The 144,179-nt window shown below is 43.3% G+C and overlaps 1 protein-coding gene across 1 annotated transcript; it reads left to right on the top strand.

Moving 5' to 3' along the window:
• Positions 1 to 35,505: 35,505 nt before the first annotated feature.
• LOC309334461 (heparan sulfate glucosamine 3-O-sulfotransferase 3A1-like) lies at positions 35,506 to 113,818 on the top strand. The gene is made up of 2 exons (XM_081848762.1): positions 35,506 to 37,202; positions 109,436 to 113,818. Exons 1-2 carry the CDS (start codon positions 36,805 to 36,807, stop codon positions 110,052 to 110,054), a joined length of 1,017 nt encoding a protein of 338 aa, XP_081704888.1. The 5' UTR covers positions 35,506 to 36,804; the 3' UTR covers positions 110,055 to 113,818.
• The last annotated feature ends 30,361 nt before the right edge of the window (positions 113,819 to 144,179 follow it).

Genomic DNA, 144,179 nt, shown 5'->3' with positions numbered 1-144,179 from the left:
GGCTTTTACCATGCATTTAAAGCACTATGATACCTCTTTAAACAGCCATGGCTTCCCCAAAAGAATTCTGGGAGCTGTAGGTTGTTAAGAGATCCCTATTCCCCTCCTGGTGGGACGCGGGTGGCACTGTGGTTTACCACAGAGCCTAGGGCTTGCCAATCAGAAGGTTGGCGGTTCAAATCCCCACAACGGGGTGAGCTCCCATTGTTTGGTCCCAGCTCCTGCCAACCTAGCAGTTTGAAAGCACGTCAAAGTGCAAGCAGATAAATAGGTACCACTCCAGCGGGAAGATAAATGGCGTTTCCGTGCGCTGCTCTGGTTCACCACTCATGCTTTCCACATGTCTCGGAAGCTCTCTGCAGACAAACGCCGGCTCCCTCGGCCTATAGAGCAAGATGAGCGCCGCAACCCCAGAGTCGTCCGCGACTGGTCCTAACAGTCATGGGTACCTTTACTTTTTTATTCCCCTCCCAGAGCTACAATTCCAAGAGTGGTTTAAAAATAAATTCCTCTTGCCAGAGAACTCTGGGAGTTGTTGCTCTGTGAAGGAAACAGGACTCTCCTAACAACTCTCTGCACCCTTAACAAACTATAGCTCCCATAATTATTTGGGTGGGGAGCCATGACTGTTTAAAGCAGTATCACAGTGCTTTAAATGTATGATGTGGATATCACCTTGATTATAGTCCCACAGTTTATGGGCCTGGGCAGATCTCTTTCTTTTTTCCATTCCTCATGGAAACATCTCTTCATACTGTCTAGTCCATCATGAAAACCTAGCCATGTTCTGATCCTGCACAGGTAGAGCTAAAATAGCAGGAAGGATTTGCCCAACGACAGCAAGCAAGTCTATGACTATGCTGAGACTTGAACCCGCAACATTTAAAAATATCGATGTCGCAGGTGTGCTGCATTTGCATAGGGCAAGCCTTGCTTCAAGCTCCATTTCAGCCGCACGTCTGCCTTAATGCCAACCACCTTAATTGTTTGACTGCTAGAGTTTCAGCCTTTCTGCTCTAGTGCTAGACCTAAGAATCTGACTAGTTTATAATGGCTTTTAAAATACAGGAGGCTATAGTATTCACATCAGTTCATTTGTGCCTTCCCTCTCTAAAATTAATGATGCACATAGCACCACAAGTTGACAAAACAACTACAAGCAGGGGTGGAATTTTCCTGAAAGCTCAATGCTGTTGTTGTTGTTTTAATTCCCATCTCACTCCTTGGTTTTGATGATCCTCTGCAAGTGATTTCCCTGCAGGGAAGGTGGTTGTGAAGGAAAAGCACGAGGCAGGATGGGATTCTCTGCTTGCTAGCTGGTAAGTGGGGGATTCCACCTTGCATGTTGCCGATCCTTCACAAGCACCTTCCCTGAAGCAAAAAAACTCTTCTGGAGCAGCACCCTGCCCTCCCCCAGGATCAAATTTTCCACTTACCAGCTGTCGTGTGGAGGATTGCATCCTGTGGGGTGCTGTTTGAGGGGGTGGGACAGAAGCAGAGGCCCTGTTGAGAGGAGAGTTGAACAGGAAAGCCTGCATTCCACATCCAAGGGCATCCATCCCCCACAGACCTACCTTCTCCTGGGAAGACACAGGTAGGTCAAGTCAGGTAGGTCCCCTTTTTCATTTCACGGTTTTTCCTTCTTCCTTTCTGATGCCCCAGCCCCTGACAGCCCAAGATAGCTCTGAGCTATCCAACCCATCCAACCCAGGGATTTCTCAACCAGATCCCACTGAATCAACCCAATTTGGTATAGGTCTTGTCCGAATCCAGTGCACAGCCCTGTTATATGCATACACACTCCAGACTTCCTAAAGTAACCAGCACCCAAACCAATATATACAACCATCTATATAACTGTATGGGACATGGGTGGCACTATGGTGTAAACCACAGAGCCTAGGGCTTGCCGATCAGAAGGTCGGCAGTTCGAATCCCCATGATGGGGTGAGCTCCCGTTGCTCAGTCCCAGCTCCTGCCTACCTAGCATTTCGGAAGTGCATGTAGATAAATAGGTACCACTCCGGCGGAAAGGTAAATGGTGTTTCCATGTGGTTCGCCAGAAGTGGCTTAGTCATGCTGGCCACATGACCTGGAAGCTGTCTGCGGACAAACACCAGCTCCCTCAGCCTATAGAGCGAGATGAGCGCGCAACCCCAGAGTCGTCCGTGACAGGACCTAATGGTCAAGGGTACCTTTACCTTTATATAACTGTATAAAAAATATACGTTAATATATTTAATTAATAAATTAAAACTATGCTGCATAAAGATAGTATCGCATGATGCGTGACACAGGTATAATTACATATTTTTGTATATAGTTTATTCATATAGTGTGGCTTAGATGCAAGCGGCAGTGACTTCAAGAGGCAGTCCGGATGTGGGCAATGGGCAGTCCGATTGGAAGTGCCAAATTCAATGTAATTGGATTCTTCCTCCATTCCTAACTCCGAACCCCCATTTACTGGTATGGCTGGACAATGAAGGATCTGGCTACTTCATGAATGCATCATGGTTCTTGCTCTGCCTGGGGAACAATCAGCTGGCCTGGCTGGCCTAAACAGTCCAAGGCCTCACAGGGACCAGAGGGGGAACCTCTCCCTTCTGTTTCCCCACCTGTTCGGACCCCAGCCAGGGCTTTCTTCAGGCAAGCTGGGTAATTGGTTTGATAGCAGTCAAGCAGTTAGAAAGCTGGATTCTTGCCCCATGTAATAATTTAACAGAATTATATACTGCTTAATCATTAAAAAAAAAATCTAAGAGGTGCACATAAAACACTCATAAAAGCAACATAAATTTAATAGAATAATTTGAAATGGTTCATAATATACACATCATGCATGGGTGAAACATGTCAGGAAAAACCCAAGTGAATCAAAAAAATTCTCACTCCCATGCCAAACTCTGTGTGACTTGCAGACCATAAAGTTGGGGCCAAATTTAATCTACCTGCTGTCATGCTGCTCTGCTCTAGACTGTGGGTACAAATAAGCAATCTTCGTGTGACTTTTCATATGATTGTGCCCGTATTCCTTTTGTGTGGAAACGTAATGCTGCGCATGTGGAGCTGTGCATTTTCATAAAACACTGCCAAAAAACAAGGACGATCTTGTCTGGTTGTGCCATTGGTTGCATGATTCTTTATATATGGTTTACCACTGTGCATGTGTACCCCAGTGAAGCACCCCACAATAAGAACTTCTATGCAGTCATAGTAAAATCACATCCAGATTGCTTATTTTATTTTATTTTATTTTATTTTATTTTATTTATTTTATTTTTTATTTTTTTAATTTAATTTAATTTAATTTATTTTAATTTATTTTAATTTTATTATTTTATTTTATTTTATTTTATTATTTTGATGCTGTGTTTTTTATGAATGAGGGTGTGCAGATCAGTAACACAAACTGGAGGACAAGAATACATGAACTGAAGGAATAGGGAGAGTCTGTAAACTCGGAATTTATTTCAGGATTACTCTTAGAAATTTTAATTAAGTCAGAACACAGGAGGAGCAGAACCCAGAGCGGAGCAAACGATAGAATGGAAAGACAAAGAAATGGAACAGGGAAACCCAAGTTCAACTCTCCCACTGGAACCATTTTTTTCTAAGAAAATATCAAAATCTTTTCTTTACCTCATGCCACTCCCACTCCAATGCGCTGGAGTGATACTATTTCCAGGGTACTGTGGAGGGTGCAAAATGGTGGCCATGCTGCCAACACAGTTGCTGCTGCTGTAAACTATTGGAGAATTTATATACTCTCTGGAGAAATGTGTTCAACTGGTCCCCGCACCCCACCTAAATAGCTTAGAGAATTTTGAGGGACCATTTGCACCCAGCTCTAATTTTGAGGAACTAGGTTACAGTGGTAGGGCATCTCCTACCCTCCCACTGTTGCCAAAACCTCCCCTGTACATTTTCTGCCTGCAATTTACAACAATAGATTTACTGGTTACACAAGGCCAGGAACTCCACTGCACATTCTGGAGCACCATCTACTGGTGTGTGGGTTTACTTGCTTCTCATAGGTTGGGCTAGAGAGCATCCCTGTGACAGGTGGTGATGCATAAACCACATGTTTATTATCTCTCCGGGGATGTATTCCAGCCAGATGTGTCTAGTGAGGTCTGCCCAATATTGGACTTCTGTGTCCCTGAAGAACATGATAGTCTGAAGGCAGGTCAAGGAAGCCAGATGCTCATCCATGGCAGAAGGTTTTGGGCTCTTCAGAGTGGTGTTATGATAATGGTTTTTATTTATTTTTAAAATACTTTAACACTCAAGCATGGTTGCAGAGTAAACCCATGCTTCTTTACTAAGAAGTAAGTCTCATTGTACTGGTATTCAGTGGAACTTACTTCCAAATAAGTACGCATAGCATCACACAGGCTAACTAATCATAATGGCTAAATAACCCAAAGAACTCTATAAACAGATGCAAACGAGAATGATGATCAACAGATGCAAGCACAGCCGTGCCAAATGTTCATTAATATCAAATTTGGGGAAGTCAAACTAGTGATTTTACTGGGTAGACTACCCCCCCCCCATGAGAAGCAGCTTCTGTATGTGAATATTCACCTTCTCGAAACCATCACTCCGGACCTGGTGCTATTGTTCCCCATCTAGATGATAGTTCCTTCTCCTTCTCAAGTTAGGCACATGGGTGATTCCATTATCAAGGATTATGGAGTGAATCAAGTTGCAGCATGATGGTGCTACTGTACATATATGTCAGGGATAACAAAACCATCAGATGTGGTGACATGTTGATATCATTTAGGGTAAATGAGGACAACTGAGAGTGTGGGCAATTTGAGCCAGCAGAAAATGGGAAGCAGTTTTGAAACCATTGAGGGCAAATAAGGGCAATTGGTAGCAAGACAATTTAAAGGAACAGAATGGGAACACACACACACACACACACACACACACACACGGGGCAATTGACAGTGAGGATAGTTTACACAAGGGGAAAGAGGGAAGCATTTTTTTTGGTTCTGTGGAAAGCCTTTGCAAAAATGGTGCATAGTTCCTTTCAAGGCATCGCGAAACCACTGACATGAAAATGGGCTCTTGGGGGGAGAGGGATTTATTCCTGATTGGTAAAAGGTGTTTTTTCTGTTTATAACCATATTGTTTACTTCAATCAGCCATGCTAGTCCCACTATTCTGCTGCTGAGCTATTCAAGCTCATTTCTGCTTGGGACTATGTGGGAGGGGGAGGCTGCCTTTATCCCTGCTTAGTGCTTAGTTCAATGAAGCATGGAGCTAGCTTTTTCATGCTGCCTCCTGCTTTCTAATTTTTTGAGGCTTGATTATGAACCGCAGTTGAAAAGGGGTGATGGCAAAGACAAGGGATCAACTCTGCTGAAGCAGGCATCCATTGCATCTGCAGTAGCTTCACTTTGGAACAACTTCCAGTCTCTGCAGAACAGACTTAGGCTGCCTTTAGGCAGAGCAACCCCACCACCTTCAGAAAGCAGGGGAAATTGAAGATGTCTCTGGGTCTTCAACACCTCTCATAGGATTCCCATGGACTGGTGGTCTGGAAGTTAGTTCTGCTATCACCTGAATATTTAAATCAGTTATTTATATATAAAAATTTGGATGGCATGATACATCCTGCAGCCCCCACCCCACTTACATTTATCCCCATGCATGACCCAGATTCTCTTAATGGCAGCTGCACTCGCTTGTAATCCCCTTCCCTATACAACAGCTCTGCAGTGTAATCCCTTACAGCAATGCTTCCACCCAGATGCCCTGGCTTGTTATCCTTTTCTCTGCCCCAGGCTGCTCCCTTCTTCTTCAAGTTCCCCTTTTGCAAGCTGGAGGAAGCCAATTTTGGTACTTCCCATTGCAGACATGTGCAAAATCTTCAGTGAATATTCAACACCTTTGAGCTATCCTTTTTTAAAAAAAAGAAGTCATCTAATAAATCTAACATGTACAGTGGTACCTCGGGTTAAGAACTTAATTCATTCTGGAGGTCTGTTCTTAACCTGAAACTGTTCTTAATCTGAAGCACCACTTTAGCTATTGGGGCCTCCCACCAGTGGCGTAGCGTGGGTTGTCAGCACCCGGGGCAAGGCAAGTAATTTGCGCCCCCTAACCCGTGGATTTGCGCCCCCTAACCCGTGGATTTGCCCTAACCCCAGATGTTGCGCCCGGTGCGGCCGGCCCCCCCTGCACCCCCCACGCTACGCCACTGCCTCCCACTGCTGCCGCCGCACGATTTCTGTTCTCATCCTGAAGCAAAGTTCTTAACCGGAGGTACTATTTCTGGGTTAGCGGAGTCTGTAACCTGAAGCATCTGTAACCCGGTACCACTGTCATGCAATCCTAGAGGTGGGGTGGAGGAGCTCAGTCTGGTCTAGTTACATTTCCAAAAACAATATGCAAGGCAAAGCACAATAATCCTTTGAAATTTGCACTTTCGTGAATTTTGCAGTGCAGTTCTCCAACTGGAAAGTGATAGGAAAACATGTGTACTGGGGAAAGAAAGGCAAAAACCACATACATAAGGCACAATAACATACAAAATGGATTATATTAGGAGAAATCACAAAAAGGAGTGAATTAGGAGGAACGTACACTACTAAAGCTGCTGAATGTTTGTGAGAACTTTTTTTTAAGATTTAAAATTCTGCAAACTTCTGCACCAGTGTGGCAAATTGAAATTAAATCAGAAAAATGAGAAGCCAAGAGCAACCAATATTGGCACATTCATCCATCTCAATGCAATTTTAAACAAGTTTACTCAGAAGTAAACCTCCCTCAATTCAATAGGATTTACTGTTTGGTAAGCATGTATTGGAATGCAGCTATGCAGTGCAAGCTTATGCATTTGGATTGGCAAATCATCACACTGTGTTCCATGAGGCTTTCTCCTTAGTAATGGTGTATATGCCTTACAGCACAATCCTATACACATCTACTCAGAAGTAAATCCCAGGTAAGCAGGTATAGATAGGATTGTCATCTTAGCTGGCTTCATTGTGATGCAGCAATTGTTTTTGCCTGCCTCCCTTTGATGCAAAACAGCTTGCAACGTTCCTATTCATATGTTGTAGTGATTGGCAGGAAGAAGTGCAACTTGCTTGCGCTTCCTGCAGCCTGCTGTGCGGTAACATGCAAAGCCTACAGAATAAGGCCCTTAACTCTATGCTCCTCAGGGGACTTATATATGCATTCCATTCTATAAGTGGAAAACAACATAAATCCCAAACCGAATATACTGCCTAGACAAGAAGTAAGGTGGATTGTAAAGATTTATGCTTTATTGCACAGATGTTGAGAGTGAGACACTAAATGGATGGGCAAAATGGAGCTGCTTTGCTGTATACATGTGTGAAAGCACACCCTTTCAGGAAAAGTGAGAGGGGGTGTTCTGAGAGGTTCCCACAGAATGTGGAAGAAGAGAGGGGGGCTGTATAACGTTTCCGCATGTTTTACATGGATATAGGATCTGACATATTAAAATGAAATGTTAATAAATTCTGAAAGGAAGAGTATAAAAATATGTCTTGTGATGTGTGATGGGACCTGACAACTTGAAAGCTGATTCCATGCTTCTATTCTTGAAGTAGAAAGAGCATAAGAGAAAAACCACAGAGTCTGTCCTAGGAAGAGACAAAAGAGATGGGGAATGCATTCTCGGCTAATCATATCTTATTTATCAATAGAAAACATATTCAGCATTTATTTCTGTTTCACTTTATAAAGTAATGTTCGTTCTGTGATGCTGGCAACTATTGGAAGTGCTGTAGCAGGGATCATTCAGTTTCTAATTTAAGGGTTAATAATGTTAGCAGCAAGTCACCTAACCAAGGGTGGGTGATGGAGGTGTTGCTTTGCAACCAGGCAAAGTGACATGATCTTTGCTGAGGTAGCATGTGCCCTGATTGGCTGTGTAATTCTGAGGGAGTTATTTCCTATGAGTGTTAGACTGAATGTCTCCTTGCTACATACAAAATCTAGACTAAGAAAAACAAAACTCTCTGTTCCTTTCTCCTCAAAGTAGACACTGTTTTTATTCCATTTTGGTCAGTAAATTGTTATCAGGATTCATTTTCTCTCTGAACTCCATCTGTGTTATTTGCTAACAGCCTCATCCAGATGAAACATTTACTGACCAATCATCCCAATTTGTTTTGACAAAATTTGTGCAGGTATTTTATGGCATTGCTTATTATCCCGTACTTTCCACTGTTGTTTCCCATGAAAAAAATCCATTTTTTTCCCTTAGGGGCAGGGAGGAGATTTGTTGCACAGATGCTCTGTTATTGCACAAAGGACATCTACTGCCATTTACCTAAATGTGTAAAGAGATCCATGCAAAACTGAAGCATGCTGGAAACACCCCATGATGTTACTATTATAACAGTATTAATAACTATTGTTTGTCACAATAGACAAAACAGGCACAGGATTCAAAAAGCAAGCAAGTATGTACTCATAATACTATACCTAAAGAGAGAGAGAGAGAGAGAGAGAGAGAGAGAGAGAGACTAATAATAATCTACTGTTCTACTACACTTGTTTTCTAGGCACTGTATGGAGAATACAGTGCAATGTTACTATTGAGCAGAAAGCAGATATGCTAATACTGGGTGGTTTACTCCGAAAAAACTATGGTATATTATAAATGTTCATTAATTTCATTGGGTCAGTCCTGAGTAACATTTAGTTGACTACCACCCACTACTTTTACTACTACCGAGAGTAACAGCAACACTTAAAAATTATTCTAAGGAAAGAATATAATAGACAGATCTCTGCTGGAGTGGTATACAACCTTACAGGAGATGCAAAAAGAAAAGGGGATGGGAAAGGAAGAAGGAAAACAAGCAAATTCAAAATTCAAATACATTACATTCTGGTGGAAATTTCACTTGATATGCAAATGAGCAATGATGATGATGATGATAGTAATAATAATATTTTTTTATTTATATCCTGCCCTCCCTGGCCAAACCAGGCTCAGGGCGGATAACATCAAAGTATATAATACATTAAAACATAAAGTCCAGCAATCGACTGAAATACAGATTAAAATTAATTAAAATCAGAATAAATCAGATGGCAACCCACAGTTTACAACAACGATAACTATCGGGGTTATTATTTCAGGTCTAGATTTTCACTGGCCAAATCCGTGGCACTCCTCTGTTTTCACTCCATGTTTGCCCTGAGTTCAAATGTTGCCCTGATTTCGCAGAGTTCCCCAGGAGCGCCTCTTTTCCATTTCCCCTGCACGTAATTTCCAAGAGCCCTAAAGTGCAGGTGCTCCACAGCCTCCACCTCGTAACTCCCCTCCCCTCCCCTCCCCTCCCTCCCTTCCGCACACACACACACAACATACGCCCGGCAGCACAAGGAGTTATTCTCAATGATGTGGCTTTAATAGAGCCGAGGCTATAGGTGATGGAAACATGTAGGAAATGCTGTTGAGCTCAGGGACAGCTGGATAAACATGCAGTACTCTTGGGAAACAGGGTGGGTGGTAAGGGAAGAGGAGCCGAGAGGGGAAGAATTCCCTGGGGAACAAGGGGAGAGCTTTTTTTCCCCTGAATGATTCTTCAGCTTCCCCGACCCTCTTGGTGCTTTGTAGGCTTGTGAACACCGGGGCCTCCCAAAGCCCTGGGTGTTGGAGAAAAGCAGGATTTGCAAATCACTCTTAGAAAGGATGGAAAATATAAAGTGACTGTGTCCACCAGTCCTTGCTCATTAGAATAAAGGGACTCCTCAGCGGGTTGCTCTTTAATCTCATTTATCCTCATATTGTGAGCAAACCCGTCTGCTAATCCATCTGTCTGCCTCGCCATTTATCCCCATCGATGGCTGTCTCATGGAGGTATTTGTTAGGGGTGTGTACAGGCCCCAAGATTCAGCTTGTATCTGTATCTGTGCAATAAAAATGATCTGTGTTCTTTCCACTTCAACCAATGTTTCAGGTTCTGATGTGCTCTGTAGAAAATGAAGCTCTGTGTGCCCCATTCACTAGAATGGAGAATCTAAAAACTATTACTTTGCCCTTTTTGACCAAAGTGGATGAAATTTAGAGGCCCAGGAGCCCCTCCATAGGAGATTAAGCCTGCCAAATTGCCGGCAAAGAGGTCCAAAAGGGTTTTTTGTGTGTGTGTTGGGGGAAGCAAAAGGGATCCACTTTCCTCCACAATCATTTATTAGGAGAAAGGGGGGGATGTTGTTGTTAATCTGTACCTTAAAATAATTAAGAGGTGGATGAGTGGTGTGCATTCTTGCTTGTACATTAAAAAAAAAAGTCTGTTATGCGCCAGTCTTTCCTTTGGAGAATTCCAGCAAAAACAGTAAGAGGACAGAAATTGCTGATGTTCACTTATTTGTCTTACTTTTGAAACAGAAATCAACCCAGTGAATACAATTGGTAACTGCTGTTGTTGCTTTCAGTCTGCAAACAATATGTGATTGACTACACTCCCCGCACACACACACACACACACACACACTCTTTGCATTGCGTTTGCTTTGCACTGAAATGAATGGGGTGGAATAACATAATGACAATGAGTTGAATTCAACGCTGGGTTATTACAAATGTTCCATCTGTGCAAGCATTGCAGCTTGCCAGATTGAATGATCTCCTTCTCCTCCCCTTGCACACTGTTCTGGGGGTTCTCTTGATCCCTCTTGAGCCAATTTTGGAGAGACCACGGGAAGGGAAAAGAGGGCGGAAACCCTCCATTGTGCAAGAGGATGCCATTGAGCAGGGCTTACACTGATGGAGCTGATTAGGTGAATACTGCCCAAAGTAACTATGTAATTTACGTCCTTGATTATGTAAGTCACATACTTTCATCCCAGTGGACAGCAATATTACTGACATAGTTTTGAGTGGAAGGGAAACTGTAGTGGACCAGAAACACGGCTGCTCAGTTGGTTAGAGGGTGGTGCTGAGAATGCCAAGGTAGCAGGTTCGATACCCATATGGGACAGCTGCATATTCCTGCATTGCAAGGACTAGGTGATCCTCAGGGGCCCTTCCAACTCTACAATTCTATGAAATACAGGTCAGAATGGAAAATGATGTACAGTGGTACCTCTGGTTATGTACTTAATTCATTCTGGAGGTCCATTCTTAACCTGAAACTGTTCTTAACCTGAAGCACCACTTTAGCTAATGGGGCCTCCCACTGCTGCCACGCCATCGGAGCACGATTTCTGCTCTCATCCTGAAGCAAAGTTCTTAACCTGAGGTAATATTTCTGGTCAGCGGAGTCTGTAACCTGAAACGTATGTAACCCAAGGTACCACTGTATTCTTCCATGCCTAGTCAGAAGCCACACCTCTAAGCCAGGTGAGACAGTACCATGTCAGCTCACGTCCGAATGGACACTACTGCAATTCCAGTAAAGACTGCAGAGATTGCTGCAAAACTCAGCATATAAAACCACCAGGATGCTGTCTGGGATAAAACGGGAATGGAACTACTCTGATGAATTATTACCTAGATTCTCAAGAATGAATAACAACACAGTCCTATGCATTTAGGGGGTAAATCTCACTGTGTGAAAAAAGGGGCTTACTCCCAGGTAAGTGTGCAGAGTTTTCTGGCCTGAATGGCATCACAATACAGGAGAAAATGTCACCTTTAAACATGATGTGGCAGTTGTCATGTGTGCGAGAGAGATTATTGGTACTTTCCCTTAGGCTCAAGCTCCACTGAAAGCACTGCTAGTTCTTACCTCTCTTTCCTCCCCTCAGAACTAACTTTGCCCTCACAAATACCATAAGAAAATATTTTTATGTGCAAACAGCATCTCTCTTTCTCTCTCACACACACACCATTCAAGCCAGCTGCTGTCAGTGGCAACAGGACGTGAATAACATCAATTCTATTGACATTGCCCAGTTGAAACTCTGCATCCCAAGGGATGCCCAGTTTAACCGAGTGTGGTTATTAATATTGTATCATCAGCATCCAGATGGGAGAGAGAGAGAGAGAGAGAGAGAGAGAGAGAGAGAGAGAGAGAGGCAGTTTTCCTGTACTTCATTGAAGTCCTTCAGAGGTAAATTGTTTGAATTTTGTTCCTTTTGTTTCCTGTGAGGGAAGCAATGCATTAACTACAGTATGTTCTTCGGCTGGACAAATAAGTGTTTGTCCTTTGTGGGAGAATTTGGGGGAGTTAGGGTGACGAGCGCATCTGTACCAGCTCAGAACACGCAAAAGAAGGGCCTGCCCTCAAAAGGGCACAATCCACTCTCTTGCAATAATGTACACAACTTTCCTAACATCACATTGATGTTCTGTCCATGACAGACGATGCACAATGCAAGAATTTGCTTTTGATTCTTGCAAATGTTTACCAGGCGTTGCATATAGCCCCAAGGCAATTAATTCTTAAGAATATAAGAACAGCCGTGCTGGAGCAGCGAACGACTAATTTAGAAAAGCAGCCATCCTTAACTTCATGCCCTCCAAATGTTTTGGATTGCAACTCCCATTAGTCCCAGTCAGAAAGTCCTATGACCTAGGATGATGGAGGCTGCAGTGGGGCTTGTAAAAACCAATGATTTGTCAGACATTTATATTTTCCTGCAAAACTTCCCCCTACCCACCCACATAGGCAAAAGTATTTTATTGCCCCATTTACAGTGGTGTTTAGCCATGCTGGCATCTCATCAGACTTGTAATAACATTTCTCATCCATAGTATGCATTTTATTGGAGCTCCTGGTTATAGATGATGTGCTGTTCCTCCCTTTTTAAGCTCCCAGAGTGCAAGCCACAGGTTCTCTGTGGAAAGTATAGGTCAAGGGGTCCACTACTGCATACAACTTTCTTGCTCCTTCTACTGCTACGGGATAGCTGTGTTTACCAGGAAAAGGCTACTGGATTTCTGGCTCAACATTGAGTTTACCTGATCTAGGCAAACAAGTCTTGTCCTGACTCTGTTTCAGCTTGTTGTCTCTGCTCCGCTATCATCTGTGGTTTAAAAAATGGCTTTGGGAATGTGGGAATGTTGGGCAGCTAGCCACCAGCGCTATTTTTCTAGAAAAAAGAGGTGCCACAACTCACCACAAACACCTCCCTTGTTCTCCTAGAATAGCACCCACCTGAGAGTTGCTAGAACTGAGTTCTGGTGAGTTCTGGCTGGAAAAAACCCTGCCAGCCACCACTATCCTAAACCACATCAGGTATACCTGGTCAGGCTGGGCGAGACATGGAGAGGATTCATCTAACTCCCTGCAGAAGATAACAGTAGCAGCTTTTTCTTTATGCACTTTCCTATTCAGTATACGTAGTCTAACCCTCCGCATTCTTCATCAGTAAATCCCACTGAGTTCAGTGATGCTTAGTTGAAGGTAACATACATGTGATTGCAGCCTAAGGCTCACAGAGGACTTGTGCCAATCCAGGGGGGATTAACCCCATGTTAAATCACAAACTGCTGCAGCTCATTTGGGCTCACAAACCACTTTCCATAAACATCTTCATCGTCTTTGTTTAAGGGCCTTCAGCCAGCCCAGAACTGCCTCCAGACATTGGTCCAGCACCTGCAGAACTTTGTCTGATTCTGCATCAGCCTTGTCCCTACGTGCTGTTTCAGCAAATCCATGGACCAGGCACTGGTGATCTTGCCACATCCAGTGCACACTTGCCTTGGTAGAAGTCTCAATGAGCACAGTGGGGCACTGCGTCCAAATAAAAAGGCATAGGATTTGCTTTCTGATTTGGTTTTGCTACAAGAGGACAAGAAGGACAGTGCTCTCAGCTAAGTGCCCAGATCTCAGTGGGGCACTGCGAAGCAGGTCTTTAAGTCATGTAAACAGCATTGCACAACAAGCATCTGCAATAAAAGATGCCAATGCTGCAAGTGATTACAAAGAGAGAACCTCCCCTCCCAATTACAAATTGCGAATGGTAAACTAAGTGAATTAATCAGAGGGTTTGTACACACATTATGGTAAGAAATACAACACCCTACGGTAAGAAAATCATTGTACTGCACCCTGCGGTATCAATAAATGTGCCAAGAGTGTGTGATTAGCTTTCCCACATTCTTTATCCGCAGTGTGGTGTGTGTGTGCGTGTGTTCCCTTGGAGAGATCAGTTAGTGAAGAGTAATGGATCCGTGAGTGGTTGCTGCTTCCACCTGGGAGCCTTCAATTACATTGCAGACTCCAAAGAGAGCATCAGTGCAGCTGTGAGAACACTTTGCAGATGGGCAAGCTGAGGCCAAGTGAATGTCTGGATCATGAGATGAGCCAGTCAAAGACCTGGGCAGAAGGATGAAGATGAAATGGGGAAACGCTTGTCTAAAATAGAAATTAAATTAAATTGGTGGCTATGTTTTTAAACATTTCAGCTCTTTTGCAAGATATTCAGATGTTCCATATTGCACGCCAATTATTAAATATCGTGGAACAGGATATTTTGGTTTGTTTTTACAAACTGTCTCCCAAGAAACCCTGGTTTCTTTGCAAGCTCCCTTACTCACTCCATCCAGGAGCCTTCAGGTTTGGGGATGGTAGAGAGCCAAGACCTGCTTTTCTTTGCCAGTGCAAAATTAGGAGCCCATTTTAAGGTTCCTAATCATGCATTAGCAGCTGTGTCCCACATCTGTGGACATGGTTTGGGGAAACCTGCCCCACATCTCTGGACATGGTTTGGGGAAACCAGCCTTACAGGCCAAATTTAAACCTCTGGCAGGCAAATTTGACCTGCAGGTCAGAGATTCCTACCTGCAGTAGGAATATAGCCTATATAGTCCACTATCTGTTCCTACACAGACAAAGCATATACCTACAGGAAGTCCACAAGCAGTATGCAGCAGGAATAACCCTCCCTCATTTCGGCCCCCAGCTGATATTCTGAATGATCTCACCTCAATGACTCACTGGATATATATATGGAGGGAGCACATAATATCTCAGGCCACCTTGACTAGATAAGCCATAGGTTTAGTGAGGATTCCAGCACTCCAGGGTATCTCCCCTACCCCAGTGCTTTGTGCTGGTGGGCTGCGAGAAGTAGGTAAGATATCTAGGTAGAGCATCACTATAACCATGCCTTAGGGTTAACTCCATCTGCTTTGCTCATTCCCTACCCACACTGAACCTTCTTGTATCAGTTCCGTCAATAATTAGCAGCTGTCAGACATTGGAATCCGGTCAAGGCAACCTTACCTTCTATCAAGGTAACCTGATGGTAAAGGTGGGAGGCCTTTTCAAACCCAGGGGCCAGATTCCCTTCTGGGCAACCTTTCGAGCCACTCAGAGTGGCTGGGGCAACCCTGCCAGATGGGTGGGGTAGTATTAGCATTAGTATTAGTATTTTAGTATTAGGGATGTGGGTGGCGCTGTGGGTTAAACCACAGAGCCTAGGACTTGCCGATCAGAAGGTCGGCGGTTTGAATCCCCGTGACAGGGTGAGCTCCCGTCGCTCGGTCCCTGCTCCTGCCAACCTAGCAGTTCGAAAACATGAAGTGCAAGTAGATAAATAGGTACCGCTCCAGCGGGAAGGTAAACAGCGTTTCCGTGCGCTGCTCTGGTTCACCATAAGCGGCTTAGTCATGCTGGCCACATGACCCAGAAGCTGTATGCTGGCTCCCTCAGCCAATAAAGCGAGATGAGCGCGCAACCCCAGAGTCGGCCACGACTGGACCTAATGGTCAGGGGTCCCTTTACCTATTTTAGTATTACATGCTAATGGTGGGCAGAGTCCTAGGCAAAAGCGGGTGGGGTAGCAGATGTCAAGATTACCTCTGTACATGCACAATTTGCTAGCACCCCCCCCTCTGTCCTCCATCCCTGCAAGCCAGATGCATGCTGGGAACTCAAGGACATGTTTCAGCCTGCAGAAACCCTCACAGAAGGTGCAAAGCAGGGCAAGGGAGGGGTGTGGCCAGTGGAGAGTTTCAGGGCCAGACAGAGGGGCCAGGACAGCCATATTCAGCCTGAGGTGCCCCACCCCGTGCTACTGAGGTCTCAGTCACAGGCTTCGCTCCCTCTTCTCCAGAGAAATGGCTGAGCGGCGCCTTCCTCTCTCACTTGCCCGAAACCTGCTTATGCTTTGAAGGGTGCCAGGAACACTGCGCAGCAGCCCAAATGTGTCGCAGCGGCAGCTGCTTCCACCAGGTATCCTTCGGCTGCGGGGCGTTTGTTTGCTTTCTTTCGTCACCCTGAGAGCCGTGCGGCCTGAGCTGATGATAGCATTGAAAAGGACAGTGTGTGCTCCACAGAGCATGTCGCTATTGCAAATACCACAAGCAAAACAGCAAACAGATGTCGTCCAAGAGAGTTCATAAATTTTTGATGGTGAGCCGTGAGCCATGCAGGGAAAGGAAGGGCCCCGCCATTGCCCACCAGAGATGCGCGCACTGGAGCTAATTGACTTGCTAGAAAATGTAACAGCATTACCGACAGTGGGAGCAAGCAGAGTTCATAACGCTGCAGTTAGTGAGTTCTAATCTGGGGTTTAAACAACATTAAGATGGGCAGAGGAAACGGAAGGGTAATTGCCCTGCCTTCCCTTATTTGTGGAAAGCATTTGTCTTGAAATGTTGACGCTCAGCCTTTTCACATAGGTGTAGGTGGTGGGTGTTGCACATTGGCAAGATGCAATTGCCCCATGTATTAAAATATATTTAAAAAATAAGACAGGATCTGTGATGGGGTAAGATAGTGCCTTAAGTTGCTGTAATGCAATGGTGCTATACACCTCCCTCACAGTAGCATCTCACCTCATAGCAGAACGTCCTGTGATATAGCACATACACACAAGAAGGAATCAATCCATTCATATGTGTGATTCTTCCTGTAAGAACTTCTGCGTGCTATCTCTGTCTCATATGTTAGGGAGATACTTTGAGTCAGTCACTCCAGTCTCATCATAGCGGAACAAGGGTGGGCATGCTTTAGGGAGATACTTAGACTACAAGCAAATTCTTTTTCTCAAAGAATGCTGGGCACTGACATTTGTTAGGGGTTGCTGAGAATTGTAACTCTGTGAGGGGTAAACTCCAGGAAAAGAGCGCGATTCGAATGTGCTTGCAGGTGTGGTGTGTACACAGCCTTAGAATCAGCCATAGCTCCAGAGAATAATACCTTGCCGCAGGAAGCAATGTAGGTTGACAGAAGCACCTCGGAACGTGGATGCAGTTTACTGTGATTTCCCAAAGAACTAGCTAAGGCTTTGCCACTAAATTCTCTTTCCAGTTTGCCCTAGATGTTCTGCAGTGTGAACATGCCAATCTTGCCAAAAGCCGCAGCTCCCTTCGATAGAATTATAGAGTGAAGTGGATGTGAGGTTTAATTCATCTGTGTTTGCTCACCGCTTGGCTTAAAGGAGCTTTTGTACATTAGCATATATACCCTCTAAGAATGGTGCAACTAATAATCCTGCCCTATTAGCACTGGATCATGTAGTGTAATACGGGCTGTTTGCAGAGATCCCAAGAGGCACTTGTTCCGCTTAAGGAGGAGGGAGCTCCACTCTCCCATCCATTAAGTGATTGGGCATTGCTGTATTTAAATGATTTTCTTTGGGGGCGGGGTTAAACTATTCTTAAATTCCAATTTAATAAGCTACATTTCTACCCTCAACCCCCATCTCTTTCTGTAGCTTGATTTTTCTTTTTCCTTTTTTTGGTGACAGACATCATTATCCTTCTGGTGGAGCCGATTAGCGGATTGTTATTGGGCTGCAATTTGAGTGTAATTAATTCTGCTTTGGGTCCCAGTTCAATAGCATGAAACAGCTCTCAGGTCCCTCTTTCAGGATTCCACAGAGCCTGTTGGCAGCGCAGCCTATAGCAAAATGCTGCAGGCAGCAGATGCCCTAACAACAGGCCTTGCTCCTATCCTTCCCCAGCCCCTTTGTTCAGGGCCACATTCTTTGCAGAAGGAAGGGCTCCAGTTTGCGAGGGATGCTGTCATGTATTTCTGCCTTCTTTTGTCGGAGATGTGCCTCACTGAATTTTGTGAGGTTTTATATCTCTTGCAAAAATCCATTTGTTTCATCACCATTCTCTCTAATAGAAAACTCAGGCGCTGAGTGTTGATGATTATGTAGCCAAAATAAGAGAGATATGCAGAGAAATAACAGGGAGGTGTCAGGATGCTCTGGAGAAACACCAAAGCCCATAGATCTACAAAACAACTGAAGTGGCACCCTTCCCCCTCAGAAAGCTGCCTGATGAGGACTGAGTATACCCAGGGCACATGCAATGCTGAGTGTCTATTCCAGGGGGTGGGAAAACAGGGTAGGGAGAATTGAATGGAACAGTGAGGGAGAAGGCATGGCAGATTGGCTAGAACAGGAGCACTTCACACTGCAAATTTTCTTATGGCTCCCACTTGTTTCATTTCTGTACAGTGGTACCTCGGCTTACATATGCTTCAGGTTACATACGCTTCAGGTTACAGACTCCCCTAACCCAGAAATAGTGCTTCAGGTTAAGAACTTTGCTTCAGGATAAGAACAGAAATCGTGCTCCGGTGGCGCGGCAGCAGCAGGAGGCCCCATTAGCTAAAGTGGTGCTTCAGGTTAAGAACAGTTTCAGGTTAAGAATGGACCTCCGGAATGAATTAAGTACTTAACTCGAGGTACCACTGTATTGACTTACTTTCATAGAATCCTAGGTAGCATACTTAGTTCACACATAGCCACTGGCGGAGGAAGAGGAGTGGGGGGGGGAGCGCACCGCCCCTGGCAGCGCGATCCTGGTGGGGTGGCATCATGGCTGTCCCCCTGGCCATGCTGGGCGCCATGCCCCCACAGGCGGTACGCCACACCCCCAGGACACGCGTCATGCCCCTGCGGGTGGCACGCCTCACCCCCAGGACGCGCACCAGTCGTGCCCCTGCCTGCTCTCTGCCCCCCCCCCCCCGGTGCTGGAGCATGAAGCTCCACCACTGCACACAGCCTTCCACTGACGAGACCTACTGCTGACATCATCTTGTGTGATTTGGATCATGCATCTGATTGGGTGCATCCTAGCAAAACTAATATAGTATAGAGGGGTGGTATCTGTACTAAGATGCACATTCAAAGGCAGGTATCATGCGTTTGTACTGTGCTTCTTTCAGTTGAATGGAAATCCAGATGTATATCTCAATGCACATCCTGCCCCAATTAGTCACCTTTCTAGAACTGTATGCAGCAGTCCGCCATCCCATTCTCCAAGGCTAGCAGTCTAGGTCAGTAGAACCAGATTCCCTACTTTCTTACTGGCTTTCCCAACCTGGTCCCTACCAAATGTGGTTGTTGGACTCCAACTCCCTTCAGCCCCCTTGGGCAATAGTCAGGGATGAAGGGAGTTGTAATCCAATAACATCTGGAGGGCACCAGGAAGTGAGAGGGAGGCTGGTTTAGGTTTACAGGCCCCTATGCAATCACCGCAGGCTACTCAAGGCTTTTCATCTAACTTGTTCGGTCTCACAACTCTTAAGTAGCACAGCATAAAACAGTTCTTGCACTGAAGCCACTTTAAATTGCATCCCATGATGGCTTTCTTTTTCTCCATGAAGTAGCTCCTCATACTGGAGTGGTTCGGAATACTTGGAAGAAAATGCAGGATTTTGAGATCACAAACGGGCAATCCTACGCACATCTGAATTGCATCGGTTAGAAGATTCCAGAATTCCAACAATTAAGTAAAGCTCTGACATGATAGGGAGTGAAACACAGATGCAAACAGCAGATCAGAGCCGCAAATTAATGTCTGCGTCATCCAGCCAAAAGACTGAAAGGGAGTTTACCAGCTCTTGCCAATACTAACCCTTTGATCAGCTACTGTGCCAGTCAAATAACACTCATAAAGACCAGACATTGTGGGGGGAGATGGGAGTAGGAGACGAAGAAGAAGAGAGCAAAACATCTTGTGGGGAGTGGGAATCCACAAGAAACCCTTCTTGTGGTAACTTTGAATTCTTAAAACATGCTGGATCAATGGGAATAGGGTTGGGGGGGTTGGTTTTTTAGTTTTTTTAAAAAAGAATGCTCCATTAAATGTGCCTACACAAGTAGAAAAAGCTTCATGGGTGAGGGAAGGGGCAGAGCCAGTGCATTAATTCCCACCCTCCCCCATTATATAGGGCCGCTATACGTCCAGATTTTCCTGGATATTACCGGGATTTCAAAGGTGGAATTGACGTCTGGGGGGATTTCCGAAAGTTGACGCTTTGTCTTGTACCTTAGGCAAGTTAATCAGAGAAAAAAGCTCAACAATTTCGATGGTTTCCTAGAGAAAGTTCAACAACTTTTGGGGTGTCCTGGTTTATACTTTTTGAAATATGGCAACCGTACATTATATGAGGGACCAGAATGCCCAAATAGGGCTTTACTTTGGAGTAAATGTGTTCCGAACTGGGCTGCTGCATCTTTGACTAGATGGTCTCCATCAACTGCTTTTCCTTCTAATGCTTCATCAGAAAGCATCAGTCTTAATCAGTCACAGGCAGCTGGACTCCCTGGCATTGTAATTCCTCCACACCACTGTAGTGTATGTGCAGCTTTGCATTGTGGGGAACTTTTAAATGGAGGTATCAGGTACTCTAGCTGCAGGGATCCTGTGCTGACAGCACTGGCAAGAGAAGAGAAGAGAAGAGAAGAGAAGAGAAGAGAAGAGAAGAGAAGAGAAGAGAAGAGAAGAGAAGAGAAGAGAAGTAGGCGCAGGAATCTAGACCGCAGCTCATGTCAGTGGCAGTGGGCCCTGCTTAGGCTCCTGCCATTTGCCCAAGGATGCCAAGTGATGGTACTGAACATGTAGAAACTCCCATGGTTTGATTCTGTGAGCTGACTTGGGCATGATGCTTTTTCTCTGCCTCTCTTCTACCATCTGGGGATGATAACACTGACCAAAGGATTGCAACAAACAAAAGTATGTAGTGTGTTCTGAGCACTCTCTGAAGTGCTCTATAAATGCTGACTGTTATTCTTTTATCATTCTTTCCTTATTGAAATCAGATATGTTTTGGTTAGCAAGAGCTTCTAGAAGTTCACATCAGTCTTACAAGCACCCTTTGCACTCTAATGCCATTCATTGAATCTATGCTATCATGGTTACTTGTTTGTTATTTCATTTTTAAAGAACTCCTCTTTCTGTCAATGCAGTCCCAAATTCACCAGCGCTATGCTCTCAACTCAAAGGCTATTGAAATGACCTCTGGTGATTCATTAGACAGGAGCTGCCCTGAATGTGCCATTGGATTGAATCCTAAAAGCAAGAAAGCTTGGATGCCACTATTAAAGGAAAGGCTTGACCTGGAAATTAGTGGGCAGTTCCAAGGACATACCCAGCACCTTAACAAACAAACAAAAGCTGCCTCTGATTACACAAAAAGAAAGTGATTGCTTCAAGTTTGGGCATCAGTTTGTGTGCGCCTGTGTGTTTTACAAGTGGCACATCTGGCAAAGGATGAGAGGTCTCCCTGAACTGGCTTGGAACCCCAATTCTCAACCAGTGAGCTGTGGCTCATTGAAACACTGGCCATTGATTCTCATGCAAATGGAGGGACGAAGTGAGCAGATGTGAAACATTTGGTTCTGTTCTTGTTGGCTTGTAAAGAAATAATGCAATTGGGTGGGGGGAGGAAGGTGGTGTGCACAAGGGGAGGGGTTTATGGGGGGAGTATTGGAGAGTTCTAACAATGGCTTTCTCCCTTGGTGGCCCTCAACAATGAAGTCTATGTCAGCCTATGCCAAATTCTTAACACTAAGCAAGCAGGACCGGTAGCTGTAAGATCTAGGTACAGCACACGCACAAATATTATAAATACAGGGAAGTGTGGGAGCCGTGTCATGTCCAGAGGGGAATCATCAATCATTCCCTTCCTGTCCCGAGTTTATAAAGCAATTCCTAGCAGCACTTAAATGGTTTACTCAAGCAGCAGAGAAAAAGCTTACAACATGCTTCAAGTATGTTGCCTTTGCTATGGTGGAGATGTTGTAATTCTCATCTAAAGATTACAACACACACACACACACACACACACACACACACACACACAGCCTTTGCTCAAAAGAAGCACTGATGGTTCATGCACAAATTAAAATTATGCTTTACCCTGGTGGTCCTGTTCCAAAACCTTTGTTTCTATCTGTTAGCCCCATCTAGGGCAAAAGGGGCTAGAGGGGATCTGCCAGAGTCGGGCAGGAAATTTGTGGGATGGGATGGGGTAGACGACACAATTGCAGCTCTTCATTCCTAGCATAATATGTGGTGAAAGATGATGGAGACCTGGGAGCCAAATTAATCTACTGAACGTATGAATGCATAATGTATGCATTATGTAACAAAATGGCAACAATAAGCTCCATAAAATTAATGCTGTTTCCATAATGTGTGCTAAAGACCTTTAAGCACAACTCCAAATGTTTATTATGAAACTTTACATTCTAGATTCCCTTCAGAATCTTCAGTTAGCTGTAGCTTCTTCATCTTGCAATACAGATCCAAGTCAACCATCGTGCATCCCAAAGAAGTGAATGACCTGTCGGAGTGGATTTTCATAAATGGTAAACTGCCACACTTTTTCTTCAGTGGGTAGCACAGATTGAGTGTGAACACAGATCAAAAAGCACTGAAACAAAGTTCTGAGCATAGAGGAACCCTTTGCCAAATTGGCCAGTTCTTTCCTTTCCCTACATAAAAGCCAAGAATCAAAAATGATAGAGCACTTCTTTTCTCTTTTGGCATAGCATCCCCAAATTTGATAAACAGCATCATCTCCAGTTAGAAAAAAAGAAAAGAAAAGAAGGATGCCGGCTTGGATCCAGACTTGCAGAGATCTAATCATGAGATCTCTAGATTCAAGCCGTTATGTACCAGGGCTTGGAAAGGTATTGTGGGTGAGGAACCTGTGGCCCTCCAGATGTTGTGTTGGACTCCAGCTCCAGTCAGCCCCAGCCAGTGTGGCCAATAGCCAGGAATTTGTAATTTGTAATGGGAGTTGTAATCCAACAATATTTGGAGGATATTAAAGAGCCCTTTTGGCCCCTTGGTATACACCAGAGTTTAGGACAATGAAACAAGCTGGCATGCAAGAGGAGGAAAACCCCAGATGAATGCAATTTAATACTGGTGACTGCTCACTACTAAGCAGTGGCAGCGAAGGCAGAAAAAAAGCATACTTTACTGCCCCCATTGCCTCCTCACTGTGCCACCCTCCAGAGCTTTTCTGAGTAGTATGGATCCTTTTATGGGCTGGTCCAATGGAGGTGGTAAAACTGATGTGGAAATGTAAGTTATGAGCTTCTTAATCTGAGATGGTAGGCTATGAGAATAAGTGTTTAGGAAGGAGAAAAAAACACATGTGACTTCAGAAGGGAAGATGGAAAAGCAAAGCAAATCTTGCGAAACAAAGGATTGGGAACAGCTGGGAAAATCATTTGCCACCCAGCCATTCAGATAAGTGCTTGCCCATGCATAGAGGCACATTATGATTATTGTGATTTTATTTCGTGAAGCATTAAAGGCCAGATTTTCAAAACATTCCTGTGTGCAATTGCCTGCACAAACCGACCAATTGAACACAAAGTCATGGATGCTGCATATGCAAATCAGGCATGAAACTGCATCAATATTTTGTTGCCCTAAACTGTTGAACCACTGGCCCTAGGCATTTCTCCAGCCCCTACATGTGGCTAGGGTTGTTTTCATTTTCACTTTAAAATGTGTCAGTTTTCTGTGTTTGCAACAACAGAGAAAACTCATTGCACTGGGGCATGGGGGGGGGGGAGATTTGTAGATTTACAGAGAAATATCATAGACACTCCTTTTGCGCTACTGATTTGGTACTGCATGTGACTTCTGCCTTCTGTCAGCAGAAAAAAATAGAGACTGGACCTCAGATGGCCACCACTGTTTTGAAAGATATAGAGCAGGTTAGAAAACAACAATAAAATATATCGGCAGCAGAAAAAAATAAGAAATCCTCCCTACTGATTTTCTTGCTGAACTTACTTCAGCTTTGAGCAGAATGTATGAACACCCTTGTAAATAAGACCACAAAAGTTACTAGCCTGCAAAAATGTTTACCAGTCTGTAGGAGATTGACAAAGGGATGGAGCTTTCTACCCCCCCTGCCAGCCTACTGCATTTCTATGCTGCTATGCTGGGTGCCAATGAGGGATGGTCACACTGTCTCTTCCCCACCAGCCTGCACATTCACTTTCATGGAATTCCATCCACTCAGCTGCACGCAGTTGCTACCAGACTAATGATTAAAATACAATACTTACCTAGCTCCACATAGAGGCTCTTGCCTGCCACTGACTGACTGAAAATAAAAGTAGCCACAGGCATTAGCACGTAGGCTTCATTAGCCAGTGACATAGGAAGCTGACTTATACCAAGTCAGACCATTGATTCATCTCACTTAGTATTGTTTATACACTGGATTAGCAGCATCTCTCCAGGGTTCCAGACAGGAGGTTTGAATCTGAGACCTTCTGCACTGCAAGGCAAGCAAAAAGGCTGCTGATCAACCCAATACACATGAAATCAAGGTAGAATCATAGACAAAGAATTAGATAATCCATTCAGGGAATATTCATCCAGCTCTTACTGGCACAATAAGTGAAGATGACAAGGATTTGGACAATTTTTTGCTCAGAATCGTTAAGTACTAGGAGTACCTCTGCTTCTGTGCAGGAATCAGTTTAAGATGGGGGAAGCTGAAACACATGAAGTAGTTATAAAGATGGAATGGCCTCTCTGTGCATTTACAAAGTGCATTCCCTTCACTATTGAGTAACTATAGCTAGCTCCCTATCCCAACACACACTGCAGATATCTGGCCTTAGAGATGGCTTTTAGGCAGGTGTCTGTTCTGGGGGCCCTCTTTTTTTAAATTATTTAAAGTGTATTCATTTTTAAAGGAATAACAGGTTTGCTTCTGCCTGAAGAAGTGTGCCAGGTGTCAAAGTTTGAAGGCTCCATTTCAGATCAAGGAGCCAGTTTTGCTCAAATGGCACTATGTGTGCTTGTCATCCGTGCATGACAGATGCCCACTCACGGCATTTGTGGAGCACTTTTCTCACTGAATATTTGATGATGGTGGAAGATCTTTTGTCCCCCCTCAGTACTTTCCAAACACCCCTGGGGCCTGCTTAGGGTAACTTTCTGTCTCTGGCTCCTTAAGCGAAAGGTCATAGGACTGAGTAACACAATCTTAACTCCAAATGCTTAAAAACTGGAATCATGTTATAAAAGGAGCATGTAAGGCTCTTCCCAAGATGATTGCATCTTTGTGCAATTAGAGTGTGCACAGTTGTTGCCCATTTACTGAGTACAGTTAAAGCATCTTCCCTCAACATTGTGCCGTGGAAGAGGGAAGAAATTTGATTCTATTGACATTTAAATGAGAAATTGCCCAATTTGCATTTCTTAAATCAATACGTGAACCAAAACACAATTATTCATCAAAATCCTCACTTGTCTCAATTTTGGGATGCAGTTCTACAGCCAAATAATGTCTACAAAACTGTGTGTATTAGGGAAAGGTGTGCAGCATAGTGCAAATATAAAATGCCCAAATGCATTGTATTAGGGTCAAAACTGCATACAAAAATTTGTATATTAGGAGAAAAATGCACTAAAATGTTGCCAAATTTTCATGTGGATAACCTCAAACTGCTTGTATAGAATTATAATTTAAAACTTGCCACAACCTTTGCTTAGTAACCACTAGAATAGTAACCACTAGTAGCTAGTGAGGCTTTTCTGATGGATTGTGCTAGAAGGGTTTGAACCCACATGTCTGATACAAATGTACTAGGTCACTTTTTATTTCTTTCTCATGAGTGATACTCACATTCTTGGAATTGCAATGCCCTCATAATTATAATTAGGGCTGGGTGTTGTACTGACAGGCTGTTGGACTGGGAGAGATGCAACTTAGTATGTCAAGGTTTTCAAATGTGGTCTTTGGGTGACATTGGAAACATACAGGATATTGGTCTATAAATCTCCCTAGTTTATGTGTCAGAGGGAGTGATTTTCTTGCTGGGTGCATTAGTTTATTAGCCCCATAAATTCTTGGTGCTGACTCATTATGACAAATTGTGCGAGGAGATAGAAAAGTAATTGGCGAAAGTGTCCCAACAGAGGTGCTTAACGCTGGATGAAATCTGATCTAAACAAATGCCAAAGGGTGGCCCAATGAGCCAGAATTGTCTCAGGACACACCTTTAAAAAGGAGGGAGGGGTCATTTATACAAGAAGTCCAAGTGATACTCTTAAGATATTTCATGTGTAAAAGCAGCACACCATCAGGTAAACACACTAAGCTCTGTGTCCACATTGTCACCCTCCAAAATTGGAAAGAAACATCCGAAGTGGGGAGCTTCCTGTACTTGCAGAGATACCCTATGAGATTTAGAGCCCAGAGTCTAAGCCATCTGAGTAGCTTCCATGAAAACAGGAGGCTCCTACTTCAGACGTTTTCCTCCCAACTTATGAATAGGAATAGATGAATCTGTCAATTTCACTTTTTCTCATTGTCTTATTTTTCCCATCCTAAATTCAGTTGTTCAGATTTCCTGATCAGTCTGCATTTTTTTAAAGAGTCTTTCTGAAAGTTCCTCAGGATTTAATGGGCATTTCTCATATTTTTGCAAGAAATTTTCCTTACCATAGCACATTTGATGGAGAAATTTAATAGTAGTCCTATGCTGATCATTCCATGCTGATCTACCCCCTTCCCTTTGATGTACATCATCCCATGATGGAGAGCATGGCTTACTGATTGGCCGAAATCTTGAAAAGAGCGTTCTTGTTAGGGAATGAGGATATAAAACAATGGAGCAAGTTTTCTGCTACCCAGGAGCTGTCCTTGGTTCTGTAGAGTCTGCTTCTGCCCCTACCTCCTGGCTAAGCTTACCTTGGTAGCTGGCCTTTGCAGAACTCTCCACTCTATGGACTGTGCTTCTGGACTGCAATTGCCCTATGTGAGGCTCTACTGAATAATTATGTGGACACTCAAATGGGCTGCATTGAACACAGGGTTGTATTCAACAATAGTTTTACTCAGAATGGACCATCTGAAATTAATGGACAAAACTAATAGGCTCCATTAACTTCAGTGAGCCTTCTCTAAGTAGAACTTAGATCTAGACACATAAAAGAAACAACTCAGTTAAATGCATTGTAAACTCATACAGGGAAATCCTGTTGGCAAAAGACAGGACTCCACAGTGGTCACAGTGTTATAACGCATATAAAGCATTTTATCTTCACGAATGTAGCTAAATCCTTAGTTGGATGTAACTTGTAGTATTTCCAACAATGTTGAATGAATCATTAGGTCACTCCTACAAAGAATCCATGAGGCAATACCATTGGGAATTCCCAAAATGAACATAGAGTGATATTTTTGTTACTTTCAATCATTCTGACAATCCTTTGACCATATCTCTGTTTTCTTCCTTAGTAATGTATCATTCTTCACCAGGTCTATCCATCAGTGTCTAGCCTCAGATGAAGACCTTTTAAGTTGTATAGTCAAAACATTCCTCATCTGGCCATGAAGTTTTGGACTAAATAAGTTTTATTTAGGAATGTAATTTGTTTTTTTAAAAAAATCTTCATCAGTTATAGGCATATAACTCTGAGCGGAGTGTAATGTACAGTGAGGTACTGCCAGCCTTGCATTGGTGACACTGAAATAAAAATCTTCTAACAGGTGCCCTTGCATTTCTCTGGCAAACAATAACACTTTGCATCTGATAGCCTCCCTGGGAAGGGAGCAGGGCAGCGCATCCCAACTGGCTGGCTGGCACCAGTCAAAGAGCCATCTGGGAGGCAGCCAACACCTAACATGAATTAGTAAAAGATAGTAAGACAAGAAGACTGAATGGGAAGCAAAGTCTTTTGTGGATGGAGCTTTTCCTTCTTAGCAAACCTTTGCAGTACACATAAATTTTGTTCTGACATGATGAGCAGGAGTGATTGGCTTGGAACTGAGAAAAAGCAAGGGACGTGTGTTTTGATCCTAATGATTCCTTAATTTGTCAGATTCTGAGGAGTGAAAGGGAGCAGGGATATGTGGCCCACATTTTCATATTACAAGATAAACCACAAAGTACATTGTTCAAAAGGCTTGTCTCTTGAAGAGAAGAATGATCTGTGGTTTTTTTTTTACATACAACAGATAACATGAAGGCAGAGAGGGAGAGAAAGAGATGGGAAGTAGAGGAAGAATCAGTGCTTATAGAAGGGATAATAGAGGTGCAGTCCCCTGACCTTGGGTAGGGGGCCCCTTAGCTACCATTTTTTAAAGTCTTGAGGGAGGCCTGATTTGGCTAAATTGGGGGGCAAGAGGGGGAGCTAGTGGATTTTATTAAGCACCATGAAGGATAAACCTGGAGCAGAAGTGGAAAACCCTTTTAGCCCAGCAGACCAGATTTTTATCTTCTCTACCCATCAATCACCTGACACCTCAATGCCCTCAAGAGTCTTCAGAAGCCTCTTTCAAAATACTATTTTGCACAGCACTTTGAAAGGAGCTTCTGAGGACCTGACAACCAGCTGATCGCTGGTTTTCAGTAGCCCCTTTCAAAGTGCTATTTTGTGTAATACTTTGAAAGGGTCTTCTGAAGGTCTGTCTATCAGCTGGATTTTTTTTTTTATTTTTTTGTTAAAGCAAAACAATATAGGATTTTCTTTTTTTAAAAAAAAAACTTATAAGAAGCTTTAAAAAATCCTCTGCTGCTATGTTTTAACAAATAATCATAATAATATTCCAGGGCTCTACAGAATTGACATTGTGCTTAAAGTGAAGACCCTCAAATCATCCCAATTGCTAAGCATTTTTGTAAACAGCAGTGTCCCATTGTGTCAGTTGCTCCTGCCTAGTTTACAGAGTTGTTGTATAGTCTGCTTGGAGGAATTCATGGAGGATAAGTCTCTCAGTTGTGACATTGGGTATTAGGGACAATATGACTCTGAATCTTGGGAGTAGCAGCAGGGGAGGGTTAATGTCACACCCTGCTTGCAGGCTTCTCTTAGTTGTCTGGTTAGCCTTTGTGGAAAAGGATTTCGGACTGGATGCCAGGGGTAGGCAACCTAAGGCCCAGGGGTGGGATATGGCCCAATCGCCTTCTCAATCCGGCCCGCAGACGGTCCGGGAATCAGCATATTTTTACATGAGGAGAATGTGGCCTTTTATTTAAAATGCATGGTCTGAGGGATGGTGGACTGGCCCACGGCTGAAAAAGATTGCTAACACCTGGGATAGACTAAGGAGACAAAACCTCTGCTTACCTAGGATTTATAAGGCTGCATTTTAAAGTTTTAATATTGTATTTTAATCATGTTTTTTTAAGTTGTATTTCAATCAGTTAAGTTGTATTTCAATCAACTTGTTTTTATTATTGGTTGTTAGCCGCCCTGAGCCCGGTCTTGGCTGGGGAGGGCGAGGTATAAATAAAATTTATTATTATTAAGATTATTATAAACATCTCTGTGCAACTTTTTGTTACATCTGAATGACATCACCTGTGCTCAGAATAGTGTACATGCAACTTGGATGTATGCTTACTGTTGAATAAATGAATTGGAGTGGAACATATCCTGGGAAATGGGACCTCTCTTTTTTGCAAATTTGGACTAGGGTTTGGGGAAGAAACCACAAGAGGCTGAAGGAATCTCAAAAGAGGCAGAGTCAAGTAGTTGAATCCTGATTTACACAGCTTTCAGCTCCAGAGGCCTAAATTTCCTGTAGCTGCTTCAGCCAGATCACCCAGGATGACACGAGTTAGATACCATTTCAGCACAATTCCCAGCCGACCCAACAACATTTGTCCACACACAATGGAAAGACCCTCCTTCCCAGAAAGGAAAGAAAAATCCTTGAACTTTCTGGTTGATTTCAAGGAGAGAATGCCCAGGAGATTACCCGGTTCAATAATGGATTTGGCTAAAACAGGAGCCTCCATTGACTCCTTTCCTCTGGGCTCTCAGATACTCGCACTGCCCTGGCTCCTCCCCATTTGCTGCTATTGTTCCTATTCATTCTAAATGATGAAGGGGCTTTTGTTGCTCAAACCCATATGGGGTCAGATCGCCCCTTGCTTATCAATCTGCCTCTCTCTTCTCTCCATAACCTCAGCTTACCCCTCTCCCCAGATGCAAACAATGCCATGTTTTCTTCTGGTGCAGTTTTCAGAGGGGGAGTTGTTGCCTTTGGCTTTTGACCTTGTAATCAGTTGTAAGGATGTGTTAGCCTCCGTGCCCTCTCTCCCAAACTCCCCATTTAACCTCTAGACCTGTCTAAGTGATGGGAGACTCCGAAACGCAAAACCAAAGAGCCTTCCAGTTTCCACAGGAATGTGTATAAATGACCAGTCCATTTGCAATGTCTTTCATGGCTAAGGAAACAGCTCACTGGCTTAAATTGCATGGGAACACCCAGCCCAACCCCATGCAGATCATGGTAGAGAAATTAAGATTGTAATAATTTTTAAATGTGCAGCAGTACACAGCCCCAAACCAAATAATGATTCAGGATGCCTCAATTTTGTCTCATTTTATATCCCTGTTTTCATAAAGACAGGGGACTTGGCCTTTTCTAAATATCAGTGCCCATGTTAGGTGCCCACCACCAGTTTTTTTCCACTGGGGAAAAAACACATACAGTACTCACACTATAAATCATATTGTAGGCGTGCATTGTTCTACCTTGTTGATAGTGGATCAAACAGCCAGGGGTTCAAGAACAGGGCATGTGAATTCTGCATGGGGAAACCCCAAATTCTCAATGTACTCCCCATGCCCATTTGTTTATTAGAACACATGCTTCCAACCAAAGTATATGTGAGGCAATCAAATGGGGAGGGAGAGTATATAGTGTTTGGTGGGGTGAAGCTACCCAAATTTGTGTTTGAGTCTTGCCCTTATCGGCTGATCGAAGCTGCCTGAGATGGACAAAGTGGATAAAGTAGTAAATAAATAACTCCTTACAGGAGGGCATCACTCTAATGGGTTGTGGTAAGACCTCTACTTTTTTCTTTTAAAAAACAACAACCCCTCCATGAACCTTGCTGTTTTGGGTCATGCCCAGATAGGTCTCCAACATTTTATTTTTGAGCAAGGTGCTGGAGTTCCTGATAGCATCTTGACTGTCAATTTTGCCTGGATATTGCAAAGCATCCACAGCCATTTTGATTTGCAATGAGAATTTTTAAATGCTAAACTGGTGCTGAACAAACCCCTAGCTGATGATGATTATTTTTGATTATTTATACCCTGCCCAATTGGCTGGGTTTCCCCAGCCACTCTGTCGGCTCCCAACCGAACATTAAAAACACAATACAGCATTAAACATTAAAAACTTCCCTAAACAGTGCTGTCTTCAGATGTCTTTTAAAAGTAAGATAGTTGCTTATTGCCTTGACCTCTGCTGGGAGGGCATTCCACAGGGTGGGCGCCATTACCAGTAAGGCCCTCTGCCTGGTTCCCTGTAACTTGGCTTCTCGCAGTGAGGGAACCGCCAGAAGGCCCTCAGAGCTGGACCTCAGTGTCTGGGCTGAACGATGTGGGTGGAGTCACTCCTTCAGGTATACAGGACTGAGGTTCTTCTGCTCTATAGAACTGCTAGGGTAGGGATGAAATTCAGACTGGTTTGGATGGACTGCCATTCTCCTTGAAAACAGAGGCTCATAGTCCGGGGCTGCTTCTGGATCCAGCTTGGAAGCTGGAATCGATTTTAATGGCGCTTACACCCAAGAAAGGGCATTTGTGTTGCAGCCTCACTGCCTCATTAGTGTGGGTACAATTGTAGGTTTGTGCATGTTCAGGTCTCCCACTGAAATCAGCTGGTTCACAGCAGTAGAAAATATTTCATTACTGGATACATTTTTCTAAGCCGTTGAAGTTCAGCATCAGAGCTAAATTCAAACAGCAAATAAACACGAGGAGATCTGAGTCAAATGTTTCGTGAGTACCGTTTGTCTTCAATTCTTAAAATCTATGGAAGCCATTTCAAGTGAAAAGGACTTCCCTGCAGGCTATGAAATAATGATGCCCTTACTATCAGGCGTTTTCAGCTGAAATGCAAGGAAATTACTATATGTTATTCACTCCTCAAGCAGAACAGTTTAAGTGATGAGAGGAATATAAAAAGAACAATATATATATATATATTCCTAGTATAGCCACGGTGATCTGTGTGTGGAAATAGGTGCCCTCAGATGTATAATTCTGCCGGATCTACATCAATTTATGCAAAAAGTTGCTGGGGGACACATTAATAGGGGATCTCCACACTGATAAGCATTGAGCAACACTTGCAGAGGTTAGGAGGAAGGTGTGTGCCACACAGTGTGTTAGAATAGCCAAGGAACGTGGGTGTTGTGCTGGAACAAGTGATATCTATGAGTGAGTGCAGTATCACCTTGGGACTTTTATCACTATAAAGGTGACTTTTTGCACTCATTTTGCTTTTCACCTTGCATCTTTTCCAGTGTGGTTCCTGTGACTTTAACAGCTGTGCCAAGATGGAAAAGCTTTCTCATTTAACTTTCCTGTACCTGTTGCACAACAGTTTAAAGGCACAGGATTCCTGCCAGGAAGCAAGATCAGAGAATCCTAGATTGCGTTTCTCTGAATCTTCTTGGCCACCTGGTCTGGCTCCTTGCTTGATGCAGTAAATCCAGAGCTACAACAAAAAAGGGGAAAAGAGAGGACCCAAATAATTACCGCCCAGTCAGTCTGACATCAATACCAGGGAAGATTCTGGAGCAGATCATTAAGCAAACAGTCTGTGAGCACCTAGAAAGGAATGCTGTGATCACCAATAGTCAGCATGGATTTCTGAAAAATAAGTCATGTCAGACTAACCTGATCTCGTTTTTTGACAGAATTACAAGCCTGGTAGATGAAGGGATCACAGTGGATGTAGCCTACCTTGATTTCAGCAAGGCATTTGACAAGGTGCCCCATGATATTCTTGTAAAGAAGCTGGTAAAATGCGGTCTTGACTATGCTACCACTCAGTGGATTTGTAACTGGCTGACTGACCGAACCCAAAGGGTGCTCATCAATGGTTCCTCTTCATCCTGGAGAAGAGTGACTAGTGGGGTGCCACAGGGTTCTGTCTTGGGCCCGGTCTTATTCAACATCTTTATCAACGACTTGGATGATGGACTCAAAGGCATCCTGATCAAATTTGCAGATGACACCAAACTGCGAGGGGTGGCTAACACCCCAGAGGACAGGATCACACTTCAAAACGACCTTGACAGATTAGAGAACTGGGCCAAAACAAACAAGATGAATTTTAACAGGGAGAAATGTAAAGTATTGCACTTGGGCAAAAAAAATGAGAGGCACAAATACAAGATGGGTGACACCTGGCTTGAGAGCAGTACATGTGAAAAGGATCTAGGAGTCTTGGTTGACTACAAACTTGACATGAGCCAACAGTGTGACGCGGCAGCTAAAAAAGCCAATGCAATTCTGGGCTGCATCAATAGGAGTATAGCATCTAGATCAAGGGAAGTAATAGTGCCACTGTATTCTGCTCTGGTCAGACCTCACCTGGAGTACTGTGTCCAGTTCTGGGCACCACAGTTCAAGAAGGACACTGACAAACTGGAACGTGTCCAGAGGAGGGCAACCAAAATGGTCAAAGGCCTGGAAACGATGCCTTATGAGGAACGGCTAAGGGAGCTGGGCATGTTTAGTCTGGAGAAGAGGAGGTTAAGGGGTGATATGATAGCCATGTTCAAATATATAAAAGGATGTCACATAGAGGAGGGAGAAAGTTTGTTTTCTGCTGCTCCAGAGAAGCGGACACGGAGCAATGGATCCAAACTACAAGAAAGAAGATTCCACCTAAACATTAGGAGGAACTTCCTGACAGTAAGAGCTGTTCGACAGTGGAATTTGCTGCCAAGGAGTGTGGTGGAGTCTCCTTTGGAGGTCTTTAAGCAGAGGCTTGACAACCATATGTCAGGAGTGCTCTGATGGTGTTTCCTGCTTGGCAGGGGGTTGGACTCGATGGCCCTTGTGGTCTCTTCCAACTCTATGATTCTATGATTCTATGATTCTAATTCCCCAAAGATGGTGGTACAGCCTCTGTCTAGAGTTCTCCAAGATGGGAGATCTCATCACCTCCAAAGTAATTGATTCTATTTTCAAATGGCTCTTACCCTTAATGTGTTTTTCAGAACATTTCAATCAAAATCCACCCTCCTGTAGCTTCAGCTCATGAGACCTCGTCTTGCCTTCTGGACCATCAGAGAACAAGTGTTTGCTCTGTCCCTTCGTGAGAGCCCTTTGGGTATGTGAAATCTGCTGTCATGGGTGTCTCCTCTTCAGTCTTCTCCAGTTCTTTCAGCCTCTCTTAAGCCTCCCCCGCACCCACAACCTTGCTGCCTATCTTCTTTGCCCTCCTTTGCTCCTGTTCATGTGCTTCTATTACCTTTTGAAAGCGTGGCTTCCTAGTTGGGAGTTGGGACAAAGCAAACAATGGCTCTCAGTTAGTGGGTTACAGTCAGTTGTATAAAATTCTACAGCTCTGATTCACAGTTAGCTTCATAGTTACAGCACCCATGTAGAAAGCAGTTAGTCTGCTGTCAGATATTCATGGGACAATTTGTTCAGGAGCTCCTACTCACCCTTCTTCTTTCTTGCTAATTTTATTTCCCACCTACCCACTTAACTTGATGGTTATTGGAGAGAGCAGAAAAATCCCCTTTTCCAAACAACTGTTGATAGTAAAGAATCTCTCCCTGTCTTTGTATCTGGTTGCTGTAAAAAAGAAAAAAAGCTAGAATGTTAAAATGGTTAATGTTAAAATATTACAGCCCAATTCTCCAACACCATTTGCCTACACTTGGCCAGAGACTATTGGCAGTGTGACCAAGTGAGCACAGCACCCAGGCTGAGTCCTAGGTTTACATTTCTTGTTTTGCCATGCAATCACTGAATGATTCTACACAAAACACTTGCTGCAATAGGTTCAGTTTCCCCCATCTGTAAAACTGGGATAAACCTGCTATTTAGAGATGTTGCAAGGATGTGAGGGTGTATGGACTTGTTATACGTGTGGTCATAAAGTTTTACTCAGAGAGACTCACTTAAATTTGTCATGTTCATTAATTTCAGTGAGTTTTCTCTGAGCAAAGAGCACACATAGCCTTTACCTAAGTGTTATGTAGTTGCATCCCTGCATTACCACTTATTTCACAGCAGGACCAATAATGTCATCTCCTGATGGGCTATTTGCAAATCCTCTGCATGGCAAATAAGCTTTTCTCAGGGAGAAACTCGCCATCTAATCTAAGGCTACATTAGCACGCATGGCTAAGGCACTGACACTTTCTTTTTAAAATATTCCCAAATCCTTTTATTATGACCAACCAAAATGTTACAAAATAGGGGGTAAGCTTTTGAGTCCACCAGAGCTCTTCTGTAAAGCAGAAGAAGGGAAGGGAAGGCTTAGTACTGAAGTCAGAATATCTGCAGTGGTAAAAAAAAAATTGCCGTATAGTTTTGTGTGGTTTTGCGGATCTGTCATGAAAGGTGTCTGCACTTGAGAATTTACCATTGCACCACTGGATTTCATAAACCCAGAGAAATGGTTTCATAAACCCAGAAAAATGAGTGGAATTCACATCCGAGTAAATAGCATGAGCAGGATCAGGCTTCAGAAGTGCTTCTGAAGTTGGCAATAGTTATACATCTCCAGCTCTGAATTTCGAAGGTAGTGGTTGGAGAAGTACTGTATCTCCCAAAAGTAACTCCCTCCCTATCCCAAGTGACTGCGCGGGGTGTGTCCCAACTACTTCTTTCTCCGCCTCCACTCAGAGTCCTCTCTGAAAGGCATCTCCGCCCACTTTGCTTTTGCCAACGTTCCGTTGGCTCCTGGGCCCGTCGCTCAAGCTTCGGAGGTGCCTTTCGGAGAAGTTTTTGCTACAATCAAGAGCTCCACGTGTGGTAGCCGCTGGAGCAGCCGGAAAAAGGGAGCCCCGCAGGAAAGAAAGGTGACAGGCGATTGGGAGGATTTTCGCCTACCCGTCCGCGCGAGGTGGGCGCTGCTGCTGGACAGCTAAGGAGCGCGCAAAATCCGAGCGAGGAGCGGCGGAAAAGCAACACCGCGCGTGGCAGCATCTGCGACCCGAGGTGGCTTAGGAAGAGTTGCCGGCTCAGGACTCGTTTGTTTCTTCTTCTGCTGCGCACAAAGCTCCAGCAGACCGGGGTGGGACTGGTTTCTCTTCTTTCCTCCATCAGCAGCAACGATCACCCGGGATCTCAGCCTGGGCGGCCGACAGAAGCTGTGGCAGAGGAGAGCCCTCTCGGCGACAGATCCTCTCCTTGAAACCTTGAGCGCATCCTCCTCCAGCGGCTGCCTCCCGGATCTGGCCGCGCTTCCGATCTCCGCCTGGATGCGCCGCGCTCCCTCCGAGAGGCGCCTGGCAGTGTTTCCCCCGCGCTCCTTGGCTGCGCTTTGACCGGAGATGCGCCAAACTCGCCTCCCAGCTGGAGTTGACGCTACCCGCCCCTTTCTCAGCGGCTGGGCTGCTGCGAGACTCCCTCGAAGGCCTGGTTTAAGCCCAGGTGCCCAGACCCCAACCCCCGCCCGACTCCAACGCCTGGCCGCTGGGATGATGCGCCCGTGAAGCTCCGCGCACGGGGGAAAACCAGCTGCGCCTTCTGCCCTTGCTCCCTACCCCCTCCACCCAAACCCGTCAGCGGACCCCGATCCGAGCCGTCCATGATGGGGTTGCCCGCTCCCCGCCAGGCAGGGCTAAGGGGCTGAGAGTAGGGGGCGATGGCCCCGGCGCGGGGGGCCGCCTAGCATGGCCCGGGGAGGGGTGCCCCCCGCCTCAGCGCCCGGCCCAGAGCCCCTGCCCCGGCGCGCCCTGCGGAAGCTGCTGCTGGTCTTCGGCTCGCTCCTCATGTCTCTCTACGCCAGTTACTGCCTGGCCGGGGCTGCGCGCGTCCTCACCAGAGAGCCGGCCCCGATCCCGCTGGCGCCGGGCGACGAGGGCGCCGCCACGCCCCGCGATCCTTCGCTGCAGCCCCAGGCGGCGGGAGAAGGCACCAAGCGGCTGCCGCAGGCGGTGATCATCGGCGTGAAGAAGGGCGGCACGAGGGCGCTGCTTGAGTTCCTGCGGGTCCACCCGGACGTGAGGGCGGCGGGCGCCGAGCCGCACTTCTTCGATCGGAACTATGGCCGGGGGCTCGCCTGGTACAGGTATGGATGAGGATGCGCTGCTCTTGAACGTTGGCTTGGCTCAGGAGAGGGACTGGGCGCCCTTCTCCTCCCCTTCCTTAGTCTTGTGTGAATCCGGATTCAGTCCTGCCCAGACTGCTTGCTACTCTTGAGAAATATTGTGTGGGCAATTAAGGGGATATGAACTTAGGGTTCCTGTCACTCAGTGCCATGCATCCAACTGTGTGGAACAGAAAGCCATGCATACTTACCTTGGGAATTCCTAACCCCTATGAACACTGATACTTTCTCCTGCGTAAAAATGTATAGGTTTTGATTATTATTTGTGGCAATGCTGAGGGTCTTAAAACTATTATTTCTGCCTTGGAAGCACTGCTTTTTAATTTGAAGTGTATGGGACATGCTGTGGTTATTTAATGCTGAGGGAAATATCATTTGTACATGTTCAGAAACACTGATTGATTTGCATATTCCAGGACTGGCCAGGTCATAGAGGGCAGAATTACTTCTGGGTCTTTGAACAATGGCGAGAGTATTCCTAAACTTGGTTGGGTTCCTTTTAAGGAAATGTGTGTGATGCTATGCCCAGACCAGTCCTGAGCCCCCCCCCGCCCCCATCATGCTTTGCAAACTCTCCCTGAGACCTTGCTACTGTCCTAGGTCCATAAAATCTGCGGACAACCACAGAAATCTATTGGCCACAGAAATCTATTGGCCTTTGCCCTGAGATTCTCCCACCAAGATTAAAGCCTTGTGTTTAAAACCCACTTCAGAGCTCCAATATCTCCTTCACAAAAGGCAAACTTTGATGCCCAAATCTTCCTAAAGCCTCTCATTTTTTGTTTTTAAAAAAGTCAAAGGCCTTGACACAATCTTTTTGTAAACCACTTTGAGGTTTTATTACAATCAAGTGGTATATAAATCTTGTGGAATAAATAAAATAAATAAATCATTAACCAACCATGAGACCGTAACTCCTGTCCACAGCCTCCCTATTGACCTGTATTTATCTTCTCTGGTACCAAACCTATGAAGGTATCTCAGCCCTGCATCTTTAACTGTCTGACTTGAGTTGTTCTACCTCAACTGTCAAAGTTGCTTACAGCCCTGACTTTTTCACAAGGGTAACCACAGTGTTTTCACGACAAGGTATGGGTAAAGCAGCTTTCGCTAGTTGGCCTTTTGATTAATAATGTGTTTGCATGCTTAAAGCTTGGTCTCCAAGCCCTACACTTCATCTTCACACCTGTCCCACAAGCCCACCTTTAACCATCACTCTGAGCACAACCAATTGTACTCAGTATGGCGACTCCTTGTGTAAGACGCTTTGCATCAGCCAGCTTTGAACCTCAGAAGTCCCACAAATGGGCATCCCTAAGAGAGGAGCCCCACTCCCTATAACTCCATTTGCTCTTCCTACACGCAGCCCCATCTCCTTTTCATGTTATATTAGGAACCACTTCCTATCTTCACAACTTGATCTGCAGTGCATGTATCTGGAAGTGAAGCAAACTCTCTTGATTCCAATAAAGTTTTACCAAGTCAAGTGTGTTCAGAGTTTCAGCATTAAAAAGCTCAGAAGTCGTCTTCAGGACATTGCTGCAGCCAGCTCCAGTCAGTCCTTCCTGATACATATTGTGAATGCATCAAACTTTCTGTAAAGAAATCCTTAATTAATCGTCCTACATTCCATGAACCCACTTTCTTCCCCCTCTGAACAATCAACTCTATTTGTTATATCTGACCTTTCCAGCCTCAGCCTTGAAAGTGACCTCACTCTGTATCTGTCTTGGACCCCCCTTCACCCTTATCTACAGGGTCAAAGAGGAGGTGTGCAAACATGATTGGCAAAACTCAATTAATCAAGGGCTCGTTTGGGATTCGAGGGTGGGGTGAGGAGGTAGAAGAAAGGCAGCCCTTGGCAAAACTCTGATTTGCAGGAGTGATGCCATGAGTGCTTCAAGATTTGGAATGCACCACTTATAAAAAGTGGAGCAGACTATTTGGAACTGAATGTGTGTTTCAGCCAACAGAGGTCTTCAGGTTTGAATTTCTGATGTGACGATTGTAAAGCTTCCAATTTGCCACTTGTTCAAACAGTCTGAAAGGTGACGATTTCTGCTAAAGGACAGGCAGTTCCATCTCTAGTTCCTTCCTCAGGATTTCTTTTACTACTAGTTGTTAAATTAAAACAAACTGTAAGAATAACAGCCCATCTACTTCCATTAAAAGGGATGTGCATGTGCATTGCAAAACATGGGTAGGCTCTCATTTTTACAGACTTGTATCCAGCAAAATTAAAAAGAAAGAGGGGTGGGTTTTTTTAGAAGTTAAGAAATTAGTTGTGTGTGCTCACTGATTGTCTGTTTTAAAGCTCTTAACATTCTTGCCAGTGGATTGTGGGAAATTAGTGCAATTAACCACCTCTCTGTTCCTGTAAATACTTTTATTGTTTTATTTCTTCTGCCATTGACACATTTATGCAGTCATGAGGGATTTGTGCAACTGGAGCCTTTGATGGAGAATTTTTGATGCCATGCAAAAGGTCCTTCTAAGAACCGTAGGCCCAATCCAGAGGCAAAGTTAGGTGTGCTGGACACTACAGTCTTGTATGCATCTAGTCCAACCTGCTGCATTGCAGGAATCTCAACTAGATCATACATGACACTTGGTCATCCAACCTCTACTTGAAAACCCACAAGGAAGAAGAGTCCACCACCTCTTGTGAGTGTCTGTTCCACTGTTAACTGAGGTTTATTCCTTGGTAAGTGGGTGTTTTTGATATTAGAACTATATTCACCCTTTCCCAACTTTGGGAGGTGGGAGGTGGGTATGCCAGTTGTGTGAGGCCAAAAGTAGGTGTGGCTGTGGCACATTCTGGCATGCATAGACACACAGCCTGATCTGTGCAGATGAGCTGGGGGGTAATGTTCCCTTTCAGCTCCTCAAATGATTAAACTGATGGCCACAGAGGGGACAACTGGCATCCCCATCAGGGCTCCTGTACCGTGTCTCCTTTTTTTGTTTTTGCTGCTGCCAAAATCAGTGGGTTTAGGGGCCAAAAATAAAATTGATCGAAGGGCTGCATCGGACCAGGGCTTAGCCACCCCCAGGGTATAGGCTTGCATCCTCTCTCACTGAAACCAGCAAGGGTTAATACATTTTTGGTGTAGGAGAACAAAGGAAGCTGCCTATTCAAATGCTGAAGTTTTATTCCAAGTCAGATAATTGTTCTGTATAGCTCAGTGCTGTCTACACTGGCTGGCAGCGACTCTCCCAGGTATGAGGCAGGAGCTCTCCCCAGCTTTTCCTGGAGTTGGCAGGGCTTGCACCTGTAGAATTACATGTGTCACAGGCCACTATTGGGAAATGCTGTGACAGTGCTAGTGAGGAGCTACACTGTCTCCATCATTCTTGTGCCTTGTTGTGATCTGTAGAAAAAGTTGCTGAACTACAATACCCATAAACTGCGTCCTGCATGGCCAATGGCAAGGGATGATGGGAGCTGTAGTGCAGCAACACCTGGAGAACCACAGGATTCCTGCACCTGGTATACTAGACAGACTGCTGGACTTGTGCTGGAAAAGGGTACACTTCTTCCACACACACCTTTTTTTGAAGGGGAATGGTTGTGTGAATCAGGCATACGCAAGCAGATTGACAAACACTTTTTGTAAATGGCAGAAGGGACTTTACCCTTTCAGCTTTGGGGCCATGTGTGATTGTTTTGACCCCTTTCAGGGTGTGAGTAGAATTTCCTTTGTTTTCTTTCAGTGTCATCGTCATGTAGCCAAAACTGATTGTTTATGCATCATCATGGGCTCATCCACACAGGAGCTTGATGTGGGTTTGAAGCTACTTGCACGGTGATTTGGGGGGGGGGGGCGGGCAAGGGTTGCCACTATCCACAAAATATCCTGTGAAGCCCATACTTTCCCCCCAATTTATCCCCCATGGATAAATCTGATAAAACCTCCAGCATGAAATTGCTTGTTCCCTGATGTGCATTGTGAGGTCAAAATGTGGAAGGGCTCTTTTTTTACACGTGCAGATATCTCATTGGGTGTTGTTTCTGCCAGTTGCTGCTGAGGATGTGGTTGTGGTACACACACACACAGAGCTGTATTGTGTGAAATTGCTGTTGGGCAAAACAGCTGTATTAAAAATGAAACTGGCCCTCCAGGATATAAACAGGAGTTGGCAGGTACAGTAGGAAGGAAGGAAAGAAAAAGAAAACACTCGCTCTCCAAATCCCGCCACTCAAGAGCGCTCTCTTCCCCCCCACCAGCCCATCTTGTCTCAGCTATGTATGCCTGTGTGTGAAATGCATTTACATTTAATTGTTGACTGCCCAGAGATTATTAGTTATTGGGTAGTATAAAAGCACTGTCAATAAAGAAATGAATGAATGAATGCTACTAATCCATGCACTTGTGCTATTTTGCCTGATGGCTTGACCCTGCCAAGTAGCATACAGCAGGATTCACTGCCCCTCTCGCACCCCACACCCCCAAACTGACTACTTTGACAAATCAGCTACCTCCACTTGTGCCTCCTGATGGGCTTGTTTCATGAAACTTGAGTGGGTAGAGAGAAGGGAGATCACAGTTCTCTATCTCCACTTGCAGGATCCCATCCTGAAATAAGCTGAAGCCAGATCATAGTAGGGTTAGAGAAAGCATCCCTACTGGTGTAGTGGTTAAGAGCAGTGGACTCGTAATCTGGGGAACTGGGTTCGCTTCCCTGCTCCTCCACATGCAGCTGCTGGGTGACCTTGGGCTAGTCACACTTCTCTGAAGTCTCTCAGCCCCACTCACCTCAGACTGTGCTTGTTGTGGGGGAGGAAGGGAAATGAAATTGTTAGCCGCTTTGAGACTCCTTAGGGTAGTGATAAAGCGGGATATCAAATCCAAACTCTTCTTCTTCTTCAAACTCTTAATATCCCTAGCAACAAATAAAAACACATATGGAAAAGTCACAGCCTTTTATCCATTTTATTTCTAAACTGCTTTGCATGGCAACTGGAACAGGGGAGATCCTGAAAGAGAAAGACTTTTATTTGGGATTGCCAAACAATCACCTCACCAGGGCTCTGTGCCTTAGATGGACAGCTTGACAGGAACCGGAGTAGGAGAACGTGTGGTTCCAGCTACGTGCTGGGACCACCCTCACCTGTTGCTTGCCTATCTTGGGCCCTGTCTGGAACAAGCTAGGTCACCAGGATGCTATAATTGAGGAGAGAAAGGGGAGCCACAGAATATTTGCCAAGCGTTAGGCAGCAGCTGGAGCACATCCGAAGCCCCTGAACCCAGATGCACCAGCAGCTGTGCTTGTTAGGAGTGAGAGAGAAGAGGGAGTAGTGGCCACCTAAGTGCTCAGACAGTGCTCAGGTCTCAACCACTCCTCACCACCAATCATCATGGGGGTGGATTTCAGTGACTGAATTCTCAAAGTTTTGCATTGCTGTTCATTTGGGCTGTGATCTTCTAAGGTAGATGTGCTCATGACTGTTTGGACAGCAGTGGTGGCAGCTGGAGGGGAGTGCCTGGCCTTTGTCAACAGGGCACTTAACCTGAATGTATTCACCTATAGTAAAGTATGTGTGAGAGAGGTACGGGAGACAGTCGTGGCAAATCATACTTGGCCCCAATGCTTTCTCTTCCTTTGCTCACCTGCTCTGCCCTTGCACCCCCAATTTTTGGTGTGGAGTCTGGTGTTTGCAGTCTCCAGTTTGTGGCTGGAGTCCCAGGTTGAGGTGCATGTTAAGGTTCTTAGAAAGGAAATGCTAGCAGTGTGTTAAGTCCCCATGTGTCAGGCTGCTTGTGCAGGTCTCCCTTTTGTGGCAAGGTGCTCAGAACTACCCCTTGGGAAGTCTAGGTATGACACGAGGCCAGAGAAGTATCATCCCATGCATTTGCCTTATCCTCCTCTTAGGTTTATATACCAGTGGGTGGTGTGCTGTGATTGGGTGCTGAGTTGCACCATGCTGGTGTGGACTCAATGGAAGTCAATGGAAGGACAATTTCCTGCACTAGATTTGTGGTGACATTAAAAACTGTGCCACAGATGGAGGTCCAACTGTGGATTGTAGGAATGTAGGATAGAACACAAGTGTGCCCCTCCACTGCCCTGCCATGACTGTGCCCCATTTCAGTCTTTCCTTCAGCATACTTGATGTTCCACTTGTGTAGTGGGGCTCTCAGTCAGTGGATGTTTAGTGTATGATTGTGTCCTAAGTTTCTTCCATCCTGTACCTGAGGGCTGTGCAACACCTTGCAGGAATTTCTTCCGTTCAGACCTGACCCCCCACCCTCCACTCTGCTTCATTTCCTTAAATAAGCCACTTTCACAATGGTAGAATTTTGAGAAATCTAATAAACGTCGGTTACAGGAGGTGCCTGCAAAGACAGCTTTAATCAAATCCAATCAAATATTTTTTAATAGAATGCATTCATCATTCATTGGGAAAGGGGACAAAAAAAAGAGACCACAATGTGAAAATAAACATGAAAGCCAAAGGGCAATTGTCTTATTTGCAATTTGCATTGTTTAGATGGTTCTCCCACGTGCTCCTGTCATTTAAAGTTAATAAAGTTGTGTCCTCTGGCAAGTTAATATGAAAATAGCTTGTTGGCTCAGCAAGCAATTTGTCTTTGTTGCACGGCAGAAATGCTTTGTTTCCCGTCAAGTACGCAGGAGTGGAACAAAGGGCTTTAAGGCTGGGATTGGTGCACACTTAGCAATGAAACATCCTTCCAAATGATCATCAGTAGGCCTTCCCTGTAAAGTCTAGGATCGGGTAAGACTTCAGTCAAAGGCTCACTTGCTAGGGAAATGAATGCAATGGAACTTACTCTGAGTACACATACTAATGTACTCCTCGGATAACACCTATTCAGCTAAGTTTTATTCAGAGTACACCCACTGAAATGAATTAACATGACTAAGTTAGGTCCACTATGTCAGTGGGTCTACTCTGGGTAAAATTCTGTTTAATATCACCCCTTGTTCTGATCTGACCTCAACTCTAATTATTCCTGTGGTTGAAGCTGTTGCTTGGTTGGTTTGAAAGAGTAAGGATAAAGGGAGAAGCAGAACAAGTTATGTGCAGTGCCATCTGATGTATGTCTGCTCAATAATACATCCTACTGCATTCAGTAGGGCTCGGAGTAAGTCTTGAGCTACAGCCAGAATGTCTAAGTCAGCAATCCTGTAGACACCTACCTGGGAGTGTCTACAGCAGTGGTTCTCAAAGGGTGTGGTGCAACACAATGATGTGGCAACAGAGGATGGCAAGTGTAGTGGGAAGATTCAAGGACAATCAACATATTTTGGGAATGATTCATGTTCTTAGGTAGTTGCATTTCTGGGTGTCCCGTGATCATATTATAAAGTCGTTGTGTTTTGTGTTATAAATCAAGCACTGCTAGGAGTTGCTTCTTTTTTTTTTTAATAATAATTTTTATTGGGTTTTCACATTTTTTAGAGACAAACACACGTTACAAAACACAGACACAAAAGTTACAACAAAAACAAAACAAATATCATCACAACACCTTATTTTCTTAACCTTGTTCCCCGGACTCCCCCCCACCCCCTCTTCATACATCCCTATTCCCATAATTCGTTCAGCAAATTTTAGTTTCTTCTTCTTAACCTATAATTGATATTTTTAAATATATCTCTTCATAATTAGCTCGATTTCTCTTGTCCCCAGTTCTTATAAACATTTAAATTTTTCCCTAAGGTCGGCATAGATTCCCTTCCCTCGATTTCCCATTTTTAAATATAGACCCTATTCACCCAACCCAAAATTTATCATCGTTCTTACCCTTCTGTAACTAAATAGCAATAATAAAGATATTTCCCCCTCCCCCCTTCCCAGGTTCTGATCCCTTTTCAAATAAAAATCAACCATCATTTTCAGCCCGGATTCCTCACGTCGAGAGCCTTTAAGTCCCTTTCAGTTCCTCTCCGTCGATTCTGTTGGAAGTCTCTTATATCGGTCCTCGAATCTCGAAAGAATCCATTCTTCATCACTCCGGTTTTTCTTCCCTCATAGATGCTTGGTAGGAACTGCTGCCAAAGGTCAACCAGTCTTTCATAATCAAAAGGATAGCCCCAATCATATTTCTTATATCCTTCAAGTTCCTGTGTTGCAGATACTTCAGGGGCCCCCTCCTTCATCCTTAACATCTTTTGCAGTGTTGTAATCCAGATAATCCAATAGTCTTTTCCCTTGCGTTCCACCATTATGGACTTTTTGTTGGTATATTTCAATTGTTCTTTCTCCTCTCCTTGCTCTCTTTCCTCCAATTCTTGATGTATCTTTTCTGTTTCGGCTGCAGATTCCTTTCCTGTCAGTTCCTTCATGCTTTCAGCAGAGTTGCTTGTTCCTGAAGTCAAGGTCATTAATTGTTTGTTCATACTCAGACTCTGCTCTTGCAGTATTCCCACAAGATAAAACATCCTGTTTATCTCTGCCTGTAGTTTTCCATCTGCCGCCATTGTAGTAGCTTTGGAATCCCCCTAGAGGGATTCTGGTTACTTTGTAAACTTTTTCCAACAGTCCAAATCTTTTTTATTTCTTTCTATCGAGTCTCCAACCACTTTGTTACAATTTAACTTTTAGTTCAGAGAGATATCAGTTAACAAATTTTCAATCTGTCCATTTAACAGTTCTTTTGACAGCTTGTTTTTCTGCACCAGACTTAAACACGGGATTCTCCCTGGTCCCGGGGGGAGGGGGGGTTTCGCAAAAAAAAAGAAAAAAAAGAGGAAAAAAAAGGTTTTCTCCTCACTCTCCAGCACAACACTTCCTTTGTTAAATCGTGGAAGAAGTTTCTTTTATAATGTATAAGTGTATCTTTTCCGCCTTAGTTCTCTGAGCTTTGCTTTAAAATTGTCCGTAGTTAGGGGGGGTGCGGACTCCCTTTTAGCACACCCTCCGATCGTCTCCAATTCAAAGGAAAAATTTCTTAAAGCCAAATTCCATTTACTCACGGGTTAATTCTTTCAGTCCAAATTTCCAGGGAGAAAGTCAGCGCTCTCCGGTCGTGGCTCGCGGCTCCGCTCCACCGAGGTGTCGATCGACTCTCAGCGCCACACCGCCCTCCGTACCCTTTTTCGAGGGTCAGGGGGGGTGCTTAAGGCGCCCACCGAGTCTTCCCGTCCGCAGGCTTCAGCGCCTGCGGTTTCTAAGGGTCCCCGCGTCGCCGGCGCAGCAAGACCCGTCCTCGATGAAGCCGATTCCCTCCGCAGCTCGGAGGAAATCCGCCATTTCCAGATCGCGCTAACCCGGAAGTCTCAGGAGTTGCTTCTTATTGTTCTCCAGTGTATTTCCTATCAATAAAAAAAAAATGGTGTGGTCTGATCAAAGGTTTATTCTGAAGGTGTGGCCCAGAGAGAACCACTGGTCTGGTCTATAGGATTACAGGCTTAGACATTCTGGTTGTAGGTCAGGAATGGGAACCTAATTGACTTGAGCTACCAGCAGTCCTTACCATTGGTTGTGCTCGCTGGGATCTGGTGTCCAACAATTTCTGGAGGGCCACAGGTTCTTCATCCCTGTTGTAACTAAAGCATTGTTCTTGAAACAGGAGTCCCATATTTAGATGCCAATTTATGCCCCTTTAACCCCATGAATTCTGTGGTATACCGACCAGATGCATTTCCCCCCTGATAATAAAGACTTTCTATTCCTGAAACCCAAAGCTGTCTGAGGAATGGTATTTTCTTAACTGTGCAGTTATCCAATTTTGCGTGCCTTGAAAGAGAATCAGAAAGGAAACATTAAAACTTCTGAGGTTTTTCACATTTATTTTTAAGCACATTTTTCTTGACTTTGAAAATAAACACCTGACTTTGGGGACAGTGTGTGGTCACAAAGTCTGGCTGATACTCAAGGAAACTGTTTTATACTTAGTTGTGATCCTAAGGAGACTTGGACATAAATTCCAGTGCAATCAAGGAAATAGCTTTGGGAGGAAACTCTCTGCATATAGTTTCAGAAACTTTGTCTGAGTAAGGAATGTAGGATTGGATAAAGGAGCTGCCTCATCAGCAGTGAATTTAAGAGACCATGACTGGTTCAGTCACACTGGGTATGGAGTCTTGGAGGTGCCACAACTGTGATGTAGAATGGAAGATAAGAGGTGAGGGGGAGGGCACTGCAGAAATTTGAGACCCCAAGATCTGCCACTGGCCTCAAACATTGCAGTGCAATTAATTAATTTATTTTTAAAGTGGCCATAATAATTTTCACATAGGTACAATAGATCTTGGAGACACTTTGATTTCTGCATGGTTTTATTTAATCTATCCTATAATTCATCACCACAACCACCTTTCACCATACTGTGGTGATTGGAGTGGCTTCAGAAAACAATACACTGCAATTAAAAGCTAAACCAATCCATCAAATTGAAACTGTGGCCACAGAGCTATTTGACACTTTAACAGATCGCTGATCTGCACTGAGACAGCTTTTGAAAAGTTGTAGTCCAACTCAAGTACATGTGAGTCTGTCCTAAAGTGCCCTGATTTGCCTCATTACTCAAGGTACACAGAAAACAGAGGCACACTCATAGAGCTGGATTCAGCTAATGAGTCCTGATAGTAGAAGCCTGTGGAAGGTCTTCTGCTAGCACAGTGGGACTTTTCACTCGTGTGCGCCCCACATTGGCTTTGGAGTGGTCAGGGAACCCCAGAGCAGTACATGAGAGGAGAGATTGTTCCACCCAGCAAGCTGAAATGCAACAATCTCCTTAACACTACACTGAATTCCTCCCCATGCATTTATACATTAGGAACTAATGTCTTCAGGAATAAGATGTCAGAATGAGATCAGTAAAAGGATCCCATACTTGCCTTTGGGATTTAGGAAGTAAGAGGGGAGGCCCAACAGTTCATGGTGCCATTCTTTTTTGAATAACTTTTTTTGAAAAAAGCATTTACTGTTTTCCATCTCGCTTCTTAGAGTAATTTGAAAATAGTGTCAGATTCACCTTGCATGGAAATATATGGAGGATGAACTGTTGATGGGCAAGTTCAGTAAGTACTCAATATAGTTGGTGACTATTCTTATACGAAAAATTCAAAGCCAACAGAGCACTTGTTTGATTCTAGTTCATATTTTTATAGACCAAAGCAATTTGCAACCAATTTTCTCTAAAGTATATACATCAGGACTACTTGGGAGTAAGATTTGAGGATTGTTGTTACAGCATATATTCCATGTCTCCTACAAAGCTGAAGATAAACAGTGCAATCCTATGCATGTTTACTCAGGAGTAAGTTTCACTGTGTTCACGAGGCTTACTCTCTAGTATGAGTGTTTAGGATTGCAGGCTACCCAAAGCTTTTTTTGTGGAGGGAAGAGCATTTTCCTGATAAAACTTTTGGCCAGTATAGAAATCCCATCCCTAATTAAGCTCCAAGCCATTAAAACTAGCAAATACAACATACGGATGTTTATGTTAAAATATCCTAGTGGAACACGGTGTTTGGAACATGCAATTAGAAGAGCACAGTGGCTTTAACATCAGTCTCTCAAGTTGTTCTCTTGGGTTAGTTTCTATTTTTTACTTACATAAGAGGACAACAGTGACCTCTACAGTTGAAAATAAAACATTAATGGACCTACTAGAATGGAAATATTTAGTAACGAAGCATACATTTAAAAAACGATGCATAGAAACAGAGTTTCATGTTGCTTTTCTAATGAGAAATCAAAAGTTTAGTAATACTGTGGACAGAAGCTGAGTAGGTCAATCTGATTAAGCTCTTTTATTTCTTAAAAAACCCCAACAAGACAGTGATTTTGAAGACTGTAGGAAAGCAGTGTGTGCTCTTCTTGCTAATCCCCCTGTTAGCCAGTTAAATTCTTTCTGCTTGCTTATGGATCAGAATCGGAAATGAAACATGTCTGCAGTGCTGCATGTTGATTCAAGGGGAACAAAGTCTCTTCCCTGCTCCCACCCATACCTTCCCTTAAGAGCACATCTCTCCTATTGCAAAGGCAGATCACCCACTGCAGAGATCCTTATTTAAACACAATAGCGGGGCTTTAAATTTGAAAGCTGTGACATCTCAATGGATGGATCCATGTGGGCTGGATATTTCAGGGGAAGCTGAGTGCCTGCAGCAGCTTTCTCTCTGTTTCACGTCTGCAAGTTCCTAGGTTCACAAGGGAGAAATTGGGAAAGGAGTGAGTTGGGGGGGGGAGAGCCAGTCACAATGGCCTCATTGATTTAAAAAATTGAGGAATCGTTGAACAAGTCTATTGAGCAGGCAGAGTTCAATAGCAGGTGAAGCTTCCCCCGCCCACCCCCTTCCTTCAGTGTAATGTGACTTTATAAAGCCTGAGGGTGAAGGAAACCTTATGTAGATTGTGTTAAAAATGTAGGGGAGTAAGTTACAAAGGATGGGGTGGGGGTGGGGGGAGAAAAGAAATCATTACTAAGGACATTAGGGTGAAGGGTTGTTTTTGAGAGGTGCTATTTTTGCCTTCTGATCCTTTGTTTAGCCTGCCACAGATTCAGTTGCTCACTGGAATGCCATTATCCCGTCAGTCACTCCAAGATCGTCTATTTAGTATGTTTTAATCTTTGCCTGCCTTTGTAAAGCTGCCACTGGATTTGCGAGAGGAAAAGAATGCCACTATCTTAGGCAGCGTTCTGCAAGGAGATGAAAGATGATTCAGTATACTTTTCTTTCAAGGATCTCTGTGTGTATGTGTGGGGGGTTAAGTACTGGCACTCCTCGATGCTTCAGATCTGGGAAGTTCTGTGTCTTCTAATTAATACTGTTTCTTTGCTTACACAAATCTTCCCCCTCCCTCAAAAGGCAGCTACGAATGGTGGGAATCAAAGCAAAGGCCAAAGTTTGCACTTCCTTGAAAAGGGCTTGGAGAGAAGCCTGTTCCAGCAGCTGGAGGCAGCTGTGGAGCCCCTGCTTCCTGTACGGCTTCCCGTCCTCAGTGCCTCAAGCTCTGCCTCACATGAAAAAGTTGCGATGGAATCTGAGCCTTGGGGACTGAGCACTTGGCTGCTGTTGTGGCCTGTCTGTGCGTGAGATGGCTTAGCAAAATGCAGGGTCCACAGGGCCAGAATCGGGTGCATCACAGCTCTGAAAGAAGCCGTAGTGCTTGGCATGCCATCCATCATTTGGAGAAGGGTTGGGTTGATTAATATGTACTGTATGCAGGTTACATTTAAGGTGACAGTAAGCACATTTAAGCTTTGAAGGGATTTGTCTGTTACATCTCTGTACTCCCCCATCACACTCAGTCTTCTTGGTAGAAATCAGGAGCAGGAATTGGGCTTCTGTTCTTGATCTCCTGCTGCTCTTACCAAAGGTGGGGGGCTAATTTCCCAGTTGGAGGTGAAATTCAGCATTCAGAGAGCTGTAGAATCTTCCACTCAGGCCAAAATCTTAGAAACATAGGAAGCTGCCTGATACAAAGTTAGATTGTTGACCCATCTAGCTCAGTATTGTATATACTGACTGGTAGCAGTTCTCTAGGTTTTCCATCAGTAGTCTTTTCATCCATATCTTGAGATGCCAGTTATTGCACTTGGGACCTAGTACATGCAAAGCAGCTTCTCTACCATGACAAGAAGGAAGTAGCTAGAGAGAATGAATCGTGGTTTCACTTGTCTTAATACTAATGCACAGGGTATAGAAAACAAACAAGATGAAGTTGAGCATTTAATAAAGCATGGCAAATATGACCTAATAGGCATTACTGAAACCCTGGTGGGATGTGACTCATGACTGGAATGTAGAAATTGAGGGGTGTAAGCTATTCAAAAGGAATAGATCAAACAGGAAGGGACCACCAGCAGCATTATATGTAATAGAATGCCAAGAATGTAAGATCCAATAAATTACTCAATTGCCTTGCTGACAATTTCATTTCCTAGAAGGTGGTGTCTTCCAACTCTGCAGTTCTATGAAGAAAATAGGACTTACTGAGTACATGTATCTAGGAGTTCACTTTCAGATATTTTCTTCTCCCTGCTGGGAGGGGAGAAAAGAATGGGGAGCGATAAAGTTTCTTAGAAACATAGGAAGCTGTAATTCAGTACTCTCTGTGCCAGGGGTAGCCAATGTGGTACCTCTAGATGTTGTGGACTACCACTCCCACCATTCCTGACCATTGGTTACGTTGGTTGAGACTGATGGAGTAGTAAACCAAAATTTGGAAGCCTTCAAATGCGGCAGAAGATCTGCACCTCTCTGTTCTTCATTAAAATTGCTCTGTTAGGCTGCAATCCTAAACTCTCTCACCTGGGCATACTCAATGGGGTTCACTTCCAAATAGGCTTGTACTGATAGGTTTGCTTCATTAAGTCCAATGAATTTAATGGAACTTATCTCTGAGTAGACATGCCTAGGACTGCACTGTAAACTCAACTAACAAACATTTTTAATATTTGGACTCCTCCGGAATAGTGTCATGGATTCCACTATTTTATCATTTCCCCCCTTCTTCCAGGCTCCCCTTCTCATAAGCAGATGTGTCCTTTATGCAGATGTGTGTTTACACATATGCATCCCTGAACTGGTATCAGTAGACTTGGTTTTATGTGCCAGTTATCTCCTCGAAAGGGCATCATAGATTATTGTTTCAGGGTGTGTTTGTAAGATGTTATTCTTCAGACAGATGGCAATCCCTGTGCCTGTAGTCTGGCTTCAGGCACAGAATCCTATAAAAGCAGCTGTCGGCTCTGTAATGAGCTTTTGAACTCTGACCTGTCATTCGGAGGGTCGGGGTTTTCACAGGCTGGCTGTTGGGAAGGCAGTGTCTCTTGAATCACACTGTACCCTGTGTCTGAAGCCACAAGGTGATTACCAGGAAATAATTCCATGATGGCTGCCTCATACATCTTTAATTAGTTTATGGCAAGAAAGAAAGAGAGCCCCGGACCAGCTGACTGTGACGTCTGGGTGTGTGGGGTGTGTAAAGTGAAGAAGGTACAGGGAAATTGGTAGGGCATGCAAAACTTGTTGTGTTCAGTTGCTGGGTGTTTCTTCATCTTTGGGTTTCATGCGATGTGCTCATGCATATTAGACCTCTGGCAAGAATTCCTTTGCCTACACCTTCAAAATCTATCACTCAAACATACACCTTTTCCATTGTCCTCTGTGAGTTGGAGTGTGTGCAGGGCCTCTCAGAGGTTCAGAGATGTCTGGGCCACTTCCAGCTTTTGAGGCCGGTAGCCGTAATAAAAAACCAAAAAAATAAACCTGATGATTCATGCAAACAATAAGTGGTTTGTGTGTGTGTGTGTATATATATATATATATATATATATATATATATATAAAATTAATGTTTATGAACACTTATAAATCCCCAACACAACAAAATCTATGTTGGTTATCATAACAGTATGCCTTTTATCAATCACATCTCTTATTTGCTGGAATTTGCGGCTCTAAACTGAGAAAATTGTGTCTATATTTGGGGCTCTCTTTGAGCTTGAGGCCCAGGTTAGTTGGCTCTCCTGCCCCTCTCTCCCTGATCAGCCCTGAGGGTGTCTGGAGATGACTTCACACAAATACAAATGCATTAAAAATGAAGGCAAACCCACCATTCTCTTTTCATTCCCTAAGTTTGACTGCAAAGTTGTGTTTACAATGTGCCTGATTGTCCCATTGACTGTGGACACCACAACAATCCATATTCTGCTGTTTGTCTTTTTGTCAGGAAGAGCTTGTATGGGTTTTGGGACTTTGTCATCTTGCCATAGCCTCTTCCTACTCACTAAACCCTATTGCCCCATCTGCTCCTGACACCTCCTCCTCAGAGTCCTCACTCTGACCGCTCATCATCATCATCCCACCACCAGTCCCCTGACTCTGAGTCTTCTTCCCATGGGATTCCCTAGCTGGTGGCTCCTACCACTCTTCTATATCCAGCCAGTCCATGACTGCATCCGCGTGTGGTTTTTAATTTTTAAAAGGCCATTCAGCAGAATTGGAATGCAAGCAAAAGTTAACTTCTCTCTAAATACTCTCTCACTTCCATCCTTCTTATTATACATTGATGTCTTACAGTATAATCATAGTGGTAAACATGACACCTCAGAGTTCAATGGAACTTACTCCATAGTAAGTATGTATAAGGGTTGCAGTGTTAGTAATACACATGACTTAACCTTTCCTAGACAGTATCCAAACTTAGCCTAGAAAAACAGTGCAAAGAAAAAAAAATTCTGTTCACAGTGTGTTCAGGTGTAGTGAAAAGGAATCGATCCATTCCAGCCTGTGTTTTTCCTATGCTCTGTACTTGTATAAAATAGAAAAGTTATCTCAAACTTAATTTGAGATAAATCTAAGCACCACGGTGGAAAAAAGAACAATCTGGGATGCAAGTAAAGCGGTTATGAGAGGGTTTCTAATACAACAAAACACTGTAAAGAAAAGACTCTGGAATGAAAAGAAGCAGAAGATACTGGAGAGAATAAGTGAAGGAGAAAGAAAATTAAGATCTAGGCCCAAGTCTAAGGAAGTGCTGAGAGAAGTGAAATTTTTCCAAGCCCAATATATGAAACTGATAAATCAAGAAGTGGAGTGGAAAATTAAACAAATGAGACAAAGATCTTTCGAATCAGCTAACAAGTGTGGGAAACTGCTAGCATGGCAGTTGAAAAAAAGACAAAAACTAAATACAGTTACAAATCTAGAGATTGAAGGGAGAATGGTTCAGAAACCTGAAGAAATTAGAAAATGTTTCCAGAGATATTTCAAAGATCTTTATGCACAAGGGCCGCAGAAAGAATCCGAGATAGATCAATTTATTAAAACTAACGGATTACAAAAAATTTCCCAGGAAATGAGAACAACCCTGAATGTTAAAATTTCACAGCAGGAAATTGAGAGTGCCATACAGAACCTCCAACTAGGCAAATCTCCAGGCCCTGATGGACTTACCTCCAAATATTATAAGGTTTTGAAGGACTATTTGATTACAACCTTTGACGGAGGTATGCAACCAGATTATGGAGGGTAGGAAGGCACCAGAAACGTGGAAAGAAGCTTTCATCACATTGATTCCCAAAACAGAAACTGAAAAGACTCAACTTAAGAACTACCGTCCCATCTCACTCCTAAATGTGGATTACAAAATTTTTGCAGATATTTTGGCTAGTAGATTTAAAAAAGTATTGAATGAAGTGATTCATAAAGATCAAGCAGGCTTTCTCCCGGGTAGGCATTTGTTTGACAACACAAGAAACATTATTGATATTTTGGAACTTTTACAAACAAACATCAACACTAGAGCGGTGTTAATTTTTATTGACGCGGAGAAAGCCTTCGACAACATTTCTTGGATGTTCATGAAGAAAAACTTGGAAGGGATGGGAGTGGGACGGGGGTTTGAAAATGGTATAGAAGCAATATATTCAGAACAAAAAGCTAAATTGATAGTAAACAATGTGGTGACGGAGGAATTTAATATTGAAAAAGGGACACGACAGGGGTGCCCCCTATCCCCATTATTGTTTATATCGGTCCTGGAGGTGCTTTTGAACATGATTAGAAAGGACCGGTCAGTTTGGGGTATTGAGGTCGGAGTGAAACAATATAAATTGAAAGCATTTGCAGATGACTTGGTATTAACATTACAGGAGCCAGTCCCTAGCACAAAAAGAGTTTTAGATTTAATCTCTGATTATGGTCGGGTGGCGGGATTTAAGTTGAATAAGCAAAAAACTAAGGTTCTAGTAAAGAATTTAACATCTACAGAAGCAGATGAGTTTTTGAAAGAGACAGGATTAAATGTGGTTAAAAAGGTGAAATACCTAGGGGTGTATCTGACTTCTAAAAACTTGAATTTGTTTAAGGATAACTATGAGAAATGTTGGTCAGAAATTAAAAGGGATTTGGAAATTTGGACAAGACTAAAACTTTCCTTGTTAGGCCGAATAGCAGCTATAAAGATGAATGTTTTGCCGAAAATGTTATTCTTGTTTCAGACCCTGCAGATTGTGGACAAAGTGGAATGTTTTGGAAAGTGGCAGAAGGATATTTCTAAATTTGTTTGGCAGGGCAAAAAACCCCGAATTAAGTTTAAAATACTAACAAAAGAAAGGGGGGGATTTGCCCTGCCAGACTTGAGGTTATATTATGAATCTACAGCCTTCTGCTGGATGAAAGATTGGTTCTTGTTAGAGAACACCGATGTCCTAGATCTGGAAGGGTTTGATAACGCTTTTGGGTGGCATGCGTATTTGTGGTATGACAAGGTTAAAGTTCATAAAATGTTTAAAAACCATATTGTTAGAAGAGCAATCTTTATGGTCTGGACAAAATATAAAGACTTATTGGAGAGTAAAACACCAAGGTGGCTTTCACCGGCGGAGGCCAAGGCACGTAAGAGACTTAACATGGAGGCCTACTGGCCAAAATATTGGGAACTAATCGAAAAAGTTGGTGACAATTGGAAGCTGCAGAGTTTTGAAAGTGTAAAAAGCAAGGTGCGAGATTGGTTGCATTATGCCCAAATTCGGGAAATTTTTAAAACAGATAAAAAGGTTGGGTTCCAGGTGGAAAAATCGAAATTAGAGACAGAATTGTTAGAACCTAAAGACAAATTACTTTCAAGAATGTATAACTTGCTGCTTAAATGGAATACACAGGATGAGACAGTCAAATCCGCCATGATAAAGTGGGCACAGGATATTGGACATAACATTATGTTTGATGACTGGGAAAGGTTATGGACCACCGGAATGAAATTCACGGCATGTAGTGCCCTGAAAGAAAATATTATGAAAATGATATACCGGTGGTACATGACCCCAGTCAAGCTTGCTAAGATATACCACCTGTCTGATAACAAATGTTGGAAGTGTAAAGAGGCGGAAGGGACATTCTTTCACCTCTGGTGGACATGTCCGAAAGTGAAGGCCTTTTGGGAAATGATCTATAATGAGTTAAAAAAGGTATTTAGATATACCTTACCCAAGAAACCGGAGGCCTTCCTTCTGGGCATTGTAGACCAGAATGTGTTAAAGAAGGATAGAACTTTTTTTATGTATGCTACAACAGCAGCAAGAATTCTCATCGCAAAGTGTTGGAAGACACAAGATTTACCCACACTGGAGGAATGGCAGACGCAGTTGATGGACTATATGGAACTGGCTGAAATGACCGGCAGAATCCGAGACTTGGGAGAAGAAACAATGGAAGAGGACTGGAAAAAATTCAAGGACTATTTGCAAAAATATTACAAGTTGTATGAATGTTAAGAAAATGCACCTTTTAGGAAATATTAGCCCCAGCAATTGTAATTAGGTGAAATGAAAACTAAGGCACAAGAAGTTAGAGGTGGAATCAAGAAATTTTTTTATTGCATTATGTTTTAATCAAAATACATAAGATTACGGTTATAATAATTTCGACTTTGGTAACATGATGAATTGAAAGATACAATAAGTAATGAAATAAGATAATAAATAGCTGAAGATTTTGTATTATGAACATTGGGTTATAAATATATTGAAATGGGTAACATGACAAAATGAAAGATACAATAAGTGATGAAATAAGATAACAAAATGCTGAAGTTGGTATTATAAATAATGCAGATTCGGGAAGATGTGGGGAAGTCCAAAAGATTCTGTAAAAGAAATATGAAATTATGAAACTTTTGTACTTTATCTTTTTTCTTTTTCTTATTCTGTAAAACTAATAAAAATATTTAAAAAAAAAATAAAATAAAATAGAAAAGTTAAATCATTGGAATTTATGAGGTTCAACTTCTCTAATTTAATATGTCTATTGATTTCTCCCAACCTCTTTCTTGAATTATAGCCCATCCTTTCCCAAACGCTCAAGTGGGTAACAATGTTGGAATCATCAAACCTTCTAGAATAATCAAAACTATCCTTATCTTTCTTCCCACATCATAAAGTCCCCGTTCATATGGACACTTTAAAAATATTTCAAATATTTCAGTAAAAGTGGCATCATTCTCTGTGCATAAATGCACAATCCAAATGTTCCATAGATTCCGTTTTCTATTTCTCCCCTTTCTTCATCACCCTAAGCCGATGGAAAAAGCAGGTACTACTGTCAGTTTGTTCATTATTTATCACTTCAATTTACATCCCACCCATCATCATTTTCACCCTCTGGGCAGCAGAGGAAGTCTTCAGCTGCCCCTTCTGGCAATCAAGAATCTTTCATTTCCTCCAGCCCTTCTGAAGGTGAAGTTCCTGGGTTTGACCAAGCTAGATCTCTCTCTTGCCCCACTCCTACACGCTAATAAAATTCTTCCAAAGTTGTCTGCTTTTGAAGGCTGGGATAAAAGCTCATGGGATGAAAGTAGGATGAAGAATTTGAGTATTCTCAAGGGCTACCTCACCTTGGAGTAAGTTACTGCACTGCCTCCAGGCAGCAGATTCTAGAGAGTATATACTGTGTGTGCTATTTTATTGCCTCCAGCCTGCATCTCAGTGCTGACATGTTTGCTTTCAAAAATGAGCGGAGGAGTGTTGTTGTTTTGACTGATTTGCTTCAGGCCTGGAAATATGTAGGGCCAGGGCTGAGCCTTTCCCTTGGCATCTAATCTCACCACCAATCCTTTCGCCAGGCTATGTGCGCTTCAGGGCTCAAACTTCTCATCTCCAGTCTGCAAGCAAAAACCCACACAAACACCATTAAAACAACCCAACCCACTAGGTTAAGAAAAGATGGTAATTAACTGCAAAATTTCAAAGAGTGGACTATCATTTGCAGAAGTCTTCACACAGGCACCTGTATATTTAGGCATAACCTTACTTTATTATCTCTAAGGGATATGTGGGGCTTCTGCAATCAGTGTAGTTCTAAGCAAGTTCTCTTGCACTATTATTTTTTAGGGTAAACTGAGGGAGACTTGGGGTGATATGCTGCTAAGTTTTACTCAGAGCAGACCTGTTGAAATTAGTGGACCTAACTAAGTCATGTTCTTTAATTTCAAGGCATCTGAGTAAAACTTAGTTGAATACTCTCTCCCACCCAGCTGAGAATTGTGGGACATGCATAGAATTACCATTTTGACTGGAAACAAGGATAACAAATGATTATAGGAGTTTATACCTTCTATCCTGATACATGTGAATGTTATTTCCTTGTCAAGCAGACAGTGCTGCGGAGGAGGAGTCTGTCTGGGGAGTTTTTTGAAGTAACCTAGACAGAGAGAGATCCAAGTGAGAGGGCTCCTTTCTCAGCTCCTTGGCAAGAAGCTATGGGTGGGTAGCTGGAGACTTGGCAGAAAAGGCCTTGCTGGTGGAGGTCATGAAGAGGTCTTTGGCCTGTTTTCTTCAAGGAACATAAGCATTAATCCCAGTATCCTAGCTCAGGTAATATTACACTTTCTCCCGTGAAACTGACCCTGCAGTTTCCATTAGCATTCTCCACCTCCCGCCACTATACCTTTGCCTGCTGTTTAACATTGTTCTGTGCAAGGTGCGGAGGGGAGGGAGAGTTCTGGGATCTAGCCCAGGAGTGGTTGAATTTCAGTGCTGAACTTTTGCCTATAAGCAGCAAAGTTCTTGGAGAGGAAAAAAGGTATGCAAGGGAATCGGTGTGCATGGTGACTGCAATGTGATAGCTTTGAAACACTGGTGTGGCTCTCCTTCCTATCCTTCCTATCCTAGCCTTCCTATTATCACTACATAGTATCGAGCATGTTCAGATGAGCTACCACATGCTTCCAATGAATGTGTGAGGGGGTAGCCAGAATGTGCTCAATGTCCATACATTTGGTGTTGGTATGAGAGGGGTCCTATGCGCATGTGGATGGATGAGTATAGGACTTTTCAACAGAAGTAAGAAACCTGGCCAATCAGGGATCCCCCTCCCATGGAATAGACCTATGCAAGTAGACCCTCTTGTACAATGCCACCAAATGTATGGTTAGTGGGGATGTTGGCATCAAAGAGGTGTGGGTTATGGGCGTGATCTGCTCCCTCCATCAATGCACAACAACACTTGTTTGAACAGTCCTATAAACAAGCAGGATCCTTACCTAATGGTGTGTCTGTCATTGATCCAGGCTGCATTTGTGAAGGTAACTCTTCCGCCATGGGCTCCATCATGTAGCTCTGATCTGGAGAATATCTGGTGCTTTGCTCCTCTGTGGCTGAATTTAGGAGGTGTGATAGATTTCCACTTCTGTTGCTCTTCTGCAACAGATGTGTTGAATTAATGCCTTGGCTCATAATTGCTTGCATGAAGCACAAAGCTACATTTGCACAACATGCAAAGATGTCTTCATGTTTACCTATAGAATAGATGACTGGTTCTGGATCATTTATTTGTCACAATTATTTTTTTATCCTGCTCTTTAGCCAAAAAAGGCTCCCAGAGTGGGTTTATCAATTAACCAAAAAAGGGACAGCTTTTGTCCTCAGGCTTACAATCTGAAAAAAACACAGCACTAAAGGAGAATTGATTGGGAAGGAGAAGAAAATAAGCAGATTCAAGTACAAGTTAAAGTATTTTAATGGCCAGAAAAGAAAGAGCCAGAAACTGCTGATCTGTCAGCAACACGAATGGGATGGTTCCGCATCCCTTCTTTCCAGCAATCATGGTTGCTGCCAAGTGATGGTGGAAAGAGGAGTCTGACTTTTCAGCAGAGCTGATGGTAGACTAGAAGGTAGAATAGGTTTAGAAGGAGGAGTTGAGGTTAAAAGTTAAAGAAACACTTCTGTAAGGGGACATATGTACCTTCTTCAGGAGCCCTAACAGAAGGGGTGCTGCAGAGCTGAAGTTCAGAGCAGCCACAACCAGCAGTACTGCTGCCTGGGAAAACCATGAAGATTGCATTAGCACTGATACATATATCTAAAAGTCAAACTACATGTTCATCACAGAGTCTGCCAGTCTGGGGCCACCAATCTGTATCAGAATAATTGGGATGGGGTGTAAGAGGGGCTTTAATCAGTTGTCCCACTTTGGCTCCAGTCTGGATTGGGGTGGTGGTACTCTCTCTCTCTCTCTCTCTCTCTCTCTCTCTCTCTGTGTGTGTGTGTGTGTATGCCACCTTGAGCTCTTGGGAGAAAATGGTGGGATTGAAATGCAATAAATAAATCAAATAAATACATAAAGCCTTGCATCATGACAAGTATGACTTCTGAGGAATTTGGAAATATAGAGTGGAATTCTGTAAGGGTAGTTTTCTTCATAAGTGGGGGAAATCTTCTCTCTGCAGAGTTCACTAAAACCCAAGCTTTTTTTCTGAAAGAATTTAGGCTGGCTGACTTATGTTGTCTAAGACTTGGCAATAAAACCCACAACATAATGTACCCACCATGAGCCCAGAGAAGCTAAGGAAACAGGGGGTTCCCCTCCTCCTTCTGAGAGCATGTGTTGATCTTTGCTGCCGTTCCCCTTAACCAATACTGAACGCAGAAAGCTGAACCTTCAGCCACTTAGGTTGCAGGCATAATGACCTCCCCACAACACACACAAACACACACACACACACACACACACACACTTCATACAGTGGTACCTTTGGGAAAGGGGATGATGACTAAGCAATATGGGACCAGGAAGAACACCAGTGTGCCCCTTGACAACCTCCAATGACGTTCGTCACTAGATGCCTCCCTTGCTCTCCTGGGCACTTAAGTAACTGCCCATTATCCCCCTTTAATCCTTACAATAACAGAGTCAGGATGTCAAGGGGTCTCTCTTGCACAGGCCATTCAGAGGAGTGGGGGTTGGTGTGGGAAACAATATTGGACAGGAGTGTTTTGAAAGCCCTGAGAAAGTGAGAGGTACAAGCTGTGCTGGAGTGAGGAATTAGGCAAATTAAGAACACAACACGGCTGCAGATTAAAAGAATCACTATGGAGCTCTGCACATGCTGGATTAGATTTGGATGGTTACATGGGTTAAGGATTAGTTCCTTGGTTTGTGGTGCTAAAACGGCAGATACTCTGCTTCCCCTCTCTCATCCGCCCCCTGCAGATTAATAATCTTTTTACCTCTAGTATCTGCTTGTGAGATTTTTATTGTTGTGCTGAAAAGTCAGCAGTTGGAGTCATGCCAGAGGCCTGCCTAACACCAGTATCTCTGGACTCTTCTTTACTGCAAGGGAAATGGCTAGTGGAATAGAAATCCTCATCCATTTAGATTGAATTCAGATATGAAATTTCTTCAGTTTCACACTCCGAGGTTTGCTTTGTATAGCCAAATGCACGATGGTGGCAAATTCAGTTAATTCTCAAACTCAGCACTGGAAAGAGCCAAGAGATATCAGAGCCAAAATGGGGGGGGGGGATAGATGAAGCATTCTCCACTTAAATACTCTTGATGCAAATTAATTTCCTTTGTCCTGTGTGCTGTTTTGTGTGCTGTGGGCATCTGCAGTGCAATTAGCTCCACAGTTGAGTTGTGAGAGACCCTTCATGCCCCATTTCCCTTCCATTGCTTTTCAACTCCATCCTCAGAATAGGTAGAGGACAAGAATAAGCTGGCTCCATTTCTGGAGGCAAGATGCCTCTGAATATCAATGGCTGAGAATCACAAGTAGGGGAAGGATCTGGGGTCCTGCTTGGAGGCTTCCCATAAACATCTGGTTGGCCACTGTGAGGACAGGATGCTAAACCAGATAGATCTTTGGCCGGATCAAGCAGGTCTGTTCTTATGTACTTACGCTGGCACTGCAGTTCAATTTCATTTTTTAGCTTCAGCCTCTAATTCAATTTCAGCCCTGTCTGTTGCTTTAAATTGTGATTTTGAATACAGTGGTACCTCGGTTTACGAACTTAATCCATTCCGGAAGTCCGTTCTTAAACTGAGGTGCGCTTCCCCTAATGAGGCCTCCTACCACCGGTGCCCTTCCACCGTTCGGATTCCATTCTTAGACTGAGGTAAAGTTCGCAAACCAGGACACTACTTCTGGTTTTGCAGAGTTCATAAACCAAATCATTCAGAAACAGGACAGTTCTTAAACCGAGGTACCACTGTAGTTTGTTGTTAAGTCACTACCAAACCATTACTGGTATGTGGTGATGAATAAATCAAGGTGCATATAATAATCATAAATAAGGTAAAGGTAAAGGGACCCCTGACCATTAGGTCCTGTCGTGACCGACTCTGGGGCTGCGGCGCTCATCTTGCTTTATTGGCTGAGGGAGCTGGCGTACAGCTTCCGGGTCATGTGGCCAGCATGAATAAGCCGCTTCTGGCGAACCAGAGCAGCACACGGAAACGCCATTGACCTTCCCGCCGGAGCAGTACCTATTTATCTACTTGCACTTTGACGTGCTTTCGAACTGCTAGGTTGGCAGGAGCAGGGACCAAGCAACGGGAGCTCACCCCGTCACGGGGATTCGAACTGCCAACCTTCTGATCAGCCAGCCCTAGGCTCTGTGGTTTAGATCACAATGCCACCCGCATCCCATAATCATAAATAGCAAGATATTAATTACTTCAGTTACACCATAACGCAATGGTCCAGAAATCAGCTGCCATAGCAGGGCAAGAACTATTCCCAGCATGAGAGCATATGTTGTTTCCTTGTTCTGCGTCTCTTATGTCTGATCACATTGGTTGTTCATTTGGAACATGTGATTGAAATACAGTGGAATCTCACTGAGATTCTCCATAGCTCCAGTCATAGCTGTCAACTTACAGATTTGAAAATAAGGGACCAGCAGCCAAAATAAGGGACCTGCAGCCTCACCTGTTCCAGGCACCCCAGTCTTCCTGTCCTCCTTCAGTCTGGTCTAACTCATGCTGGTAGCTTCGAGAACACTGTCAAAACCAACTTTGTAACCAGAGGTTCAACTGAATAGAATCTGAATCACATGCACCACAAGGCCTATGCAGCCTCAACTTAAGATGGCTCCCCGGCCTGGCTTTGCACTGCAAAGTTTGCGGCAGCACGTGCAACAAAATGGCGTCCAGCATTCAAAACCCTCCTCAGCTTGAATTAACTAGCCACACACAAGGCATTCAAGCTCCACCCCCCAGTCATTCTTAGACTTCTTATTGAGTGAGCAACACAGCCAAGCAACACAGTTGGAACCTCCCTGGCCGGCAGCGAGGGAGGGAGAGGAGCTGCTTCCTTTGAAATTTAAGGGACATCATTTAAGGGACATTTAAGGGACATCCATCAATAAGGGACAGCAGCGGGACATGGCACTGGAATAAGGGACTCCCTTCAAATAAGGGACACTTGACAGCTATGGCTCCAGTAAGCAAAGGGAGCGGTGCAGTGCCAACATGGTGCCATTCAGTTTTTGTTTGTCTCTGGCTCCCATCAGTCCCAGCCAGCAAGGCCGGTGGATAGAAACAAGGGGAGTTGGAGTCCTCCAGCATTTGAACGGCACCATGTTGGCTATGCCTCCTGCAGCACAGAGTCAAGCTTCAGGGTTGCTCTCCAAAGCTGTGCAGGAGGATCTGAGCAATGCCTGAGACTAGCTTTGGCCAGGTCCGGCTATGCGATAATGCCAGCTTCCCGGCAGAGTCCTCAGAGCAATGTTTGAGAATACAGCTGTGTGTTTTTGAAATGGTTCCTCCGGTGGCTGGCTGCGAAAGGGATTCTAGGATGTCCTGATTTATAGAATGTGTATGCTGACGACTTGGCCTATTATCAGGAGCCCAAAAGCCTCATTTGGCTTCTGGGTCCTACCTTCCAGTTGGATTTTTATGGTTCCTAATGGGCTATGTACTGCACACACTTTTTTGTTTTTGTTTTTGCAAAGTTTTACCAATGCATTTATTTTCTCCCCCGCTCTCTCCATACCATACTAACAACCCAATATGAAGCCAAACAAGTCAGATAGGGATATGGAGGTTTGTGTTCAACATTCAGAGTATGTTAGTAGAACAGTCAAGCACCGGGGGGCCTGACAGGTCCGGGTGCCGAGGCAACCCCCGGTGTCACACATGCTCATGTATTCTGAGCAGAAAGAATAGCTGGAAAACTTCAGCAGCTGGCTGGGGAGCTTCTCAAGGGGCCAAAGCTGGGAAAACATCTCACACTCTGACCTAAATACATGGTGTAAGCGTTTAATTGAGTCTGATAGGCTTGAATGCCCCTAGTCAGACACAGCCTTGCCATTTGCCAGAGCGACTCTGAGCGAGTTTTGTTGAATGAACTGGATGGGCTCACTCATCCCTGAGCATGCACTCCGCACACACCCTCCTCCCACACCAAGTTAACATGCTGCTTGCGCTGTTAAAGGGCCCTGAACATTTTCATTTCAGGCTCACAGAGTGGCTTAAAAGGGCAGGCTTAACGGTTGCGCTGCAGGACCTGGGACAAAGCTGTGTGCGCGCACTATGTCCTTTGGTCGAGGTGATGCGCGCAGCTTCTCTTTTTCCATGTGCTTTCTGCAGTCATCCGTTTGTGGTGTCCTAATTGCAGATGATTAGGAGTCGTTTGGCAGGCTGACAATTGAACTTCCAGTTCCTTACTCTGATGTATGGATATTCCTGGTCTTGACTCACCCATCTGTGCAATGCTGACATTGAAGCTCCTTTAGTCCGAGACGGTTATGTATATTTAAACACATACACACACAGGTTGCTGCATCCAACTCAAGGAGAAATTGGGAAGTGGAAGTGTGACTAATTTTTTTTAAAAAAATCACCAGCTCTGGAATGTCTGTGTATGGCAGCAAGATCACTAGCAGATGGCTTCCTGCTGGTGTTGAAAGTGAAAGCTTTTTGGCCTAATTTTAACAGATTTAACCTGCCAACACTCTTGAAGCAGAGGAAAGACATCAGCTTTCCCATTTGCCCTCAAAGTTTTTCCACGAATACTCATTTTCTGATTATACACTGTGTTTTTGTTTCTTATATATCGTGGTACGTTTAATTTCTCTGATTTTGAATACAGGTGGGGAGAGGAGAAGGGTCATAGCCTTAGAAAAAGCTCTAGGTAGCCATGGCTACCATTATATCATGAAATGTAGTCTGTTTTTTTCTCTAATATTTTATGAGATGGCTTTCTTAGAATCTCTGTACTTCTAAAGAGCACAAGTTTTTAGTCCTCAGGGCTGCTTAGAATGCTTTGAAAATTTGTGGCCAGTCTCTTGCTAAAGACGTAAGAACCTGTAATGTAATTTGGAACAGGAATAATAATAATGATGATGATAATAGCAATAATAAACAAATATAAACAGTCTTTGAAATTCAAAAAACAAAACATTGTCTCATTATACAGGAAAAAGAAGCTCCTGGTAATTAAATTATGTCCTTGTTGTGAGCTATTTGCAAGAGAGACAACAGAAATTCTTGCTCTCTTGAGCCTGTCAGTTCTTTGTCCAGCTTCCCCACTTAGCTGTTTACTACCGCCCAATAAATATACCTAATATTGCCTCCTGTGATAAGAATACATTATGAGATGGGTGTAATTTTGTCATTTTCCCCATGCAGCCTAATTACTAGTAGAGCCGTGAAGTATTTTGCCAAGAACTGCAGGTGGGAGGGGGGTCTGCCACCACAGGACTCCCAGCAATAGATGTCAGCTGTGTACTGATGCCTTCTTTCCTTTGTCACTGGCTGGAGGAAGAAGCCCAAGGATATTCTAACAGGGAGACTAACCCAAATGCTCCTGGTGTTGGGAACAGGGTGTTCCTGAAGAGCCAGTGATGTGTGACTTGGCTGAGAGATATCACTAGGGGAACACTGGCCCTCCAGCCCCCCCCCCCACCATTGGGACTCTCCCTAAGTCACACCCCTCACCTGGAGTGCTTTTGCCTTATGTGTCTTTGTCCGGCCTCCTATGCAAAGCAAGGGTCACACACGTTGCTCCACTTGCTTTTGTGTCTGCCCCTGTCCACTTCTAGTAGGTGGCTCCCAGGGAATGTGATCCTCAGGGTGAAAAAGATTCCCCACTCCTGCGCTGGGCTATTCCTCCAAACTTCCTGCCTGTTGTCCCCTCAGCTCCAATAACTCTCTGACTCCCTGGACATGAGGTGTCCAACTTTATCAGCACCCAGGTCTGCACTCCAGGCAAAGGAGAGAAGAGAAGAGAAGAGAAGAGAAGAGAAGAGAAGAGAAGAGAAGAGAAGAGAAGAGAAGAGAAAGTTGTGGAGTGGAAGGCAGGGTTGAAGAGCAACAACAAAATAAGAGCCTAGGGCACTAAATGTCTCTCTCTGAGCTGCTGGTAATTATGCTTATGCTTAGCATCTCTCTGAACACATTTCCTGAACTTTCAGCTGGATCTGGCATCTATTCATTTCTCCACCACAATCATCATAAGAGCCAATTTCTAAGGGCTGTGGGGGCTTTGGCCCCCACAAAGTTGATGGGCATTCCCATTCAAATGGTGTGTGTGCACCACATCATATGTGGGGCAGGGCTTACCTGGGCCCCCACAATATTTTATCCAAGTTGGCACCCCTGGCAATATGGACTATCGATAAAATTCACATGGCGTAGTGATGAAGTGGATGAGCTTGTACACAATAGCATTCCCATGTGATGGCTGACTCACAGTCACAGCTCTGGTGTTCTTAACCCACTTTCAGCAGTGTTGAAATGCATGACTAGAGTTGCAAGAATGATTCAGTGGTTCTTTCATTTCAATTCAAGCTGTGTACCCATTGCATCAGTTTGGCTGTGCAAATTGGCCTCAACTGTTAGAATAGATCAGCCTTCCCCAGAGCTATATTTCTGGGGGGGGGGGAGGTGCCAGAACTCACCATGAACACCTCCCTTGCTCTCTTATAATGGCAATGGCGCCCACCTGAGTTCCGGTGAGTTCAGGCTAAAAAACAAAAAGCCCTGGTCTTCCCCACCAGGGTGCCCTTCTAATATTTTGAACTATAGTGGTACCTCAGGTTACAGATGCTTCAGGTTACAGACTCCGCTAACCCAGAAATACTACCTTGGGTTAAGAACTTTGCTTCAGGATGAGAACAGAAATTGTGTGGCGGCAGCGGGAGGCCCCATTAGCTAAAGTGGTACCTCAAATTGAAAACAGTTTCAGGTTAAGAACGGACCTCCAGAACGAATTAAGTTCTTAACCCGAGGTACCACTGTACTTGGGAAGAAGGGAGGAATAGAAATTTAAGGGGCAGATGAATAAAATAAATCAGCCCCCAACCAGCACAACTCTAAAGTTTGCTGATAATCTATCTTCCTCTTAATTGTAATAACAATTTAAAAATGTTTCTTTAAAAATGAAGAAGCTAAATTAACTATGAACCTAAGGCGAATTCGTAGAAGCTGTGAGCTAAGCGTAGGCCATTTTTTTGGCTCATTGATATTTTTTTCCTAGTGTTTTTCCATCAGTGCGAAATATTTAAACTCCCAGCCCATAAATCCAAGATCTTAGCCATCAGGGAGTTGTGGGGAAGGGGGTGGTGGAGGAAGTAGAAGTCAAAAGACAGAGAGCTCTGAGTACCTTAAAGGTCTCTGATCAGGATTGTGTTTCTCCATCTTTTGAATCTGCCTTTCACACTGGCCATTTTTATAGGGCATTTTAATCCCAGGATGTAAGAGAGATGACAGGAGGCATGGAGGGGCTGTAATATCTGGAGTCGGGTCAAGTTTCTCTCTTTCCCTCCTCCTGAGTCCTCCTGGGCCACTGGACTTGGTGACAGGATACACTGTGTCTAACAGAATACATTCAGCTGGCCTTAATGGACTAAGCTGTTTAAATCCTGCTGTGCTTTCTGGGGTAGATGCCCTGTGGCTTCCGCCATGGCTAATGCCGTGACATTTTATACCCTAGTTTAGGTCATGCTCATTGGAGGGAGATAGATTCATGGTTTTCCTTTGTTATGTCACTGTTCCCAAAACAATTTCTGGATCTCTTCCTTTCCCTTCCCTCCAGTATGCTTACTGTGAGCTGGTGCTAGGTCTGATGCTGGAGCCTGCTTACATTTGATCCCATTTCTTATTGGATCTTTGTTTCTCCAGTACACACACACACACACACACACAGAGAGAGAGAGAGAGAGAGAGAGAGAGAGACTTTTGAGTGTGATTACTGCTGTGTGAACCACAGGACAGCTCCTAAAAAGAAGAAATTGCTGGATCTTGACACTTGAAATCCAGCTATTTCCCTCCTTTGGGTATTTGTACATTCCTAAACTCAGTTTTAAACAGTTTGGACAAGACCATGGGACAACTATATCTATCTCTATTGCACTATGCTAAAATGTATTTCATCTTCTACAGCGTATTGTACACCCATTGGCTTAACCATGGTATATTTACCTTAGCAATGGCTTGTTTTTCTTGACCGTGCTTAAGCATTAGGCTTGAACGCCTTAACAATGTATAAGCATTAGCCATCAACTCAAATGTGAAATATACAGTCAAAGGGGGTTTAGAAAATGTGGTTTGTATTGGCCGTGTTTAAACGTTGCAGTGAAATCTCTGAAGCTCAGCAAAATGTAGACTGTTGTTCTGGGTAAGCACTGGATTGAAAACTTGCATGTGGATATTGCTCGTCCATAAAATATTGTTCTCAGTGTGATATGATTTGGAAAGCACATTCTGATGTGCATCCTGGTGTGTCTACAGCTGGGTCATAGCTTTGTTTGCCCTCACTTATGCCACTAACGGGCCAAATCTTTTTGGCTCTGTCTATGCTGTTATCAAATTTGGCATATGATAACTGATTGGTTGGGCTCACACAGTAAATGAGCAAAAATTTGCCTTGTTAAAATTACAAAATAGCACCATCTGCAGCATATATTTTTGTGGTGATGCTTGAGGAGAGAGTAAAAAAACTCCTAAGAAGTATAAAAAAGGAAAGTTGACCCCTCCGCTAACACATATAGTTCACTCATCAAAATCAGACTTATATTTCTCCCCTATAACTGAAATGATGAGAAGATAAAGAGATGGGTATTTGTTCTTTTTTTATTCAATCAAATAGAAGTGCCATTCTTGCCCAATGGGGATACGTGGACATTATTTAAATCAACAAAATTTAGATAACAGAAAGACTCTAAGCCAGAAAAATTGGTCAAGGTGCTTCTAGAGAAGGTGCATGTGCAATTAGTGCTCCTTATGCATCCATGTTTCTGCATGATGTTGTTGGCATAAAAATACTAGCCTGTATTTCCTTACCCCCAGATATATCCTTATTTCCAGATATACCCTTTCCAGAGAAAATCTGATTAGTAAAAAAATAAAAATAAAATAGAAACCACACGCCACCCTATTGCCAATGTCCGATTTACAATATTTTGATGACCTGGTTGCAAATTAAGACCTTATCTGGAATCCTCTTCAGTGCTATAAAGGTAAAGGAACCCCTGACCATTGGGTCCAGTCGTGGCCAACTCTGGGGTTGCGGTGCTCATCTCACTTTACTGGCCAAGGGAGCCGTCGTACAGCTTCCGGGTCATGTGGCCAGCATGACTAAGCCCCTTCTGGCAAACCAGAGCAGCGCACAGAAACGCCATTTACCTTCCCGCCGGAGCGGTACCTATTTATCTACTTGCACTTGGACGTGCTTTTGAACTGCTAGGTGGGCAGGAGCTGGGACCGAGCAACGGGAGCTCACCCTGTTATGGGGATTCGAACTGCCAACCTTCTGATCGGCAAGTCCTAGGCCTTGTCGTTTAACCCACAGCGCCACCCGCGTCCCCTTCAGTGCTATAGACCAATGAAAAATCAGATATTGAAGCCACTTTGTCTTTGAATTACATTAACTATGAATTCTACACAAATCAGTGTAGAATGTCAATTAGTGTTGAAAGTAAACATGGTTCTAATCTTGGATGTGCAGATAATTTTAGAAAAGAATCTAAAGAAATGGTGGGAGGGAATTGCAGCCTCCATCTGCTACTTCAGTACGTTCTTTGAGCACATTTGCTCAGACACAGTTGCAGGCTTCTTGGTCTTGACACTCAGCTGTGAGTTAGAAGAAAAATGATTTTATATTAGCCAGAGCACATTAAATGAACCTCATGCCTACTTAATCCCTCCCATCGTGACAAAAGCTTGCCCACTCAGTCCCAGCTCAGACATGAATTCCATTCATAGCTGTAGGCAAGACCCATCCACCCACCCACCCACACCCCTTAGCCTTGCCTTCAGCCTCTCTCTCAGCCTCAACCTTAGAGAAAAACAGTGGCCCTGCCTTACAAGGTTGTTGCAAGGATTACGGTGGTACCTTGGGTTACAGATGCTTCAGGTTACAGACTCCGCTAACCCAGAAATAGTACCTCAGGTTAAGAACTTTGCTTCAGGATGAGAACTGAAATTGTGTGGCGGCAGCATTGCGGCAGCAGGAGGCCCCATTAGCTAAAGGTTAAGAACAGTTTCAGGTTAAGAACAGTTTCAGGTTAAGAACGGACCTCCAGAACGACTTATGTTCTTAACCCGAGGTACCACTGTACTGAGAAAATTGGGGGGGGGGTATTTAGGAAACTTTAAAATGCCAAGCATTTTACCACAGTTTGCTGAGCTGATGGCATGCCAAAGAATGTAGACAACTAAAAAGAGTGCATGTGAGATGGAAATGTTTGGGTAGGAGGGAGGGTAGGTAGAAAAAGAAAGGGACTGAAAAGCAGGATCTGGAAGGAGGGGCTGGGGAAGGAGGTTTGAGGGAAAGGGATTGAGATGATAATAGGTTAGAGAGGGCCTGGGGTGACATGCTATGCTCTTTTAAAATTTGGGGGTTTGGGGGGGTTATTGGGTTGTTTTTATTTTGATTATGTATTTTGTGGTTTTATATTTTGATTTTATTCTGTGGACCACCCTGAGACCTCTGGGTATAAGGTGATATATAAATTCAATCAATCAAATAAACAATAAAATATTTTATAGTGCTTATGGGCAAGAAGTGCAGTATGAATCGAGGGAGGTGGGAGTGCTAGGAAATCTGTTGGAGAGGCAGGATGATGAGGTGGAGTCAAGCAAACAACCAATGCTATATACAATGCTACATACAGCAGTCAAATCAAAAGAAGAGTCAAGGAGAAAGCAGGACCTCACTCAGAATCCAGGATGGCAGCAGCTGTGTATTTTTTTGGCAGGAAGGCTTGGAGGGTTAGGAACTATGGTCCAGAGAGCCAACCAGACATTAATACATGAAGTCAGTGGGCATTTCAGCACTTACACCATTAATAGCTGTATACTTGCTGGGGGGGCTTTTTTCAGATTTATTTTTGCATGTTTCCACATGATGTTGTTGTTTTTATTCAGATAGTATTCTGGAGTAACAGACTCAAAACACCATTCTTTTCTTCCACCACAACCCCCTTGACTTTTGTGAAAGATCTGGAATGGGTCCTCAATTTCCACTTGTGTGGCAAGTGTCCAAGCTCATCTTGGGATCAGGAGGTGGGGTTGGTGGGCGTGATTTGGGAGGTATCTGTTTTGCACCTACTTCGCTTTGCCTGCTGTGAGTTGTCCATTTGTGAGCTCAGTGCAGAGGAGAGATAATGGCAGATACAGACTATGGTGCTGAGGCAAAGTACTGCCCATGACAGCAGTCATTAGCTGCAGACAAGCTTTCATCACAATGGCCAGGTTTGCCATGGCTCAGACAGACACATAGCTCCACTTCTCATTTTGCAGTATGCTAGGTGTTAAATACATGCACCAAAAAGCAGTGAAAAGGCTATCCCTGTGAACATGCTCGTAACCCCAATACGTACTAGCTGGAGGTACATGAGGAGTGTACCTGAAGCGGCTATAGCCAGAGAACTCAATTTAGGCACAACCTGACATTGGTGCCGATCGGAAAACCCCACATTTACACGCTAAAAACAGCAACAAGTGACCAAAGGTGCAGACAAACAGCTCCAAATTTACTCTTGAAAACGACGTATCAAACAGCCAATGAACCACTGTAAATGGTCACTGTGGAAAGGCCTCATACCTTTTTTAAGAAACAGACTTCTGTCGATTGTGGTTTCTACACTGTCATTTTGGTATTGTAACTTGGCGGCTATAAAGGGGGAAATGAGGGCCCAGAAGTGAGGAGCAGAGAGCTAAATGTCACCTCAATTTGAGCTAACAACAATTCCATGTATTCATGTTTTATTCCACTTCAAACTCAGGGATCACACAATGAAACCTATCTCACCAGCTCCAAAATCCAGGAAGAACTTTCACAGTGCTTACATGTCCCCTGGCTAAGGGTGGGCGAGAAATTAATTTCAATTTGCATTTAAAGGCAAATGTACTTTACATTAAACAACATTCCACACACTTCAAATGCAACCACCAGTTTCCATTCACATGTTCTTTCTCAGTTCACTAGAGCTCAGATTCACTGAAAGTATAGCACACAACATACTAAAAGTGTGAGTCACTTTCTTTGACATTATGATTTATATAGTTTTTTAAGCCTTTCAGTGTCAACACCAGGGGTGCCAACGTGAATAAAATATTGTAGGGGCCCAGTTAAGCCCCGCCCCCACATAATCAATCACATGACACAGTGCATGCACACCATTTAAATGGGAATGCTCATTAACTTTGAGGAGGCCCCTCAAATATTTTATTGTGGGGGCCAAAACCTCCACGACCCCTAAGAGTTGACTCCTTTGTCAACATCCCAATAGAAATGGACATAGGATTGAATCTAGTAGGCCTTTAACACACTGTTAAAGACAACATATATTAGAAATGGGAACCATTTGCATATATAATTTGTCCATTAGAAGTAATTCCCATGCTTTGCGAAACTGCCACTTCATAGGTAGTAGCTGGGTGGCCTGTCTGTCCTGCAGCCAGCTGAAATTTGGCTGCTGTTAACAAAAGGCCTATTAATTCATATCATGAGCTTGAAATATTCTCTATTTATAAGTGACCCCAAAAAACCATAAGTGGATTCAAGGGGATTGTATGCCTTTTAACAGACTTTATCTAAGGATCCTTGCCTGGTATTGGATTACCTTTGAGCATGACCACCAAATATGCTGCTCTTCCAACATCAGGAGGCAGCCTTCAAAGTTTTCCTTATGGTGAGAGTATACTAGAGACAAGACCTTTTTTTGCAACATCTGTTTATTTACAAATAGGCTGCACATGAGGAACCGGAAAAACTATCCAGGGAGATGAGTCTCATATTCAAGGAGCGTCAGTTCTCCTCAAAGAGAAACACATACCCTTGAATTCCTATAGCCAGCTGCAAAGACTCAAATTTCTGTTTCATTTTCTGGTCGCTTTGCATTGCCAAACTGTATGCATCTATCCAAGCAAATTTGGTGACAGCTAGGTAGTAGCAACCAGCCATCAAGGCCATTGTGCAAGCAGAATGCTTAGCTATTGGTGCCCTTTACTGAATCATCTTTAACTAAAGCCTTCAGATGGTTATCTTTTATTTCATTTATTGCTTCCAAAGAGCTTCCAAAGAGCTCAAGGTGGTGTACATGGTTCTCCTTCTCCACCCTCCACCCTCACAACTACCCTGTGAGGTAGGTTAGGCTGAGAGTGAGTGCCTGGCCCAAGGTCACCAAATGAGCTTCATGGCCGAGTAGGGATTTGAACTCTGGTCTCCCAGGTTCAACACTCTAACCATTACACCACACTGGCTCTTCATCAAGATGATGCCTCACAATAGCATTTCTGCTTGGCTGATCCAGAACACAGTTACGGGTATTTCCAGTGCCTCACAAGCAACCTCTGTCAACTTTTTTCATACCTGCGGAAAGGAGATTTACCTGGCTTCAATTTCAGGTGGCCTACACTTGGGGCTGATTCACACTTACCATTCTGCCGCCGCCGCTGCCACCCCACTCTTTCTACGCACAGGCCTGCACTTTAACAATCTGTGTCGGAGTGTGGTTTTCTTTGCCTCAAACTTTCACCATGAAAACTGGCTCTTTAAAGCTGAATTGGAGCAACCATCAGTTTGGGTTTTCCGCAGATTGACATTTGCTCCAATTGAGCTTTAAAGAGCAGATTTTCATGGGGAAAGCTCTTGAGCAACGGAAAGGGCACTCAGACACAAAGCTTTAAATCATGGGCCATGCCTGGAAAGAGCAGAGGAAAGGTATGTGTGAATAAGCCTTTAGTGTTACTGTTCTGTGTTCTCTCTTATACCTTGTAGATAATTACCTGAGTCAGCAATATCCATCTTGAATCCTTTGTATGTGTTATTTAGATTAGTGTGCCAATTTCCCTATTCTGGCCCAGGCATTCATTCTGTTTTTATAACCCATCCCCAGACCCCATTCCTCTATGCATCGTGCACTGTTAATGTCAGTGAGCTACGTTCCTGGTTGATATTCCCTCGAGGTACTGAGGATGATACCCCCTGCCCCCAGGAAAACCTGTAGGCAAAAGTAGATAAGGCTAGCTTTTAAAATTTTGCATTAAATATGTCTCTTCTTCATTTTGATGGGAGAAAGCTTGTGCACCCATGTGGATTCCCCTTGCTGGTTTCATTGCTATTTCTGGGTTATCCAGGCAATTCACTCATTACACAGAAAGCTGATCCATATTGAGCTGGTTAGTTACATACACTCTGAACTTTTTCATTTAAATATATTACAGAGATATCAGCAGGAGCCAGGGACACTTTGCTGTCAAATGTCAGCCTTGCTATGACTCTATCTTTCCAAACTGAGTAAATTCTTCACCCCCGCAGTGCAAGCTTTAATTTCTCATTATTATTGCTTTAATAAGACCAATACTTACTGTATGTTGCTCATTTGCAACTAAAACTGGAACCATTAGAGCAGTAACTGCCAATTACCTCCTGAGCAGTACAGCATGCAAATACTTCCATTAGTCTCTCTGAAGCAGAGGCATGGATCAGTGGCGCACATGGACAATAATAGAAAAGTACAGCAGGGGTGGACGACTTTTCCAGCCTTTGGGCTGATGACTGCCATTTGAGGAGTGGGGGTAATCAAATACATAGCATAGCAAAAATGGATGACTGCATAACTTTACAGCAGCAATATTGATCTATGAGTAACCCACCTGTCCTGTCACATTCAAGCCACATGTTGGCACATTCAGGGTAACATATGGCCAGGTCTCCGAGACAAGATTCAACTTGTAGCTGTATCTTTGCGAAAAGTACAATCTGTTTTGCAGCCGCTCTGAATTCAATTCATTATTCAAGACATAATTAGATTAGTTAAAAAAGAACTTCAGTTTTCCCCCATTCACTATAATGGAGAAATCTAAAGACACTCCCCTTTTCACACAAATGGATGAAATTTGCAGGCATAGCAACTACTGAATTCAGCTTTCCAGTTTGTAGCTATATTCAGAAGTTTTAATGCTGGGCACCTTTACATTTTGGGATTTTTTTTGGAAAACAAAAGACAAGTCTATACCCCTTGTTTTCTTGCAGAATTGTCACAGGCGCAAACACCGTTCCTGAGGGAATGAAGCCTGCCAACATTCAGGATGATCGTTGTAGTGGTTCTCTTGTAAGGGTAGACTTTCCTATTGGGGGCTGGATAGGTACAATAGGAACCACAGTGGATGGAACTGGTAGAAAGAGCATGGATCCCCAGGGAAAAATGGGATGGGAGAAATGTTATACCCCAGAAAGGACCCTGTTTCCCCATGGATTTTTGGAGCTACAGGGGAGAGGCTAGCATAGGAAGATGCATATATCCACTAAACTAAAATGTCCTGAACACTGCAACTTTTCTTCATAGGAGAGTCATTATATCTCCTTGATCATTTCAGTTGTCCTTTTCTTAACCTTTTCCAACTCTACAGTATCCTCTTTTATATGAGGCGACCAGAACTGTACACAGTGTTCCAAATATGGTCATACCATAGGTTTGTATAACAGCATTATGAAATCGGCAGCCTTCAATTTCAATTCCTTTCCTAATGATCCCTAACATGGAAGTTGGCTTTTTCACAGCCACCGCATACTGGGTCATTAGATTGTTCTATTGAAATAGTGCACACCTGCTGGGGGTGAGTAAATCCTACTCTATTTGTAGATCCACTGCCCTAAATAAGTTAGTGTGGCTTAGTTAAATAGACCCCAAGATGGTAAGTAAGCCTCTTAATTCCAGTGACTGCTCGCTGATTGAACAAAAGCAGAGGGTAGTCAGAAAAATGAGCTCTGTTGTTTCATTGGTCCTGTGGGGGAGAAAATGAACACTGGTCCTGATAGTATCTAGAGTCATGCAGCGATAGGAAAAGTGAGGTTGCCTTACAGGGGCTGATCGAAAGGTGCTTGAAATGATTTAATATGCATCAAGAAGAGCCAGGAATGGTTTAATGTGCATAGTGACAGGAAGACTTATTTTATTGTTGTTTTGTTTTGTTTTGTTTTGTTTTGTTTTGTTTTGTTTTGTTTTGTTTTGTTGTTTATTTAAAATTCAGACAAGCCCCCTTGGTTTTCTCATTTCATTATGATAGTGATCAGCCATTTAGTTCCAACATTTCTCCTCTCAGAATAGGCCACATCTGTTATGACGCACACTGTGAATTGCAACGGTTGTCTAATTTGTCCTTCCATCCATCTCTACTTGTTGAGGCAAGAAGTGATGTTGGCCAGCTATTAGGCAGGTTAGATGAAGTTGCATCAAGCATTTTGAGTCCATTTCCGTGTCACTTTCCTTACCGCAAAAAAATTAAAAATCTGTTTTTAGAAGGTAGGGCACAAGAGCACCAAGTAAACTTTAATTGTGCCTCCTGGATTTGCTGGGATGTGACTGAATCTCATTCAAAACAGGGAACAGTCTAGAAACATCTACGGCAGAGGTTTTCAACCTTTTTGAGTCCACGGCTCCCTTGACCAACTACCTTCTTTCTGCGGCACCCCTGTGGCAACCCTTTGCCTGCAGAGCTGGCAGCCCCTCATCCTTCTTTTGAAAACCCTCTCTTGTGGAGTCTTCCCTTAGCCTCCTCTCCCCTCTCCTTGGGAGTCCTCCAGGCAGCCACTGCTGATGCCCCTGATCTCTGAGCTTCTCCCCCCCACCAACGCCTTGCCCCAAAGAGAGGTGCTTCCTCTCATCACCCCACAGGGGCCTGTAACTTGCCTGTCCATTCCCAACAGCAAGGGCTGGGATACTGGATGGCTATGCTCCCTTGCCCGATTGCTTGCTTACTCCAAGGCCACCTCAGCTCCTGGCAACCAGCCCTAGAGGCACCACTCATATGTGGAGCTTGTAGCCAGGGCTGCAGCAACAGACAGCTGTGCAAGACTTTGGGAGCAGAGATGCAAGAGGGCATCAGAGGAGGGAGGGAAGGTAGGAGAGGAACAGAAGCTGGTGTTGCCTGTGGCAATCCTATCATTCAAGGCACCCCAGGGCGCCATGGCACAGTGGTTGAAAACCACCAATCTACCGTGTCAAAATGTTACAGAGCAAGAGCTGGGAAACTGACTAACAACAGTGCATTTATTGAATGAGGAGAACGGTTGTGTGTCAAGTCCAGGCCCCTGTGCCCAAAAGGAATAGGCGATAGTATCAGTCAGAATGCAAGAGTTAATCCCCCCTAGAATGCACCTTTTTGAAACTCAACAATCCTAAAACGAGGATAGATTCCCAGTCTGTAAATGGTGAAGGAACAGACAAGACTTGTCCGATGAGCCCTGCTCAGATAACAAGAAGGTGCTGGGAGAACATCTATTGTGAGAAGCGTTCCCTTAAGGGCAACTCCTCCCATGACAGCTTGGTGTCTGTGTTTGTTATGCACATCCCTTTCTTACGGCCTTCATTACTTGCCTGCTATCTCATGTCATTAAGATATCAAGTTCATTTAGGTACATCCACATTGGCAGTTTAATTATGTCTGAGTATCAGTCCGTATTTTATTCATGGGCTAACACAGGGTGGTTGTCAGACATGGGGCCCAGGAGATAAAGGCAGAGGAGCTGAAGAATGCTAATGTCCTGCTGGATCCTGCTTGACAAACACACACATACTGGTTATTATCCAGCTGATTATTTTGTTCATTCATTAACACCACATACATCAGCTCTCTTCGCCATGGATTATTGTGTACATTCATCTTTCCGTAAACAATTACCTGACAAGGTTGGGACAAGAGGGGCAGGGAAGGAGAATTCCCAGATGGGATTTTCCTGGTTTGGGTCAGCAGTGAAGTGCTGAGCATAGAATACCCTGTTGACACGATCACTTCATTAATCAAATTAGGGCCAATAGTGCATCACATGTGCTTAATGTTCCTAAACAATACTAGACCAGGTTTTATTGTGCTCTGCTGGTGGCTTGGCTGCAATACGGGCCTGTTTGCAGCTTGTTGACATGTGAAGCAAACATGGAAATCTCAATAGTAACCTCCAAAAAGCATTTCCTTTGGGCCAGCAATGGGGAACCTGTGACAACCAGATGTTGTTGGACTACAAGTCTCAGTGGCCACAGTGGCCAGCATGGCCAAGGGTGATGATTCCAACAATGGCCACAGATTCCCCTTCCTTGCTTTTAGGGGCATCCTCCCCATTTTCTTTTCTGAGAGAATTCTGCATGAGCAGTGATAGTTTGCTTATCCTCAGCCACCTATTTTTCTTGAAACCTTCAGCTCTTTCAAGAGGCTGTTTATCCATAAATGCAGAGAGAACTGCATTTAGACCTTTGCCATGCCATCCATAAACATAGGGTTCCCAATTTTTCTGAATTTCCCTGTGGGTAATGGAAGGATGGGATTCCATCCCAGCCTGCACTTGGCTTCCTTTCCAGTGATATCCCAGAATGCCGGGTGTGGTATCTTGTTATTGAGGAATGGGGGAATGTCATGATCTTTAACCTTTTACCTTGGGGTGACTGAGCCATATATAAGACTAATCACACAGGTGGTCATAAATTCAGCACTGATTTTTGTCATATACGAAAGTTGCTAGAATGCCAAATGGTGGCCTCGGACAAGATCTGTCTCCATTATTTACTGTTTCTCATTAGCCATTGACATGCTTAGTGCCCGCCCCCTTAAAAAAGAATATCTGAGTACCTTATGTTAATCTTAGCCCACAGGATTCACTCTCTGTATCTAAAACATTCTGGGGAAAAGATTTGTGCCTGTCCATCCTTACCCCCCACAAGGTTAGACAGAGGAGCATTTATTGATATGAAAATGGAACATTCAGAGAAAAGATTATTTGGTGTGGCAAGGAAACTCTGAACCTTTGACCTTTTAATATGTGGTTGTAATCCATTAAATGAGTTGGGAACTGATGAGACCTAAGCAAAAATTACTCCTTTTCTCCTCCGCTTTTTCCTTTCCTTGAATCATATTTGTGAGCTACCGCTGGAGTGTCTTCCGATTCCCTCTTTTACTTTTTTGGATGCCTTTGCCTTCTTTGACTCAAGGGAGCCCTTTGCTTCCCATAAAAATTATATTTAACAAATAGAGGAGGAGAGAGCTATTGAAGAATGGATTCTGGAGTGAGTGTTGTGCTCCATATATTTCAGATTGCAGCCCAAGGTCAGCAGCTCTAGTACAGATAAAGATTTTTGTTTGGCCTTGCAGGGGCAGGAAATATACAGCAATCTATAAAGAAGTCATACCTCAGAATAATTTAAGAAATGTTTATTCTCTGAGGGGATCCCTCATATGCTGTAAAACTGTCTTTTGATGAGACCAAGGATAGAGATGACAAAGATCTGTCAGAAAACCATGATGTGTATATGTGTGTTTCCTTAGCTGAAAATGGTACATTTGTTTTGTGGGTCTGAGTAGCTTGACTTGAGAGAGTTATAGAGAGGATAAGCAAAGTACTGTGTGGAATGGGACTATGTGGGATGGGACTGTCATTTCCATTCCATGCTATGGGAAGACATAGCAAGCTTAAACCTACCCAGCCAAGTTTCTGTGTACAGTGGTACCTCTGGTTAAGTACTTAATTCGTTCTAGAGATCCGTTCTTAACCTGAAACTATTCTTAACCTGAAGCACCACTTTAGCTAATGGGGCCTCCCGCTGCTGCTGCCGCACCGCCACTGCACGATTTCTGTTCTCATCCTCAAACAAAGTTATTAACCTGAAGCACTATTTCTGGGTTAGCGGAGTCTGTAACCTCAAGCGTATGTAACCTGAAGCGTATGTAACCCGAGGTACCACTTTACTGCAGAATATAAGAGCAAAGTGTACTGCAACACTCTGCTTTTAATTTATTGAAAGTACTAACACAATCAGCATTCAACCACTGAAGCATTATTACAAAGTACAGTTTGTTTGTGTGTAGATAAAGATTTACTTTGTGTCCACCAATGGATGCTTTTGCTGTTGATTTTTTTTCTTGAAATCAGTTATTCAAAATATGGAAAATGAGAGTCCAAAGGCAACTTAAGATGCCCGAAGGAAGGACCACTGTTGTTTTTGTTTGTTTGTTTTTGAGTGCCTGGGACCCTCCCTCCAAAACACAGTACTCTTTGAACAGCGTTGTATAGTATTCTCCCCCAAATCACTATAGATCCTTCTGTGAGAGACTGAAAAGTTCTCTTGAAGCCTGCTGCTGCTTGAGATCAGCCTTGAATTTTTCCTCTGCATAAGATATCTTCAAGTTCCAGGAAGGCCCCAGTTGTCTTTAGCACCCAGAGGAAAAATCGAAGGGAAGGCTTCAATTACTAGTATGAAAAATGAGTTGCCTAAGAGGGGGCCCTTCCACCAGCCAGTGGTGCTTGTTTTTAAAACTGAATTATAGAGACGGTTCCATTTCCCCCCTCCTTCCTTCCAGAGACAAATGCATTAATTTTTCTCAAAACAGACAAGAGGGAAGCAGAGGGAAAATAAGATAATAAGAGTTTCTGTGGTGATTTATATGCCTTTGTGAAAAATAAGGCGGACTGGGACAGCCAGCATACCAACGGTTGGCTGAGGGGGAGCAAATACAAAGCATGAAAAGCTCCCAAGAGCCCAAATAGCATTGTATTGCCGACTGATTTGAAGGAAAATATATATATATATACATGTGTGTGTAAAATATATGAATGCACTTGTGGGTGAACGACGTGCTACCCTTGCCACAGGGATGGTGTTAGAAGCAGACTGGATGGTCACTCCTCCAACTTGGGGGTGATCTACAGTACATCTGATCCAGTTGGGGGGAGATTTTCTTGTTAACATCTGCCGTGAAAAGGAATGTGCTAAGGGGTGCTGAGAGATGCTTTGCTTCCCACAGCCTGCACACATGTTTTCAGAAGAAGACACATGTATACACATGCTTTGGTCCACTGGGACCTCTGGTAAAGCAGATTTACCAAGGGTTTTTTTGAACCAACACCAAAACATGTTTCCAATGGGGAGAGTGGAATGAGTACACTCACCTCCAGTGGAGATCCCTCTGTCAACACCTGGGTAGCTCAGTTTATTAGAGTGTGGTTCTGATAATGCCAAGGTTGCAGGTTCGATCTCTGTATGGGACAGTTGCCTATTCCTGCATTGCAGGAGGTTGGATGAGATGATCCTCAAGGTCCCTTCCAATTCTACAATTCTATATTTCTAACTCTATCATGCCCCTCCCTAATCCATACCCCGCACAGGTCCTCCATGCCTTCCTTCAGCACTTTTTTTTTTTAAGAATAATTTTTTATTAACTGACCAATCACATCAGATCAAACCAAATTACATAAATTCCAAATTACACAGCCGAATTTTAAATTTTTGTTGGGGGTACCCATATTTCAAGTTCTGAAGGGGATCCAATCAACTTCTTGCTTCTTACTGCTGTTTTAATGTCCACAAATCTAACCTTATGATGTTCACAGTACTATCCAGTCCTTTCTTCTTGTTTTTCCACATCTCTTGTTGTTATTTTCATATATTTTTCCTTTCTCTTTGTGACCTCTGATAGTCTCCACAAGCTGGTTAGACAGTTTGTAATCCTGCGTGGATATTATTATTTTTCATTCAGTAGCCATATCCAGACGTTTTCCATGTAACATCACTTCCTTACATCAAAACAGTCTTAGCGTCATTAATCTTCACCAATCTGCCTCCTTTCTCAAAACCTCTGAGGAGATTCACCAGGAATGCAGTCTGAAAACAAGTCCGTCTTCCTTCAGCACTTTTGTCTGGCTGGAACATGGAATCAAGCTGTGATAATCCCCCTTGCTTGCCTGGATGAAAATAGATGTGTATGGAAACCTCTAACTGGAATGTTTCCTATGTACAAAGAGACACATGTGTTGCCTCGCCCATCCTTTACTTCTGTGGAATGTGGCCACTCTGGCTAAAGAACATTTCCCTAATCCTGGAGTGAATAGATTCCTGCTGGATGAGACCAAAGGTCCATGTAGTCCCACAGTGGCCAAGAAGATGCCACTAGGAGGCCCACAAGCAGGAAGGCAGCAAGTCATCACCAGGAACACAATTTTCCTATCCTCTAGTTGTTCATAGATCGATCCTCCAAGTATTTGTCTATTCCCCTTTTAAAGCTGCCCTAGCTGGTGCCCATTGAGGATGCAGGTAGCATTGTGGTCTAAACCACAGAGCCTAGGACTTGCCGATCAGAAGGCCGGTGGTTTGAATCCATGCGACGGGGTGAGCTCCCATTGCTCGGTCCCTGCTCCTGCCAACCCAGCAGTCCGAAAGCAAGTCAAAGTGCAAGTAGATAAATAGGTACTGCTCTGGCGAGAAGGTAAATGATGTTTCTGTGCACTGCTCTGGTTCACCAGAAGTGGCTTAGTCATGCTGGCCACATGACCCGGAAGCTGTACACTGGCTCCCTCGGCCAATAAAGCAAGATGAGTGCCGCAACCCCAGAGTCAGCCACGACTGGACCTAATGGTCAGGGGTCCCTTTACCTTAGCTGGTGCCCATCACTGTATGCTGTTTGTCTGTCCTGAATCTAGTAAGGTTCCCATACATCCAGAGGAAATCCAGCAAATGTCTGGGAAAATCCGGACATGTCAGCAGTGTTGTTTTTCCTCAACAGCTCAACAACTTTGCCCATAAAAGCTGGCAACCCTAACAGCCTGTTAATTTCATGACTGACCCTGAGTTCTAGTATTTTGAGTATTATTATTATTATTATTATGAGAGAGGGGTAAATTCTTCTATTTTTGTATGCCATGCATAACTTTATAACTCTTTTCTCCTCACCACCACCAACCCCATCATATATTGGTTTTCTCTAAATTAAGAAGCTGCCGTAGTCTCAAAAGAGCTCTAACTCCTTAGTCCCTTTGCTTGTCCTAGCTTTGCGGAATCCTGTTTTGGGAAAAACAAAGGGCGGGGGAGCAAAACCAGACCTGTCTGCAAGCATTCCTAATGCAGCAGCGCTATCGATTTATAGAAAAAGCCACAACAATGCCAGCAGCCCCAGACTTGCTGAATTTGACTTGTTCCATTCATTTAATTTTAACTATTGAAAAATTAACGCAGCACATTAAATTTAATGATCGCTAATTAGTTTAGCTAGTAAACATATTTAAATAGCCATGCTAAAATAATCACATTAACTTTGCAGATAAACAAAAGGCAGTTTCCCTCCAGAGAGAATTACAAATAAGTCTAAGAGACCTTGGCAAGTTCACGTGATGGGAAGAACTTGAGGAAAGCAAAGCGAACTTATGGGAAAGTGTGCACAGCGCATAGTGTGTGTTTAGGCTCAGAGACTGAATCCCACTTTAGGCCATGGGACTTGCTGCACGACCATTTTCACGTATGACATTAGCCATGAAGAATTCCAGCATACTATTTTTTAGCTATCTGTGGATGTTGTTAGTGTAATCAGCTGCAGAAAGTCTATCAAATTTACATTCTAACTAAATGTAAAAAATAAAATAAAATGATGGGGTCACATTCATGAGCTTCAGATTTTGTTGATTTGGGGGTTTTGTGTCTTTATTTTATTGCCATTTTCTCAGGCATGTTTAATGCATTTTGTGAAGTATAAATGCATATTGTACCGGTATATGTATTTTACTGTTATAAGCCGCTTTGAGTTTCTTCTTGGAAAAAGGAAACAGATGAACAGATGAAAAAAGCAGATGGGCATAATTGAAACCTAATGAGATCCCCCCCCCCCCCCCGGGAGCAATGGTTTTTCAAAAGCAGAAAAAGCTGTACTTTAAAGAAATTAAGTAATAAAATTGATATTTACGTTTTAGAGCAAATGTGATAGTAGATTATAATATGCGCACACTGGAACATCTTCCCACAATATGTTGACCTGATGGGCCACAATTCATGATTTTAGATGAAACTGTTGAAAAAAACCCAGCAAGCTACAAGGCAACAGATAATTTTTTTAAAACAAAACAAAACAAAATACAGTCAGAGGGAGGAGGCAGAGAGCCTGGCTTAATATTGATAGCCTACCACCCAAAGCGATAAGAGATGGCAGGTTTGTGTATTATCATTAATCTTTGCAAACTGTTCCAAGTCTAATTTCATTTGGTCCTTTCTTACTTCCCCTTCCCTCATCAACCCTGCATGGCGAATGCTGCTGCCAGAACAGTTAACCTAAACAGTTAGTCAAATGCTGACTCATCGAGCTGGCGAACAGGGAAGTGTCTGATTGAGGCAGGCAACTTCCTCAGTGGACATAATTGAAGCCTAAGGAGATTTCTCTCCCCCCCCCCAAACAAACAGATTCATGGTTTTTCAAAAGTAGAAATTTGCATATTAATAAGAGGCTGTTCAGACTGATTGGCTTAATGTGTTTGGGGTAAGTATAATTAAATGTCAAGGGAGATATATTATGAAGTAATGAAGCTGGAGGTAATTCATCAGAAATTGAGCCGAGAGAAAGGCATTTCAAATAATAAACACTGTTTTAACCTTCCTTTTTAAAGGTAATTTGCTTAGTCTGTACTAAGACACACCATTTTTTTTATTACACAGGCAAATAAACAATGATGATCTTTGTTTGTTCATTTTTAATCTCCAAGAAGGTGTGTTTTTTTTGTGTGTGTGTTTTTAAGTATATATCTTTCTAGTTTTGGTCCATCTGCTCGAGAATCAAAGAGAGGCAATTATGCTTTAGAGCATTTAATTCCATTATTGCTGCCTCCTGTTGCCCTTTAGAAGTAGTTTAGAACCCAAATAACACTGAGGTTGAATGAAACTTCCAAATGGGTGTTTATTATGGGATTGATACTGCTCATGCATGCAAGGGCCTCTTGCACCTCCTTTGAATGTTCAATGTCCATGGAATGTTCTCCTTCAACTTCTGTTGCCCCACATTGTCTCCTTCCTAAATCCAGAGATCCCCAATGTTTTGAAATTCCAAATATGAGAGTTACATCAATTGCACGCTTTCTCTCTCTCATTCTCTCTCTCTCTCTCTCTCTCACACACACACACACACACTCACACACACACATGCTGAGCCACCCGGTATAACAAAGCAAGTGGTGGGAAGCTATGCTCATACAGTGACTCTTTGTGTTTATATATGCTCTTCCTCACCCCTCAATTCACCAGGAATCATGTAGGCTGATCTATAAGCACAGGAGCCAGCAGAAAGCTCTCTGTTTTTGCATCCGTCCTCACTCACCCACCCCAAAATAGAAGCAACTGCATAGACAGTTTCCGGATATGTTTGGGAAAAAGAACATTGCCATGTGTCAGTTCTAATTAAGAAGTGCCAGAGTTAAAGGGAAATGAGCACAACTTGGATTAATCTAAACAGGTCCATCAGGAAAATTGCTTCTAATTTGGGAGTTGCGGCCATGATGCTAGGCAAACCCAGAGTGGCTGGCTTGCTTCATTGTCTAGAATTGGCAGTGCTGTTAAACACTAGCAAAGTATTCTCATCTTGCCCTTGAGTCAGGCGACTGTGGCTTAAGTGCTGAAGTCAACCAAAGTTGAATTTTTCAGAGGATGTTTACATGCTATCTGAACTGGGCTCAGGTGAGTGCTCTCCTGGACCCATGTCCAGACTGCCCTCATCCTATTTCACTTTGTCTGTGATCTCTGACCGCAGTGAATCATAGCTTGAACACACCAGATGCCATTCCAAAGGCCTGTTCAGCACACCAAAATTCACTAAGAAAGTTCACACGACAAAAGAAAAAACTCATGCGAATCAGGCCACCTTGTCCTTTGGAGACCAGGCCTGGTAGGCCGAATGCATAACTGAGGCCTGATTGATGGCAAAGGAGCAGGTGAGCGTGCTCTTTTGCGCTTCCTGTTAAATTGTGTGGATAAAGGAATGTATGGAGGTGTGCTCATATTTTGTGTAGCTTCTTTTTTTAAAAAAATAGATTTTATTAAAGTTTTAAAGGTTACAGAAAGAAAAGTAGAAAAAGTTAAACAAACAAAGCACAAAAACAAACAAAAAGAGAAAAAACCACACAATCCAATATTTTGTGTAGCTTCAACTCTGCGATTGTGATGATGCTAAGCCCAACAGAGGAGGAGAATCTGAAGATATTCCCCACCATCCACCTTAAGTCCCCAAGGCAGGTTACAGCCATTTAAAATACAGTCTTTTAAAAAAACCTTAAAAGCTTACAATTAAAAAACACAATTGCAAAAAAAACCAACCCAGGGTGGGTCCTAAAAATATACCATATTTTTGACTCTATAGGACACATCGGACCATAGGACACACCGGACCATAGGAGGGGGAGAACAGGGGGAGAACATTCTCCCCCTCTCTGCTCAGCGCCCCTTCAGCGAAGCGGCAGGAGAAACGGAGCCCCTTCCATTTCTCCTCCCGCTTCGCTGAGCACGGGGGGAGCTCTCCCTCTGCGCTTTGGAGGCTTCGTGTTGCTATTGCTGAAGCCAAGGAGCCTGCATTCACTCCATACGGCGCACACACATTTCCCCTTCATTTTTGGAGAGGAAAAAGTGCGTCCTATAGAGCGAAAAATACGGTACATCTCAGGTGTGAAAGGCCCAGGTGAAGAGGTTTTGGCGTTTGCCAAAAATTGTATAATGAAGTTGCCATGCACCTCTGTGGGGAGGGACTGCCACAGCATAGGCTCACATCGGCAAGGGAGGTGGCACAACTCCCTTTACTTTTTGAGTCTAAGGCCTGTGTGAAATTCTTGCAGGGAACTGAGGGAGAAGCCAGACTCAGCAGTGCCAGGTTTGTAGGTCAGACCAAAGGGTCATCTCCAAGGGGTGGATAAATCAAGACTTCCAGCAAGCCAGAGGAATGTGAGTTTCTGCCAGCCTAAATGCGTGGTGGCAACTGCAGAAATGCAGGGGGGGGGACAGACTAAGGAGCTGACGAGCCGTGCATTCAGGTTGTATAAACTGTAATGATTTCCTTGTTAAAACAAAGGAAAAAATCAATGAGGTGCACAGCTAATGGCATCAAAGGGTTCCTTCTTGTCGATAACACTTAAGGAACTGACTGTCCGCAGGAGGTTTGGAGATGAGCTTCTCGGAATAACCTCCATCCGGGATGCTCAAAGGCAGGAGTCCATGAACACAGCAGGACTCTGCATCCTCCTTCTCCTGCAGACAGTGTTAATTCCCTAATTATAAGGCCAAAGAAGAGAGAGATTATGGTGAACTTTCTTAGGCCTGGAGCTCTTGTATTACCTGACATAAAAAAACAACAACCAGGCTTCTCTCTTTTTGCATCAATAATTAATCAGAGCAATTAGGAGAGGGATTGTACTCTACAATTAGCTGTGATCAGTGTTGATTCCCCACTTTTGCCCTGAAGGCCAGCTGGTCCCCTGGAGTTCAAGCTCAGTGCCTCAAAAATGCCAATTGGCAACAATTCAGGAGCTGAGAACTGTCAGGTCTGATAAGAAGCAGGAAATAGCAAGGGAACATAACCCTCTTGTTCTTCCCTGGAAAGCTCACCCAGCATCAGTAGCCCTCAGCATGCATAGACGGTGTACTTTTGATCTTTGCCATCTGTGCTGAAATACACGCAAGTTGGCATTGTTAGTGTTAACCCCACTGGGAGGGGGGAATGTTCTGGATTTATGGTGGTGGGTACAGATTACTCATTAATTACACTAGTATCCCATCTTTCCTCCAAGGAGCTCAAGGTGACACACATAGTTCTCCTCCCCTTTTTATCCTCACAACAACCTGTTAAGGTAGGTTGGGCTGAGTGACTGTCTGGATCAGGGCCACCCAGCAAGCTTCATGGCTGAGTGGGGATTTGAACCCTAGTCTCCCAGATCATAGCCTGACACTTTAACTACTACACCACACTGGCATGTTTGCTTCACTCTTAATGTTTGGTTACAAACTGAGCATCATTTCCCCACAGAAGTTCTCTGGTGTCAGATTCTGCCTTATTGTGTAAGAAAAATGGTGATTTAAGCATGCATATGCTGTTCACAGTGCTATATGCAGCTACAATGTTTCCTGTACCCCAAAACCAAAGTCTTGTAGGAAGTATCCCTAATGATGTAACCTATTTCCTCAGATGTAGCAGGTTTGACAGCCTGCCAGAAAGATGTGGCATATAATTTCCTTTGACTTCTTCCTTCAGCTTTTAGAGCAAATTGTGGACATGTTGACTACTTCTGCTTATGTGTCACTAAATCCTATACTTTTAAGATGATATGAAGCTCTCCTAGAATTGATGTGTGATAAGATATAATATCACATATAATATCAGTCTCTAATGTCTAAGACCTGCAGTTCTGTGGACTGCACCCATCTAAAGAAAGGGCACTTGATGTTACTGCCCCTTTTGACAAGATGACTTTAAAACTGCAATGACTGGCAGCCTCAGCTGTAGAGAAGCTACTGCAAGACCCAGGTTTGGGAGCTGTAGTTTGGAAATGTGCCCACAGCCGACCCATTTTGGACAATACTTCAGAAAGCAACTTTGAAGGACAGAAAGTTGCAACCGTGGAAGTGAAGGGCCCAAAGTTGCTCTTGTTATCAACCAAACACTGATGATTTCATACATATATGCAAATTCTCTTTCACGCACATTAGTTGTTGTACTCCATGCAAACCTTAGTCAGTGATGCTCCATTGTGCACTCATCAGGGTTCATTGTAGGACCATGGAGCTGACAGTAGCAGTTTGGACTACTGCAATGCGCTCTACATTGGACTACCTTTGAAGGTGACTCGGAAACTGCAATTAATCCAGAATGTGGCAGCTAGACTGGTGACTGGGAGTGGCCGCCAAGACCATATAACACCAGTCCTGAAAGATCTTCATTGGCTCCCAGTACATCTCTGAGCACAATTCAAAGTGTTGGTGCTGACCTTTAAAGCCCTAAACGGCCTTGGCCCAGGATACTTGAAGGAGCGTCTCCACACATTGTTCAGCCTGGTCACTGAGGTCCAGCGCCGAGGGCCTTCTGGCGGTTCCCTCACTGCGAGAAGTGAGGTTACAGGGAACCAGGCAGAGGGCCTTCTCAGTAGTGGCACCTACCCTGTGGAATGCCCTCCCAGCAGATGTCAAGGCAATAAACAACTGTCTTACTTTTAAAAGACAACTTAAGGTGGCCCTGTTTAGGGAAGTTTTTAATGTCTGATGCTGTATTGTTTTTAATATTCGGTTGGAAGCCGCCCAGAGTGGCTGGGGAAACCCAGCCAAATAGGCGGGGTATAAATAAATTGTTGTTGTTGTTGTTGTTGTTGTTATGGCACGGCCGACAGCAGGAGGGAGTAAATGTGTCCAATGTACCTGAGCCCTGCAGTTTAATTTAGGGAAGAACTGAGAGTGCAGGAATATGCACCTAATGAAAAACTGGCCCCAGTACCGCTGCAATGAAAGGTGTACTTTGCAGATAGGGTTAAGGGGTTAAAAGAGCCATAAAGGGAGTCACTGCAGCTTGCCTGAGCATAATATTGTAACAGCAAGATGTATAATCATTGGTGTCTGGGTGGTTGGGGTAAGATTCATTTTCCTGATAATTCAAGGCATGATTGGAAGCTAATTTTGAAACCTTATTAGACCAGAGGATGCTGGCTATTGCAAGAAGCTAAACAATATGCTATTAACAGACCAAAGCAATTGGGCTTCCAGTTCAGCCCTTGGGCGATGACTCTCTTATAGCCTTTTCCATTCTAAATAAAGTTTTCCTGTGATTGAATTACAGGAAATACACTGGTGAGGCAGCTCTCCTCGGTGGATTGCAGTTGCTCAGCTATCTGCCTGTCGGGCATAAGTCGTGGAGGTGTGCTCAGTGCAATGAGCTCCTGGCTCTCAGGAAACAAGTTAGCTCCCTTGAGGCTAAGGTGGCTGACCTGGATGTGCTGGGGGAGGCAGGAAGGTCTGTAGATGAGACTGTCAGAAACATGATAGGGACACCCCATGCCTGGACTAGTAGCTCCTCTGCTGTCACAGAGTTGAGGGTTTTGGGGAAGGAAAGTGTCATTCTGAGAAAGAGGGAAATGATCCTTACAAGAGACCCATACTTTAGTGTGAACTAATATTCTTTCATGCTGAGTACAAGCCTCTGAGAGTAGGCAGAAAGAGCAATGCTTGTAGTGGGTGTTTCATTAGGAATACAGAGTTTATGATAGGTGGATTGACCTCATGGGAGCTACCTGTCTGATGTGAAGGTTGCAACTCATCCCATAGTGTGGATGCCTTTACATGGAAGACATTGTGACAGCCCTGGATCTTGCCGGTTTCATATTCCTACATCAGCTAAAAAAATATCAGCGCCCCAAGAATCTCAGTGTCCCCAATTGGTGCACTGGACAGTTTGACTTCCACTCCAAAATGAAAGCCTAAACCCAGTGGTAGCCAAGATGGTGCCCTCTAAATGTTGTTGGGCATCAGCTCCCATCAGCCCCAGGAAGCATGGGAATAGACCATGGAAGGCATCTGGAAGGCATGAAGTTGGCTAAGCTCATGGACCCTATTGGAAAGGCACTGGACTTTGTCTGCACCTTACAGTTCTTTATCTGCTGTGAAAATCCTGCTCCATCTGCATTTATTCATTAGAGAGGTCATCTATTGGATTGATATCAGCTGGTTAGGGGTCACAGTAACACAGGTAAACTCAAACACCTCAAGAACAAATGGGCACTTATCAAAGCAAATGAAAAAATCTTGGACTTTGAATTTCTCCATCTTAATTTCAAAAAGAGTTGGATTTCCTAATATCCTCATTGCCTAAAGGGGAAATACCATTGTACTGTACTTAGTATACAAGTGAACATTCTAGCTCTCGAAATAGAGTGTTTCAGAGATAGGAATCAGTGGACCCTTGAGGTCTCTGGTTCTATTCAGGCTCTTAAAACTTTGCTCATGGGATGTAGTTAGTCATTCTCCCCCATCATTCCCATTGCTGTTCTTCAACTGTATGCACATCATCTCAGGCCCTAACAGAGGTCCCAGGGTAGATTTGTTTTGCCTCTTACTTGAAATCCTCAAGAGCAGTCCTGCAGTTATAACACTGCTCCCTGGCTTGATGAAAAATAGCTACCACCCTCCCTATCTCCTAAGAATGAATGTCAGAAACAGAGGCATGACAATTGTTTGTCAGTGCAAACAGAGCAATAACATAATCCTATGCACACTTACTTCCAAGTAAGTATTGTTGTGTTCAATGTGGCTTAGTCCAAGTAAGTGTGCATAGGACTGCAGTCAAATTTTTCTATGCTCAGCATGCTCTTACGAGCAGAACCTCTTAAGAGAACTGATATGTTAACCAAAAGAAGTCATGAGAAGTCAGTGGGATTTGTGTGGATTTTCTAGTACTATAGGATCCATAGCCCACTAGCTGAGAGGTGGAGCAATACTTTTTTGTAAAGCAACTTTAATGTTGTGAACCACCCTAAGATCTGCAGACGAAGAGCAGTATACAAATGTAATAAATAAACTTAGAAGCAAAAGTCATCAAAGGCCATTTGCCATTATCTATGATAAACCAGACTTGAACCCTTATTCTCAACTATCCTTTACAATACACTTTCAAGTTACAGGAGCAAGCTGACTGAGTGAAAGTTCAGCTTGGCTGTTGGAAAAGTTGCACCAAATTAATTCACATTCAGTCATTTTCTTTCATTGAGTGAAGGCAGAACTACATGTTACACATAAATACATGTGAAAACAACCCTGGCAGGCACTCCTCTTAGGGCAGATATAGGGAACCTTTGGCTCTTCAGAAGTTGCTGAGCTACAACTCTCACCAGTTGCGTTGCGAGTTCCCGCCTCCCCCCATGGATATAAAGACACGAGACACCAGAATTTAAGGTAAATGGGTCAAATTAGGCCACAACTTTATTGATTACAGGAATTGAGGGGTATTGGCTTAGGCATTGGTCCTATCAGCTAACCGGCTTCAGCCTGCTTGGTTGAAGACCGGCAAGGGGGAGTCCTGCTGATGCACATCAGCTAGGAGCTCCCCCGGGGTCACCGATCGGGGGCGTGCTGTAGGCCCACACCTCCATAGGCTTAGGACAAGGTGACGCCCCCTGGAATCCTTTACCAGACTACCCTTCGATTTGGGGGGAAGATGATGGCGCTTCCTCCCCCCACCCTTTTCATCTGCATAACAATACCCCTACCAATGCCTAACCGCCAATGCCCAGGAAGTTGTGATGATTGCTACAAGGTAGGCAAAAAACCAAATGGCTGGTGCCAATTTGCCAAATGGAAAAAATTCCTACCAGGTCCCTTGACGGCGACCAACCGAAGTCCATAGCAAAGTCGGAGAGCCTAACCTAACGGGTAGGTGGGGTGGGAAAATCCGATCAGCTGGAGCGCGGAGAGGAAAAGAGGGTGGTCCTCGACCGTGCCAGCCCTAAATAGGCCGGGCCATGACCCCCGGGCCAGCCGATTGGCTGGCCGGGGGAATGACGCATCCGAGGATTTTCTTAGTATCGTGGGGGCTGTGCACCAGCCCCCATGTGCGTGGGGAGGGGCCTGAAGCCCGCAACCCCACCTCTTCTCCAGTTCGGAAATGGCTTTCCAGCAAAATTGACCAATGGCCAAGGATGGTGTGAATTTGTAGTTCAGCAACATGTGGAGGGCCGAAGGTTACACACACCTGTCTTGAGAAAAAGCAGCTTTGGAAGAGAGTGGTGCAGAAGCAGCACAAGTAAATGTCTAACCCTTCCTCTGCCTGCCACTGTTGTGCTGGAGCTCCTCTCCCAGCTCCTTCCTCACACTCAGAGTTCCAGGTAGATATTTGCATCAGTGTTTAGAACCATGTGAGAGCCATACAGGGAGGGTTAAGCAGCCAGGGAGAGCTAGAGGGGAAGGGATAAGTTTCCTCTTTCCCAGTGACTTGGCTTTCCAAAGCACCTTCTTTCAAAGCTGCAAATCAAGAGGGCATCAGGGTTTTTTTTGCTATGTGTGTTGGCTTGCAACATGTCATTCTGCCTTGAAATAAGGGTGTCTGAGAAGGAGTCACATCATAAGCCTGATATATGGGAGTGCTAGGTTCTGTTTCCACACTTGGTAATTACCGTATTTTTTGCTCTATAAGACTCACTTTTTCCCTCCTAAAAATTAAGGAGAAATGTGTGTGCGTCTTATGGAGCGAATGCAGGCTGCGCAGCTATCTCAGAAGCCAGAACAGCAAGAGGGATTGCTGCTTTCGCTGCACAGTGATCCCTCTTGTTGTTCTGGCTTCTGAGATTCAGTATTTTTTTATTCTTGTTTTCCTCCTCCAAAAACTAGGTGCGTCTTATGGTCTGGTGCGTCTTATAGAGCGAAAAATACGGTACTTACATGAAAGAAAATTTAGCAAGTTGCTTTCATAGGGGAGCAGAATTCTTTGACCTCCCAAGTGCTGGTTCCTTCCTAAAGGGGTTTTTCTGGAGATACCTGCAATTAAACCAATTACCACTTGCGTATAACAGTGCAATCCTGGGCACATCTATTCAGTGAGCATCAGCAAGCTTGTGAATTCAGTTTGGCAATGATACAGGGTGGGGGTGGGAAGAATCTGGTCCAGCTGATGTGCAAACCATCTATCACAGAAGTGCATTTTGTGCATCAGCTCAGCTTGTTAGGAGCCTTTGCATCCCAGCAGAGAGGCAGCCATCTCCAATAAACGTGGGCATTATGTAATTATTTTGCAAGCCTGACTCTGCCACATCGAGCGCTGCTGATCAGAGATGTGTGGCAGCTCACAGTGCCTTTTGAGTTCCTTTTCAGGCTGTCTGCTTAGCTTTGTCTGCATCCTACTCTGTTATTTAAAAAAGAGCTTAGAATAAGCATCGGGTTACTTATCAGCGAGGTAAAAGGAGAGGCAGGAATGCAGAACAGAAAGAGAGCTTCTCTGATAAGATGTAGCTTGACAGATATAGCATGGAAACAGATGCCACAGGCTGCAGATGTAATGAGATACATAAATACCGAGGCCTACTTGAATAAATGGAGGCATCATCTTCCATAAAGATGTCTGGTGGCGCTCCCAGACATCACTACCTGTGTATTTCAGCACCAGAAGTCAGATTGGTTTGATTTCAGAAGCAGAAAAAAGATGTTTTACTTGGGGATTTTGATCAGCAGATTTTATTTTCCAGCACACAGAGTGGCATCTCACCTTTTAACAAGCTTTCTGAGATGCCAAGAAACAACAGTGTCTCTGTGACTGAACAACTATGTTGCACAATAAAGCTAGTTTGCAGGGTTTCTGCCTGTACAACACCTTGCTAAATGCTTGTGTTCACTCCAGCTTAAGTGAGAATTTAGTCTAGAAGGCCCAAGAAGACAAAAGCATTATTCTATCCTCATCATTTCCTTAATAAAAGAATGGCCTGTAATTATGTGGCTCAAATAGCTGTGCTCCTGGTGATGGGTACTAAGGCTGGAACTGACATCTCTTCATTTTCATTCCAGTTTTGCTAAGGGCACTTTCAAAGATACTGTGAAGTGGGGCAAAGGTACCAGTTGGTGTTGATGGTCAGGCTTCCTGCCAATAAGCAATGCATGGCAAGGCAGATGCATTTGCCAAGTTCTTACAGCACAATGTTTACTCAGAAGCAAGTATCATTGAGTTTGGTGTGGCTTGCTCTCGGGTAAGTGGGTGCAGTGGCGTATCAGTTGCCCCAGACACAAAATTGTTAGGGACACAACATTTCAACACCCAGTGCTGCCTCAATACAGCTCTGTCTCTGGGCTGCATTGAAAACGGCTTCTCCATGTGAACCAGGAAGTGACCTCTTTCGACGAGGCCTCTTCTTTTCTCATCTCTTTAGTTGCCATCTCCTGGGTGACGTGGATGCCATTAGGCAGTTAAATATGTATGTATATATGTGCCCCTCCATGCGACACCAGGCACTGGCAACCCACGCTACACCACTGTGTGGGGATAGGACTGTAGTTCTAATTTTGTATTGTCTCAGGCTGCTGTTTAGCTAATATGATTGTCATAAGTTGTAACCACTTCCCTTCACGTATATCTGCACATGAACATTTCTTGAGTTTCCTGATTTATGCATTGTCAGCGTACCAACAGCAGCTTTGAAAAGTAAGTTTAGTATGAGAATTGCAAAAGCGTATCACTTCTCTTCCCACCCATCTTCCCGAAGCAGGCTGCCCATCTCAGCTACACACTGGAATGCTAACAATAGGGAAGGAATAAGTGCAGGCTCTTCTGCATGTGTGCCATGCAAATCATTGGGATCAGGTGTTTGAAATGAGCACACCTGAAACTCAAATAAAAACCTGAGCAGACACACCCTTACTGTCATATAGCCTTTCTGTATTGTTGGTCACCCTCAGCGCATATTTTTTCATACTTGTATTGAAATTCACATCCCGCTCTTCCAGACAACATGCCAAATCAAGTCCGTTTACAGTACATTAAAATATTTTGATATAAGCATGGGTCATAGTGCATCTTATATCATCACTGGCTATAAAATAGGCATTTTCTGCTATTGCCCCTGTGTTGCGGAATGCCCTTCCTTTCCCCTGCCATATATGCAGAAGCAAATCACTAGTGGCTTCAGATGTAAAGATGAATTGATTTGCCCAGCCTTTCCATGACCAATAAGATCAGACCCTGTTTTATGTGTTTGACTCCCCTAACGCCCGTTTTCATATTTTATATTGCTGCTTTATTGGTGTTAAGCTGCATTTTAAAATAACGCTGAGTGTTTTTTTAGAATACTGCACACACCCTGGATTTTTTTGAAGTCTTAAGTGGTTTGTAAATGTTATTAAATAATTAAATGTCTTACTATTTGGACATTAAGCGGAATTAAATGGTATAGCATCATGTATGTGGGAGGCAGGGAAGCAATTTTTATGAACATTCCTCCACGCAATGGAGACCTCAGAGGAAAACAGCATGTTAAATAGGCAGAACCATTCTTCACAGCATGGTAGTTTTCTATGGACAGTGAGTTTCATTTCCAGGAGAGCATTCAGATATTTGATTCCTCTCATCAGACTAAAAACTGGTAAAGTCCCCAAATGGCTTCATTTTCTTGCTTGAACAAACTAGCATTTAAGACATATATTCTGTAAGATACTCAGTGTATTTAACACATAGCAAGGGGTGATTTGTCATGTCATAAGTGCAGAACTAAATACTGAGCTGGCTACTAAAAGGACTGTGATTCACAATACAATCAAGGCTGGTTACCCACAGCAACATTTCTTTCTTTTTCGTAAACCCAATGAGCAGTCAATTCATGTTAATCATGTAATTTCTATTTTGGTGGGTTTATTTTCTGACAGCAAGAATTGTTAATGTGAAGTGAGGGCTTGATCTTGACTCAGCTGAGCATAAACTCAAAACCTTGTTAGAAAGATGCCTTCTCATTTTGGAAAACACATTGCTTTCTGACGTGTCAGGGATGAATTTGATTCTTTGCTGAAATTCTCTAATTTTTATTCCAACACAAACAATTGTACATTCCTCTGTCTTGAAATTTGTTCTTTCAAAACGTTGATATTTGCCATGTCCTGACTCCTGACTCTTCAAATGGAAGTTTCTGCTAATGTTACATAGTTTTTTCTCTCCCTCTCTCACAACATGCACGCACACACACACACACACACACACACACACACACCAATATTAGCAGAGGTGGAAGAAAACCTTGAACTAGCTTCCTCCTAAACTTTGTATTCTTAGTTTCTGCCCTATTAATGCTGTAATCCTGTACAAGCATGTAATATGCATGTATAAAATTGCACTGTAAGGCACAGAGCCCATGCATACCTAAAGGACTTAGCTATAAACCAGGGAGTCCTTGGTCACTGGATGGCTTATAGATTCTTGACTGTCAGGGATCCCACACAGTAGGTGGAAATGCACATAGAGACAAAATTGCACCCTTCATAGATCCTTGCAAACTACAGTCTTCATGTCCCATCCCCCCACATCCGCACCTACACTATGACATATAAATTAAATAAATTAACATGCACACATCATTCTACTAGGTATTTTGCTTACAATATTTTTCTAATGTACAGGGTTGATGTAAAGCAAGGGTGGGCAACCTTTGGCTCTGCAGATGTTCTTGGACCACTGCTCAAATAATCACTGATCATTGGCCACATTGACCAGGGTATTGGAGTTCAACAACATCCGGTTGTTGGTGCAGGTTGGCTTTTCCTATTGTAAGGATTACTGAGAAAACGTACATGGCACATCTCTAAAGTGCTGTGTGAAGTCCAACAAGGGTTGTTAAGTCAACATGCACTTTGAGTGGGTTCTTTGAATAGTTTGAACCCTCCCTATCCCCATAAAAATTCCCACATATGTGTTGTAGTCAATCAGTGCCTCTCTCCATTCAGTGAAGAACTGGGCTTGGATACAATACTAGTATATGTCAGTTACTGGAGCCACATTCAGTATGCAAACACCAGGACTTGTTTGCAAGCTGAAATGTAAATTCAAATCCTGTTTGCACTTTACCCAGGGCGGAGAATAATGCTGTTAAAGAAGTCCTATTGAAGAGCTACCAGCAAGTGAGAGATCTGGATCCATTACAAAGTCACACAACATGTGCAGCCTCCCCTACTGAAAAACCACAGGCATCCCACACAGTTGCGGGCAAGCCTAAAGAAACAGCAGCTTGTTTCATGAAATGGAAAAACACCGTAGTGTCTGTGTGCACCAGCAAAGAAGTCCTCACAGAGCTTGAAAGGGAGTCTGCCACAGACTCAGAACAAACCATTTTAGGTCATATCCTTTGTGGTGAAAGTCGGACAACTATGGATGAAAGCACTTTCACCTCATACCCCCGTGGCAAGATCAAGCTTGCCCTTCTTTTAGCCCCACCAAGTTATTATAGATTTCCCATGAGGTGATGAGGGAGATGCAGTCATGCTTGATGTGTGTATTAACCAGTGATGTGGGTCAAAAAAAAAAAAAAAAATCCAAAGCGGAAAATTTTTCAAGTTTTTTTTCCCCACAGAAAATTTTCTGTTTCATTAGGAACAATGAATGGATGCCCACTGCAGTTAGGATATTAGGCAAGTGTGCCATTAAAAAAACCTTATGTAAATGACCCTCACTTTTTTCCAATTCAGACATTTCCAGAAAACTATAGTTCATTCATACAACCAGTCAACACACCAAACTGACCTTCTGATGGCAGCTTAACCACAAAAGCTCACCATCTCAAACATTCATTCAGATTTGTCCCCATTTCTGCAGGGTTGTGTATTAGGATTCAATACTGCTTCATTTACTGTAGGCTTCATGAGAGGGCACAGCCTACTGGGATGTTCTGAAGAGGTTCTTCAGCAGCTCCCATTCATTTCAGTGGGCTTGCACAGGAGAATTTCCCAAAGGATTATTTTCATCATTAATGTCCGTGGTCTCTTCTGTCAGGATACCAGACTAGTTTCGGTGGAACTTCAAAGCAAGAATATAAAAACACAACGAATCTTTCTAAATGGGTCAGATGTCCTGCTTGGGGTACTTCTGGCTTTCTCAACTGTTTGTTGGGTCAGACACACACTGTGCATTTTGGGATTCATCATAGCACAAGAACATAAGAAAAGCTCTGCTGGATCAGACCAAAGGCCTATCTGGTCAACATTCTGCTCTCTCACAATAGCCAGCCAGATGCTGATGGGAAGCCTACAAGCAGCACTTGAGTGCCATGGGGCTCTCCCTACTTCTGAGCCCTAGCAACTGGTATTCAGAGTCATAGCAAATGCCCCTTTTGCCCTTGGCCAGCCAGAAACTGCCCAAGCTTATGCTGTTTGTTTTATGAAATGCAGTGATTCCTGCTGTGCATAGCCCACTGTCCCCATAGAGTTTTCAAACAGTAAGCCACTATGTAATTTAATATCGAAGGTGAAAAGGCTGCCTAACTTATTCAACAGAAGAAGATTTTCACATCCCTTCAGATTAATCCCAAACCTTACGCAGCCAAAACCATTTTTTATGTCCATAGTTTGTTTGTTTGAGTGGGGAGGTGGATCAGATTCAAGTTTATGCTGGAAACAAGACTATGCCCTTCGAAAAGAGAATATTAGCTTATTTTTCTAGGCTCTGAATAGCCTCCATAGTGCGTACTGCACTTTCCTCTCAGTGCTACTGTCATGAGACAAAGTAGCTATAAGAAATGGCTTTATGCTGAGTCAGTAAACTAAGGAGGATTTCAGTTCCAAAGACTTCCTCCTGACTCAGACTATTGGTCCATTTTCCCTTTTGCAATCTGATCAGTAATTGGGAGATTTCCCCTGATCCTGCCACCTGAGATCCTTTGGTCCAGGGATGAGGGGTGACCTGTGGCCTTCTAGATGTTGTTGGGGGTCCCACTCTCATCAGCCCCAGCCAATGTGGTCAAGAGCTGTAGCCCAACAACATCTGGAAGGTTTCAGGTTTCCCACTCCTGTTTTAACTAGTCATGCTGCATCTGCAATCTTATAGTTATGGGTCATACGCTGTACTAGTGAGTTATATATATATTTATATATAGCCATGTGTGTGCTGTGCTTTCCTTCCTCTGTTTATGTGTCTTGAGTGGAACTGTGATTGGCTTCCAGGTTCTATTGAGGGGAAAGTGTTTCTTGCAAGTACATAATGGCTGGCAGGAACATTCATTTCTAGTGTGTGGTAGCAAGGCCTCACAAGGGATGGTTCTGATCCATCCAAGCTGGTCTGGCACTCCACTTTCCAGTGAAATGTGTGAGTACAGCACAGTGACTCACTGTATTGTTCCATCAGAGGGAGACGAAACTATCATCATGTCTATAAGGCAGCTTAGCAGGTTAGAGCTGCACTGTAGTAGTAGTAGTAGTAATAATAATAATAATAATAATAATAATAATAATAATAATGATGCATTTTTCTGGTGCTCAAGCTTGCACACATGCACCCAGTCTTTGGATATTCTCACAGGCAGCGTTGGAAATTTTCCAGGCACCAGGAACATTTTGCACCTAACTATTGGCCACTTGCAACCAAATGAAGCTGCCTGGGTGCCAGGATGGTGTCTGATGTTTCCACCATCTGGAGGTGCATGCTTGGGGGTCCCTGGGTCTTGCCTGTTTCCACACACTAGCAAAACATTCTGCAGAATTCTATCTGTGATATTTTAACTTCACAATCAGAATGAAAAAAGCTGCATTGAAAGATACGACTTTCAAGCCATTTGACCCCCAAATGGCAAGTAGACATTCTGCTTTGGCGCCTGTAACCCTGATTTAAGGAGCCATTTGGTGCCTAGTTAAATATATCCGAGTTTCTAACGTTGCTCCCAGGCAGTGAGTGGTCTGTCAGTTTAACATTGTAAAGCTCCTGTCTTCCCCCCTTCCCCCATCCTTGCCTTGAATCATACCTCCAAGTACAGCAATAGCGCCTTGGCACTTCTGCATGTTGCTTGAAATGTAAACAAAACACCAAGTGAACAAATGCCGGAGGCAGCAAACGCTGTGAAGTAACAGCAAAAGGTGTCAAGATGCCAGGATCCCATGGTGGATTGATGCTTTTATCAGAATTTCCTCCCCCCCCCCCACTTTCTTTCTTTCAAAGCATTGCATGTTGTTGACTCACAGTGCCAGTGGGGAGGTGTTTTGTTTTATCTCCTCCTGCCCACATATGCAAAACCCTGATAACTCTGCATTAACAAGCAGCTTTCATTTTTAACCAGCACTGTCACCTGAGCAGCAAAGCATCTCTCGAGAAGCAACACACAACTAAATCATGTTGGATGGCTCCTGTCTTTTTCCAGAGATGAACTCATTGATATGTGAGATTTATGTTGTGCACTTCCCCACTGCTACAAGAGTAGAGTTGAAGGAGTGTGGGAGGGGGAGGTCAATGAGGCTCTAGTCCGGTGGCAACCAGCGTCATGACCAATGTGCTACAAGTAGGGACATCAGGGAATTTCCAATGAAAACAGAGACAAGAGCAGAAATGGCCAGTGTTCATATATTCATCCCATGTCCAGAATGAAAATTGATCCTGTGAATATGATTGGTATTTGCAATTGTTGCTTTCAGTCCACAAATGATACGTAATTGATAAAGTTTCCCCATTATTTGTGTTGCGTTTCCTTCATGCTAAAATGAATGGGGCAGAATAATGTAATGAAAATATAATGTTCACAATTAAATTCTGTAATTATGATAGTGAGACAAATAACATAGTTTTGGGTGGAAGATGAACTGCAGCACAATGGAAACATTGTTGCATGAGACAAATGCATGTATTTTGATCTGATATAAGGGAGAGGTATGGATAGCCAAGACCATAGACCTGCCTTCTTCTGTTCAGGCAGGCATGCAACAAAAGCCCACGGTGCCACTGCTGAGCTTAGGCATGTGGTTTTGTCATTTATTTCAAGTGGATGGTCATCCACCCACCCTTCAAAATAGACCAGCCTACCTACTGAGAAATAAATGTGCCATTATCAGAAAGCAGTAGCAATGTGGCAGTGGTAAAGGTAGTTCCTTGTAGTTTGTTTGGAATGAGACAAACCATGAGCCTAGGTTGGCATATAAGGCTAAGCCAAACCACCATAGTATAGTGGCAACAGGACCAGGGAAGGAGCAAAGCACCAGCACATTGCTTATTCACTTTAAGTTATAATTTGGCTCAGTGTTTCATGTGAATCAGGCCAGTGTGAGTGTTTAAAGTTTCTGAGTAACCCAGAGGTAAAGCAATGAGAAAGTAGAACACATAAGAAAAAAATAAAATCGTACAAAAATAGCACTGTCAGGGGCACACTGCTAACACTTTGATCTAGAGGATGGGTCCTTGAACTTTAAAAGTCTTTAGAATTATTGAAAACATTTCTTAATGGTGAGATACATGTTGGGTGCAAATGTCTGTCAAAACTCCAATGGCCTCTGAAGGACAAGTCATTCAGGGAGGTCGTACTTTAGACCACCATATTGCAATTCTCCCCCAAACCACCCACCCCTGTAGGATTCCAAAGAATGATATAGCAGAATGGACTTGAATAGCAAATTAGATAAAGGTGAGGGTGGCAGGGGAATTACAGTGAGAAACATCTAAGCTTTAAACCCACCTGCAAGCAATTCCTAAGTTGGATATGGGCACTTCCAGACTGCTGCTATTTTCAGGTGGGATTCAGTCATATACATGCAGGTCTCGCTTACTGAACACAATGTGTTCCCAGGAAATCATTCATTAGGCTAGTGTTTGCATTATGAGCTGATGATTTCCATTATTTCCTTTGTGAACATGTCTTATCCATGATCTCTCTCCACACTCCCACCATGGTTTCTTCCAACCAGCAAAAGAGAGTCAAAGGGAAAACAGATTTGTCCAATCTCTCCTGCTCTCTTAATTGTCCAATCTCTTCCCCTTCCCTCTCTTTGCATTTTCTGCCCTAAATGTTTGCCATTGACCAGCAAAATACAAATAAATTAGGAGGTGGACAAATTCCAGCTGTTCAGATATCTGAATTTGAGGAATGTGTAGAGATGTCTGTGCATAATTCTTTATTTTCAGATAAGTGAATTTTTGCATGGTGGGAACTGTGGGAACTGACACCTTCAGGTTGGGCAATTATAGTTGTTTGGCATAAGAAACCCAGTTCTTAAAACACTGGACTTTTTGTGATGGATAAAGTGATGAGGAAACGCCCTGGAAAGTGTGGGATGATACTTGTTTTGATGCAACCTCATCTCACCTCCTGGCAAACAAATGAGGATGAATGCTCATCAAATAGCCAACATTGTCTAATCTCCCTGCAAACAAATCCAGATGAATGCTCAGTAAACAGGTTTTCTAGAAGTGCCCTCTGTGCCTGTGCCTTTCCTCATGAAACTGCTTTTGCAGTGGAGCATGCCGACTGGTGTTGGCGAAAGCCCATCTGTACAAATCCATAAACGTTGCCTCCTTCAGCCAACAGGACAATGGAAATGCATGTCTGAGCGCACACTACATCGTGCCTGTGGACCACGTTTTGCTCCTGCGATAAGACTTTGCACAGCCTCTGGGACTTAGAGGCTCATGTGGGGAGGTGTGTGAATAAGTCACTCAATGGGGCTGGGCCTTGTACCAGGCTTGCTTTTGTACTAATATTTTTTCCCCTCCTGCAGCTTTGGCATCTCTTTCTTTTGCATTGTTTCTCCAGCAGTTATTTAATGCAGCCTTTGGGGGCCATGGTCAGGTCAATGGTAACAATGCCAAAGATAAGGATAAATGATTGTGTCAGTGTGTGTGAGCACTCAGGGATGGCTCTGCCGTAAGGCCCTGTGCTCCGTAATGTGCCACTCTTTGTTCATTGCACCCAAGGGCATCTGCATGGAAACTGTATCCGTACTGCTTACAAGCTTGCCCGCCGCTGCTCTTTTCTTCTTCACTTGGCATCCTGAGCCTATATAATTCAAGACACAATTGCCCATTCAGCAATCGCCACCAAGCATTGCAAAGCGAGAAACAGAATGCTGGAGGGGAATGAAGGAGGCTGTGCAGAGAGGAACTATCACACCGTGAACAGCAAAACCTGTTCAATGGTCATTATTCTCCCCCATCGCACCCCAGAAGAAAGATAATCAGAGCAACAGTCATCCGGCCCCATTTGCTCCTCTGTTAGCAAATTGCATATACAGTGGTACCTCGGGTTAAGAACTTAATTCATTCTGGAGGTCCGTTCTTAACCTGAAACTGTTCTTAACCTGAGGTACCACTTTAGCTAATGGGGCCTCCCGCTGCCGCCGTGCCGCCGCCACGCAATTTCTGTTCTCATCCTGAAGCAAAGTTCTTAACCCGAGGTACTATTTCTGGGTTAGTGGAGTCTGTAACCTGAAGCGTCTGTAACCTGAAGCGTCTGTAACCCGAGATACCACTGTATGGGCATGTTGACAGCCAAAACTGCTTGGGGGAGAGGACAGGGGTGGATCTAGCCAGGGATATACATGGTGAGTAGAGAACTCTTGAGGTCTGCAGGGCAATCCTGGGTGGATGGTAGGGGTGGTGTTGCTTCCAGAAGTGGCTTTCCAGATGGTTCGGTGCCATTAATCCAGCTTCCCAGCAGATCAGCCACTGTTGCTTACTAGTAATGGGAAAGTTGATGGGGAGCAAACACATTGGTGGAGCCAATCCGATACTTGGGCTGGTACATTTAACTTCCCCACCGCTTTTCCCCTCTCCCTCCTGGTAAGCAACAGTGACACACCCTCTGGGAAGCTAGCATACAAGCACTGCCCCACCTGGCACAGATTCACTTCACTCTCAAATAGGTTGGGACTGAAGAACAGACATGCATTCTGTCTCTGAATAGTAGCAGCAGAGAGCAGTTCACAGGCACAAACTCTCAAGCTTGCCAGTGGTGGGAAGGAAATGGAAGGGAAGTGCATGGCAAGCATTTAAGCGCCATTCAGCCTGACACTTAAAAGGCATAGAATTTGTTTTGGTAGAGGCACACCCTCAGGCATAGTCTCTCTGAGATGCATAGCAGAACTGTGAACACATCAGGAACACATGCATGTCCCAAAGGGAAGATGTGCAACTTCTCTCCTTCCCTGAAACCCATAGCCGTGGAATGAAAATAATCACTGATGCATCCTGTATACTGGGCCTCGGCCCAGTATACCTGAAGGAGCGTCTCCACCCCCATCATTCTGCCTGGACGCTGAGGTCCAGCGCTGAGGGACTTCTGGCGGTTCCCTCATTGTGAGAAGCAAAGCTACAGGGAACCAGGCAGAGGGCCTTCTCGGTAGTGGTGCCCACCCTGTGGAACGCCCTCCCATCAGATGTCAAAGAGATAAACAACCACTTAACATTTAGAAGACATTTGAAGTTTGTTGAAGATCAGGGAAGTTTTTAATATGTGACATTTTAATGTATTTTTCATTTATTTTGGAAGCCGCCCAGAGTGGCTGGGGAAACCCAGCCAGATGGGTGGGGTACAAATAAATTATTATTATTATTATTATTATTATTATTATTATTATTATTATTATATCAGTTAACTATAACATGCTTTGAATAAGGGTGTCCAAGGCTGAGTGCTTCTCATAGGGGTGGCCAGCACCATCGGGCAAGGGTGCGCCACTGTCCACTGGTGCTTCCACACAGGACCAACTTTGGCACCACCCTGTCCCACTTCCACACCATCCCACTAAGTGGCAGAAGCACCTCTGCCACGACACTTCCCAATCCTGCAGGTTGGTCCTGCACAGAGATACTTCTGTTTGCTCCAGTCCAACATCAAAACATTAATGAGCACATCAAACGTTTGGAACCAGACTGGTAGTATTCTCAATGAAAAAGTAGGCATGTAATAAACTTATTCAGCAAACCAGTTAAACAGGACAATGTAAATCAGATGATGCTGTAGCTGAAATGTTCAGGGTCAGTTATCTTTCCACACTGCCTAAATAATTTGAGAATAGTCAAAGTTTTGGTTATTCAGCATTTGTAAAATGCTATTGCTCCTATGACGACTGCTGGTGGTCAGATGCAACGCCTGAACTGAGGGATATTTAATAGACATGGTGCTTAGTTCCCAAATTCTTGGTTCTGTTGTTCCCAAGCTTCCATTGAGGCACTAGCTTTAGGCCCTCAGTAGCATACTTGAAGCATGGCTGACCTATCAGCTGCATGGGTAGAACTGAGTTGGTGCTAGACTGTGAATTTAGACTACGCATATAAAAAGTACTCTGTTTCAGAGAAGGCATCCTCTTCCATTAAATAATTAAATAGACACCACCACCACCCCAATCCTACTAAATTTAAAATAACACAGTCCATTTATTCTGGCAAAAAATCATTTGGAAATTATGTTTGCCAAAATATTTCTGTGGCTCTGATCTTTTTCAAGTGGCTCCTTCTCAATAAAATCCAGATGCCACCCATCCATAAGGCCCTACAGGCTGCTGTTTATGTCCATGAAAGATGCCTTTGTCATTCATTAATCTCTCCAAAGCTGTGGCAGGACATGCCTAGTGGCTCCCAACAACATGCAATCCGTGGCTTCAGCCTGGCAAGTGTTGACACAAGCAGACAAAGATAGCATTCATCTCCCAGTTCTGAAGAGGACTAATGTGCTACAAAGATGCCACCTAAAAGTTTGAGTTCCCCAGTAAATCAAGATATGAGCAATCAACCTTCTGTGTTTGCTTTGTTAGGGTAGCATTTCGGTGGCTCCTCTCATTCTTAAGAATGGGTAATTAATGTTGGACTTGGCAATATCTGGCCCTATTGTGAATCATCTGGGAAAATCTTTGTTTGCTTTTATGGGACTGGGTTTTGGCTGACCCTTTCTGTAAGCATCCTTTTTAAAAGAGGAAGCTCACAAAAGTCTGTCTTTAAAGTTAGATGATCCTACAGTGCTCTGTTGCCATCTAACAGTTATTAAGCTCTTTCGGGTGTTTGAAAACAGTAAAGAACTGTGGCTTCTGGGGCGTATTCAGATGCAGTACCTAGGAAGACTCCAGTGAAGGCTTTGTCTATATAATCACACATTGGCCTGATGTGGTTATGAGTGGACTGAGCAGCTTAATTTCAATTTTGCTGGACCACAATCATAAATTCATCTAGTCCCATTTTGCTTGGACATTTTTAAAACAATGCATGAATAAATTGTTTTTAAATTAAATGAATTTTGTATGCACTTTTTTGTACATAAAACGCCTATTTTTCAATAAGGTTTCACACCAAAACTGCACTGCAAAATTCAGATAAGTGCATAATCCAACTGGGAATTTTGTTGTGAGCTGTAAGCAAATACAGAAGAGTCATACCAGGTCAGTGTGCTGCAGAAAGCAAACCAAATGCATTCCTCCCCCATTCCTAAAGGTGGTTTTAAAATGTGACAATTAATCAGAGGGAGAAGTGTGATGAGTTGCCATATTTATGTAATCTAAATGTATCAAAATAAGAATTATTTTCACAACCATACCTTTTATAATGAAACACGCACAGAGTCAGACTGCCTATTCTTGCTTCCTGGATACTTATTTAGTAGTAGGATACAATCTAGCAGTCGTTGCTCTTGGATCACATTGGGCTATCTTTTTAAAGGGAGATGGGAGTCGCATGATAGAAACATCCCATGATGTTCTCTCTAATTTATTTTGACCCAGTGTCATCTCAGTTTTGCAAGTCATCTTGATTACATTCTCCAAGTGAACATCACAACTTTAGAGTTTTGAATTAATGTTATAATTATTCTTACCCAAACCCTCACAACAGTTTCCCTTTAGGATTTACACATTAGTCTCTCTCTCTCTTTTTGGTCCATATCAGTTTCACATGTGTTTATTTGTAAGTCTGTTCCATCCTGCTTCCACATTAATCTGCTGTTTCTTAAAAAATGAACATGGAGGACATAAATATGTATTTCTGGAAGTATTTCCCCCCCAAAATATGCCTTTCTAAATTTCTCTCAAAGTATGCATTTCTTTTCTCTCTCTCTCTTTAAAAAAACTTATCATAAAATATTCATCTTTATACTACATTGGAACATTTTAAAAACCAAAAACTGCAATGCAAAACCCACAGAAGTACAAAATCCAAAGGATAACTGTGTTGTGATCTCCGCATTAGCCTGGGAGATGCAGAACAGATCAGTTCCTATCAGAAATCACAAAGAACAAATTCCTCAAGCAACCCTAGTTTTCTTCAGGCAGATGATTCCTTGTTGAATTGCTTTTGTTGCTCGGATTCCCATCTTCCCACTCACATTCAGCTTAAAGCACCAGTTGTTTTGCCTTCCTTTGATGACGTCGTTTTGAATGTTTGAAAACTCAGAACATTCTCCCACCCCCAAAAAAACCCCACATGTTATCATCAGTTTGGTGAAATATATAGGGTTGCATCCAGTGTTGCTGTTCTACTTCCACAATGGCACTTCCTCCTTCTCTCCCCCTGCAACCCTCTGTGCACCCTCAAATTCTCTTGCAAAAGGTTGGGGGATATTCTGGGAGGGGTGAGCTCAGGGAAGGGAGAGGAATTGGTAGCCCCATTCCATAAGTGGAAGATCACTCATGTAGCATTGGATACTCATAGTACTGAGTTTGGACTGAGAAACCCATATTCAGATGCCCATTCAGCTTTGAAGGTCACTTGACTCTAACTAACCATACAAGTAGAAGAAGAAGAGTTTGGATTTGATATCCCACTTTATCACTACTCTAAGGAGTCTCAAAGTGGCTAACATTCTCCTTTCCCTTCCTCCCCCCCCCCACAACAAACACTCTGTGAGGTGAGTGAGGCTGAGAGACTTCAGAGAAGTGCGACTAGCCCAAGGTCACCCAGCAGCTGCATGTGGAGGAGCCGAGATGCGAACCAAGTTCACCAGATTACGCATCCAGCGCTCTTAACGAAGCTGGAGGTGTAACAGTGACTAGCTAAATGCCTCTGGGATGTCCAAAGGCAATAACCATCCCAGTCAGATGTGCAGGGTATGAATACAACAACAACAACAACCCCTATTTGTTCACACCAGGCATCTGGGATTCAGAGCTATACAACTTGGGAACACAGAGGAATTGGTTATGATCGCTAATAGCTTGTCTATAGACCTCTCCTCCATTAATTTGCCTAATATTTTTAGAAGTCATCTAAGCTAGTTCCCAGGGCAGGAATGGGGAACCTGTGACCCTTCAGACATTGTTGGACTCCAACTCCCATCAGCATCAGCCAGCATAATGATTATGCAGTGTCCGAAATTGTACATCTTTTTTTCTAAACTGAATCTGCTGCCTGGCAATTTTAACTGAATAATTCCTAAGTAATAATTTTATGAGTAAGAAAAATAGCTACCACTTCCATAGCAATTTGTAATAAAGGAAACCATTCCTATTTGCATCTGTGGGAATGATATCATAGCTAAATTACACTGTTTGGATAGGATAGACTACTTACTGATATGTTTGTGGTGCAATGCACATGTAATAGCTACACTGTGCACATAACTGGAGATTTACTTACTGTGTCAGATTTAGCTTATGAAAATGGAAGGTATGGTTCCATGGCAATTGAGCCTTGGTGTAGATAGTAAAGCATTCAAACAAATGAAAAATGTGTTATGAGTGCTATGGTTAAGTGCAATCTATGTGCATGTATTATATTTGTGCCAGCTGTCCTTCACTGCAAGAGACCTTAACCAAACTTTTGCTGTTGAAGCCCAATTCTCCAAAAGTAATTTCAATCTCTCCTCTTTTCTGCATTAGGGATTTGATGCCAAGAACTCTTGATGGGCAGATCACCATGGAGAAAACTCCCAGCTACTTTGTCACCAAGGAAGCCCCGGCTCGCATCTCTGCCATGTCGAAGGGCACCAAGCTCATTGTGGTGGTGAGAGACCCAGTCACCAGAGCCATTTCTGACTACACGCAAACTCTGTCCAAGAAGCCTGACATCCCCACCTTTGAGAGCCTGACCTTCAAAAACAGGACTACGGGCCTCATTGATACCTCCTGGAGTGCCATCCAGATTGGCATTTACGCCAAGCACCTGGAAAACTGGCTCCTGTACTTCCCCATTGGGCAGATCCTCTTTGTCAGTGGGGAGAGGCTAATCAGTGATCCAGCTGGTGAGTTAGGCCGAGTCCAGGACTTTCTGGGCCTCAAGAGGATCATCACGGACAAACACTTCTACTTCAACAAAACCAAGGGTTTCCCATGCCTGAAAAAGGCTGAAGGCAGCAGCAAGCCCCACTGCTTGGGCAAAACCAAGGGGCGGACCCACCCCAACATAGACCAGGAAGTGGTCCAGAGGCTGCGGGAATTCTACAGGCCCTTCAACATGAAGTTCTACCAGATGACTGGACATGACTTTGGCTGGGACTGAGGCTGGGGAAAATAATAATTTAAACAAATAAAAAGGAAAAATATATTTTTGTACATATCAAAAGAGAGGGCAAATTAATATTTGTGCTAATGTCTGGTGGTTCCAATTAATATTTTCATTTTGATGCACATATCATGGTTTTCTGTTTTTCTTGTTTTGTTAGTCAGGATTTATGGTATTCACTTCCACAAGGCTGTCCATTGAGATCTAGCCACTGCATCCAGTATGGGTCTGCCTCCTTCCAATTTTCCATTTGACATCTTTGAGGTTTTTATGAAGTAATTTGGCACTATTTGTCTATTAATTCTGGGTTCTGTGCCCAGATTTTTAACAAAATGGCATTAGTCGGTCACGTTGGTGACCAAAATAATCAGGTTTGGAAGATATTTTCCTAGTTCTACTGCTCTGGCATGACATGCTGTATGGGACGCAGATGTCAGCCTTATAAAATGATATGTCATAAGAGTCTGAAGTGGGTTCCATTTTTATTTCACTTTTTTAATTTGAGAGAGAGTTTCATGATGTGAATTCAGTAAACAGCTCGAGAGGGGACTGTTTGATTTACAAAATTCTTCACTCCTTTCTTCCCCAGCTGACTTCATGAAGACACTACAGCATCCACTCCTGGCATGTACCCTGATAGTGCCCAGCACAACCAGGAAGAGAAGGGTTCTCTCTAGCCCAAATACAGCATTATCATTTCCCAAGATGTAACAACGGTTCTCTGTTTCATCTACTGAAGCTAAAGCACACCCTTGGGAATGGGTCATTAGGCATTTACTGAAGAGTGGTGTGAGGCCTTGTCCAAAAATATGACTCCAAACCTAGATGTTTTCTCAGAGAAGATCCAATATCCAAACTAATTAAGATTAAGTATCTTCATTATAGTTTGAAAGGCTTTTCAAAGCCTTATCCCTCTACCCCCAACGAACCCACCTGTTGTCTCCGTAAAACCTTGTATTAGCTCAGATTTCTCTACCCAGAGCCCAGTGACAGCTGGGCTGAGTGGAAGAGTCAACAGTAGGAAGAGAGAAAACTAAGTCATTTTCTCTGTCATCTCCCCCACTTAAGCACAAGGGGTCATGAGGTTACCACTCACTACCTTCAGCCAACCTACTCGGCCTCCTGTCTCTGCTCAGAATGGCTCATCTCTAGCCTTAAGCCCTTTCCTGGCAGTGTCTTGTGCCATAAAACATCTGGGTAAACATTCAATAATCACCCAAACAAAGAAGGGAAAGTAGTTAATTGGTCACTTGAGAATGTAACATACGACAATGCTGGCTTGCTCCCGCTCACAGCAGTTCTTCTGTCTGAGGGCCTTCTGAGAGCTTGATTCATCCCAAATACAGTGATCAGCCACTGGGAAAAAGTACTCCGTCTGAGGACTCTAAAAGGGAGGGGGACCATCAGTACTAGCTGTGTTATTATACTGCCATGTGCCCTGAAATGGAGACTGGTTTACAATACACGTGGTACACTGGGTACCAAGTAATACTATGGCCCTCTTTTGACCTGGTTCATCTCCCACATCCAAAACTACAGCAGTGAATCATTTCCCATTATTGAAAAACAACAACATAGAGATATTTCAATAAACTTGAAAGCCTATGTCACCTTTTAACTAGCTAACAGTTATTGATATTGGTGACAATTTAGGCACATTGTTCCTGATAAGTATTTTCAGCCGTCCATGAATCTGGAAGCGTGACAACTTGATCCTAATCAGGTTGCACAGCTTTGCAATGTATGAGAAACATCTCTATATCCTAACTATATCCCAGTGTCATGGTTTGTAATTGGCCTGGCACAACTAATGCTCACTGGGACCTGGCAGAACAATATGAGGACTAGGCTGAAATTAGAACTGGAGACCTGGGGTAATTATACTTTGGTCTCTGTTAATATTTGTTAACACTGCAGGTCTCAAACTGCCGTCCCTCAGATATCATACATTGGTGTTTCTGTCACATTTCAAGTTCTATGGGCCAAACTAGAATTGACCTTGGCTGACATATTTCTTTTCATGTGTCTGCCCTGTTTAAATACAAAGCGAAGGATGAAAGTCTTCTTTTAACAGTAAAAGAACACATGGGAAAAGAACATCCAGCCCTCCCACCACTGATACCTTCTTTTCCCTCCATCCATTGCTCCAATCAGTGTTTTCCACTCCCATCTCCCATCCACTAGAGCAGCCAGCTCCAGGGCATCAAGGCGCAGAATGGAAAAGGATTAGATAGCCCTTTCGCACATACTCCTTTTACCCAGCACACCCATTTCACGTGTGAACAGGGTGATCACTTAAATGTCCCATCACATCTAGTTTGGCCCTAAGTTGTCCTTGTCAGATTTTTTTTAAGCATCCCCCCCAAAAAAATCTAACTGATATAGAGCATGTCATACACTTTACGTACCTCTTTTTCATGCTATATCCTAGCAAAAGAATTGGGTTTTGTGTCAATGACAGCAGTGAACACATGACCAGAGGATATGTGGATGAGTTGTTTCACGCACCATTTCTTCAATCCAAACATTTTAGAACTCTGCAAAATCAGGATTCTAAAACAGGTTTGGAGCCTCAATAAATACAAAAGACTCCATGCTTCAGACAGATGGAAGGCAACAAAAATGGTGACAAAGCAGGGCAGATCTAACGTGCTCATTGTGTTTGCTCCTGCCACACATTTACTGATGCCTTAAAAGGGTTGAAGGATTTGAAATCTCTCTCAAACAGGAAGTAAGACACTGTTTCTTTTTAGATGCCGAGGTAGATCAGTTCCATAATGACCTAATAACTGGGGATGGCCGAGTTTGTTTCCTGTAGAATTCTCTTGGGCTTCAGTTAGGGTTTCCAGATTAAAACATGACCTCTTTTGATTGGGACACCTTGGAACAGCAATCTCTACACATGACACGGAGCTAACATGTTCTCAAGTGAGAGATGACCACATTGCCATTTTACAGAATTGTGATATACAAATAGGTAAGCAGCAAAACGACCAGAGAGGTTGTCCTGTTTGTTTATGTGTGGGGTCATCTTTGTACAGAATAATTGCAGCTTCCATTCATTTCCAGACAGCTTACAGCCAAGTACCAGCTTGTAGTTTGCATATCACTTTGTGGCTGTTTTCTCTGTTAATACAAGGCTGAAATAGGGCCTTGGTGCATATGGGCTTTACTGTGTCCCTGTGGAGTGATGTTTCATAATAACTAACCCCAATCAGTTTTGTATTGAGAAGCGCACATTATAACACTTCTATGCAGACAATCTGAAGGATGCAGCTTGTCAATATTTCTCCAAAGGGTTGTTTCTTGCCGGCATATATTAAATGAACTAAAAAACTATGTACAAAACTAAATTAAAAGCCAGATTGTAAAGGAGCCTGTTGAGTGAGTCTTTTACCTCTTAGCACACCTGGTGTAATAAATGCAAATGGATATGGCATTAATTTATATTTTGTGGAATCTATGACTCCTACTCAAGAGCATACTTTCTGAAGTTATTTATTTTAAATAGTTATTACTTTATCTCCCCTTTTCTATCCAGTATATAAGGTATACCATATAAGGCCTGCCAAGAAAGATACCCATGTCTTTTTTATTAACAAAAAAAGAATTCTTCTTTCCATTGTACATACTATTTTATGTTATTTCTTTGCGTTGTAATCCTCTCATTTCCTCACTTTGATGCTATTTCTGTATGAGCTGAAATACTTTTTAATTTAATTTAAGGCTGAAAAAGCACATGTTTTAATAAACCTTACGGGTATTGAGAGGCACTGTGCTGTCTTTTTTGGCTTTGACACAAAGTGTGGGGGAGAGAGAAGATGTGAACCTGGGCTATTTCGTAGTCATCACAGTTTTAATAAAAATTATCTGATGTCTGATTTTTATATACATAGTAAATATGAAGACCCATTTAAATAGAGGGAGTCAAAGCTGCAACCTCAGAATGCTGCAAACTGGCATCACTTTACTTGTGTGATGAGCAGAACCATGGTGTTGATGCTGAAAGCAGATGCCAGTGAGGGCTTAGCCCTGCCTTGCCCAACCTAATGCTCTCCAGATGTTTGACTCCCATCAATCTCAGCCAACATGGCCATATTTTCAAGAGTGATGGGAGTTGCAATCCAGCAACATCGTGAGGGCACCAGGTTAGGGAAGCTTGGCTTAGCCGAAGTCATAGAAGAAAGAAATACCAAACAACAAGTTTTTAACAGTCCAACCAGCAAAAAATATATTGCAAAATGTGTGAAATGTCAGTAGCATCTTGTTTCCAGATGCTATCAGGCTTCACCCATGCCTGACCAGATCCTGTTAAACACATTGGCTCCACTTCCACCCCCATCTGTTTGTTTAGAATTCTTATATATACTATTTTAAATCATGCATATTGATGTATACTTTCCATAAAAGGATGCGTCAAAAAAAATCATATGAAAACATACATAATAATTAACAACTATTTCACTCCATTTAAAAGTAGTACAAGAAATTTCCAGGCAGGAGAAAACAGAATAAACATTGCTGTGATACCTATCACTTCATTCTTCTGCATTATTTACACATTCATTCGTTTCTTCACAAAGCATTTATAGACCACTTCATTGTTTAAAAATCTCTAAGCTGTGTGCACTATGAGCAAAACACCCCCAATGTCAATTAAAACAAAATACAACCAATTAGTAGGTAGTACAGACCAATCTTCTAGGGCAAAAGAGAAAATGTGCTACAGAAAGTCAGAAAGAGGTGGACCTCATGAATAGTGTGCATTTTCAAGGGCTGCCCGGTTCTTCAAAGGGCTATGTGTTGATGCTGGCATGTCCACAAATCCAGTGGTTAATGAAGCAGGAATCTAGTGGAACAGAGGAAGCTGCCTTAAATAAATCTGTCTAGTGGTCGGTTTCAATTAATACTGACTCCTCCAGGTATGGGGAACTTGTGGCTCTCCAGCTGTGGTTGGACTACCAACTGCCATCATCCTCAATCTTTGGCCATGGTGGCTGAGGCTAATGGAATTTGGAGTCCCAGAACATCTGGAGAGTCACAAGTTACCCACCCCAAACTCTCTGCACTGACTGGCAGCAGTTCTGCAAGGTAGGGATTTCCCTAGGTCTACCTAGAGATGCTGGGGATTGACTGGGGAGCATCTGCATGCAAAGTATGCGCTCTACGACTGCCCCGAGGAAGCAGATGGTCACACTTCACTTCGGAAATGTTTCAGCAAAAAGCATATTCAGTGGTTTGGCAATCAAATATCAAATTTTCAGTGTGGTGAGGTAAAACGAGATTTCTATTTATTTTTTTACTTGCACAGATTAAATCCCAAGAAAATACACTCCTGTACCTCAGAACATTCTATTAAATTCCTGCCGTTTCATATAAATCTTTATCCTTGGACAGAAAAACATCCTATTACTTTTCCTGAGCTTCTGCATTTTGTCTTTTAATTATTGCTATTGAGAGTTCATAATGTAGGCTCAGCATTCCTCCCAGGTAATATTTATCTAGATTTGGACTGAAGGACTTGAGCTTATAATGCAAACATAAGAAATCCTCATTAAGGCTTTGGGGAGGAAGGGACTTGACTGGATATAGTACAACCTGGGGGGAGGGGAGTTTTAAAAGGAATATTTTTCTCTCTCTTCTCTCTTTTTCAACATCCTCCATTTTCAGAACTGGCCCCAGACATTTTGCTGCCTGAGGCAGAACAGCAAATAGCATCCCTTCTCCTAAAGCATGAATCTTCATATCCAAGAAAGACCTGGGGGTTTTTGATACCTGAGAAAGAAAAATCCCATGAGTGCCTCTGCCTGGGAGAAAATGGCAACAACAAAACAACAGAAAATGTCGCCATTTGCTGCCCTCTGATGACACTCAAAATCATCTGTCTGAGGTGGTCACTCGGTCTAATGGTAGGTCCATCTGTAGCCATTTTATGTATGGTTATATTAATACAAAAGCGATGGCCTTCTTAGACTTTAGCAACGCCATTCTTAAAATTATTATGCCACCAGTGTTTGTGAAATCAGGTTCTTCTCTGGACTTAAGCAAATCATTGTTTCTCAGTATAAGTTCCTTATGGCAAATTGAGGACAAGAGTGTACCAACATTTCCCCCATGATTTATAGTTTTTCTTCCTCCTGGCTGAGATTGCTTCTGATCTTTCCTTCTGAGCTTCCCTTCAGTGTGTGTGTGTGGGGGGGATTTTTCTCTGAGATGCCATATCAAAGGGTGTGTTGTTTATCACCCTGCATTGCCCCTTCCCCCAACAGGAGAATTTCTAGAGGCAATTTTTGCCCAGCAGAAAGAGAAGAACAGATTACTGGAGCAGCAGACCAAGAAATACAACAACCACATACCCCCTACCTCCCAGCCACCAAGTAGGACAGCAGAGCCTTTGAGATTAGAAGCTAGGATGGTACAGATGGAGGCACCCTGTGTGCAAGTGTTATATGGGTCCTGGCCATACACCACTGCCCAGGTCTCATGCCTCCCTTGCCCTGAAGTATTACAATAGGCATCCCCACTTTGTTCCTCCTTGAAGGTCTGGGTGCAGCTCAACAGTGCATCTTTTTGACTTGGCCAAAGCATCAGGAAACCTTCAGGCTGTGGTTTCTTGTAATGAAACCCTCTGAGCAATTCACATTTTTCAGCATCATTCAGCAATGTTATATTTTAGATGAGATGTGGTGACTCCCCTGCCTTTCTTGTTAAAAGAGGGGAAGATATGCAGGAACCCCCAAACTGCCTCACGAAGATCCCGAGCCTTATAATCTTCGAATTACCAACCTACCTTTTTTATTTGCTTCCAATTTGCTATCATAAACCCCATCTGTTTCCCTTGGCAGCTCCCTCGCCACATAAAAATGCAGCACTGCGATGATGCCTATGGCTTATGGATCCAAAGCCAGGATCTTAAGGGAGAAAAATGATGGGAGCACATTAAAGATTCTCTTTCTGAGAAAAAGGCTGCAAACTATGTTTGATGAGGTAGGTAAAATTAGTTGGAGGATCTACCCAGTACAAAGAGTTCCTCTCTATGTGCTTTGCAGCACTCTTAAGGATTATCTGTCAGCAAACCACAGGGGCTTCAGACCCAAACATTTGAGCTTAGGAAGGGAATCCTTTTTTGTGTGTGTGTGGCACAGATTGGTGAGGCACCAGTTCATAGCTGTCAACTTACAGATTTGAAAATAAGGGACCAGCAGCCTCGAAAATAAGGGATCAGCAGCCAAAATAAGGGATATTCCCAGCACAGGTATGTTCAACTTCTGAGCCCCTCTGAGCCAAAGGCAGAAAGCCCAGCCAGCAGCCAAACGAAGCCTCAAGCGGTGGTTCCCACAGCACAGCAACCAGGCAAAGGGGATGCAGCAAGGAAAACCACTGTCACCTCTCCGCTGGGAAGTGCTGAGCAAAGGCGAGTCCCCAGGCAACGTGGCCGATTTGATCGGCACAAGACATGCAAGCTCCACCCCCCCCGGTTGTTCTTAGACTCCTTATTGGGTGAGCAATGCAGTTGGAGCCTCCCTCCTCCCCGGCCGGCAGGGAGGGAGGGAGAGGAGCTGCTTCCTTTGAAACTCGGGAAATTTAAGGGACATCATCAATAAGGGACAGCAGCGGGACATGGTGCTCGGATAAGGGACTTTCCTGCCAAATAAGGGACGGTTGACAGCTATGCACCAGTTGGAGTCACTTTATGCTATGTCACATACCAAAGCCTTGATGCCTCACATTACATTAAATTAGGATGGTCCTAATTTATAGAAGACTGTACTTTGCTTCAAGAGTGGGCATCTTATGACGTTATGAATGTTGTTGGTCTGCAATTCACATTATCCCTGACCATTCCTAATTATGTGAATTGCTAACTGCAGGGTGTGGATTCATCCAGTTTGGGACCATGGCAGGAGCTAAGGGTTAAAGCACTCTTTCTCCTGCTACAGTCCCCCCGTGGCCTCTGTTTCTTTCTTTGTTAAAATCACAGAATTGCCAGTTGCATGAATAACATCACATTCAGTTTGGCCCTTAAGTTGTATTCCCTTTGAAGACTGCGTAGTGCATTATCAAGAAGGTCCAGGATTAGGGGGAAAAGAAGGGACAAAGTAGTCAGCCCAAGAGTGAGGGATAAACTGATCTCTAATATCTGCTTCTGCTGGATGTTGTGTTTATCAAACAATTGATAAAAGGATGATTCAGGCATTTGAAAACATACATAAAGAATTCCCCAGCCTCAGAGTTCCACCATAAAATAAACAGCACCCTGTTTAGTCTCTGTATTCTTCCAATACTGCCATTTCCTCCAGTGAATTATAGCCATGGGAAACAGAGCTACATGTTGGCTTCCAATTATTTTAGCCTGTGGCAAGCCAGCAATAAGAACATGTAAGCACTGTTGGATCAGACCAAAGGCCTGCCTAGTCCAGTATTCTTTTTCCCACAGTGGCCAATCAGATGCCTATGGAAAGCCCACAAGCAGGAGATGAGGACTGTTCTTCCCCAGAGATTAGTATTCTGAGGTATGGAGGCAGCATCATGACTAATAACCACCGATAGCCATACCCTCCAGTCATTTTCTAATCTGCTTGTAATGCCATCTAAGTTGGTGGGCCATCACCCTATCTTGTGGTAGAGAATTTTATAGTTTTAACTATGCACTGAGTGAGAAAGTACTTCCTTCTCCTGTCATGTTCAGCTGCCAACGTCTGCAGAATTTGGTTTCTTGGCATACCACTGGGGGGGGAAATCACCTTTGTCATGTGCCAACAGCCAAATCCAATGCTTGCCAGGAGATGTGCACGAGTGACAAGCCAAAGACTGAAGCAGCTGGAGCCAACCTGGGCAAGATATATTCCCCCCCCATGGCCACAACATACTGAAGTGATCGTGAGAGGAACAGGGCACAGCGGAGCCAAGGGAGTTGCTCACATACCAGGACGCATGAATCATGCGGCTTTTGCCGTGTAGGTCTGGCTCACACAACTTGCAACTTGCCAAGCTGAACATCGACCACCAGGCAAGGGACCCAATAAGCCTGTTTTGAATAGCTCCCTGGGACTTCTCGGACACGTGGCAGCCCCACTTTACAAGGCTGATGGGCTGCGTTTGGACTTATGAGGCATCAGTTCTGCAGGCCTAATTCGGGTTGGCTTTGACAATGCCCTCGAAGGAGCTCTCTACGTTTTTGTCCCTGTCGGCAGTGTGAGTCAGCTTGACCTCCATCACAACTGGATGCGGGAAACCATTATGGCGCAAGTCCCATAGACTGCAAAATGAGCAGAGCATGAGAAGATGCTAAATAGTTTATTACAGTTGTGAACATGGGAAGGAAAGGGGATGGGGTGAGATGACGTTCAAAAAATACAATAGTCCTTGTGTGAAGTGGAAAATGCAGGCTAGAACATACAGTCCAGAGATGAATATTCCATCGGCAGTTAAGCATAGCATTGGCACTGAATATTAAAACAATGAATAATAAAAACAGGCGGCTATCAATTACATCACATGTAAACTTCTGTGAAACATCCAGCAGAGTACGAAAGAGTTGATCCTTCAACCTCACCCATACTTGCTCCTTTCAAATATGCATTACATTACAGTTTCAAACCACTAGCAAGGTAAGGTGTTGAGGGAAGGAAACAGGATCCAAACTCATGTGGGAAATGGTCACCACTTAAAAAGCTCCATTGCTAACTAATTTGCAGCATCTGACCTCAAGCATGGTTCAAACACAATATCACAGTAGCAAGGACAAGAAGGTGGAGTCGCCGTCCCACAACTGAACAACGCATGTGCATGCAGAGCATACAAAGCTGTAGGAGGGAGCATAAAGACCTCCATTGTCCCTTTCAAGCCACTTTGATGCACAATCAGGAAACCCCCTCAGAAAAAAAAAAATGGGTTATGGTATCTGCCACTCCCCAACTCCCTCTGGTGACATGGAGAGACATTCTCCAGGCTCTTTGGTCTCTGTGTTTAGACTCACTTCACCCTGAAATGTGCCGACATGGAACAGCAATGTCAGGAGGCCATGAATAAAAGCTTTCATCGGCTGTCACTTCCCATTACAGCAGGCATGACATGGAAATGCACTCGCAGTGGCCTTGGTGGTTTGGGAATTCTGTCAGGGCCTTGCAAAGGGGACTTTTCCATTGCCTACCAAGAAACAAAGTAATTGGCTGTCATTTTTCCTTATGCTCCATTGATCCTTTCGAATTTTAACCAATCATCTTGGCTCATGGGAAGTCAAGCTTTCTGTCTTGAACTAACTCGGCCTCCTTCCTCTGTCCTGCTGCACAGAGGGTTTTTCTGAAGAGGCGGGTGGAGGCATTCGCAAACCTCAAGCAGTCGTTTCTGGAGTAGACCTACAGATTCCAATCCCAGTAGGCTCCATACAGCCTCCTTGGCTGAGCTTTGTAAGCTTTTTGCAAAAAGAGCTTCCAGAAGAGATACCAAGCGCTAAGGTCCGGTCTGATTGGAATGAGTAAGAACAATCTCCTGGTACTTGCTGTCAGAGTAGTAGTTTGACCCTTTATCCCAAGAGCGCTCTGCTCTAATTTTTTTCAGCATACCAGCTGTCCACCTGGATGCCAGCACCAACCCACTAAAAGCTCTCTTCTTTACGGCTTTATGGACTTTGGAAGTTTCAGAGTGTACATTACATGGTTGGCTACGTTTTATTTTATTTTTCTGCCCTGCTTCAAATGCCTTGGTTTCTTACTTGAAAAAACAAAAACCCTCCACAAATAAAAGAGTTTTTAAGTGTTTCTTCTTTTTTTAAAAAAGAATCAATTCAACAACAAAAATACAAGTATAATGAGTTTTGCTTTATGTACTATATACGTCATTCATGGACATCATTTCTCTATTTTTCAAGGGCAGCTTTTCTATTCTGTAAAGGTAAAGGTAAAGGGACCCCTGACCATTAGGTCCAGTCGTGGCCGACTCTGGGGTTGCAGTGCTCATCTCGCTTTATTGGCCGAGGGAGCCGGCGTACAGCTTCTGGGTCATGTGGCCAGCATGACTAAGCCGCTTCTGGCGAACCAGAGCAGCGCATGGAAACACCGTTTACCTTCCCGCCAGAGCGGTACCTATTTATCTACTTGCAGTTTGATATGCTTTCGAACTGCTAGGTTGGCAGGAGCAGGGACTGAGCAACAGGCGCTCACCCCATCGCGGGGATTCGAACCGCCGACCTTCTGATCGGCAGGTCCTAGGCTCTGTGGTTTAACAAAGTCATAATTGAGCTGCGTATTCATAGCATATATCAAAGAGCTGGGGGACAAGAAAATTGGCTTCCAGGTGGAAAAATCAAAATTAGAAACAGAATTGTTAGAACCCAAAACTAAGATTTTGTCAAAGATGTATAACTTGCTGTTGAAATGGAACACTCAGGATGAAACGGTGAAATCTGTTATGATTAAATGGGCACAAGATGTTGGACATAACATTATATTTGCTGACTGGGAACAGTTGTGGACCACAGGTATGAAATTTACCTAGAGAGCCAGGTTGGTGTAGCAGTGGTTAGTGTGTTCAGACTTGCAGCTGGGCAACCAAGTTTCAGATCCCCACTCAGCCATAAAGCTCATGGGGTCACCTTGGGCAAACACTGTCTCTCCTCAGGCTGTTTTGAGGATGAAATGGGAAGAGGGAGAGCCACAGACACTACCATGATCTCCTTGGAGGGAAGGTGATTTCTAGATGCAGGAGTAATAGTCATTTTAAAAACCTTTAAGCAAAAAAGGTCATCATGGGAGGTCTCATTTTCTAACTTGAAAAGGTCTCATCCTCATTACAGGTCTTTAAAAGGAATAACAATTGAATTGCAAGGTAATTTATGGAAAATATATTAGACAACTGCATTGTGAATATACAGCATGAGGGAGCCTGTGTCTGTGAGACAAGTGTTTCTAACCCACAAGATATTTGAAATCTGGATGCTGTATTGCTATTTTACATCATAAATAAAAGAGACACCTTTTGTGTTCTTATTCTTCTCTTACAAGAGCAAACAATGAGCAACTCCTCAGAACACATCAGCCAAGGGCTTCATCACTTGCCTCACTGGATCCCTCCACAGCAAAATGCACCTCACTAATGAGGCTGAGAAAAGAAGAAAGGGAATAAACCATGTTGGCTGTAAGTGTTCAGCTCCAAAGTTCACAGGCCTCTCCTGGGGAATCCAAATGCTTCAGTCTTGTGTATTTGTGGTGGGCTCTGGGTGCTTAGATCACTTGCTAAAATATCAGAGGATGATTCCTTCTTTGAACAAATGCCTATGTTTGTAGTAGTAAACCAGCATCACTGCAACTAATCAAATGAAAACAGAGTTGTTGTTGTTTCCCCCCTAAGATGGTATTCTTAGACATCTGTGTCTTCTTGGATCAAAAGCTGCTGCTCTGGAAGTACATGGGTTCTGGGTGAATAAATAAGAACAGGCTGTAGGTAACAGTAAACAAACTGGCATTAGGCAAAGCAAAAAGCAAGGCAACAGCAATGGAGTAATGAAAATGAAAAGGTGTATCCACGTTCTATGCAAGAAGCACCATTGTTGTATGTACATCAGTGTTATGACAGAGTTTCCCACAGCAAACACAAAAAGACTGGACAATATACTCATGTCCTAGCCAATCAGGAGTTCCGGCTTTATACACTGCTTTATAAATAAATGGGTAAGTGGTATGTGAAGTCATCTACCCTTCCTCCTCCTCCTCCTCCTCCTCTTCTTCTTCTTCATCTTCTTCTTCTTCTTCTTCTTCTTCTTCCCAAATAAATTGGGAAGATATATGGGGACATATATCTGTGTATATGGAGGAGAGATAGCATGTCAGAATTTGGCCAGACCTTAAGTTTGTTAAACTCCCCTTGTGCATACAGTAATTTGGCTCTGCTGAAAATTACCCATTTTGCTTTCAGGACTGCTGAGAGAGACAGACAAATTTGCACACATACACACAGCCCATAAGCCAAAATCCACCACAGCCAACATACACCACAGCCATTGTCTTTGCAGACTTGGATGTCTCCTTGTATAATCTGTTTCAAAGGATAGTATTCCATAGAAGTGTCCTGATAAGCCATGAGCACACATTATTATGATCATCTGCCCATTGATCAAAGGCTTAAAGTACACATGGTTGGGCTTCTTACAACTAGATGATCCCAGATACTTATGAAGGTTGCAAAAGATTGAGGTCTGCAGCCTTTATCTTCATAAGTTCAGAATGAGCCAGATCTCTGTCTATTATCTATAACATACCAGCTGCTTCTCTGTAGCTACTCTTTTGTTCTTGCGAATAAAAACCTCAAATATGTAAACTAATCATCTCTGTGCAGATGGGTATCAGAGATGTGGAAAAGTTCTTGTCCTCCATTTGTTGCATGAGATGACCAACATTGCTTTTTTCTGTTTCTGAATGACAGGGATTCTGGGGTTTTTGTAGTGCTTCAAGAAGAACTATTGAAGACCCAAAACCTTTCTATCTATCAAGAGGTTAGCAAGTTAGCAACACCAGAGTGCTAAGGGGAAAATTGTTTTGGTTATTGTGCAAAACTATTTATCTGGACAAGTCCTAAGGATAACCACTGCAGAATGATCTCGGAGAAATCCTGCTATAGTTGCATAAAGTGGTGAACACTGAACTCTGCAGGAGTTTATGTCGCCTGATTTCAATTCCCCATTCCACTGAAGACACTCGCAAGAACAAGATGTAAGCCTGATGCATCAAACCCAGAATGTTACACATATGTTCACTCTTAAAAGAGTTTTGTGACTTGCCAGAATTGCTGGGTTGGATGTGGTATGTAGAATTCAGCAGGGGTGGAACCAAAACAATTTTGAAGGGTAGGTTTTCTCAAGGCCCTGTCTTTTCAATAGTTTGCAAACTTGGCAACCAATGAGCTAAATTGGCTGTTCCCCTGTAGCAGCTGGACAATCAATGGAGCACTCTGCCAGAACTCTCCTTTAAATAATTGGAAGATCAGCATCTCATACTCTTTCCTCCTTGGAGGTTTGCTGTTGTCTTTTGCAAGACCAGAGACCAGCCGGAAGGATGCAGGGTCTTTCCAGACAATCCATTCTCATGCAACTCATGGGTGACTGCTTCTCATTTGCTGCTTGGAAACATACACGTCACTCATTTCTTGTATGAGAAAAATAAGTGCTTTTGTTTCAGGACTACCATGTTTTTCTATCTCTAAAGCCATAGTCTATTCTTTCTGGCAGATGGGAACTATGGTACTCCCCCCCCCAACAAACCCAATATGATTTAGTGTGGGGATGAAGAATCTGTGGCTCTACAGATGTCATCAGATGACTCCCATACTATTGACTATCCTGGCTGGAGCTGATAAGAGTCAGAGTCCAATAACATACAGTATTGAAGGCCGCAAGTTTCCAGTCCCTGATGTTATCTATAGTTCTGTCTCAAAGACCCTTAGCGCATAGTATCTATGGCATTACTGATGATGAAAGTAACTTCACCACATTCTCTAGGCCCATTGTACCATTGCGTGATCCTTGTACAGAACATGCAAAGAAAGTGAAACTGAGTAGTCTAAACAAAAAGTGTGTATACAGTGGTACCTTGCAAGACGAATGCCTCATAAGATGAAAAACTCGCAAGACGAAAGAGTTTTTCGTTTTTTGAGTTGCTTCGCAAGATGAATTTCTCTATGGGCTTGCTTCGCAAGACGAAAACGTCTTGCAAGTTTGTTTCCTTTTTCTTAAAACCGTTAATACCCAGGGTGCATTCAGGGGGTGCAGTTGCGACTTGACTTCAAGGAGCAACTCATAGCACGCGGTGTGGTAGCCTTTTTTGAGGTTTTTGAAGACTTTGGTGTTTTTTGAAGCTTTTCCAAAGTCCGTGCTTCGCAAGACGAAAAATTCGCAAGACGAAAAAACTCGCAGAACGAATTAATTCCGTCTTGCGAGGTACCACTGTAATGCCATTGGCAATTTCTGTCCCTCCTTCTCCCTCCCTCCCTCCCTCCCTCCCTCCCTCCCTCCCTCTCTTTTACATGCAAACACAAAATCTGCTAACCTGGACAATAGCCAGTCTGAGGCAGAAGTGACTGTGTCCATTCAGCTGGCTTTGTGTCTTCCATTAAGTTTGAGATTCTTGAAAGGTTACCCTCATGGAATGGAAGCTGTGACTCTTGCCAGGTTATGGTGTTTAAATGACCTGCTGGGAAGGTGTGCCATCCTTTGAGAAAGACCCACCTGAATCCAAACAGCCCTGGCTCACATGGTTAGGCTATTTAAATATTATCCCAGCTATAGGAGAGTTATTCATAAAAAAGTATTTCCTACATAGAAGTTTAAGGGTCTCTGTAGTGGCTGTTTAACTGAGCTTTCTGCTGAGTTGAAAATGACAAGAATTTACTTCAGATTTTACAATGCAAATAGTCTCCATATATCAGACGATCTTTAAAAGTGTGCAATGCACAGCAGTCTTCTGTCCCCTTTAAGGCTGGTTGGGGGAACCTGTGGTCCTCCAGATGTTGAGGACCATTGGTCCTGCTGGCTGGGGCTGATGGAATTTGTCCTCTAACAACATCTGGAGGACCACATAAGTTTGCTGTCACTGCTATAAGGAAAGCTACCCTCCTACATCCTGTGACATATACTGTTCAGGTCATATTACTACTGCCTTTGCATCAAGATTTGCAAACCTAACCTCCAAAGGTCAAAACTTGAATAGGATAAGCAGCACACTCTGAATCTATCACCAGAATAAGACCTCAGATAAGCCCAAAGCTGTGGTATTTGAATGAGACAATGTCATATTCTACCCCACTCAACCTGGATCAAAGGTCTCTTTTGACTTTAAATCAGAGGAGGAAAGGATTTGTTGTTTGTCCTGGGCTGGCCAATCTGGCTTCAAACAAATAATTTTCTAACCTCCAAACTGCTTTCCTTTCTACACAGCATTCTGCTTACATCCCTTTGAGTGACCCTAACAGTTCCACAGGTTCCACATGCTTTCGTTAGCGGTGGGGGGGGGGCACAAACTCTTTTCCATGCTCTCGGTCAGTCCACATTTCTGTTGCTCAGCTGGACTTAATTCTCGTTTACTGGTGGACCTGATTCTGCCCCCTTGTCTTTATTCAGACCTTCCCTTGCTGTGTTGCTAAGCAGTCTGAGGAAGATGCAAGACAACTGCCCACCACAGGCTCCTGCTCGCTCCTCTCTGCTTCATTTTGCCTGCAGGCACAATCCCTTGCTCTGTTAGGCTCTTGTGTTTCGCAAGCTCCTTTGCAGATGCTGTTTGTCAAAAGGTCCATTTAGAGGCAGCCTAGCTTTGATTCAGTTGTTTATACACACAGTCTCTTATTTCGGTGTACTTCCTGGCCAATATGTCTGCCTCTGTTTACCTAGCAAGATGCTGCCATGGATTTCACTCAGGGCTCACCTCTGCCTAAAGCTTTCATCTCTATTTACACATAAAGTCATGATTACAAAGTCAGAAATGGGGCTTGCCCGATGTTATCTTGAAGTTATAACAGCAGATACCGAACACTGATGAAAGGGAACATGACAAAGTCACTGCTTGGTGCTCAAAGGAGGGCTAGTCAATCAATTCTATTTGAAATAGATGCCCCTAAGAACTCTCTTTTTGATTGAAATGGGCATCGGAGGTTGTCTTTTTCTTTTTTTTTGAGGCCCATGTTTTCTCATCCTTTTCCATCCCTTTGAAAGAGAAAATGCTGAGATGCGTAGGGTGGAAAAGAAAAGAATAGGAGCTCCCCAGGGTATTAAAAAATAAAAACGAATAATGCAGTAATGCCAAATATCGTGCGTTATGTAAGTGAGAAAGAAGGTGGGGGACAACAGATTCGGATATGTCTTTTGATGACTGGCATATCAAGGCCTACACTTCAGGAGATGTCAAGTTCTTCCTTTGCCATACAGTAACAAGAATTATGAATTATGAAGAGATATTTACGTATTTACTAAGCTTAGATGTATTGTAACACAAGTGTTGAATAGCATTATCATATTTTATCAAAATTGAATTCTACATATTGAGTGTTACGCAACTAAATCATAATCTGGGTGGACCCAATGAAATCAATGTGCTTAAATTCATTAAGTCCATTGATTTAAATGGATCTGCTCTGAGAATGGTAATGTCGGATGTCCCCATATATTCACTGTAATGCAACATTCTCCTTGGAAGAAAATTAGCAGTGTAATCCTATGCATGTCTCTCTAAAAGTAAATCCCATCGAGTTCAGTGGCGCTGACTCCCAGGAGTTAGGATTGGAGCCTAAATAAATTTTATTTATTGAGCTGGTTTTTTTAAAAAAAATCACATGCTGCTCTGCAATGTTTCTGTTTCCAAGGTAGTGGATACATCATAATAATTAGATTTTTTTTTTAAAAAAAGGCAGAACAACAGATAAAACATTAAAACAGTGGAGCCAATAAAAGCATTAATGCACAACAGCAGCTGCAGAGAAAGCCCATTCAAACAGTAATGTAAAAGACCTGGGGAAAGGCCCCCTAGCACATACATTTTTGTATGTACTATTTGGTTGTAGAACTGTGTCACAAAATTCAGAGAAGTGTGCATTTCGGAGGGTAATTGGGTTTCAGTTTACGTATTGATTTGAAAATTGTGAATTAGGTGATTTATTATTAAAATGTAAATGCAATCACCCACCATCACCATTCCTACTGAGGTATTGTGCAGAATCCAAACAGTGTCTCCCATGCTTGCACAACCTTTGCCTTTTCCATAGTATTAAAACTACCGTATTTTTCACTCTATAAGATGCACCAGACCACAAGACGCACCTAGTTTATGGAGGAGGAAAACAATAAAAAAAAAATCTGAATCTCAGAAGCCAGAACAGCAAGAGGGATCGCTGTGCAGTGAAAGCAGCAATCCCTCTTGCTGTTCTGGCTTCTGGGATAGCTGTGCAGCCTGCATTTGCTCCATAAGACGCACACACATTTCCCCTTACTTTTTGGGAGGGAAAAAGTGAGTCTTATAGAGCAAAAAATACGGTACTTTTTCCCCAGGTCCAAGCTAGGTGTGGTATTAAAATAGTGAATGTATTTAATGCACTGGAGGAGGAAGGGATTGGTATCAGGACTATAGAATATGGCAAGGGGGCTTAAATTCCTTCTCCATCCCTGGTCGCAATGGAAATTGCCTCTTGAAGCTGCTATTAGCCCAGGAGGGAAGGTTCCATTGCCCTCCCTTTCTCCTGCAGCTGTTATTTAAAGAGGCTAGATGTGTTAAATGTAATGTCATGGCTATTTTAGCTCTCAACAGCAAAAAAAATGTTTGGATACATTTGAATGCCACTTTTTGTCTCATGGTCCCTTCCAGATCTTTAATTCGATGATGATGATGATCTGAAAATGTTCCATAGGATAGCAGTCCTTACAGCAGACATGGATATTTGTGGCCTCAGTGTGGGGTTCAGGAGCTCCTAGCCAGCCCTACTGAAATTCCTCAGGTGTCTGTAAAGGCCCAGATCATGCAAGATACAAGAGGACTTATTTATTGGAAGGGCAATCTCTATTCATTGAGTCCGATCATATGAAAACACTCCAGACATCATTCCCTCCGTCAGTTTAAATTAACCATTTTATTCAATTGATGGGTTTTTTTTTTGTTTTTTAAAAAGTGAAAAATATTTAACACATTAGAAAACCACTTACAGTTATAGGGGGAGGTAGGGTGCTAATTAGCAGGTGACAAATATAAATGAGAAAAACCATTAAACATAACCATGTGAGAAATGTTCCTTTTCACAGTTTAGAACAGGGAGAAGAATTACATATAACATCTTTTACAACTTTCTCTCAGGGCTCTTCCCGCCCCCCCCCCGCCCCGCCCCCGCTTTCCCAGTACTGAGGTCTAAATTGAAAATAACATGGGTCAGAGAAATCAAGTGAATTTGCATATTTGATTTTCACATGGCTACCATCATTTGCATAACACTTGCTTGAAGATGATGAATGGTAGACTGTGCCTCTGGGGCATTTTGTCTGGTGTTAGATGATCAGTCACCTGTGAATGATGTCTTTTCAGACGTACTGAATGTTCAGTCATGGAAAGCCTTCACTCAGAAGCATACACTACTGATAAGAAGAAAAGAGGGAAAGTTGGTATGATTTGGGGTTTAATAGATTGTACGTCACATGAAGCACCTGATATTCAAATAGGATGCTCAGAATAACTGGCGCTGCCTAATACAGTGGTACCTCAGGTTACATATGCTTCAGGTTACAGACGCTTCAGATTACAGACTCTGTTAACCTAGAAATAGTATACCTTGGGTTCAGAACTTTGCTTCAGGATGAAAACAGAAATTGCATGGCAGCAGCACGGGGGCAGCAGGAGGACCCATTAGCTAAAGTGGTATCTCAGGTTAAGAACAGTTTCAGGTTAAGAACAGACCTCCAGAACGAATTAAGTTCTTAACCTGAGGTACCACTGTAACTGGATCAGTCCACACAATCCATTCTAAATGCATGTGGTGCTCTCCTAGTATCCTGAAGGACTGACCTGACTGAGGGTAGGCGAGGTAGAGTCAACAATTGGGTGGCTGGCAGGGAGTGATTTCCACAACAGACACATTTCTCCACCACTGTGATCACACTAGCCACTTCCAAGGAGCAGAGGCTGAATGCATGGAGATCCTGGTTTACAGGATGTCCTGTAAATAGGACATTTGTTCTAGGGATTAGAGTAAAAGGTAAGGGCAAAGGGACCCCTGACCATTAGGTCCAGTCGTGGCCGACTCTGGGGTTGCGGCTCTCATCTGGCTTTATTGGCCAAGGGAGCCAGTGTACAGCTTCTGGGTCATGTGGCCAGCATGACTAAGCCGCTTCTGGCAAACCAGAGCAGCGCACGAAAATGCCGTTTACCTTCCCGCCGGCTTCTACTGGCACTTTGATGTGCTTTGGAACTGCTAGGCTGGCAGGAGCAGGGACTGAGGAATGGGAGCTCACCCCGTCACGGGAATTCGAACCACCGACCTTCTGATCGGCAAGTCCTAGGCTCTGTGGTTTAACCCACAGCGCCACCCACGTCCCTAAAGATTAGAGTAACCTTCCCCAAATTGGTGCCTACAACTTTCATCATCCTTACCATTGGCCATGATGCCTAGGGCTGACTGGAGCTAGAGTCCTACAACATCTACACAGGGCACCAGCTTGGGGGGAAGGATGCAATCTGATCTTCAAGGTATCTCTGCACCAAAAGGTGAAAGTACATTACAGGGCTTGGGTGCCAGAATCATTCTGCTTCGTTTCGTTTTTGTTGTGCAATTCCTACTGTAGCATCTGGCACAGGCTACTTTGGTAACAGACGGCTAATGTAAAAGAACATTTGTTCAGAACCAATGTCAGCATCTCTGTGTTGTTTTAGCCTATCCTGACTGCCTCTCTATTGGGTTATAGAGCAACCACAGAGTGGTATATGGCAGTTTATTTTAATAACACATAAAACCAAACACACAATCCCCAGTGAAAAGCAATCAGAGCACTCACCATTCAGCTGGAAACATGATCTTTCCGTTAGGTTGCTACCAAGTGCTGGTGAAAGTGGACATCCTCGGAATGAACTTCCCTGAAAACTCATTGGATCCCAGCTAATAAGTTCCTAATGTTAGTTTGTGGGACTGGAGACGTTTATCATATGACGACTCAGCTGCTCCTTCAACTTACCATCTCGGCCTCAACTCCAGTTCCCCCACATGCCCTTGGTTTGAAATCAAGCCCTTTCCCATCAACCATAGGATTTCCCTAGGGCTCTTCCATGCCTTGCTTAAATCTTGCTAACTGATGGCAATTTTGACCTGCAGGAGAACAGGAAGTGCCCTCCAAATTCCTTTTTGGCCCTTGTACAATCTATTAAGGTGCTTAAGCTGCTCTTTTACTCATAAAACATTTTTTTAGTCAAATGCAAACTTTGGAACTGGGGGCGGGGGGAAATCCCAACATGATTAATTATCCTGAAATTGGCCATTTATAGCATGAACTCCATAAAATGGAATGCATGATTTAAGGCACTCTCCAAGAATGTCCTGTTTTTCATTCCTTTGCAATCAGAAGCTAAATCTTTGTCGTTCTCTCCCATGAACGAGATGGAAATGGTTTAATATTCTGCCTTGCTTTAAATTATACACATCACATTTATAATGGGACGTAGTCCATTTTGTTGCCAAAGCCTGCTCAGTTGGATCATCTATTAAAGTGTATTTATTTTTATGACAAACAAGAAAAATGACAAAATAGCTACTGAGCTCTTGTTAATGAAGACCAAATGCGTCCCTGGGCACCATTCATATTACCCTCATTTGTACAGTAGCTAAGATAACTTCCGCCTTCTCAGAAGTAGCCCAATACCTATGATGGCCTAAGAAAAAGAACTGGATTTTATAAATGAACACATGAAGTTGCCTCATATTGAGTCAGACCAATGGTCCATCTAGCCAGGGAACCAGGGTGAGAAATTGATGGCCTCTAGCTGTTATTGGACTCCAACTCCCATCAGCCCCAGCCAGTATGACCAGCTCCCATCTTCTCTGAGAAGTGGCCAAGCGTACTGGGGTAGAGTGCCAGACTAAGACCTGGATTCAAATTAGGGTTGCCATATTTCAAAAAGTGAAAATCCCAACAGAAAGGTTGTTCATCTTTTTTTGCAAGATCTCAAAAAAATGAAATTTTTGACAATGCCTGTATGGGTTGCCATACATCCAGATTTTCACAGAGGTTAAAGTGAGTTCCACTGGGTCACTGTTTTTGATGGCCTCTCAGCCTAACCTACCTCACAGGGTTGTTGTGAGGATAAAATGGGGGATGAGGAGAACCATCTACACACCTTGTACACCAATCTGGTCTGAAACATTGTGCTTGCAAATGGAGTAGATATGAGAGCCAGAATCTTGGTTCAGACCATCATTATCCTGCTATACACAGGCTGCTGGAGAAGCCTGTGTAATAATTGCATCATGAAATAAGCTAATAATTGTGTCTGGTTGAACTTTTTTCCTTTGGATTTCACAGGTGAAGGCCTATTTGTTAAGCAAAATGTAAGGGTGAAACCGAGGAAGGCACTAAGCGCTTCAAATGGCTCATTAGTTACTTCAGTTTCTCTTTTTTTATATATAAAATATTTATTAGGGGTTTTTATAAAAGAAATACAAAGATAATAAACAGCATTGCTTTGTTTTAACAAAATTTCATAACTTCTTTGGACTTCCTCACGTCTCCCGCTCCCACTTACATCGTTAATAAATTTTTTCAAGCAAATTATCATCTTATTTGCAAATTTATAACCACTCAATTCAATATAGTGTAACAATTCTCCAACAAATTTTTGTTTCTCTTAATCTCATTTATCGTCAATTTCCGATCCAATTTAGTGATGGCCAATTGTTTATAACCAAGCATCCTTATTAACATTCGTCTAAATCACAATATTTTTGTAGATAAATCTTAAATTTCTTCCAATCTTCTTCAATCCTTTCTTCTCCCAGGTCTCGAATTCTGCCAGTCATCTCCGCCAGTTGCATATAGTCCATCAGCTGCATCTGCCATTCTTCCAGTGTGGGTAGATCTTGGGTTTTCCAGTTCTTAGCGATGAGTATCCTTGCTGCCGTTGTTGCATACATAAAGAATGTTCTATCCTTCTTTAACACCTTCTGGCCAACAATACCCAGAAGGAAGGCCTCTGGTTTCTTAGTGAAGGTATACTTAAATACCTTTTTCAGTTCATTATATATCATTTCCCAGAAGACCTTCACTTTAGGGCAGGTCCACCAGAGGTGAAAGAATGTTCCTTCATTTTCTTTACATTTCCAACATTTATTATCAGACAAATGGTATATTTTGGCAAGTTTAACTGGGGTCATGTACCATCTGTATATCATTTTCATTACATTTTCCTTTAAAGCATTACATGCAGTAAAGTTCAGCCCAGTGGTCCACAACCTTTCCCAGTCCTCAAACATAATGTTATGCCCAATATCCTGTGCCCATTTTATCATAGCCGATTTAACCATTTCGTCTTGTGTATTCCATTTCAACAGCAAGTTATACATTCTTGAAAGTACCTTAGCCTTAGGTTCTAACAGCTCTGTTTCCAACTTCGATTTCTCCACCTGGAAGCCTAACTTTTTGTCATTTTTAAACACTTCTTTAATCTGAGCGTAATGTAACCAGTCTCGCACCTTATCCTTCATTTTCTCCAAACTCTGCAATTTCCAATTGTCTCCATCTTTTTCTAATATTTCCCAATATTTTGGCCATTTGGCCTCCATACTGGGTCTTTTTCGGGCCTTAGCTTCCAGAGGTGAAAGCCACCTTGGAGTTTTATTTTCCAATAAGTCTTTATATTTTGTCCAGACATTAAACACTGCTTTCCTGACAATATGGTTCTTAAAGGCCTTATTGATCTTAACTTTGTCATACCATAAGTATGCATGCCAACCAAAAGCATTGTTAAAACCTTCCAAATCCAGCACGTCAGTGTCTTCGAGAAGTAGCCAGCCTTTTAGCCAGCAGAAGGCTGCGGCTTCATAGTACAACCTTAAGTCTGGCAGGGCAAAGCCCCCTCTTTCTTTCGCATCGGTTAATATCTTAAACTTGATTCTGGGCTTTTTGCCCTGCCAGACAAATTTGGAAATATCTCTCTGCCACTTCCGGAAACACTCCGTTTTGTCCACAATTTGCAACGTTTGGAACAAAAATAGCATCTTTGGCAATACATTCATCTTAATAGCTGCAATTCGGCCTAACAAAGAAAGCTTCAATTTTGTCCAACTGTCCAAGTCTCTCTTGATTTCAGACCAGCATTTTTCATAATTATCCTTAAATAGACTCAGATTTTTTGCTGTTATATTTACCCCTAGGTACTTTACCTTTTTGACCAATGATAATTCTGTTTCTCTCTGAAACCGTTCTGACTCTGTATCTGTCAAATTTTTTCCCAACACCTTTGTTTTCTGTTTATTTAGCTTAAATCCCGCCACCCGACCAAAATCATGAATCAATTGTAATACTCTTTTCGTACTAGATTCTGGCTCCTGCAATGTCAAAACTAGGTCATCTGCAAAGGCTTTAAGTTTATATTGTTTCGCTCCGACCTGAATCCCTTGCACCAACCGGTCCCCTCTAATCAAATTCAAGAGCATAGTTACTTCAGTTTCTCATCAGACCATGGCTGTATGCAAACCTAGAACCCTCAGTGAGTCATGTACCTGGCAAGAAGAAGCATTCTGTGTTTCATCAGAGGGTAGGCCGGCCTGGGGTTATAGTATAGAGGACTGGACTCTTGCATCTTTGATAGTTGTGAAGAGAGGATTTCAGCAGGTGTACCTTCTCGTACAAGATATGCCTACTGACACATCTCTTAAAAGTGCCGGGGGGCTCTCCTCTTTTTTACCTGCTCACTCTATCAGGAGGCAGAGATTTCAGTAAAAGAAGATTCATGGTAAAGTTGAGGAAGGACCATAGCTCAGTGGTAGGGCATCTACATGCAGATGGTCCCAGGTTCATCACCAGGTAAGGCTGGAGTGGTTGTTCATCTCTTCCTCCTTTATTGCTCAAAGAAAACCCCCAAAACACCCCAACTTTAGATTTAGGACTATTTTAATGCCAAAACCAAGGCACGGTTTCCTAAATTCTGCAATACATTGGGAAGAAGGAAATAGAACAGAAGTCCCTATAGTCAATCAATCTCTTTCTTTAAAAGATCATTACTTGGATTCCATATTCAAGGACAGTTTCCTTCCTATTTTCCCTTAATGTTCCATTATCTGAGAACTAAGAAAAGATGCAGCTTAATAGAATCCAGACAGGCCTACAGAGCTATAAATTCTTCACGGGCTGGTGACATGCCCAAGTTATAGTCAACTTGGATTAAACCATTTTGTATATCCTCTTTCTTAAAGGCATTACAGCATATACCAGCAATTTGAAAGACAGAATATCTGGATGAAAGCACATAGCACTGATTTGTCCTTGGTCAAGTGATAAACAAATTATTTGCCCTCCAGCACTTACTAAGGGAGAGATGGAAAGGCAGGCATAAGTGAAATTTGTAAGAATGCGTGTTTCCCCCTAAAGGGATGATGGGCTAGAATAACAGAAATTAGTTGGTTCCAATGAAAAGAAAGCTTATGGAACAAAAACTGCTTATTGCCAGCATTCCATCCTTGACTGTATCAGGGGACATGCCAAACATGTGCAGATCTCAGTAGCACAGGAATTCTGTTGAGCTGGATGAGGCCCCCATGAAGAATCAGATATCCTGCTCCTATAGACTAATGTACCCAGTTGGCTTCCAAGCTATTGACTGGCATGGCTGACTCTCCTGCCTTTCATCTGGTTGATCTGTGCAGATAATGTATTTCCCATGTGGCAACTGATCCTAAAGGCCCTCCTCCCAGCAGGTAACAGAGCCCAGTTTTTGCTCAGTTTAATGAGGAATTATGGGTAGTGAAGCTGCAGAGAAGGTGACTAGAGGCAGGAAAACTCACATCATCTGAGCACAGCTTAGAGTGCATTTGAAAGCCTATGCTTTGGCATTGACTACAGCAAGGCTATTGTTCCTTGCCATCACTGTTGTGGCTGCCCAATAGAGCTGCTTCATTTGGTGACAAGCATCTTGGTGACAAGCATCTTGCATTGTGGTCTCCCCAATGAGGCAGGTGACCCCTTAGGAGCCTACTGTGACCAACTTGCAATGTACTGTGCAGCAAAACTCATCCATGTCTGACCTCACTTAAATGCTGCTGTTAGAACAGGTCTTGTGTGTGGAGCTGTTGCATGTCCTGTTACATTGGATCAGTGAGTGTTGATTTCACCTATGGATGTCAACATACAGACCCCCCTGCTCATGTTATCCTTGCCCATTGTTACAAGCTAGGAGAAGCTGGGTCTGTTATTGATAGCAAATATGCCCTGCTGTCTAAGGGTATTGTGCCCTTAGTATCAAAACAGTTGGCATATCCACAGTCACTTCTTTCAATACATAGCTGAAGTATGGTGATTCTGGATTGCCATCAGAAATCTGATCTACAATCTTTAAAATGCTTTTAGGCGAGTCAGTCGCACAGATATCATTGGAAATTACACTAAGTCTGTTTGATGGGACTAGATTTGCAACTAGATTTGCCTTTTGGAGAACTATGCAATACCATAACAGTCTCATCTTTTTATAACTCTATTGTTCTATCCAAGCACATTCCAAAAGTGCTGTAAAAGAATTGCATGTGTATCCAGAATTTGCTCCCAGATCCTCCAAGTGCTCCTATTTTCCAGGGACAGTCCTGAATTTACAGAAGCCGTCCTGGTTTGTGATTTGATCCTGGAATGTTCCGCTTTCCCTTAGGACATCCGTATTTTATTGGAGAAATGTTGGAGGGCATGTGCTTCATGGTACACTGGAAGTTGCCTTATACTGAGTGAGACTTTTAGTCTACCTAGTTCAGGGGTGTCTCTGCTAACTGGCATAGTTTCTCCAGTGTTTCAGACAGGAGGTGCCAGGGGTCAAATATTGGACCTTCTGCATGTGTTCTGAAATTGAGATGCAGCCCTTCTCTGGTCTTTGAAAGGACAGTGTTGCCAGCAGTCACATTTACCATAAATAGATGTACCATGGGAAATACATATATATTCACACACATGTATCTGCCATGGATACAGGCCTGAATCATAACACTGAACCAAATATTGACATGCGAGAATTAAAGAGGAGCTGTTAGAGCAGTGTTGCCTCACATGGTCCCCTCGCAATTTTTTGAACTACAGCTCCCATCAGCCGTAGCACAAATTGCTGGGGATTTCACTTGGTAGGACTGAGCCCTGGGTGCCCTAATGGACTGCTGGTACTGAGAGAATATGAAATGCAGGTGACTGGGAAATGTACACCTAGACACAGAGCGCATTTGAGAAGTTTGTTTTCTTTTCTGTGCAGGTTTCCAACTCCACCCCCTTTTAACCAGTGAAATCAATGACTTACAAAAATGCTTACACATAGCATTTCCAGTTGTAAAGTAAAAAAGTTATACACAAAAGAAAAATCATGTGTGAGATAGTTTTACCACTTGTAGAAGTGGCATATCACACACCAGGTATTCCTAGGCTGATGCTTTTCACAATTAAATATTTTTTTAAGATATGTGTTGTAGGTTTTAGCATTCAGGGGAGGGGGGAAGGAGAGACTACAGTAACTAAGAACCTTTTAAGTTTTTTTAAAAAAAAATATAGAGAGAGAAACACTATCTACCATGAATACTAAGGTCATAGGTGAGGAATCCAATTCATTAGAATCCAAAGCCATTGGGAGTGGTCATTAGGAGAGTTTGGGTGAGGTGTCCTTAGTATTCTGATGATACCCAGCTCAATTTCTCTGTAACATCTGAATCAGGAGGGGTCATGAAACTCCTGGACCAGTTTCTGGACTCTGTGGTGGGTTGGACAAGGGCCAATAAAGTGACTCTGAATCCTGGCAAGATGGATGCCTGTAAGAAACCTGCAAGCAGGACCCAAGCACAGGAGCAGTCCCTCACTGCAGTTTCCAACAACTGGTATTCAGAAGCATTATTGCCTTCTGTTTCCTACTTGTGGTTTTCTCATAGGGATCTGGTTTATCACTGTGTGAAACAGGATGAGGACTAGAGAGGCCTTTGGTCCAGTAGGGCTCTTCTTGTGATCTTATGTTCCTTAGGACAGGAGCCTAAGTGTCCTTTAAGGGAAACTTTGGAAAATTAGATTATGGAACAGGCATTAATCAACCCCCAATTCCCTAATCTCAAGAGCTGGGCTGTAAGTAGATTCCACCTTTAGCTTCATCTTCATGATGAATACCAATAGGTTCAAGCCTAAATCAGGATCTGGAGCTAGGTGTGTTGTAATCTAGAGTTGAGAAAAGGTGGTCGTGTTAAATTTGGAGGCAAATAATAAAGGCTAATAATAAAGGAGAGTCAGCTGATCACACACACACTACACAGTGATGAGATGGGGATATCTCATCTCTTGGAATAGTCATAAACAGGATGGAGGCACCAAGAAAATATTGATAGCCGTGACAGAAGCAGCTCCTAATCTGTTTTGTGAAGTTCCATCCTCCCTCTCCTCCCTTTCCTATGTATCACAGCAAGAGCAATCACAGAAACCATCCCTTCAAAGTTAGCATAATGGTTCTACAGGAAGCTAAATTCTAAACAGAGCTTGGGAATTATGAATTGACAGAAAGTATAAAATAATCCCCAGCCATGTCATGTGAGCTACTTCTCAGTTATTTAGGCTTGATTTACTTCCAAATGCAGCAAAGAATCTGCAGCGTTGACTTTTTCCAGTGTCTTAGTCCGTCCCCCATCCATTCCTTTGAAAGCACCCCCTCCCCAATGAGCTGCTGCGATTGTTCCTTCTCCAAGTATAGATGTGCTTAATTTACCCTAATACCTGACACACAAAGCTTCCATTATATTACTGTCTAAGCTCTTGGATTTCATGCAAAAAAGACAGGCAATCTATCCTCTTGCCATACTGTAATTCTCTCTCAGCGCAGGAGACGTAATGAGATTGACAAACGGTGGTTTCCAGTGCATAGCCAGGTGGTGACTGTCCTGGGCTGCATGGCTCTTTGCATGCTAGGAATGGGCAGAGGAGATCTAAGGAAACCTAAGGACCAGCAATAGATGAAACTTCTGTTCCAAAAGACAGTGAGCCCAAATCTATTCTTGGACCAAACTTCAGTGGTTAGAACTGCTTCATGGCTGCTTTGTATTATCCTGTTTGAGAATTGCTTAATGAAGAACCAAGAAGCAAAAGAAGAGAGCCTGGACTGGAATCAGCTTCTCTCCATCCAGACTAGAACGAGCTGCTGCTGGAGAGCATCAGTGCCACACGTCCCTGTGGCAAAGCATGCTATGACTCATGCATGTGCTCTTAGCCTTGTGGCACCAGCTCTTGGAATTCTCTTTGGCTTCAGACACATCATTTAAAGCACACTGGAAGCACACGACTTCCCTGAGAACAAGTGGTTTGTCCAAGGGTGCTGAAAATCACAGCTCTGTAATGAGCAAACTACAGTTCCCAGGATTTTGGGGGGAGGTCATGTGCTTTCAATGTGCTTTCAGTGTTTGGTGTGCACACAGCCTCTGGAAGTGAAGCATGCTCTAACACTGTTGGTTTTGACATTTGCTGGAAATTTTTCTCCCAAGCTTTCTCAGATTAGTTTATTTTATTTTTGCCATTTTTAATGTTTAAATACTGTTTTAATACTGTTTTATGATCTGCTTTATGATTTATATTCTGTTTTTGCATACCATACGGGCATTTACAAAATATAGAGCAGTTTATAAATCCTGAAATACAATTTATAAATCTTGTTGATCTTCTGAACTACAGTGGTACCTCGGGTTAAGAGCTTAATTTGTTCTGGAGGTCCGTTCTTAACCTGAAACTGTTCTTAACCTGAGGTATCACTTTAGCTAATGGGGCCTCCCGCTGCCGCCGCACGATTTCTGTTCTCATCCTGAAGCAAAGTTCTTAACCTGAGGTACTATTTCTGGGTTAGTGGAATCTGTAAGCTTAAGCATATGTAACCCGAGGTACCACTGTAATTTAGACCACTTCATCTTAACCAAAGAACACAATAGCACAAAAGAGGCTTTTTATATGCCTAGACCACTGAGAGTACATGTGGCAGGGCGATGGCAGTGGGTGTCATTTTCTGTTTTGTGCCAAGTACAAAATATCTTGGGCCAGCACTGATCCTTTCTTTGTTTTAATTTTTAAGCATATTAGTGGGCACAGACTATGCTCCTTGAAGTTATATGGCCTGTGCCAGTATCTCAGATAGGCTAGATCAATTCTGGCTGCTAGCGATGTGAGGCCCAATTCAGCTCCAAGTTAGACTGCTAGGGTCCTGCAGGGAAGCCCCAAAATCTGCCTCATAAATTTATTTTGTAGGACCTCTATTTCAGATTTAACACCAATTCCCCATATCTCAGCCCCGTAGACCATTTGGGTGATGATTTTATTTTATTTTATTTTATTATTTTATTTTATTTTTATTAAAGATTTTCTTGGTTTACAAAAGTATAGAGACAAAGATCTTAATAGCTGGGTTGATTAACTGAATGTTTGGAATGATGGCAGGTTGCAGGTAGGGGTGGAAAGAGAAGTGAATTGTTAATTGTGCACTTTACAACTGAAGTTACACGAATGGCAGCCTAAACACACACACACACACACACACAGGCCATTAAATCCACAGTCACAATTACTTCCATATACCTGGGTGTGTTCATACAAGGTGGAGGTGGACTGTGACTGTCCGGGTCATCCGGAGTGGTTGGGGGATAAAGCCTCATTCTCAGGAAGCAGGAGTGCTCATATCTTTGATTGCCAAGAGACAGGAATAAGTGACAGGTGATTGATCCTTTCACGAATGCAATTTTGCTTTTCACAGTCCACTTTCCAGCACATCTAGTGTCATGTTCACACAGGGCAAGAAACTGGGCTAGAGAGGCAGACCATTTGTCTCGCTCATTACAAGGGTTATGGTCTCCATTTCTTGGCTGCTGCCACTTTGTTCCCTAGCAAACCTATAGGTTTCTTTTTCCGCTCTGATATCTGAAAATTTAAATTAATGAGAAGTGTCAACAAAGTGCTATTGTATATGTTAATAAAGCCATTAGCACCAGGACGCGTGCCATAGAACCGACCAAGTCTCCAGTGTTTACTAATATGATTGTCAAAGCAGAGGAACATTACTTCTTAATGACATTTCATAGCATGGCACTGGAAGTGATACCCCGGGACATGATAATCAGAAAGCCATTTAGTCACAAAATGAGGCACAGTATAAAAGCCGGTTCATGAAAGACACCCATTTTGTCAGAATTAAAATGTTCCTGTTTGCCTCGTGAGTCGTAAATGCAATTGGGAGGGAGAAATATGTTGTGAAATATTTATTGGAAGCAGCCCATTTCAGGTAAATGGAGCTTCAAAACGAAATGTTGATAAAGGTTATTATTATATTCATTACATCTTTGCATGTGATACGTTTATGGAGCAATTGAGACAGATGATATGCTTAATAAACCAAGAGGGTTTTAGAATGTGCTTTCCAAGTTACATGTCAAAAGTGGTACAAGCTACCTATTATCACCATCCCAGAAACAATATATATTCTTGCATTGCTTTTGGCCTTTCTGAATGAGAATAGCTACAAGAGATGAACAAAACGGAATTGAGTTTTATATAGCACTATTCTGACTGGCGGTAATTCGGCAGTGTTTCACAAAGCAATGATTCAGGGACCATGCTTCTGAAGGAAAAGTGGTAGTAAAGGTAGCCACTGTGTCCTCATTTACTCCCAGCCCTGGGCATTTGGAGTCAATGAGAAATCCATCACTGATTTCAGCACCAATTTTACTTTACAGCATTAGAACTAAGTACACAACATAAGGAATTGGGCCAGCTCATAAGAAGAGCCAGCAGCCCATTTAGTCTAGCATCATGTTCTCACAGTCATGAACCAGACGCCTAGGGGAAGCCTGCCATCAAGGCCCTAGAACAAGAGCCCTCTCTCCTCCTGAGGTTTCCAGCAGCTGGTATGCAGAAGCCTAGTGCCCATTGAGATAGAGCGGAGCCATTATGACTGGTAGGCTTTACCTCTTTGATTGCCTTGACCTCCATGGATATATCTAAGCCTCTTTTAAAGCCATCCAAGTTGGTGGCCATCGCTGCCTCCTGTGGGAGAAAATATCAGTTTCACTAAGCACTATACTTTCTTTTCTCTGCTCTGAATCCTGCAGCATTCAGCTGCATTGGATGTTCCTGAGTTTTAGGAAGAGAGGGAAACCCTTCTCTGTCTACTCTCCATCTCCTGTATAATCTTATACACAATCTGCTTTCGCTTGCCTTTTCTTTGCCACTAAAGAGTCCCAAATGCTGCAACCTTTCCTCACAGGAGAGTTGCTCCATCCCATCGATCACTTGTTTGTCCTTTTCTAAACATTAGGGGGACGCGGGTGGCGCTGTGGGTTAAACCACAGAGCCTAGGACTTGCCGATCAGAAGGTCGGCGGTTTGAATCCCCGTGACGGGGTGAGCTCCTGTTGTTCAGTCCCAGCTCCTGCCAACCTAGCAGTTTGAAAGCACATCAAAGTGCAAGTAGATAAATAGGTACCACTCTGGTGGGAAGGTAAATGGCGTTTCCGTGCGCTGCTCTGGTTTGCCAGAAGCGGCTTAGTCATGCTGGCCACATGACCTGGAAGCTGTACGCCGGCTCCCTCGGCCAATAAAGTGAGATGAGCACCGCAACCCCAGAGTCGGCCACGACTGGACCTAATGGTCAGAGGTCCCTTTACCTTTACCTTTAAACATTTTCCAACCCACTATATCATAGCTGTCAACTTTTCCCTTTTCTTGAAAGGGAATCCTATTTGGAATATGGGAATTTCCATTTAAAAAAGGGAAAACATTGACAGCTATGCACCATATCCTTTTTGAGGCAAGGCAGCCAGAACTGCTTATTGTATTCCAAATGCAGTAATAGCATGGATTTGAATAATGGCATTATTATATTGGCAGTTTTATTTTCAATACCTTAATAATCCCAAGCAGTGAATTTTCCATTTTCACAGCAGCTGCACATTGGGGTGACATCTTCATTGAGTTGTCCACTAACTAAACCCAAAGAGTGCTCACCAATGGTTCCTTGTGTTCCTGGAAAAAATTGACGAGTGGGGTGCCACAGGGTTCTGTCCTATGGCCTGGTGCTGGTCTACATTTTTAGAAATGGCTTGGACAAAGGAATAGATTTTGCAGATGATGCTAAACAGGGAGGAGTAGCTAATACCTTAGAAGATAGAATCAGATGACCTCAACAGATTGGAGAACTGGGCCCAAACTAACAAAATGAATTTCAGTAGGGAGAAATGTAAGGTTCTACACTTTGGTGGGAATAATCAGATCCCCAAATACAGGATGGGGGAGGGACACCTAGCTTGACAGCATGTGAAAAGGATCCAGGGGTCTTAATTGACCACAAGCTTAACATGAGTCAACATTGTGATGCAGCAGCAGCAAAACAAAAACAAACCCTAATGCAATTCTAGGCTGCATCAACTTTGTATATTGTATGTCTATTCTTTTCTCACTTTGAGACATATAGTGAAAAGTAGCACATACTTTTTAATAAACAAATAAATTAGATTACACTGATTAGTAATAAGTATGTATAACCTTGTTGTTGTTTAGTCGTTTAGTCATGTCCGACTCTTTGTGACCCATGGACCAGAGCACGCCAGGCACTCCTGTCTCCCGCAGTTTGGTCAAACTCATGCTGGTAGCTTCGAGAACACTGTCCAACCATCTCGTCCTCTGTCGCAAATCCATAAAAACAAGCCAAATAAATAATGAATACCTTTGCCCAAGAGCTCCACTTGTTTATTTTATTTTATTTTCAAACACAAACTGCCTAGTATAGATAATGGGACGTTTGGCTGGTGTGCCATGTCCGGAAAAAGCAAGTGCCAAATATGCAGGCATGTGCAAGTGTTTAACAGCTAATGAGCTGCTGGCTTTGGAGCCAAAAGGTGAAACCAACCCAGAAATGTGTTGGCTACCATCCATTCTGGCAGCTAATTTTGCCAGAGGGCCACTTTGACAAGCAAGTGGAGAAGGTGACCCCCTTTCCAAACCCCCAAAATGGCAACCTCACAGTTTCCACTCTCACAGATGCTGTTCCTCCTCTGTGCCCTTCGCTCTGAGCTGGTGATTAAGAGGCCAGATGGCATCACCCAAAGAGCTGGATTTGGCCCATGGCTACCAGTTAATGACATCTAATGAATATTAACATTTCCCCAAACTGCAAGCTTCAGGGAGGACGTAATAGTAACTTCTAGCCTGTGTGCTACCTCTTAGTACACTTTGTCTTCAGTTTCACGGCTACGCTTCACTGGCTTACTGCTGAGTCTATAGTCTCCCTTGTGTCTATTCTCATGGATAGAGTGTTTTCAAATAAAATAGAGATGCAACCAGTAAAGCTGCCCTCCAGAGGTTTTAGGCTACAGCACCTAACATCCTATTGGCCCAGAGGATGTTTATCAGCCCAAGGGCCTCATGGCGAGTAAGTGA

The sequence above is a fragment of the Podarcis erhardii genome (genome assembly GCF_964252035.2).
Source record: "Podarcis erhardii genome assembly, chromosome: 2".
In the NCBI taxonomy this organism is placed as follows: Eukaryota; Metazoa; Chordata; class Lepidosauria; order Squamata; family Lacertidae; genus Podarcis; species Podarcis erhardii.
The sequence above is the reverse complement of the archived record's forward strand: the minus strand, read 5'-3'. Positions and strand labels throughout refer to the sequence as shown.

Excerpts from the sequence above, each read along its gene's own strand:
- LOC309334461 (XM_081848762.1), top strand. The coding sequence starts at position 36,805 with ATGGCCCGGGGAGGGGTGCCCCCCGCCTCAGCGCCCGGCCCAGAGCCC. Across the intron at positions 37,203-109,435 it reads CGGGGGCTCGCCTGGTACAG|GGATTTGATGCCAAGAACTC; the intron begins GTATGGATGAGG and ends TTTCTGCATTAG.